Source organism: Puntigrus tetrazona, chromosome 6, assembly GCF_018831695.1.
Source record: "Puntigrus tetrazona isolate hp1 chromosome 6, ASM1883169v1, whole genome shotgun sequence".
Taxonomy (NCBI): Eukaryota; Metazoa; Chordata; class Actinopteri; order Cypriniformes; family Cyprinidae; genus Puntigrus; species Puntigrus tetrazona.
In genome coordinates this window covers 22460339-22604517 of record NC_056704.1, presented here as the reverse complement: position 1 = coordinate 22604517, position 144179 = coordinate 22460339, and the positions used below count along the sequence as shown (strand labels likewise).

At 36.8% G+C, this 144179-nt stretch overlaps 2 protein-coding genes across 4 annotated transcripts in view; both read right to left on the bottom strand.

Annotated features, from left to right (window-relative positions):
• cntn4 (contactin 4) overlaps positions 1-29326 on the bottom strand; it is a 124386-nt gene extending 95060 nt beyond the window's left edge. Inside the window, exons 1-2 of one of the 2 annotated variants that reach the window (XM_043242038.1) lie at positions 29075-29326; positions 11586-11721 (exon numbers count right to left, since the gene is read on the bottom strand). In XM_043242038.1, the coding sequence (XP_043097973.1) occupies positions 11586-11640 (55 nt within the window). In that variant the 5' untranslated portion in view covers positions 11641-11721; positions 29075-29326. The remainder of the gene's footprint in view (positions 1-11585; positions 11722-29074) is intronic. The other variant, XM_043242037.1, reaches the window with a different exon arrangement.
• A 42736-nt stretch (positions 29327-72062) lies between these two features.
• Positions 72063-143583, bottom strand: LOC122346450 (contactin-4). 2 transcript variants are annotated; one of them, XM_043241063.1, is made up of 23 exons: positions 143439-143583; positions 106500-106647; positions 102505-102631; positions 101531-101706; positions 100507-100602; positions 97439-97642; positions 96249-96351; positions 95157-95341; positions 94441-94583; positions 94157-94286; positions 93154-93304; positions 87324-87451; positions 86431-86603; positions 84797-84914; positions 84266-84424; positions 83698-83847; positions 80662-80732; positions 79424-79658; positions 79009-79124; positions 77678-77858; positions 75844-75956; positions 73563-73731; positions 72063-73406 (listed from the first exon to the last, which is right to left on the bottom strand). In XM_043241063.1, exons 2-23 carry the CDS (start codon positions 106558-106560, stop codon positions 73312-73314), a joined length of 3084 nt encoding a protein of 1027 aa, XP_043096998.1. In that variant the 5' UTR covers positions 106561-106647; positions 143439-143583; the 3' UTR covers positions 72063-73311. The 2 variants fall into 2 exon arrangements, with proteins under 2 accessions (XP_043096998.1, XP_043096999.1); XM_043241064.1 differs by lacking the exons at positions 97439-97642; positions 100507-100602; positions 101531-101706; ... (1 more) ...; positions 106500-106647; positions 143439-143583 and having other exon boundaries at positions 94157-94281.
• Between the last annotated feature and the right edge of the window lie 596 nt (positions 143584-144179).

The following is a 144179-nucleotide window of genomic DNA, read 5'->3' as shown; positions in this document are numbered from 1 at the left end:
CGTCTTCATGCAGCCACGAGAAGAATAATTGAGTCCCTAGAGATAGAGCAGGTGAGTCCACCTGGAGCGAAACAAGGGCTTCTGTTACTCAGAAACAGTCTTGGCTTTCATCAACAAGAAGTCAGCTCCCCGCTAATTCTGTCATCAATGAGCTGCAATGAAAGCTAATGAAAGCTTTAATGCAGTCACTTGCAGGAAGCCGAGCGGCCCGGTATTAAGACGTCATCCTGCGCGAGATTATTTTTCACAAAGTCAGGAGGTACTTGAAATATCACAGGCGCTGGAGTGTCTCACTAAAAATTGATTACTTGGGGGTTCTGGTCTCCTTCAAAGCCAGATGGAGAGACTGAGGCTGAGGCTGCAGAAATGCAGAAACGGACGAGGATCGGGACAGCGCTGCATCACGGCTGCAGCTGTACTCCCCTAGATGCTCTTTTTGAGGGGTCCGCAGGGCTGTGCTAATAGGACACTGCCGCTGTTGGCCTGGCAACGAAACATGGGGTAGCGTAGACCAGATGCCGCTGACCACAGAAAGGTTACTGCATCCATTGAACGACGAGAGTGCAAATAGCTATGGGAAAAAGAGCAATACCATGACAAAAGGTTGCAAGTTTCTCTTATCTCATTTCCTCTCATGTCTTACTCTGAGGTTTACAATGATTTAAGATAAGGGGAAATTGGAAACATGGGATGAATCTCTGAATTGAGTCATAAAAGCGGAATTTACTATATAATGCAGAATTTTTAAATGAGACGTATTATGGCTCCTTTTACAGTATGCAATATTGTAAGTCTCAGGTGTATCCAGAATGGATCTGTCGAGTTTCATGTGCTTGTGGAACAGATCGTTTCTTATATCATTTTATAAATGATATAAGAAAATGCCTATTTTGAGTGGAAGCAGAAACATGCTGTTTTCGTGCATGTCTCTTTAAATGCAAACGAGCTGCTGCTCTTTTCCAGAAGAGGGCTCTGCTTTTAAAGCTTGTATCTCAGATACTCTGCTAAAAAAACATCTGTTTGGTTTTAATTATTATTTCTATCGTGCTAAAATCTGACAAAGCATCTGTCCCACGGCATGTGAAGACTAAACTGAGTTCCCTTACACGTTTTATGGTGCTTAAATTCTAAAATACACACAAGTGAATAAACACTAGTTTAAAAAAAAAAAAAAAAAACAGTCGGTTATGTCTGTGTAGGTAAACAGATGGGAAAGAAATTGCACGTTAATATTAGATCTGTGTGGAGCTGTCGGAGCTCAGTGCAGCCAACGACCATACATTTAGCATGCTTAGCTTGAACCTTCGCCATAGTGTTAGAACTGGTACAGCATCGTTGCTTGTGAAAACTCAATGGAGGCGTCGTAGGTAGAACCTTGCACATTAAGGGATGGTAATATTATATTAAAATCTCCTTTCCACATCAATTTGGAGCTAAATTTGCACAAGCTTGAAGAGAAGAAACATTACCAAGAAACATTTGTGTTTTTTATGTTTACTGGGTTAGTAGATGAACCAGGTACCTGATTATGGCACTTAAACATGTAAAAAATCTGATTTCAATTGGTTAGACATGCTTCTTAAATACTAAAATTTAACATAACAATTAAAATGGAATGTGTATGTATATAAACAAGTCTTTTTTAGAACTTGGACGGATGTAGTAGGTCATCCAGTTTCTTTCCACCTATTTTGAATACTATAAATTCGGACATACTATTCTTTTGGCATACTGTATTTGATTTTGTATAAAGGGATACCAGGAAGTCTCTAAAAAACCCTTCAGCTCACTTTTGTTGCTAAAGTTTAGTTAAAATTAAAGCCAAATTAAAGTTTGTCTGTTTGTTTTTCAGCACATTTATTTATAAGTGTCTAATTGGCATTTGTGTATTGAGGGCAGTTTGCAATATAAAAAAACAAAATAAGGCAATAATGAGAGTAATAACATGGCAGATTCTTGATAGGAATATCTCATTGTCATTTCTACCCTGTTCAACTCTGTTCTGTTCTGTGACACATAATTTACTGGGACATTGTCAGCATGCAGACTGCAATGCTGGATCAATGCGAAGCAAGAAGACCTGTGATTGGTTCAGGGCTCTTGACACGCTCCAATCATTGATCAAGCCCCTGAAAATTCATGAGCAAAAATTCCAACATGTATTGAAGGCTTTCATAAATCTGCCCCTGAGAGTATTAGTTCCGCTGTGTGGCTAAATCATGGGCTGTCAATAATTCAGCTGAAATAATTCACTTCTCAAGTGCTTCTGACAGCCAAAATATATAACAAACTATGCATGATAATGAGCAAAATCAGTTGCGGCAGCTGCTAAGACTAGTTTGTGTTTGATTAATGAGGTATTAATTAATCTTAACACTGCGCTACTCTTTGTAATGATCAGATTAAAGGTTTCTAAATCTCAGCTATAGCTGCTTTTATTAATGAAAAGAGATGTATTGGAGCAAGAAGATCAATATTCAGAGTCTCGTGCGCTAGACCAATTTTTGATGAGGCGAATGGAGATTAAATAATGCTATCTTCAAAATCTTCAAAACGCTAACAAAACTGTACCAAAACGTGCTTTTGTAGGCATGCAATTATGTTTGTTCTTGGACACAAAATACACAATACCATGCCATTGTGGTATCAGATAGTAACAGGGTTTTTGTAGCTAACTGAAAATGAATGACCAAAAATTTAAATAAAATTTAATTTAGTCTAACTTTCATCAAGTTTAGTTTAACTTAATGAACAAACCAACTAAATTTAGGTAAAAAATAAACAGAAACTGTACAGCCATGTTCAAAAAAGTAATAAAAACGACCAAGACAAAACAAAATTACAAAAATTCAAATGATACTCACAAGTGATCATTTAGTTGTGGTAAATTCAATGTAAAGCATAGCCCTGATTAACTTATTGCATTCATGAATAAATATAAATAAATATCATTATATTATTTACATTTATTCGTAATAGCAATCATCACAATAACGAACGCTGCAATAATGTATTCATTAGCCTCAACTGTTCAGCTTCAACGCTTCCCACGCAGGTGTAATAGATCACCTGTTCTAAAATGTCCTTGACTGAGCTGAATGTAGACCCGAAACAATAATTTTTTGATACTAAATGAAATAAATTTCCAATGGCTAAACAGAAAAAGTTCAGCAAACTAAATACATAAAACTGCACGCTTACATGCATATTTCTAAACTATCCATTTACTGAAGTCTGACATTCTCTATTCACACGTTCATCACGCCGCCGCTAAATGACAAGTGTCAGACATCTCAAGAATGTCAAACTTTAAGAGTGCTTGTATAATGCAGAATGCTACACTTTTATATTCGATTCATTGCAGTGTCTGTCACCATGACAACATACAGTACCTTTACCTTCACAATTGTAACACAGCCTGCGTGTGACGGTGACCTCATATGCCACGTCTTGAAATCAAGCTTGGCAAAGAGCCGGAATCGATCAATTGAGCACCAAGTCAAAAACTCCAGTTAACTTTTCTCGCTCTTTCGTCTGAGTGTGGATTTGAAGATTCCACTCTTATTCATAAGGATGAAAGAAACTATGATGGCAAAAAAAGGGATGTCTCAAGGTGAGAACATCATACTGAGAGGACTTCGTATTGAAGACAAATGGCTATTTACTGTATTTACTTCAACTTCAGACTCGCAGGCAAATGTAATCCGTTTTATTGAAAACACACACATTTCTAGAGCTTTCAGTGTGTCTTTTAAGGGAAAGCCATTAGAGCTTACAAGCTTTAAACTTTTCAAATCCCATTCCAAATACACAAACCGCAATCTCTGTGACCAGGTGACCATGCGAATGTACAGATCTCACCGCAAACCACCATGTGAATAGAGAATAAATTACAACGAGCAGACAAGGCAAAACCTTCTTTAGAAAATCCAAAATCTATTGCATTAATTTCCGCACACCATAAGCCACGGGCAGAGCAGCTTTTCTACGCTCAGCTCTTATAGATATGGGCAGATAAGTCTGTTTAGAACCCAGACTTGAAGCCAATTGTGTGCTTGTTCTCCCTTGGGTTTGGAAAAAGCTCGACTTTGAGATACGGGCCGCTCTTTTTATATCTGTAAATCCAACCGTGGCAGACGACACACGGCGTGCCCTGGTGAACTTTCGAGAAAACGTATTCCTCCATGCTCGATGAGGCCTCCAACACATCTGATCATGCATTTGTTGGGGAAGGGAGCGACAGAAAGCTATATAAATTGGTTCAAGGTCAGGGAACGATGGAAAAGCTGCCCGTATTGTTCATGCTCTGCGGGAGCCATTAGAGTGAATGGGGTTCTGTGAGATGGGGCTAGTCCGGCGCCAAAGGGGAATATCCATCTTTGGGTTGATAAATGATAATGGTAAAGAAAAAGATATAGATATGAGTACTTCAGCCACATGTGGATACGATCTATATTAAATTGTGAGAGGCGGAAAGAATGGGAATAATCATGGTGGATGTTTTATGCTGCTTTGAATAAATGCATATTGCTTTTCCAGGAAAGGACCGTTCAGAATTGAGTCTGTCAGATTTTACCTAGATTTAACTCTTCGCTAATCCTAAATATAAAAGTTGCGTTTTAAAACACAGACAGAGATATTTCATGAAATGCTAATTAAATCATGAGAAACATAAATGAATCAAGCAAACTACAACCAATATGTGCAAAATGTGTCTTTTTTTTCAAAATTTGAATTCATTGTTTTCTGCAAAAATGTCAGGCCGGTGTAACTTTTTCCAGTGCTGTCCATTCTTTTCTTCACAAAGTTATCTTGGTCTACTTGTGTTGTTGTTGTGTTGCAGTACACAGCTCTCCTTTCAGTGTGTGTTTCTAAGACTGGCGTACAAGAAAGAACAAACATCATATCTTCCAACTGGATGACAAAGTGCTCTTTTTGACCTCTTTTTCATCTACAACCCCTTCCTCTACTCTGTCGGGATATTGTTTCGAGGTTCCAGGTCTCTGCCTGTGAGCAACACTTGCCCGAGGCAAAGTCTATTGGCCTTCCCATGAGACACAGCAACTTGTCTGGAGAAAGTGGCCCTCTGATCTGCATGAAAGCAGCATCTCCCAGCCACAGGCTCAAAGAAACAGCAACAAATACGTAAAGCAAATCAGGAAGCAAAACCACACAGATCCCACATCCCAATCTCTCACTACAGGCAGCTGTGTAAACCTGCCCTCAAAATACCACAAAGAGGCACAATAAGAAATCACAGGAAATATAAAGACATGAGCTGGGATTTTTGGATGAGTGACAAGCATATTTTCACTACAGAGGAGCTTGGCACGGGAATCTGTTTGATGACTTCAATTTGTTTCAGGGGTGACAAGGGATTTGCATGGGGCCAAATGTTGGGATTTATTTGCATAGAATTCTCATGCCACAGTGACACCTTTGATTTTGTTCACCCTCACATTATCCCTCTCTCGCTCTTTCTCTATTTAGTCATCTGGTGGGTGGACAGTCCATATGCTTATCATGTACATAGCACACTCCCAAAGTACAAAATTATTCTTGGATGAAACAAAACAATATATATGTGTATATCGCATGCTCATAAAAGCTGCATTTATTTGATCAAAAGACAGAATATTTTGTTTCAATTTAAATTAGCAGTTTTATACTTTAATACGTTCAAATAGTTTTGGATTATTGAATATTTATGAGCCATTACTTCAGTCTTCAGTATCACATTAACTTTCAATATCCATTCTAATATGTTGAATTATCAATGATAGAAACAGTTGTGAGGCTTAATATTTTTAAAGCTTGTGACACAAGTCTTTGCTAATACTTTTCATAGTTTTAACAAATCCTTGATCTCTTTAAAAAAAAAATTAATATAAATAAAATATTAATAAACTAACAAATGAATCCAAGACAATTATTCAGTGGATCCGATCATTTTAAACAAATGCATTTATATATACAAAATCTCAATAAGACTAACTAATTCTAAAAATACTAGTCACTTTAGCATTTTGAAGACTTTTTTTGTTTTATTTTTTTAATTAGTAGCACTGCTACGTCACCACTTCCCTACACTGGTAGTGACTAAATCAATCAATTAATTAAAATCAAACCAGTCTTCTAACCACCCAACGGGCTTGGTTTCAGGCCCACTTTGAAAAACCTATAGCACCTCAAATTACTCTCACATCAAATAGACACAGGATTTATTCTTTCTCACGTAACTCTCAGTGTCTATCTTTGGAGATCAATAAAGCTTATACCATGTGGACTCAACCCACTAATCTGGGCATAGGCAATCAAACCTCTGATGCATAAAAACCAGAAGTGTCACTAGAACAAATTACTGATGTCAGTACTGTGGTTTCTCATTGTTTCATCATTCCATTATCAAAACATCTTCAATTCAAAAGAATTCTTCCATTCAATAGAAACATATATATATATATATATATGTGTGTGTGTGTGTGTGTGTGTGTGTGTATTATTTCAAAATGTAATTTTTGATCAATTTGGTGCATGTTTGTTAAATATATACACTTCTTTAAAGAGAAAGAAAAAATCTTGCTGACCGCAAAACAAAACAATGCATGATGCAAATATATATATATTTTTTGCATGCAGGTCACCCTGTTGCCTGTCCTGGCCGGTGTCTGATATGGGCCACATTTAAAAGGTCACAAAAAACATCACATTTGAGCAAACAATAATAATTCCGGTCTGTGCTATGCAATATAATAAGTGCCTTTGTCTAGTATACTAATGAAGACAACGGATGAGCTGTGAATCCTCACCACACACGAAAACCGAACATGTATTCCACCTGGTATAGAGTCAGGTACGCGCGTACACATCTATACGCACGCAAACCAATTAAGATTCATATTACCAATTCATATTCACAAGCACAGAGGCGTGTGGAATATGTGGTGTGAAATGTGATAACATACGATACAAAGCTCAATGACTGCACTATTTCTTGCTAGTAGAAAGACAAACACTCGGGATACATACGCACGCTCTAGATCTGCACACCAACAGCTTTGAAGAAAAAGATCACACAATGTGATTGCATAGTTTTTCAATATAGAGAGTCGTGGAGGCGAGTCATTTGGTGTTCTATTAGCATTTGTATGCGCCGTGCCAGCGGTAGGTCGGGCAGACAGTGCTTCTTAGAACATAACACCTCACGGAAAGCAAAAATTGTTTTGTGAAAATGCTGTTTACAGAATCCCCACTGGGCCTCGCCTTTACAAGCCATGAATAACTTGGTCACCAAATGATAGGTTTCTGGGTCCCGCTGTCTGCCTTTTCACCTGTGAGTGGTCTATATAAACCAGGCATGCAAAATAAAAGCACGGGAACAAAGACTGTGTCTGAGCTGATTGCTGTATCGGAACGATCTAACCCCCAAATTAGTCAGAAAAGAAGATGCACTTAAATTATTATACGCCCACAGTTCAAGCGCATGTCTACCGACAGCCTGTCAAAGACAGAAAATTGTAGGAAAGTACTACGATAGCCCCACGGTTAATTAACAGACTATATTGGTACATTTTAAATCTAATGTACTGATGAGTTTAAAAATGCGTGAAGGACATTTGAGAGACAGAGAGGTTAAGTTTACAGCGAAAAACAACTTTAATTTTTGCTTCAGAAGAATGAAAGTCAAATTTAGCACTTTATAGCATCAGTTCCCTTCCATTTTCATAATGTAAAAAGAGAAACTGAGCTCAAAAAAAAGAAGAAAAGTGTAAAACAAAGTTTCAATGGGTGTTAAAGGTTCTATATGTAAAACCAGATGCCAGGAAAAACCTTTATTTTTTTAATAGTCAATTTTGGTGCATGGGAAGTCACACATGCTTGAAATAAATAAAAAAAATGCATTTTTGTTTTCAGAACTGAACTGAAATGGCTCAGATGTTTTGTGGAATTAGGAATTGCATCCTTTTTGTTTGCAAAAATCTTGTGGCCTATTAGCAGCCGATGGCAAAGAGCACTTCACTGTCTGGAAGAAATTTGTAATCAAAAACGAAAAAGGTGGGCAAATGAAACAGCTCAGCTGGTAAGGGAAAATGTCAAGTGGTTTGTTTGTAAGGCTCGAGTATTGAACTTCCACACACATGCTTCAACAAGCCACTGACAGCAAGAAACAAACATCTCAGTCCTTTTAAGTTCAACTCACCTGCTCAAATGTAAAAGCAAATCACGATTTAGCTACATTCACCTACGCCTTCTCCAATTTCCTTTCATTGCATCATTTTCTGTTTTGATTTACCTCAGTGGAATGCTACAATGTCACTTTGTGTCTTTTCAGACGGCGTCTCAGATGGATACATCAAATGGCACAGAATAGAGGAATTAAGGTGAGAGATGATGGTTAAAATGTATCCAACTTTTGGTGTTCTTACATGTGCGTGTGCGGATATACATATATAATCAATGGAATGTGATTAATAAAATGTAAAAGTGATGTAAAGCAAAGTAATTTGGAATACAAAGATGCAATTTATTTTATATGTTGATTTTAAATTAAGTGTTACATCATGTGAATACTGTGCTTATGCCAAACCCTTTTCCTAATAAAAAGCACCAATTAAAAAAAAGTTAGTCATAAAAGGCATATTAATACACTGACATAAAATAACCATCGTACGTAGAAATTGACAGTTCACCCAAAAATAAATTATTTTTGCAATTATTTTTTTTAGTCTCCCCAGAAAAAATATTCTGCACAACAGTGAACCCAAATGATGTGTGCATGCAAAACAAGAAAAATAAAAAGCATACAGGTTAGGAATGGCATGAGGCTGAATAAAATAAAATTTAATAAATGCAAAAAAATATATTTTGTCCAACATTGGACCACATTGACTTTACCATTGTTTGTACAAAAAAAAAAGTCATACAGGTTTGGAAAGACATGAGGAAAAGTAAATAATGACCGAATTTTCACTTTTGGGTGATATCGTCTGCCAGAAAAGGAAATCATGTTGCTTGAAGTGTTCCTTGAATCATGACAGCGTGTTGAAGAAACCCAAATCTAAAATAATGAGCCTGGCCCTGAGTCAATGAGAACAAGAGAAACAGACAGGGAATTAGAATGCAGCGTGTGTTTGGTTGAAGTGTGTGTGTGATGCTAAGGTAATCACATGCTAACTGGGTGGGCGATCAGGGTGGAGTGACGTGTGTGTGTGTGTGTGTGTGTGTGAGGCAGACAGCTCGCCCCTGTCACTACGCACTGCTGTGAGAGAACAAAGGAAGATGCCTAGCAGGGGATGGAGATCATTGCGGTCCCCTCTCAGCATTCTGAGCAGTCGCCCTGCCAAGCCTCGTCTTTTCAGGGGCAAACCCTCCTCGTCTCTGCTGTTCGGCAGGTTGCACGACCTTTCCTGTCAGTTCGGCATTAAAAGGGAGTACAACACTACAACAACCAGTGCCACCCACCACTAACTGAAAATACAAGGCAAGAACAAAGATCTCTCAGTGCAAGAAAGTCAAGTACCACCAAACACAGTGTCTTTTCTGATCCAAGCATGTGTTGGGAGATAATGTAACTGAACAGATGAAAGGAATAGTTCACCCATAACTGAAAATTCTGTCACTATTTACCCAACCTCATGTCATTCACATTCATTGTAATTGCGTGGAAAAGAGCGGCCAGTGTGGAAGAAAAGAAGTCTCACATGAGGTGAGTGAATTTCCCTTTGAAAGGGAACTTCAGTCTTCAAATACACATTTTGACAACATTAAAAGCGAAGTTCAGAGAATTTTCATGGAATTTATTCTGCTCCTTTCAGCAGCTGAAAAGTTGCAACTGCATTTTCAATGCTGTCATGGGTTGGTATATACACTACAGATTTAAAAGGCACACCTATTCACTATTTTCTTCAATTAGAATAATAAGTGAATCGAATCATAACTATTTTAAATTTTAGCTCCTTCCAAATCACTACTCCTTTAGGACATTCCTCAACCAGCCTAATGAGGATCCTAAAAAAATACTTAGGCTCTTGCTGGATTCTTTTGCTGCCAAAAATATATATATATATATATATATATATATATATATATATATATATATATACACATCTGATTTACCAACACGAAAGGTATAGAAAATGCTCATATTATACATTTTTCATAGTTTGTGACAATTGTGGATCTTTCTCTTACATTCCTTAAATTGGATGACTTCAGTAGATAATTAACAGGACATCATCATCATCGAGGTAAAAAGTGCTAATTTCACACAGGCAGTGTTAAGTGCGAAATGGAACCGCTTCTCCGAATCAGATTATGATTGATGTATAAGAGCCCCCAGGTAAAAAAGAAAGTATTAATAGAGATAATAGCCACCTTAATTGTTCCTTAATTAAATATAAAATATATTCAAGATACGAGTTTGAATACACGCGTATCATCATTTCCTCTCTTTGTACATTAATTAACAACAAAGACTTTATAGATAGATGAGGGGGGTGAGTTTTACTTCCCTACAGCCCTAATTTTCTCTTTTAAAACACTGTGAGTGGGAAGGATCATTGACTTCAATGGCGTTGCACGGTATGAACTTTATAGGTTTGCAACTAGTTGGTGTTGACTAAAAAGTCGCTGGGGAACAATTTCCGTAGTATTTCTCTCAAAACATCCACCTCACAAAACACAGTAAGCAATGAAAACATTTGTCAGTGATAATGAGAATGAGATTAAAAAAAAAAAACACTTCGTTGTGACGAATTAAAATCTAGCAAATGGCAAATGCACAGGTTAACTTGAACCGAATCACACACCAATTAAACTTAATTTAATAAATGTTTGACTCATTTTAAAAGGAAACTTTCATCAAAATACAAAAACTATGACTGAATAAAAGACTGTAACAAAAAGAAGCATTGAAACCCTATCAAACAACCAATCAATCAATCAGTCAGTCGATTAATCAAATCGGCCTTAATGTAACACTGATAAGACAAGAGCTCAATATCACACTTCTTTAGCTCTGTTTTTCTCAAAGTAACACTCAGTAATTGGCTTTCTGTAACAAGTCATTTTCAATTGTGCAGCAAAGAGCACCTCTGGGTCAGTAGCGTCCCCCAGAATTTAATTTCAGACTGCTATAAATTATATCAGTCTGACAAAGAATAAAGATTTGGATTTTTCCCTCTTCTTGATTAAATCTCACATTCTTAGCTATCAGTACATTCAATTTATTATTTTTCATCTTAGTATCCTATCTTGCAAGCCGATCATCTCATTTATATTCAAAACTATCAAGCAAACAGCCGACAGCCCTTCCTCTCGGATCTGGCCACTGGATCCCGTTATTTACGTTAACAATCGCTCTCCTGTTAACTGAACTGCACAGTAACTTCTGTTGTGACTTTTCTTTTTCCTTTTTAATGATTAGGCCTATTATTCGCTAATATAAATTGCATTCGCGTTGGTTGCAAGCTCTGTGACGTCTTTTCAGACGGTCCCCTGGCCTATATACATAGGAATACGGAACCAGACTTCACAAAAAGAAGCTGCCATGCACGCATCAAAAGTTCTTAATAAGATACTTTTACCTGCAAGGCACCCCAGGAATGACTGCAGAACCAGCAGTTTCCATAGCAACTTCATCTTCACTTTGGTACGGTCAAAGTCAACTCACATCCAATCACAAAGGTATGGAGGCCTCTCTGTGGTTTCTCGTTCTTCACTCTGCAAGGAACAGAAAAAAATTAGGTGCTTAGTTTGATTCAAAGATCCTCCACTCTGGTAAAGTTCTAGTAATAGTTGACCGAGTTCTAATGCAGAGCGCCGCCATAATGTTTCAGCATTTCAGTTCTGATTCAGTTCAATTTGGCACCTGGAATAAACATGTTGAATATGCTTTTCATTATAAAATGATGTTCACCATGTACAATGTAACCTTTTTTTTTTAATCAGAGTATATTTACAAGAAGGCACTATTTCGATTTTTCTACTTGAGAGTTTCAAGCTTAATTCAACACATGCCGTTTTTTTTGGAATTGTGAAATTCACTTTATGAATTTAACTTATGTTATGTGACATACTGCCAATTCGAATAAACCAACAAATAAATAAATAAACCCATCAGGAAGTAGGGGATTGAATAGTGAAAAGTGGTCTCTACATAAATGACAATATATGACACATATATGGCATTGTTGAATAAAGTTGTTGTTATTGTTTTCTTTGCCCATAAATAGTATTCTCGCAGCCTTGTAAATGTTGAACCACCGATGTTTTGATTCAGTACTCTATAATGTGAGCTTTTTCTATATCAGTCCCAGGCTAAGCAACACTTTCTTTCACACTCAGTACAGTTGAATACATATGTTGAAACTTCACATGGCAAACGTAGATATATACTGTGTGCTTGCTGTGGTTGAGCTATGTTTGTAGTGAGAATGAGTAGAGGAAGCGTTGTTTTTTGGTTCTGCTTTTACTTCTCAGTTGGAGTCCCATAGGGATCACCATGGAATCGGGACCAAGTGCACATTGTGTCTAGGAAGGGAGTAATTCTCTGTGTGTTTTAAGCCTTTGACAGCGCAAAGCACAAAAGCTGCCGGAAAGGGAGTGGAAATCAATGGGGTCTACTGTAGTCCCAGAATCCCCAAGCATAACTTGTGTCTTCTTTAAAATAGTCCTAATTTAGCGAAACAAATGATGGGTTTAATGAACAGACAGCTTCATTGTGTTTTTGTTGTACTGTAAGAAATCAGAGCACAAGAAAAAAGTTTGATATTTTTATGCAAAGATTCATTATTTCTTTAAGTAAACGCTGTATAACAAAAGCGATGATGAGCTGACAATATTTCACACCAAAAAGGAACATATATTTCATAAAGAAAATTACGCATATTATCGAAAGCCGTTAAGATTTCTTGCACTGTAACAGTATGTGAACATAAAATGATAAACACACACACACACTCACACACACATTGATTAGGTAAGGCTTTCAGTGTAAATCGTTTACTAAATAATAATAAGATTCAATCAATCAGAATAAAAAAAACACATTACACTAATGATAATTTGGAGAGAATTTGCTCATTTATCAAAATGCCACACTGCATAAACTCTTAAGCGAGTAAGCTTTGTTTCCTTTATATTTTTTTCTTTTGATTTTGTTCGGAAATATTCCCGAGACTTACTAGATAAAGAAGCTTGGGTCCAAACTAACAAATAGGTAAACTCTGCTACACTGGCAGCAATATAAATTTGAAAAATCATAGCATAAAACACAGATCAATCTAATCTTTGAAGTGCATATGGCTTCCACTGTGCTCCTCAATACCACTCTCAGATTCCTGCTCAGACCGGCTGTCTGGGAGGGTGAATTGAGGGGTGTTCGGTTCTGAACTACCGGCTGAGAAAGACAGATGTAAATGGGACACGGTGTGATTTATGCAGCATTCTACAGAGTGAGCAGAGCAACCGTGAGAGGAACATGTCAAGAGTTGCCTTGAGAAAAAGCCAAGATCCGCTTTACAAGGAGGAAGAGCGGGAATGAAAACGGCTTGAAAGCACGACTGTCACAGTGGACAAGTCTCGCGGTTTGCGGTTTATTAATTCAGCAGTGCCCAAATGAAAAAGATGTTAGCACCTTTCCGCTCAAATATCCGTAGGCGCAATTTCCAAAGAGCTTTCCAGATCGAAAATCACAAGGGTTGCTGAGATTGAATCCACTTTATTTCCTGAAAAGTAACGTCAACAACTTAAGCCAAGGATTTGTCGACGCAGATCATGTCTAATATCTTATCTGTATTTCAATCAGCCCGATCTCCAGGTCACCCTCCACCCCCTCCTCAACCCCAGCTCCACCTTAATCTGCTCTCATATACCGGCTCTCTCTTCTCGGTTAGAGGGATATTTTCTTTCGTCTGAAACCAAGTACAGCCTACGCTTCAGTCTCAAAATCTGCTAGATCTACATTGATGTGATGCGCGGATATGGGTTTTTTCTATATCAAGATCTGTCAATAGCAGATCCTCTATCACTGCTGTGGCCTTTGGAAATGCCCTTTACCCTTGGTAGAAGACAAAGGATCTTTCTAACGGACAAAGGAGTGAAAGTTACATTCCTGATATTTTTATTGCCAATTTAAAAGGAACAGTTCACACCATTTTTTTTTTATTGTTGTTCTTATTATTTTGTCATCACTCACCCACATGTTGTTCCAAACCTGTATGGCTCTCTTTCTTGGCATATCCTAGCTGCGTTTTTTTGGCACACAATGAAAGTAAAGAGATCTCAAGCTTAAAAAATAGCAGTGATACCATAAAACTATCATTAAATGTACATTATATTTCAAATTTTCTAAAGCAAATAACGCTGAAGCATTAATTAAAATGATGCACAAAGCGCTAATTAAATGTGAAATCGGATTTTCAGTGAATAGCGGATAATAAGACATTATAAAAAATATGCGAATAAAAGTCATAAGTTTGGAATAGTGAAGTTTTTATTTTTATTTTAATGCTTGCCAAGGCCATGTTTATTTAATTGATTTACCTTAGGATAAACAGAACAAAACCAACAAATGTATTGCAAATATTCAATAGTTTAATCATTTTAGTAGGTTTTATAATTAAGTCTGATTCAAGGAGAATCGTTAGGCTGGATTCTGACTGACAGTTGGGGATGGAGGAGGGTAATTAGCTATTGAGCAATGATAAAACCGATGATACGGAAAGACCTATGTATGGATGCTTAGATAGGTGTTGTGTTCCTATAGGTAGATGGGGATTTGCTGACATTCAGCTTATGTGAACTAAATTTTATGCCAGAACTATCAAATGATTAATCAAGATTAATCGCATCCAAAATAAAAGTTTTTTTCACATTATTTACACACATACAGTATATATATTTTTTATCTTTATACATTTATATATTCTTATATCTCATATTACACATAAAGACATTTGATATATAAACATAACATTTTTCTTTAATATATACATGCATGTTTGTATTTATATATGTAGTAAATATGCACAGCACACACACACATATTATGCGAACAGAAATGTTTACTATGAATGAGATTAAATATATATATTAGTGCTGTCAACATTAACTCATTAATATATGTGATTAATCAACAAGATTAACATGTTAATATAGTTTTTAAACAAAAATGAATCATTTGACACCAACTTTTATCTATCATTATTATTATCATTGTGTGATACAGGGTACAACGAACCAAAAGAAAGCTATTACAAACACTTGATGGTGGTTTAATGTGAGTTTTGAGTAAAAGTTTACTACTAATATCATACATTTAGTATGTTAGCATGGTGCTAATGTTAGCTCTAATGCAGCTGCACAACAGGTGCATTTCTTTTCATAATGCATTTTGTCATAATATTGCACGTAAGGTCACAAGAAAATGTTTTGTTGTATTTATTTAGAAATAGTTTTGTTAATAGTTGGGTAAAAGCCTACTGCGATTAAGGCTTGGTAAATGTTTTATTGCCGGTATAAAGGCTGATAATAGCTGGATAAAACAGAAGAATAATGCTAAAAGATTAATAAGAATTATGTCTCTTAATTGGTGGAGTTGTGAAAAGTTCTGTTTTAACAGAATGTTTTACTGTTTTTACAGTTCTGTAATTAAGGCGATTCATTTTTTTTTCATCAGTTGACAGCACTAATATATATAGTCCCCATCCCTAGTTCGATTGTAAAATATCATTGAATGTTTTGCCCAACATCAGGAAATTCAGTGTAAATTATGCAAAAACGGCATGAAGGTGAATAAATGACAGATATTTTATTTTCGACTTAACTATTTTTTAAAATTGTGATAAATACTAAATCACACCAAAATAGCAAAAGGACATCTTGTGCCTGGAAACGCACCACTTTACATATATTTTACAGTAAAACAAGCAATTTGCTCAGAGAAAAATCCCCTTGAATATATTCCTTACGACTCCATTAGCATGCTGTTTCCAACTACAGGTTAACGCTGTGATTGATTGGAAGCGCAAATGTGAACGATCTGATGACACACTTACACTGAAACCCTCTAAATGAGAGTCATTTCTTTTTTTTCAAGGGGTCAAGGGACAAAAACAGCATTTAGATGAGGACCATTGAGCCTAGCCGTTGCAGGCATGCTGATTCGACCACAAGCTTTAATTTGTAGCTGATACTGAGACATGACTGAGAAGCCCAACAAATGAGGTGGAGAATCCAGACCGCAGAACAAGCTACACAATTGATCCAGCGGCGGATGGGGTTAATGCGCTATTTCGAGACATGTGTTGATCAAATCTAGTGCACTCATGCCTCTCAACTTACAATGTGAATTGTTTTATTGTCTCCCGTTCGTTCACAAATGAAATGCGTAATCTTATAGGCAAGAACATCTCGCAACTCACTCATAAAAAGCTTCCTGTAGTGACTTTCAAACCACACAAAGAACATGACAGCACAATTTTTCTGTTGACATTAACGTTTCGCATTTATACAATTCGATAAATAAAGTTAACCTTGTATAACTTGCATGAAGGCAATATTCCCAGTCTCTTTTTGTGCCACAAATAAATCTAGCTTCAAACAAAGCCTAAAGGCATTGCACATCTGTAAACAAATCACCTGAATGAATCAGCGTTTTTAAACGAACCAAGAGAATGATTCAAGGGCCGACTAATATATACATAATGTTTTTTTTTTTCCTGAAAAACAAAGCAGAACATAAACCAAATTAGGGCTGAATCTACTACATATGTCTTGTCACTAAAACACATGACTAATTCAAGGTTGCGACACAAGATTGCACAAACTCAAAGTACATAAACTACAAGTTCAGTTTATTTCAGGCTTGTTTATAAATAACAGTTCCACATTATGGATAAAATCACACATTTTATTTCTTGAATAATAATGGATTTTGGTTATCAATCATTTAGTTTATTGTTAAAGTCTTAAAGCTGATAAGATTATTTCACACATATCTAATGCATTACATGGAAAGACATTACATATACTATACTCGTACATCCCTATTGTTTTCTAAATTATTCAGTGTGCTCCTTGGGGAAAAAAGCGCCCTGAAATGCTGCTACGCTTTTCTTTAACTTTTAAAACTTGTTTGCTATTCTCACTGCGTTCATGCAGATATGCATGCACTGATATATGACTAACGGAGTAATTCATATAGAGCTATTATCTATTGTCTAGTGGCGCCATGGAGTTCTATCTGCAAATCTATCTTGCAATCAATGTCCTTTGCGTGGGTGTTCAAAAACTGTCACGGTCAAAAACAGATCAAAAATAAATTCATGCGCTATTTTGTTTTCCCTTCGAGTTGCCTCGGAGGGGGGTCGTGCATTTCCCTTGTGCTTTCTTTTTTGAAAATCTATTTTCAAAGTAGCTATATGTTGCTTAAGTGACATTCTTCCATCTTTCATGCTTTTTTGGCCCAGAAAATCCCTCTCTCCGAACCAAAGAGGAGCCCAGGGTCCTGAAAGTCAGGCATGCATTGGTGCATCAATGACAAGCACTCAGAAAGATGGGTGAGGGAACGCATGGGCATAAAAAAAGAGTCACCGCTGCTCCACGGAGCTTCAGGCAATGGCTGATATAAAGAGAGTGGCTTAAAATGTCTTCTTATGGCTTGCAACGCAAAGCCGCACAAAAGTCTTTCTGCTGCCTCTCTCTGAAGCTGAGCTCTTTGTGTTGGATGTAACCTTCATGGCTGAGCCACTCTGTCTTTGCCAATCTAGTTACAATGTAGGGAGCCAAATAGGATTCGCAGTCAAAGGTTCAGTGAGATCTGCCTGCTTTTTCACTTTCTCTTCACGGTCTCTGTCAGCTTGCGTTCCTTTCATAATATACTATGGTAAAATGCTATAATGTCATCATGAAGTCAAAACTGACCCTATTTGCTTTCCTAATGAATGTTCCTTGTCTTATTGTGCACTGTTATATTATTCCAATATTAACAGAACTGCTTTTGAGCATGACATAATGGCAGTGATGAGTTATACACCGGAAAACATCTACATGCAACTGAAATGAAGTGTTAGAGAATGTGCTGTACAATTAGGGGCCACAGCCATGATAACCAGTCAAACCTTTGACCCCTTGGTCTTCATAATCTTTAAGCTTTAATAATCTCTGTTCCCCATCCACAACCTAAACTGGCTGCTAGCCCGCTGGCTTGAATTTTGCACATCGAAGAAGGAATATCAGAGAGGTCAGGCCACGGCTGTGTTTAAAGCATTGCCTGCTTGTAAAACATTCGAAACAACTCAAAATGGAGTTTACTTTCCTTTTGAATAATTTCTAATATATTGCTATCAATTACACTATATTATTGTGCTACACTAAAATATTATAATACAGGTTCATATAAATGAATATAATGAAAATCCATGCTGCTGTGTGTGTGTTTTAAGCGCTGTGGTAAACATGCCTATTTAAACAAAAAATTTTTATTGCATTATTGCATATTAAACATGTTGAATCTGCTTGACAATAGTTCAAATAATCTGATCAATAAAGGAAGTTATCATCTACTTCATAGAAAATACATAAATATGGAGACACATCAAGATTTCCACATCCTTGAAATATAATCAGTCAGTTATCATGCATGTGCACAATGCTTGCAAATATTATTCTAATTTGAAAAATGGATGAGAATGGAGCCATGGTGTGCCAGTATGAAATCAAAGCTGACCTTATGTTTACTACTTAAATACACATTTCTGGTTTTATTGTGCATTATTCATCTGTGCATGTTCTTTCAAAGAAAATAAATGTCTATCCCCATAAACCTTTATCAAAATATATTACTTTTCAATGCATCTCCAACCTCATGGCTCCATTTTGGTATGCAACGCCCATTTTTTACTTTCAAATCAATTTCTGGACACTAAATTTTGAATATATCTTATTGAATATATGGAACAATGTTCCAAGTGAGAGAAAAATGGGTTAATTTGTAAACGAGTCACATTACAGAGGTAAAATGGGTCGTGAATGACATGCCATGGATATAAATGGGCAAATTTTAATTTAGCAAGACTAAATTGGCAAGAACACCACAGCTGTAAAATAAAAGAATGCCAGATTCAATAAAACAAGAAGAAATACAGCACCAAAGTCATATTTTTGAAAGTTCTACAAGATTTATAAGCAGTAGCTGGGAGTGTGAAATTGCAGTCAGTGTGCCTTAAGCTTTACTACCAAACAAGATCTCACATCGACAGCTGACAAATGCTCAAGGCTGTGAGTTCTGGTGCACTGGACACTCTTTGCCATAGCGGTATCTTAGGCTGACAACAATAAATCCACCACTAATATGCGGCAAAGTCCACAGAACCCAAGCTTATCACCAGAGATGTGCAGAAATTAAACTAAAAAAATAAACACACTGGTTTAACGCAATGAGATCACAGAATGAAACCTTGCCCTTTTAGTGAGGTCACAAAAATACAGTACCAACGTCAATAGTGAGTTAAATGAGGGCCAAAATCAATTAGGTTTTCTATTAAGCCAGATTACTTAAAAAGCATATGACCTGAATGAACAAAAACCCTGCTAACATTGTTATTACTATCTCTTTAGATGAATTTAAATGCTAAAAATATTTTGCAGCAGGTCAGATTAATGATACTTCCATTTGCACAGTACCTTGTCATGCTTTAATAAAACATGGACCCATTTCAGATTCCTTTTTTCAAATTTAAATGTACCAACACTTAATAATCTGCAGTACTTGACATCTCATTTAATGACTCATCTGCTTGTTACGGATTTGTGTAAATGTCACCACTTCGATACATTTATATCTGTTAAAGATATACTGATTTTATTCTTTTCAATACTTTTAACAATGTTTTTATTCCCCAAAATAATAAGATGTCTAAAAAAGGAAGAGTGCTGAAATAGTTCATTCTTTTTAATGCTACACCTCTAGCTCTGCAACAGTGACTTACTGATTCTACTCTGCACAAATTGCAGCTCACTACCCCATAAAGGCCTTTGCTATGGTCCTGTATTATAGCCTAAGCTAAATTACAGCCTGAGCCTTGAACAATAATGGCATCAACAACATAACACCACCACCATTACATCACCATTATGGCAGGAACAATACAAATTCTTGTGCCTCTCCAACTATTTAGCACGGTGCCAATGATGAGCTGGATTAGCCAATGACTCGACAGAACCACCCTTGTTTCTGGCTGATGTGTGCCAGCCAGACTGTGTAAACCAACAAAGGCCAAATACATGTCATTTTTAGAATTAAACTGATGAAAAACCTAATTTTACTCTAATAAAAACATAATGTAACGTCAAGAACCCAAAACTTCCTAGTCCAACTTGAAGCTGCAAAAATGAGCAATGTCTATAAGATGATCAGACACAGTGTTAGAAAAGTTCAACTTTTAATATTAAGAGTTATTGTAAGGTCCCTTAGCTTGGTAGATAGATAGATAGATAGATAGATAGATAGATAGATAGATAGATAGATAGATAGATAGATAGATAGATAGATAGATAGATAGATAGATAGATAGATAGATAGATAGATGGATCAAAGATGGAACAAATAGTTAAACAAATGATTGAACAAATGATAGACAGAAGTGTGAAACAAATTATTAGATGAGCAATGGAGCAAGTGATGCATAGACTTAGAACAAGTTACAGAATAATGGATGGAAAGACAGCTAAAACATTAAAGACAGCAAAAGAAGCGAGTGACTGAATGAATGACAGACAGAAAAACAGATCAACAGAGCAAATGATAGAATGACGGAACAAATGGTGAAACAAGCATTAGATAGAATGACAGAACCATATAACGAATGATGGAATGAACGACTGAACGAAAGGCAGACAGAAAAATAGATAAATAGAGCAAATGATAGAACGATGGAACAAATGATAGAGTAAGCAATAGACAGAATGATAGATAGACCACAAGAACAATAGCTAGAACAAATGACAGAATGACAGATAGAACGATAGCATGATAGACAGATACATACAAATATTTCATATATATATTTTTTTGTTTTTGTTTTTTTTTACTATATAATAAATACCTGTCGTATGTAGCGGATGTAACTAGCATTCCATCTGCAACATTAACACATAATGTAGCCTGCTGTAACATTTAGACAGGAAGTGCTCATATTTGTGCTCATTTTGAAAAGGGCACTTGTTATATAAAGGCTACTTGGTCTTGATATGCACACTTGCTTTCTGCAGGATAGCGGCCTACATTTTTGTAAGTATCACTCCATCATTTTTCCCCTCAGAGACAATGCATTTTTTAAATGTCATTTTTGCACAGCTTGTCTAAATTGTGGTTTTTAGAAAACTCCAGCCCTGGATCCCACATTTGACAAAAAAAATGCTCAGTAGCCTTCCGTCAGCCTGTCAAATCAAGATCAGCCGCTGATTCATTATCACGGTCCAACCATAATTCACATCAAGGCGACTTATCTGACCAGATAAGATGAGATGACAGTCAATCCAACATGGTAATATAATTCAAAGCTTTTTTTTTATAGCGAGCGAATTGCTTTGCTACTTCTCCAAACCTGAGCCACTGGGAGATGATTATATTGTGAATTGCCTCAGGCCTTCAGGACATATTTTTGAGAGCTAAAAATTATGTATTTAGAGTAAAAGGCTCCACATTTCTATCACTGGTAAGACATGAGGGCCTGGATTTTGCTTCAGCGCAACAATTTGTCAGAAGCTCTCAGAAAATTGGAGTAATCTCTCATACCTGAGAAGTCATGTGAGGACAGACAATGGCACGGGTATCGTTTAACCAAAGAAGACAGCAAGTTCTATGTAATTTATAGTAGTACTACCCTCCGAGCACATATTTCTGCCTTTCTTCAAGGTGAAAATGTGAAATATACATTGAAAGTGCTCACAATCAAATCACCAAAACAAGGATATACAATATATCTGGACCACAGCAGTTACATAAAAATATTAGTGCTATTAATAATAAATATTAGTATTTATTATTTAATGCTTCATAGATTTATATTATATTAGCTAGAAAATGCTGAAAAAAATAAATCATAACATTCAATATGGTTACTGTACATCACAGTACAAAATGAGTTTCCAAAGATCCTAAATAGCAAAAATGGTTTGTTCTTAAAGTCTTGGATTTCTGATGTTGAGACTGCTGGTCATATCTTTCTCAAACACTAATGTTTGTGAAGTTTTTTTTTTAAATATTAAAATAACTATTGGATCTATTTGCGCCATTTCACGTGCAAAAAATCAATTTTCGTAGTCTTAAAATAAACAGCCTTTTTACTTTCAGCACAAAAAAGCTAAAAACAGAGCATAATTTTTAATATACATATTTCTGTATCAGTTATTGTCCTATCCAGCCATGTTTTGTTTTTCACCCCCGCCCACACTGAAATCTCATTGGTTGAAAAAACTATGCTCATACTGCAATATTAAACGTCATATATGTTTTCAGTGACTTTAAATGTGCTGCATCACACAGCATTTTCTCTTTCAGCTTGTATAAACAAATTACATAGCGCCTTGTGAAGATATGGTGTAACGGTCAGAGAGAGAGTGGAAAATTTTAATGAAAAATAAAATGATAGGATAATTATATTGTTTTTGAGCACTGGAAAAAATATTAAAGTTATAAGTGGACCTTCAAGGGAAAAATACCCAATATGGCTCCTTTAACGTTATAAAAAATCTTTCATCATTTTTATGTAAAAACCATGCACAAGCACAACCACTGCATACTAGCAAGCGGTTTTCTTTCGTTTAAAACACATTATAATTTCTCTCAGAGGACCATATACTTTTGAGCTTACCCAATTTATCATCTAACCAAACTTTAATCTCGCTCAGTAGGCTTTATTCCTAATGGACAGAAGCCTCATGTTTGTTTTCCAAAGCATAAAGTAGTAGAATGTTTTTAGCACCATCTGAACTCCCCAGAAGATTGTCTTAAGATTTCTCATAAGCACTTCAAAACACACCCATGTGGTTTGGCCGCACTTTGCTGATTAAACAATTTGCCCGACACGGCCATCATTAAAGCACATCATATACGACATCTCTATCTGACATCTTAAGTTTACTAGAGGGAAGAACTATCAAGGAGCACATTAAAGGTAAATAATAAAACCGGAATCACAGCACCAGCAGTTCCATAAATGCCTAAATCATGTTATGCTCTGCTAATGAAACCCACAATTACCCATATTCCCAAAGGAATATGTTGCACCATGATTGCATAAGAAACAACAGACAATAGGTCTGTAACACATTTAGAAATGGCAGATATGAGATGCAGTTCAGTGAATCTGAACTAATTCAGAACCACAGATTATTAGAGACAGATGTGTTGGTTATTAAACCACCCCTAAAACCAATTTTCGCTTTCTTTTTTTATGTGCTAGATAAATAACGATGCACTAACCAATGCACTAACAAAAAAAGTAATACGGTGCTGCCACGTTTCATACAACATACAGGAAATAACATGTAACATAAATAACATTACACGTCTACATATGAAATTTTCTTATTTGCAAAGGAGTCACGGAATGGGATGCTTAAGAAATGAATCCTATACACAATAATGTTTTATGGACAAAAAAGCGTACAATGTTTTGAGGTGTGGCAACTGTAGAAAGTGGAATAATTGACTCTGCTCTATTGAATTATTAGAAAATAATGCACACCTGAGGCTTCATCACCTAAGGTCTGCATTATTTTCTAATAATTCAATACCCCAATGAACCCATTATTAATTATTCCTTACTTAGTCTATATTAATCTTTGGTAAATACCACTGGCAATCATTCAGTATTATAAAAGCATCAGTTGTTTTTCCACGGTACTGACATTGTTAAAGAAAAAAGTGCATTTAAATTTTTTTTGGGAGGCGGTTAACCCAAAAAGAAAAAAACTAAACAAAACACAATTTTAACGCGTCTGTAACCCTGAAATCTGAAAATAAAAGCAGCTCACGAGGCCATTTACATAACTGGACATTAAGGCGTAATAAAAAGGCACAATGGTGGTGTTATTAAAATGAATGATAGCGCTGTTTGTTGCTGGTCTACTTGCAATCATGTATGAGGATCGTTACATGAAGCTGAGGAGCTTACAAATACAGCTTGGAGACATTAAGTGGTAGTGATAACAGCAGAATAAAAGAAGAGGACTGCTTTAATGGGAACATTTTTAAACACGCTGAATACTGAATGCACCTTCACTCAATACTTTGCATATCTGCCCAAACAATAGCTTTAGTCCCATTGAACAAGCACAACAAACGGACCTCAAAGATTTGATTTTACAGCAGTTCCTGTAGACGGAAAGCTTGGAAGGGGAAAAAAGAAAACAGTACTATACACTGATGCCCCTCCACTACTCTTAACCTTACATTTTCACCTGTCTTCAAAAATCACTCAGTTCCTTCAAGGCAATTTCTCACAAAACACACTTTTTGAGGGTTTTCTTTAACTCCATTTGATCCCGGTAACAATACAGCTTTACCTTGCTCATCTACGGTCCTGAACCCTTAAAAAAGTGTTTCCGCTAAAAAAAAAAAAATTGTGTGAAAGAGTCTTCTACACTATTACACACCGCAGCTTTTGCAGCTTTCTGCTTTCCTGAACTTCCGAGTCAATATGGAATAAAACATGATGTGTTAAAACAAAAGTGAGATTTCGTTTTCTCAGTAGCGTTTATGTCTTCAGTTTAGCCTTTCAGCCATCGGTGCTAAACACTATAAACACTATTAATAAACCATCGTAACCAGTGCTTTGTGAGCAAATGCATTCAATACACCCTTTTCACACACTCTTGAGAGGTATCTGAGAAATAATCATTTCTAGCACCAGAGGGATTGTTTTTCCTAATTGACAGCCATCTTAGATCCATTAGTACACTGCTGTCAGTATACCCGGCTTTGATCTGTGATGTCAGCTGGATCAATTTCAATGCTTGGCAAATATGCAAATAATTCCATAGCTGAGACGTGTCAAAGGCACTCAGCATATGCTTGCGCTAAGACACTGGCTGTCTCTCGATAAAAAGAAAGAAGGGGGTGGAAGAGAGCGAGAGAGAAAAAAAAGAAACCGACTTTGAGATTCCACAACGGCTAGATGGGGAGGGGAAAAAAATTCATCTTAATATGACACAAGAGGCTTACAAGTCTCAGCATGCGCACGGGCGAAAGAAGTATCAGGGGCCCACAGCCTCTCTGTGCATAATAATGTTTTGAAAAATCGTACGCCGCTGTTTGCTTTTAAAAACCTACAGAGTGCAGCGCCAAAAGGAGAGTCTCTTACTGGAGGCGCAAGGCGGGTGACAGAGAGCATTTGTCTTTATTTGCCGGGCTTCACCCTGCTTTACCGCACAGTCCGCTGGGAGAGGAGAGCCTCTAGATTAGACGCTAACGGACTTCTCAGGACACTGTCCAAAATGCTATTTTGCTTGGCGTGAGAGCGGCCAGCTGTGCCTAGCCCACATGTAAATGACTGCTTTGTTGCTTTTTAACTTGGGCCGACCATTGCATTCGCTCTATGTCGAGACAAAACTTAGGAGGATACAGTAACAACAGGAGAGTCCCGAGGGGCTCTACATTTCCCTGAAGGAAGCAACATGGTGTAAATCTCCTAGCAAAGACAACGAGTATTCGAAATGCTAGATCAAGCAAAACACTTAAAGGGACAGTTCACTTTATTTACTCACACTCATGCACTGAAGGAAATTGGTCGCACGAACAACTGAAAAGCAACATAAACTGAAAAGTAAGTTTCATAAACAGATACGAGAAAAAGCAAGCATCCCATTAAATTAAAACCTGAAATGATTAAGGAGAAAAACTTAATTTTGTTACATTTTCGTCATCATTTACAACCTGGTTACAAACTTTCTTCAAAATATCAAAAAAGAACAAAGAAATTCATACAGAATGATGACAGAATTTTAAGTTTTGGGTGAACTATTCCTTTAATTTAAATTTTTGGGTTACCATCAAGGACCTTGAAGAAAGTCTAAAAACTGAAAACACTGACCTCTTTTTTGTGTTTCACAGAAGAAAAACATCAGGTTTGGAATAACCAAAAAAGGTTATGAAATGAAATAAGATTAATTTTTGGTTGACCTGCCGTATAATTAACCACCCTGGTTTGTGTTTATTATAGTACCCATCACAGATCCGCATGCTTCCCGTAAAAGCTTTTTATTATTACCTAAAAAAAGGTTTTACAAGTTTCAACAGAGCGATCACAATCCCTGCTAACACTTCTTCTCAAGAAAGTTACAATTAATGTCACCATATTTTACTTATTAGTCGCCATCACACGTCTGTTGCCAACGAAGTGAAAATGAAGTGTAAAGTGAAAACGACCTGTAAAACTCTTCAGCCCTGACCTGCATGTACATACTGTACCACTCATGTAACTAACTTTTCTCAGCAATGAGAAGGAAAGTATATGTTATATAGAAGTGGTCTTCCTGACACATTTTCTCAGTGCTTCCAACCAGCAGACACCATCCATTGAAACTTTTATGAAATGCAACCACCCCAGAATCTTTTTAATGTCAATTGCACTACATCACTACATCACAGGCCGCCATGCTTACCTTAAAAACACACTCGCTCTCATACTTTCGTCATAGTTAACGCCGGTAACTATTTGTGACCGTGTAGTACATCAAAAGGCCATCCAAAACGGTTTCAGTTCTCCGCCTAATACCAAAACATTATTATCCAAAACAATAATTATGCAACATATTCTCCCATCAGCAGTGTTTTGACATTAGATGTTAGCCTGATTTATACAAATCTCATTTGCATGCACGCATGCAATCGCACTGAATTTGTCTCTAATGTATTGTGACATGAACATAAACCAGGTTGCTTTGAAAGAAAAGCCTGCACTGTGAGCGAAAGATAATCATACAACATGTCCTGCATTGTTATAGCCTGACCGGTGATTAACATTAAATATGATCCATATAAAACCTCATCTGCTTGGCCACCAGACGAGATGAGATTGTACTCAACGCAGGGAGCTGCAGTCTGGGATGCTGAGCGACAGATGCTAGATAAGTCTATCCAACCACATATACAAATGAGGTCTATAACTTCAGTTTTATTTAGATCGCTCATCTTTGCCTACAGAAACGAGAATATTGTGAGCCATGTAGCAGCTAAATCGATACGTAAATCAAACGAGGAAGCAAAATAGAAGGAAGCTATGACTTTTAACATGTGATGCAGAAAGTAAATCCTTCAAGGGAAATAAATAAATAAATTCTGAGTGGTTTATGGAGTTTGTGGACAGCAATAATCAGTAAATCCGTCCGGATTAAGCGATGGAGGGACAGTGAGAGCGGATTAATAAACATCTGCGGAGGCACTAGTCTCCAACATGACGCTCTCTAACCGAATCAAACCCAGAGCATATCAGATCATTAACCCCAGCGCAACATGTCTCGAAGCATCGGTAATGCACACCCGTCCTGACGTTAATGCGCTCTGTACACAACCCAACACCAGCTGTTTCAGTAAGTAAGATCAATTCGAGCAAGCTTTGAAAAATCAACAGTGATGATGACTTTCACAGCAAACCCCAAGATGCTCGTCACTTTCGCTTGATTAAAAGCGACAAACAAATATTTCCTTTCTGAAATAAATGACTAGCCTTAGAACATTAAATACAACGAACACACACTCATACATATTGTATAACAATACAACATTGGAAGTGGATCAGAAATGACAAGAACAGGTATCGTTTCGGCTTTAGGACAACTCTGATGAAAGGTTTTGATGCACGTCAAATGTTGACTACTGTATACATGCTGTACACGTTCATCATCAGTAACAAAATACAAGTGGAAAGTCACGTGATATGAGGCAGCGCCTCCACGTGATTGGCTGATCACACCGTCAGCTGGATAATGTTATCGTAACAGGTGCACAGACCGGCCCGAATGTGTCAAACTAGAGAAAATGGGCAGACTCGTTACAGAGTAAACAACTCACCCACTCAGATATCATTTCTGTCATGAACTTGAAAGGACTTGAAGTGCAAAATGTTCTGTGAGTGATACAGTTTTAAGCGAATAAACCAAAATGTACGCTCCTGTGCCCGCCGCCATCATGACACCTGCAGTGCTTACTGAGGATTTGATGAATAATGATCCCAAAGAAGGTCACTTTTAGCGATAATAGACAAACGGCAATGTTAATTCATGTAAAAATTAAATAAAATATTCTTGCTAGCTACTGCAGCACTAAAAATGCTTCTGAAGCAATGCAAAACTTAAAAGAAAAAATGTTATTCGTGAGATTTGGTTTCATGCATGTAATCACGGCGCACAAAAATACTAAAAATAAAATAAATAATTACAGAACCTTATAGAAAGCTGTAATGTGTATTTATGTACTTTTATTACATACTTTTTTTGTAAGGTAAACTGTTTTCTATATACAAGCACTGGAATAATATTGGACCAACGCTGCACACACACATACATTTGTAGTGATAATTTACAATCATTTTACAATTCCACTGATAATATACTGTCATTCCAATTATGTTTCTACTAATAATTCTACCGTACTGTACTGTTCTACTACTACTATAACAGTCATTCCAATGAATCATTTAGTTCACTACTATCTATACAGCTTTTCCAACTAGAAATATGTAGCGTATAAATATGCTGTCACTACTCCTACCAATAACAATGCTAAATAATAATTAATTGATCTTCTGTGGTTTGCTCGTCTATCGCGTCCTTAGAAATGCCTTGCAATAAACGGTGAGACGTCTAAGCAGTCGTCAAAGTGAGCATGTGTCCCTCCTCGAAGTAAATGCCTAAGAAAATATGTGAACACTAACCAAAAACACAAGGCGAAACGTGCAACGGGAATACTCACTCCCCGCATACGTTTGAGGTGCAGACAGAGCAGCAATACAAACGCGAGTTCAGCTTGACGGAGCGACGCACAGCTGATAAGTATAGACGCACTTACTGTGATACATCGAGTCTCTTCCCTTCCTCGGAGTGATGCGGGCTCTCTGCGAGACGCTCACTGAACCGAGCATCCGAATAACACGGAGCGGATCTCCAAAAAGTACCGCTTAATGGCAGAAGATGTGAGCGCCAGCGTTGAGCTGGAGATATCGCGCTATCCACACACGGTCCCCGCTGATTCCTGCATTAGATCAACATGAGCCCGCGCTGCTCGTGTGGCACGGGGTGGGCACCTCCCACATACTGTGCTGGAGGGCTCCCAAAGAGTCACACAAATCACATCATCTTTGTGTCACGAAGGGCTGAGGCTTTGACATTAGGGACACGAGGACACAGCTGATATGGCAGAAACGTAAACTTGCAGTAAAATGTGCCCATTTATTATTCATTTGGCTTTCAAGAGGGCGGGATGCTTTATGTGTACTGCAAAGAGTAAAATGTGCACCGTCAAAATGTAAGCAGTAATAATATTTTTTTATATATATATTAATAAAATAAGAAAAAAATGGGCTATATTAATACAGTTAGCCCAATATATATGTATGTTTAATGTACAATAAAATTAAACTATAAATAACATTATGATCATTATGAAAACCGCTTTACCACATTTGTTGCACTAATTCATAACAACATGTGTGTATATGTGTGTGTGTGTGTGTGTGTGTGTACTGTGTGTGATGTGATATATATTTTGCTGAGTGATTACGATGTTAAATGTTTCAAATGTTTTAAGCGTAATTATGTTTTATTCATTCATTCAGTCATACGTTAAGAGGTACATTTCATTTATAACTTTGCAGTCATTTAATATATTTAAAAACTTAGCATTTAAATAATGTCAGACACATCATTTCAGAAACAAAGCATTCCATGAATAAAATATAAATGAACGAGGCATTTATAGCACTTGCCAGAACATTAGCCAAAGTTCTAGAATGTTCCTTGTTAAATGGGTGACGTTACAAAACATTGGTGGATGACTCTATTCTCCCAATTTTATGACTACATGCTAATTGCACAAGCTGATTTCCGGAAAACCAAGTAGAAGTAATGATATTTACTTAAGCATAAATTCTTTTTTCAACCCCAGTTCTTTCATTTTGTTTCTCTGACGAATCCAAAACCCAGACGACGGAAAGTATTAAAGGCTTTAACTCACAACGCAGCATACACCTTTCAAAAATAGCACTTTTATCCAATGGAGTAAAATTGTTTCTGTGTGGACCCAATCTGACACTAGCAAAAACACCAGAAGAATACAATAAAACAAATCCAATTAGACAACTAGCAGAAGAGTATCTCCTACACGCCGTACTGCATTCAAGTTTTACTGTATATGAGAGGTCTCCGGAACCGCAAAGAGAAGTACTGTACATTTTTTAAAGCAGGATGATGCATCAACCTAAAATACTCCTAATAACATCATTCATGAAATAACAAACTCATATGTATTAACCATGTCTTGTAAGACCCCAAAGAGAACATCAGCAGTGAGTGCACAGATCCTGATGAGTGGTTCGCAGAGAACACAGTTGCCAAACACAATCTAAGAGAAACCATTATAAAGCAGTTGCATTAGCTGATAAATTATGTATATGTCTTTTAATGAGATCACATTGCTCTATGTCATGACTAGAGTTTATTCTCCCCCGCCTCCTTCCCTCAATACTATCACATTTACCTCAATTAAGTTGGATCAGAAGACTGATCTATCCAGACACCTGCGCCAGGGGGGTTTATAAGCTGTTCAGTAAGTGTCTTGATCAATGTTAGGGGCTTATTGACATGCTTAACTCCCGATGGCACCCTCTGTCTGCTGTGACAGAACGGCAAGGTGGAGAGCGTGACATGTTTTGACACTGGTGTGACGGGGTTGTTAGGTGCATGTCTGTGTGTGTTGCTGTGTAACTCTAGCTACTTTGCATATGTTCATGCAATTCAAAGGCAGGAGCGGGAGCAGGAGTACACGAGAAGCCTGATTTCTCATGCACAGTTGCTTGAGAAATAAGGCTCCAATGAATCCATCTTCCTTAGCGCTCATATCCTCACAGAGGGAGGCAGATTGCATTCGTATTGAGTGTTAGCGGACACTCTGCAATCATCCAGATGCTCTAGTCGTGTGTTTGGGGCAGGTGAAGTTTTAATGCAGTAAAGAGACTGTCAGGCAGGGAAATCAATCGTTTGTTATTAGATACGTAACCTCATGTCCACACGGAAGGTGCTAATCCACTAGGTGGCACAAGCTAACAAGCCTGTTGTCAAACACTGGCTCTTCAAATAAGGGTAAACTGCTCACATTTGACTGTTTCGGGGGGAATTACAACGCTACCTCTAACTGCTGCATTCATTTAGGTTAGTCACTTTTTTTATTTACATAATTATTGCGCAACTTTGTATTACATACCAATCTTTCGGATTACACTGCAAGCAACTACATTAAACAGATTCAGGCCCCTCTACAAATGAATTCCACCTTTGATCCCTTAAAATTTTCATTATCCGTGCATAAGCCCTAATTATAGTAAGTGGGCTTGGAGAAAATCTTCTCCTTTTAAAATAGTCAATTGAAAGGCGATAATTAAAAGAGAAGTAAATTGAATTCCTGATGGGATTAACTTGCAGGAAAGACAGCGAGGAAAAGAGCAACAGCCTTGAAGGGAGAGCGGCGAACAGCAGCTTCTTCACTGTCTTTGTGCACTCAGACACATTTGCTGACTTCTCGTGCTGCATACATAATCGCCAAATCACAAAAAGATAAAAACCACGTCTGCAGCAAGGCTGAATGCATGTGAACAAAACAAAATATGCATATCTACTTACAGTGACTATTTAAAGATAAACTGTGTAATTTATGGGCATGGAATTGCACTAATTATGACTATTACATAGCAGGTTTCCAGAACGCATCCCCTTTTTGTTATATAGAAACCATTTTCTATTTAAGTGTGGAGCTTCCAGCTAAACTGATCGCTAATCTTGATCTTTGGGAAATATGTCTGAAAGCAATCACAATTTTTGTAATAGAGAAATGACATATATACACGTAAATAAACAAATCCCAATATGATTTTCCAACAATTGACCAAAGGTTTGATTTTAAAAGTTAGTCAGGGTGCTTACAGAAAACATACCTGGGATAGTAACCATAGCAACTATAGTCCACTTAAAGAGATTATATGATGCGATTTCAAGTTTTCGTTCTCTTTGGAGTGTTTCAAGCTGTTTGTGCATAAATAAGATATAAGACTAAAGTGTTTCTATAAAGATATTCTTTATAAAATTTAAGACTTGGCCATGCCTTCCTACAATGCCTTGTTTAAACACGCCCCCACATGTCTACCTCACTGTGTGGGAATATTTGCATAACACAGCCCAAATATTTATTTAAAAAAAGAAAGAAGTTGTAGTGTTGTTGGTGCCGCCATGTCGTGGAGATGCTGTGTGTTTCGTTGTGAAAGTGAAACTACTTTCTTAGGCTTCCAAAAGAGGACACAACTAGAAATCAGTGGTTAAGTTGTACTTACAACACTGTTCCAGAACAGTTCAACCCAAATATTAGAGTGTGTACCGCACATTTACAGAGGACTGTTTCTTGAACCTGGGAGTAGCCTACAATACCAGCTGTGCAAAAAGTCTCTATAAAGTGGGGCAATTCCAACTTTGCAAGGACAGTCTGGCTCTTTTGAATCACAGACTGTAAGCATGTTTTCATATTTTAAGAATTTGCCACTGACGATTCAAATGCAAGTTTTGAACAGTGTAGAATAAGGTTGGTTGTTTTTTGCTGCTCCGATGTTTACGTGGCACAATGCAACGCAATGTGTAAAAATATATGATTATAATCAGTAATTATGTCCACATTGAATGCAACAAATTCCTTGCATGTAATTATGCATTGTTATTGTAATGTCAAGTATATGTAACATGTCACTGAGGCACCTTAAAATAAAGTGTTATTTCTCTGAGCAATTCTATTCAAAAGAATGGTGAAAAAATATTGTCTTGACAAAAAAATAATAATCAGCACAACTGTTCTGAACATTAATAACAATAATAATTGTTTCTCCAGCAACATATCGGCATATCAAAATGATTTATGAAAGATCACGTGACACTAAATATTGCAGTAAGGGCTGCTGAAAAAGTAGCTTTGCATCACATGAATAAATTACTTAAAGATATATTAAAATAGAAAATAATCATTTTAAATTGGAATAATTTCACAATATTACTGTTCTACCATATTTTTTTTCTAATCAAATAAATGGAGCCTTTGTTAGCATTCAAAATGTTAATAATTATGATAATCACTGTCCCTAAACTTTTGAGTGGTAGTGTAAGATGTTCAATAGCAAGCTCTCAATTGCAGTTTGGGTAGGGGAAAATACATTAATATTGCAAAGGGTCTCTAGCCTGTAATCCCTGTTAAGGGATTAATAGTGCACTCAAACCTCAACAAGTACTGTATGTGGGCAGATATGGGCTCAGACCGGCAGTCAGTCTCTAAAGGCTTTTTTTAATTCAAAGAAAGCAAGCAGTTCTCTTGGATCTCTCTCAGAGTTCAAAGCTAAGCATTTCCACACTGACCTCCAACTCTGTGATGTCTCAGTGTCTCCTGGGCCAAGCTCTTTGGGGACTCGTCTGCTCGGTGTCACTCTGCGGCTGCTAATGACTCATAGACAGAGGCATTTAACTGTCCGTGCACCGGTTAACTACAGCCTCCGCACCGTGAAATAAAGTTGCACTCCACACCGTGTTGACTTTTCTCGTGCTGAACGCGGGTAAATCAATTATCTTCTGATGCAGTATTCAAGGGGTATTGATATTCAGGTTGCATGGGCTTTGTGGATCTTGATAGCTCATTAATACATAATATTCCCCATCCACTAAAGGGTTTATATGATTAAGACGAGATCTCCTGATCAACAGAGATTATAAACTGTGCAATGCAATAAAGAATATTAATGATGTTGAGAGAAGAGCTGCTCTAGTGCATTTTAAAGTGTCGTACAGATCGCAGAGTGATTTTAAGCATTAGCCAAACTCGCTTCAGGAAGAGCAGATTTGGGTTGGGAATACACAGGAAGCGTGACGTTATCAGGCCTTTTTATCGATGGCCACAGGGTCGTTTTGAATGATGAGCCCTGTTTCCTTTCCATTCGGAATTGCATTACGGCTCTTGACGGCGTGCATTCAGTAATACAATAGTTTAGACTGACAGCGCAGCTGAAACAAATCTACAAAGTTATTCAGGGTCAGATCGGGCATGGGGTGATTTCAATCACATCCTTTATTACGTTTTTATGTATGGGGTAATAATTTTCTTTCCTGATTCAATACTGACAGAAATTGTTTTTTGTATAGTCTATTAAAAAAAACCCTGCTGAAAAAAAGAAAAAGAAAAACATTTTCACCAGCATAAGCTGATTCACTGACCTCAGATAGTCTAACAGACTGGACAAGCTAGTCAAAATGCCCCAAACCAATCTAACAACCAACTGAGGCTGATGCTGCACTACTGGTATATGAAAATTGCCCAAAACATCTCTGTAAGAATCCGACAGGACAGTCTTGGAGACCAGTTTTAGGCTGGTTAAAGATTTTTCTTCAGCAGGTAAGACAGTACTATGTTCTTATATTTTAAACTGCTGCTCAAACCAGCCTAAGACTGCTAAAAAAGACTGCTAAAAAACACAATTGCAAGCTGGTCTGATTTTCTATAACAGTCTAGAACACTGCTTAAACCAGCCTTAACTGGTTTGCTGGTCTTGGCTGGACTGGACTCCCAGCTCAAAACCCCTCTAAAACCAGTAAACCAGCTTCTAAACTACACTGCTACAACGCAGCCTAAACCCATTTTAATTGGTTTTCTAGTATCTTCTAGTATCTGTCTACCAGCTGAGAACTCCCCCTGGCCTAAACTCTTTTAAAATGTACTTCCAGTCTGGTCATGTGTAGTTTGTTGGGTTTAAAGAAGTTTTGGGCCCTTTTCAGCAACTAAACCATCTGAAGGCCATCTTAAACTGTTTTATTCATACATTACCTAATCGAATTTTTAACAAAACCTGACCTATTCATCTGTTACAAAATGGCCTGGCTGCTCTATTCTAAGTGCTGTCTTGTTGAGCTGATAAGCAGGTAGACATCGGCTTTAACAAGACCCACAGCGAAACGATCTATCGTCAACTAGAGCACTCTTGTTGGCATTTTTCACAGAGGTATTAGCATTGAGTGCTATTGTGCAATATTATCATTCCCTATAATTAAGAAACTATTTGAGAACAGCTCAAGCCATAGACCGAAATAAATCTGAGGAGATTTTCTCCTGGTGCGCTTGCCGTGTACCACATAAAATCTGCAGTGGAAAACAATAAACAATGAGGACAGTTAAATCTCTATCTATCCCTGGATGGAGGAGATAACCACCTTTTATGGCCAGTGCGGCAAAGAAGAAAATTAGTTTCTGAAAAAGTCATTAGCAAGTTGCCTGCTTTATAGGTTGACACAGCCCCCTGTGTCCAATATTGCCCGGTTTCTCCTGGAAGCCCTTTTTTTATTGGCCAAGACCCAAACTGGGCTAAATCCATGGTGAAACATTTCTCAACACAAGCTGGCAAAACTGTCTTACTCACACCTGTTCTGGCTCGATCACGTTCAGATGTTTGCACTGCACTCGAAGCTAACTGTGCCAGCTACATGTCAGCTGATACAAAGTTACCTCAAAACTTAAAGAATCTAATTAGTGGGGGAAACTTTTCAATATTTTAAAAGTGTATAGTTATACTATTTTCCCATACAGCGATGACTATTTCCAATTTAATACAAAACATTTCAAGACAATGGTTAGGTTGCTCGAACAAATGGTCGTCATGCACGAAAGTCCATAGTAACCATTCTATCAAAATTTAAAACTGACAATAAAACAATAGCTCACTCAGAACTTAAAATAGCTCGTTTAAAACAATATACATTATTTGTTTCTTCATCAGGATAGATTTTGAGAAATCTGACGACACCCACTCACTGCAGAGGATCTTATGGTGAGCAAGTGATGTAATGTTAAATTTCAAAATGTCAAATCTGTTCTTATTAAGAAACAAACTCATCTTGATCTCGGAAGGCCTATGTGTAAGCAAATTGAAATAAACTGCCTTTTTTTTGAGGTGAACTGTTTCTTTAAAAAAAAAAGAGGAGGGTGGGAGGTGTTTTGAATGACATGAGAGTGAGGAATGACAGAAATTTACATTTTGGGTGAACCATTTTTTTAACACAATGCATTTTTCATTAATTTCTTTGAGCACAAAAGCATAATGCATTTGTATGCATGAAAGACAAAGCTTTCAGTTCATTCTAAGGCATGCGCCATTCAGCACACTTGGAGAACAAATGCATATAACAAAAGATACGAGTTCTGTTGTTTGGGACCTCAAAGACGTCCCACTTTATGCTTAAATTCTCATTCCGAATACTGGTTCTTACCTTGAAGCTTCTGTAAATCCTGCTTGCAATAAAACTTTTTAATGTTTAAAAAGTTAGTAAAAAAAATGTTTTTGTGTACAGAAAAAAAAAAGTATTTCCTCCGCTGGAAACAGTTTGAGATTGAACACTTCTACAACACTTGCGCCTACCCAAAAATAAACAAACTGCCATCAAAGCCAGGGCTATATGATAATTCAGCATCCACCAACAGCGCATCATATGATTACAATCTAGACAGCTCTACTCAGATGAAGGCTTTGATGTTTGCATCCTTCTTATTATTTTCCTTTGTTCCAAGGAAAACCTATTAAATCTGCATGAGAGATTTTGTTATCTGTCACCTAGGAAGATCACACCCCATTTGCTTCTAAAGAAATGCATTTGAAGAGGAAATAGCCTTCTGTAGAGCTCTCACGTAACTCCTTTCTGAACACATGATTGGTAAGTTAGAGTTCAGAGTCACTGCTTCTCCTGGAGTGGAGCAACAGACAAACAAGGAATCCTCTTTTATTAGTCACTTCTCAAATGGAGCTGCGCGAAAATAGCGGAAAGAATGCAGGCCAATTACTACTCCAGCAGGAAAAGCTCTTTTCTGTAAGGCCAACAGCAGCACAGCAAGTTTTCTATTAGAGTTTTCCCTCTCTTTTACAAAAAAAAAAAAAAACATGAACACTCCGAGCTTCACAGATTAAAGGCTCTGGGCCAAGAAGAGAGAGAGGGAGTAGAAACTGGTGGATCCGTGCTGGATAAACCCATGTCGCACCAGCGAGTACAGTGATGGGTTTTTAGATTTGAAGAGATTATAAAAAGAAGCGGGAAAGTGGATGGAGGGGGGTCGGCGGGAAAAGAGAGAACAGAGTGCGCCTCGCCATCACCCCCGGGTGGCACGCTGATCCTAATTTCCCTGCTCGCTGTAGCACGTCTCACCACATCAGACCGTTCCAGGTGCTGCCTCGACTGCCTCTCCCCCGGTGTCACGCAGGCAGCGGTTCGACACCGAAGGCAGAGGACACGCTAACAAGGGTACGCGCGAAGAGTATACATGCACTAATGCGCAGAGATATATCCGGGGTACGTAGCGGGAAATTAAATCCACTGCCCCTCAAGAGGGGACTTCATCTAAAACCCGGCGGATGCGCGCTCAGCCCATCTTCGGAAAACATTAGGAGCATGACAAGCGTTGCGTTTCTCATTTAAATATAACAAATGCTGAGCTAATGACTTACAGTAGGCTCCTGACAGCTGAAATGTAGTAATTTGTGAGTCATTTCCCCAATGGCCAAACTATACTCTATTCTGCGAGCAGACAGCAACAAAACAAGCAAAGCAATATTTTGGCCGGCTACGGCAAAGCCTCATTAAAAAGTCATTGTGCATATGAGGAACAACCTTGTGAACCTTTGTAATTGGTCTGCAGGGAGTTTGCTCACTGGTATCATCAGGATTCATTTCCCAATGCCATTAATGTGAATGGCACAAATAATCATTACTCTCCTATTTACGCCGACCAATAAACTCGTGCCCATGAACTACAATATCAGCCCGTATTTATAAGGATCGTAATGGGCATGTCAAACCAAATGACATTTGTTATCAAGAAGCTTGTTGTTGCTGCTGAAGTTATTTGTGCAGTAGCCTATTTGCAGCTTGCACTGACCATTACATATAATGCCACATTACAAATATTCTATAGAATAGCGTTATATACATTTATGCGACAGCTGTTGAAGCAGTTGAATTATGCAATTATTACTGTTGCTGTCTTAACACGAATAGATAACTGTCTCAACTGATTGCCACATTAATGTACATCATTTATGTTTTACTTTATTATTCTGAAGAGAATTATCTCATTTGGATAAAATTGTATACAAAATAATGCGTGAACGACAGTTATTTATATATACAGTTATATATATATATATATATATATATATATATATATATATATATATATATATATATATATATATATATAAATATAATAAAATTTTATTTATATATATATATATATATATATATATATATATATATATATATATATATATTTATTATTATTTTAAATATTTTATTCTCAACTGAATAATCAGTTTGGGAAAAAAAATATTATCGAAATATAACAACTATAATAAAATTAATTACATATATATGTGCACAGTCTGTTTGTTGTTAAAATAATAATAAAAAATATCACTGACATGCCTTCTAAACAATACTGAGAAAAAATGAAATAGAAACAATTTCCACTCAGAGAAACAGCAAGTAATATCAGGTTAGTATGTAAACTTTTTTTTTTTTTTTTTCAACAACAGTACACACACACAAAGACATAGTCCACAATCACCTAAATACATAAATACTACAACGAAAGAAGAAAGGTTAGAAGAAAAAAGACTAAGATGGTATTTCATTGAAAAAGTATTTGCTGCAGTTTGTTTTATTTACAACTAAAAACACACAAAAATATTTTACAGTGTCCTACGTTAAAGTTTAAAATATGCTTCTATTTCTATTTCTGCTTCTGCGATGAAGCAACCTTGTTCTCGCCCAGGGTCACCATTATCCCAAGGCTCAAACTAATTGCAAACGCTAAAGCGCGCGCACACACAAATAACTTACCCATCAAGAGATGTTTTGCCTTGAACGTCCAAGCCACTGACATCAGTCTTCTCCTAACCACCTCGTTCCCATTTTCACATGACCCTTCCTGGGAAAAGAATGAGTGACATCGTCTTGTGAGCCGGTTCAAGATGGCCTTAATGGTCCAAGATCATGTTGCTCCACTGACACACCATTAAGTGCTAAATGTTCAGAACTGCATTACTGCAACCTCTAAGATTAAGAGTGATAAGGTAAAGCACTATTTCCCCTCCTCTTCCCTCGTCCTATCTACTCCCAGGCTGCATCCGTAGCTTTCTAGGAATGAATTATTCATACCTCCAAATCATCAGCTGCCCAAGATAAAGGAGCTCTAACCACTTCTCAAATGTATTGATTTCTGTACCATTCGCATGATGGGCGCAAGAAATTGTGTCCAGCGGAGGCTGAAATCTGAGAATGTTAGATAAGTCAGAGTAGTTTTAGGGAGTTCTTTCCATACTTGTAATATGGCTATCAAGGACACGAGGCCTTGAGACAGGAAGTCAGATTGAGAAAGCCTCTCGTATCCTTTACAAGGGGTTTCAGCTTTTGTTGTGAACACAAGCGGGTTATGATGTGAGTGTCTTAAATCAAACGATATCAACATTGTGTCAGAGGCACTTGAAACTTAGAAAACCATTTTCCTGAAAGCTGCTGTGTATAGAGTGGAAACTTGTTTACATCTTATGCGGCATTAAGCACATTTGCGCATCAAAAATCATTTTGCACACATCGGTGAAGCTGTTTCAGTCTCACAGCCACGAACGTTTAGATTAGGATAAAACATTTTAAAGCAAATGTAGCATATTTTTGTAAAACAACATAGGAAAATCACGTTTTATAAAAAAAAATCTGAGGGTATACAATAATAGAATGATGTACATTAATGCAGCATCAGCATCCGTATTGTGGTATCAGTATAAATAAATAATATGATTTGCACAGTAATGTATGGATAATATACACTAATGACAAAATTCTCATTCATCTTAACTGCCTCAGCTGATGGATAGATTTCATTCTAGTACGTACTTTATTTTTCTCAAGTAAATAAACTTTTCGGGCAAAATATTATTATTATTAAATATATGACATATTATACATTAAAATTATTAACATAAAATTATGTGTATGGCCTTTATACACTAAAAGTTAAATTAAACTTAAATTAAATTTACTTAAATTAAAAAAAAAAAAAATATATATATATATATATATATATATATATTTATTTTATTATTATTATTATTATTATTATTATTTATTTTTTTTTAAATAATGTTTATAATTTGAATAATGATTTATTTATTTTTTTCAGTTTTTAGAGTGTATTGGATATTATTATAATAACCCATTCAGTTCTATGAGAAAGACTTCAAATAAATCCCAAAAAAAGCCACCCTGGAGAACTCTTCAGAAACATTTCAGCTTCAATTTTATTTTGAAATGACTGGAGCGGACACTCGAAATCCCGTGACAAGATGATAAGAGATGTATCGTGCACAACTCAAACACTGTTCATTATTAGATCTTAACTGAAACTGATATTCACTCATGGTCGGAGGACAACACCATTTTACTGTGTAACATAATTCCAGGGGAAGAAAAAAAGCCATATATGTCAACATCAGAAATAGATCAAATTTGTAATCTGATTCCTTTGTGAAACCTCTTGCACAATAGTAAGATATCAGCTTTAAAAGTTGCACTAAAGTCAAGTCGAGAATACAGAGGATAGACCAGCACCACACGAAACCAAAGTAACCTTGAAGTAATAGTTATAAACGCAGCTGCAAATTCGAGTCACACTAGGCTGATCGCCAATTAGCAGTCTGCGTCAGCTTTAAAAGAAGTCTGACAATAAGAAGCTTGTTCTCATTTCTCACAAGCACTTACGTGTTTGAAAAGATTAGCTCACATCCGTTTGAAAGGATATGAAATTGTTAGTTAGTGGAGCGAAGTGTGCAAATGATGAAAAACCCATCAGGAATGTAAAAATGCATTTATATATATATATATATATATATATATATATATATATATATATATATATATATATATATACAGTGGTGTGAAAAAGTGTTGGCTCCTTTCCTGATTGTTTGTCAGAGTTTATTGTTTCAGATCAAACAAATTTAAATATTAAAGATAACACAATTAAATACAACATTTGGTTTTTAAATGAAGGTTTTTATTATGAAGGGAAAACAAAATCCAAACCCACATGGCCCCGTGCTTGCCCTCTAAACCTAATAACTGGTTGGGCAACAACTGCAGTCAAGCGTGTGCGATAACTTGCAATGAGTCAATTTTGGCCCACTCATCTTTGCAGAATTGTTGTAATTCAGCCACACTGGAGGGTTTTCAAGCATGAACTGCCTTTTTAAGGTCATGCCACAGCATCTCAATAGGATTCAGGTCTGAACTTTTGACTAGGCCACTCATTTTGCTTTTCTTCAGCCGTTCAAAGGTGGACTTGCTGGTGTGTTTTGGATTATTGTCCTGCTGCAGAACCCAAGTTCGCTTCAGCTTGAGGTCACAAACAGACGGCCGGATATTGTCCTTCATGATTGTTTTGGTAGACAGCAGAATTCATGGTTCCATTTATCACAGCAAGTCTTTCAGGTCCTGAAGCAGCAAAACATCCCCAGACCATCACAATACCATCACCATATTTTACTGTTGGTATGATGTTCTTTTTCTGAAATGCTGTGTTAGTTTTACGGCAGATGTAATGGGACACACACCGTCCAAAAAAGTTCAACTTGTGTATTTTCCCAAAGGTCTTGCGGATCATCAAGATGTTTTCCGGCAAAACTGAGATGAGCCTTTCTGTACTTTTTGCTAAGAAGTGGTTTTCGTTTTGGAACTCTGCCATGCAGACCATTTTTGCCCAGTGTCTTTCTTGGTGGTGGAGTCATGAACACTGACCTTAACTGAGGCAGGTGAGGCCTGCAGTTCTTTGGATGTTGTTGTGTGGTCATTTGAATGTTGTGGGTGTGGCTAGAGAAATTGAACAGTGATAAATCACAGTTAAGTTACGTTTTAACGGGTGTTTTAACACTTTTTCACACAGTCCGGTGTGGGTTAGGATTTAGTTTTCTCTTTATAATAAAAAAAACCTTCATTTAAAAATTGCATGTTGTGCTTATTTGTGTTATCTTTGATTAATATTGTAATAAGAATTGTAACAAACATGCAAAAGAAAAAATGTATATACATATAATATATATATACATATTTAAACAGTACACTCATATATGTTATGGATTTATTTTGAATGTGATGAATCGAGAGTAACATATTGCTATATATGTATATACATATTAAGAGAGCGAGAGAAAGGGAGAGAGAGAACACTGATTCAGTAGTTCAAAAACTACTCTGTTACTCCTGAAAATGCTTCCTTACTCCGGAGAATTTTAAAAGCGGACTTTTCATTTGTGGGTGAACTACTCCTTTAAGCTCTCTCCTGCTACGCCTGGTCTTACGCTGAGCTTAAGCATGATTAGTTCTGTGATATTTCTTCATCTTCATCAATTACCTACTTGAGAAGCTGTCGGCTGATTCATGAGTCCCGCTTTTTTTTTTTTTTTTTTTTTTCATGTGTGGGAGTTTAACAAGGGTTTCTGACAGACTAACACTCTGTGCCTCCACTCTCTCTATCAGGGACAGAAACAGGACTCACTCCTGAACACAAGTCATCTGACTTTGGTTGAGCTTTAAGGACAAAAAAAAAAAAAAAAACACCTCCCCCTATATAATGATAAAGTGGTTGCCCTTGCCCTTTAGAGAGAAAAGTATTCTTTCTCTGTCTTCTAATTAATCTGGAGGACATTTGTTTAAAACAGTCATTTAAATACAATGCAGAAAAAACATATTGCTGCGTAAACTCTATTCATATGGTTATTTACAAATGAGAATTGTGCGCTCACAAAGTTGTTTTGAATATAAGCAGCTTTAGATTTACATAATGTGTGCGATATAATGAGAATGACTGTGTGTACTTCAATAGCTGCAGAGATCAGTTACATCTTGTGAACCTTTTAAAGCACATAAAAATCCAAAGCATGACACTGTTAAGGATAATGGAATTACTCTCCATTAACCTCAGATTATACTGGTCAGTTCCATCACAATCTGGAACTGTACTTCATGTGCACTTGAGAGTTATTTATCCAAGTAAGATCTTTTATTGATTGATATTCAGTTGTGCTCACCCTCCGCAGCTTCAAGCAGCTTTTCCCCTTCAGAGAAAATAGTGAGCACTGCCAGAGAACTTTAAAAACATGCACTGATGCTCTTGATGTCCTTGATAGCTACAAACAGGTATTGACTTCTGACTTTCCCAGCAGTGCTGTACAAAACCTAGATCTATATATACAGAATCTAGAATCTATATAAATTTTGATAATAAATAAATAAATAAAATTTGCGAACTCTGCTGTGATGGTGTTTCGTTAAACAAATAATAATAATAATAATAATATAATAATATACAACATAATTTATATACATAGTTTTTACCCACTTAACTAAAAATGACAAACAATTAAATGATAATAACAATTAAATACATTTATTTAAATGAAAAGATAGCAAATATTGGCCTTGAGAATACTTGGAATACGTAAATATAGTGCATGTTAATATGTCTTACTGTTGCAATTAATCAAAATTTTAGTAATCATTAAGTATAGTTGTTAAATTAAATGGACTACACTGCAAAGAACTGTATTATTTGCTTTTTTGTCGCAATTATTCCAAAATAATTATTTAACTCAAAATGCGGATGTTCCTCTTTAGTAATCATTAAGTAAAATAGTAGTTAAATTTTTTGGACTATAAGTATTCCAAACAGAACTTCAGGTCGGAGAGGCTTTTTATTTTACTCCAGGGAAAAGCATATGATGAATTATTCCAAAATACGCGGGTATCCAGCTTCTTCGGCTCTGACTTCTTACTCGGGCAGCATATGATGTCACGGTTCCTCTGACCCACGAAGCGTGCAAAAAATAAATACACCTAGGATAACTTCGGGGTGAGTAAAATATGGGGTAGTTTTAATTTTTGGGTGAAGTATTTCTATAAGTATAAATTAGAATATTTTCAAATTCATAAATTGCAAAAAATTACAAAATTACAAATTATAATAGCATAAAAATGGTAAGTACCACATGTCAAGCTTTTATTTTTACAGTCTATTGTTAGGTGGAAGAATGTTTATCATATTAATGCAACCATTTGTTAGTTATTATTGCATTTTACCATACTGAATATCAGGGGCGCTGCTACGGTACAGCCGTTCAGAGTCCCCCTCGGGGGGCCCCCCTCCATCGTTGGCCCCTTTAGAATCTTCCTAACTTTCCCCTCCCTTATGCCGCCCCTGTTGAACATTGCCGATGTGTGCTATGTTTTAGTGTTTTAACACACAAAATATAACATCGGCGCATAACTTCATCATTTGAATATTTTGGTGCAAACTTTCTGAGCCAGTTGTTCTTATGGTGTATGAATGCATGTAACATTCATTCCTAATAATTGTGAAAAACAACAGTTACAAGCCCAGTAAGTTCCCCGTGCTGTCATTTCACATAAAAACAGCTCTTCTCGCAGAAGCAAACACATCGTCTGTTCTGCGGGATAACGAAGTCTGCTGGGACTGCGGGTAGGATGGTGTGCTCCGCTGGAGCTTTCAAAGGGTAAGTGGATAGAGCTTAGGGGAGTGTTAGCGATGCAGAGAAGCTTTGGCCTCTAGATGAGCCACTCCACTGGACACCACACACCCAGATCAGTCCACCTGCTGCCAGCATTCTCAATAACAGATAAGAGCCTATCTCTACAAACCAGATACACAAGTCATTTAACATATAAGGTGGTGGGCTACAGAAAAAAAAGAGAGAGAAGAGTTCGACCTCTCCTCTTTTGGCTACTTCCACCCATCAGTGACATCGCTCTTCTATAGTAAGGGATGGTGGCCTTGGTGAGTATTGATTTGGTGTTTGTTCACCAAAACAAATGCTGGATATACCTGCTAGACTCAAGGGAACATGCTTTGAAATTAATTACACAGAAAAAGCCAATGGCAGAAAACAAATACACCTACCATAGTTATGTTTAACTTACATGTTTTCTCCTGCATGCCTGCAATCATGCTGCCGCAAAAAGACAAACATGGAACAACATCTAGAAAGAGCTTAATAGTCCCAGTGAGAACATACAAACCATGATGTGTGCATTCGTATCGTTTTTTTTTTTTCTTTTACGGTGGACTGCAGGGACTTGATTTAAAGATCCATCTGTTCTTAAAGGAAGGAAAACTGAAAAATAACATCAGTGACAAGTTCACCAATTAAAGAGCAGATGGCAGGCTGTGGCAGCTGCTACCTGAGCTGGGTGAATAGCATATGCTGGTGGACAGAGTTTACAATTAAGTTCACTTTAATGTTTTATTAGCATAGCGAGATCAGATGGGTTGCCTGAGCCTTATGAGAAACTTTTTACTCTAGATTCTTTTTAGCAACATGGTGGCCAAACAACAAGACTAAATAAGAAAGAATGAATGGATGGAACAATATATGGATGCATGTATCATCAGAACACTGGATAGATTGGATGGATGGATGGATGGATGTCACAACAGAAGGATGAACTGATGGATGTACAAAACAATAAAATAATGAATAGATGTAACGACAGACCAATATATGGATGGATTGATGGGTGGAAAACGGAAAGATAGATAGATGGATGGATGGACAGATGTAGTGATAGAAGAATATATGGATGGTTGGATGGATTGAATGACAGAACATTATATGGATGGGTGAAACATCTGAACCCTATATGAATGGAAGGAAAAACAGAACGATTGATTGAGGTATGAATGTATGGATGTATGAAACAGTAGAATTCTGGATGGCTGGAATACACTGAATGAAAGAAATATAGAATAGTATAGAAGAGTAGATAGATCACATACATTTTGTTCACATCTCATGTTTGGTGATTACACTGATTTCTCACAAGATTGGACCAGCATTTATACTGAAACAAAAAGATCAGAAAAGGATCGGTCAAAGTATAAATGCATGCAGCCCATTCCTTTGTGGCTCTTGGATAGGTACATTGAATTGTCTTTATGGAGCAGCATGTCGCTGCTGGGTAATGGAGCGTGATGAGCACTTTGTGTCAAGCTCAGCTGTCCCAACAGATAAGACCCAAGCCACCACTAACAGTCGGTGTCACATTTCCACCTGAGCATCGCAACAGAGCTGCTCCACAGTACAGAGCAGCATATACAATGCCATCATCATCCCATGTTGAAGAATTTTTCATTATTTACAGATATCACTTTGCAAGACCTTTCAATTAATTTACTTAACTACCTCACTCTGAACTTTTATTTTATTTTATATTTATATTTTTTTGATTTTCATGCCATGCCATGCCATAAATGTAAAATAATTCAGTTTAAACAAAAGTTTAAAACTCAGTTTAAGCTAAACAATAATCATGTAAATACTTCATAATTTTTTTATGATGATTTACTTTATTTAAAAAAATTCTACAGTCTGGGTTACTCTTTCTGTCAAAAAGACAAATTGCAAGGATTGTATTTCGGCCATTCTAGGGGTTATTTGGCGATCGCAGATCTTTGTGGAAATTACATCTGCTCATATGTTCATTCTGAGCATGAAGGACTAGCACTTTAGGACAAATCACTTTAGGAGAAATTTCCTGTTGCAGATCAGAGGAAAAGACACACGATCTGATTCCTTTGAAACACATAACAGAAAAACAACAACAAAAAAATTAACAAACAAAAAAAAAGTGGACGCACTGGAAGGTGTCACTCCCACTGATAGGATGTCCTGCATCTCTTTTCTTCTTTTGTACAAAAAATTGTACAATTTAGTCTCTTTATCAAAGTGTGATTAACGCTATTACGTATATTTACCACAAACAGACTATCAAAGAATATCAAACGGTCATTTTGCCGACCACTGCAAGAGCGAATAGAAAATTATGTTTTTTATTATTAGTATTTTGGTGGCAACCAGCCCGAACAGCAATTAGCAAAACTTACCGCTTGCATTTTATAGTAACGAGTCATTAAATCCATCACAGACTTCTGCACATTGAGCCAAGTGGAAATTTCTTTAACCTCCATATGGTAGAGTTAATGAAACTCCTCAGGACTGCTCTGTTTGCGTTGACACTGGGAACCTTCCTGCAAAATTACAAAAAAAAAAGAAAAGATGTTGCAAAAATACTAGTAAACTAGAAATACTAGAACAGTACACATAAAATGAAAACAATACAATTATGGATATTGATTTATAAAGGACCATGTTATTTTTCATTCCAGTGTAATTAATTACAAAGAGCATCTATTAATTACAAATAAGTCTTTCATTGTTAATTAATCAAAGTGAGAATGTATGAGCTGTATGAGCTGTTTCTAAACAGAGATGCGTATAGTAAGCTGCAGTCCATTAAAAAATACAATCTATAGGAGTTGGTGTTTTCGAACTAGTGTACATGTCCTGCATAAATCATTTGGGACAAATAATGTGCCCTCTAGCATCTAAAACAGAATGCAAATGTTGAATTCATTTCTCTTGGGATTTTAAAAAGTTGTTTCATGGTTCTTCTCTCATATATTACTGTTTACTCAGATGTTCTGTAAGATTAAGTTAGAGGAAAGGTATAATAAAGATATTGTTTGGTTCAAGGTTTAACAAGGTTCAAACCTTGTCTACATTTCCTCCACCCTGGGTTTGAAGGTTTAATATCTTGCCTCTAAGAAATAGGAAATAAGCCTGCTTTACTGGAAGAACATATGCATGAGCGTCTTTATTGGATCCGAACTAAAACCACTTCTTAAATGGAGAAACACAGAAAAATGACATTTACCAGATTTGCTCTTTTGCCTTTTTAGATCCCAGTTATAGCCCAGAGCACAAATAAAAGCTTTTAGGAAAAAATACCATTCAATTATATTACTTGTCATTTATATGATATCAAATGAGCATTGCTTATGAGAGACGGCAGTGTGTAACAACAGTCTTTACTGCAGGCATTGTATTTTGCCCTGGAGCAGATTAAATGCGGCATATTGGTGGAAACTGATTGGCTGGATACAGAATAAATTGTTTCTAATGATGATCTGTGCCACAAATACACCAAATCATCATCAACAACAAAAATAAATATATAAAACTAGGGTATTTTATATATATATTGTAATATACTATTATAATATAATATATTATATACATTATAAAAATGTATAACATGTTATTTCAAGTTAAAACAACTATTGTTTTTTTACAGTGTATTCAAACATACACTAAAACATAGAGTGCAATGTTTTATGAGACCAGGTTGCAAAAAATGCACATTAAACCATTACATTATTCACAATGTAATTTAATATTTACTACCAAAATCCTCACAAACATATATAACCCCATAGCCACAAACTTTTACGTGAGTTCATCATTTATATATTTTATTTTAACTGAAGCCTCACATTCATAAGCACAAGCAAACCAAGACAAAATTTCTCAAAAAGTATGCAAGAAATATTTGATGGAAAAAAGTTTGACCCACCGCCCCTAACGGAAGTGAGGCAAACTCAATTATCTCTAACCCGATTGACATTTCTGTCCAAGCTGTGCCTCAGAAAGTATGCACATTGTCCAAGCTAATAACAATCCTTTCCATAACAGAAGTAGAAGCATTGAGTGCATTTGTCAAAAATGCGGCTGTTCATTGCACAGAGACAGGAAGGTGAAAAGTCTGGGTCTTAATTACAGGGCAATGGCATACCTCTACAGGGCAGAGTCGAGTGGATCAAGTTGGACTGAGTGGGAGAATGCCTGCAAGATTAGCCGTAGGCGACAAGGTCCTATAGGAGAAAGAAATCGAGAGAGCATGCAAGACAGAGAGAGAGAGAGAGAGCAGGGCTTCGGGGTGGAAGATGGGGGTTGTGTGTCAAAATCTCAAAGGAGATCCATGCTGATGATGCTGACATTGGCCTGTCTACCACTCAATGAGCCAACACCTGTCAAGAGACTGTAATCAGAGTCAGACAGACAGAACGAAAGAGAGACAGACTTGAGATTTCGGTTATTGCTGAAAACATTGAGAAGATTCATACAGAGAGGGACAGACTGAGCCCACATGCCCACATGATACGGACAGTCAAAGCTTTTGGCCCAAAATGACATTGTCCAAATCAATTTAAGAAGGTATAAATACCTGACAGATGACATGTCTATAAATGATTTAGACCAAAAAAGAAATACCTATAACTTTTTTGCCACTATTCATGGTGCGGCAGGGAGATGACAGGAAAAGCGGGAAATCAGAAAATAAAATGACAACAGTCAATCAATAGAGCATGGCTATGACCAAAAACTCTTTTAATACACATTTTTCATATTATTTTTTTATATTAGTGGTATTTGCTAAGACAAGCATCATTGTTAGTTTTGCTTATTAAACAGGTAGTTCATATCTAAATAAACAACTTTCTTCTGTCATCATTCACTCTCCATTATGTCCTACCAAATCCTCTAAAACCTTCTTTCTTCCAGAAAACAATAGACGTTTTAGAACATATTTTGAAGAATGGCTGTTCTTGTCAATACGGTGAAAGTTAAACAACATCAGATTCCAGTGAATTTCACTGTATTGAAAAATAAAAACTGAAACATATTTAAACAGAAACGATGACAAAATTCTGAGAACTGTCACAAGCGAAAACCGGGACCAGTTTTACTTCCGTGTTGTGGCGTACTTCAGAACAGAATATTGAATGAGGAAAGTAGAGGGAGTGGTTTGTTTTTTTCTTCTGCGAATCGATAGGATGTAATAAATAGGGGTTTCATTCAGAAATAAACACTCACAGTTGGAGGGGTGGTTAAGGATGTCACGCTCACGCCCAACCCTTCATACTGAAGAAGGCCTGTCATTTTTATATCTGGATTAAAGATTAAAGACAAACGTATTAACAACAAGGGCTCATATGATGCAATTTCATGTTTTTCTACATCTTTGGAGTGTTACAAGCTGTTCGTGAATAGATAAGATCCGTGAAGTCGCAAAAGATTAAAGTCTCAGACCAAAAGTGATATTCTAAAAGTTAAGACCCAACCACGCCATCATAAAATGCCTCAATCAAACATGCCCTCACAAATCTATGTCACCGTTTTAGAGGAGGTAACACCAGCCACATGTATAGGTAAAGAAAGAAAAGCTTTTATTCTTGCTACACAATTGTCGCCGTAGATGCTGTGGAGATGCCGTGTTTCTACAAATATGGTAAGGTTCGTAACATTTCCTTCAAACGCTTGATGTATTTGGCCAATCACAATGCACTGGATAATTGGCCAATTAGAGCACACTGCGCGTCGAAAATGAGGAGCTTTGTAAAAATCAATGCATTTCAGAAAGGCGGGGAAGAGTAAACACATCGCATTACAAAAAATACACAAAATAATGGTATTTTAAGTATTGTCATATGACCCCTTTAAGGGTTAACCTTACAGTAAAGAAAAGCTATAGAGAGCCAGCAGCATCAGAAATGATGTTGATCGTTAACAATTCTGTGCATCATCACCTTTAGCCACTGGCTCCATCCACTGCAGTGTTCTAACAAGCGCAACTGGGATCTTATCATTCTATTTTTTTTCTTCAGTATTATGTATTCTCTTCACTGCCAGTACAAGCCTCCACAATACTCCAGTGGTGGATGACATTTACATCCAATAAAACTATATTTTGAAATATATTATATTAATGTATTTTATTAATCATATTTTTGTGGTTTTATGCAATAAATATAAAATACACATCAATGATGTTCAGAAGAAAAACACCAGGCTGCCAAGACACAGTAATGCAGATTATATATATCTATGTATGTGTATGTGTGTGTGTGGTTAATAAAATGGTTTATTTTCATGTACATTATATTCAGATTCTACACTGTAAATAAAATCACTCTAGCACCGTCTGTTGTAACTAAACCACAAGTACTCATTTGTGTACATCTGCACTGTATTTGCTCTTTGCAATCAATGATGTACACCAATACATCTTGCTGTCTATCTAGGTAAGGCACTTGGAAAGTGCTTAAGCAAGCTGGAACCGAACTTAAAGATCACTTCATATGCAAAGTGTGAAACTGGCATACGGTTCGAACTATCACACTCAGGTTGTCTGACTCAGAAACAGTTATGTGATGCCTCACAAATTGCTTTCTGTGTCCCTTTTACCCTGAAATATCCGAATCACTCCATCTTAACGGCTAGAAGTTGGGCACAGCCACTCCTCTCCCCTTAGTAAAAGATAATGAGGACATTCAAATGCGACTTATCCCGTTATTATAGACACGAGTAAGCTATCTGCCTTCTCACCGTCTCTTAATCAGGTCTCACGGGAGAGCTGCTCAATTGTGTGAGCATTAGCACTCCACATTGACATTTAGCTATTATGCAGAGTTCAACTGTGCGAGAACTACACTGGTATTTTAAGATTTTCCCTCTTTTGACCAAGCTTCCTCTTGTGAACCAAAGACTGGGCCTATTTCCTGTGGGGGTACTCAAGGCGTTCATGGAGTTCATTGAGTCTTTTGTCATCGGAAGAGCTGATGTGGAACATAATGTGTATTATTATCCACTTCTGTTGTTTTAAGTGGTTGGTGTCTGTCCTCTCTGGAAGGGGAGCTGATGTCTGAGTTATTGACAAAGCTACAACACAAAAGGAACCAGAGATACAATTACCCTTTTATTGAAAGAGTATATGACCATGCTGCAGTATCATGTCAATCATCTAAATTATTTCATGGCTGGAATTCAAGACTACATCCTTAAAATGCTCCTGTTCTTTTCCCATAATCCCCTGATTAGACACACCCACCCAGGATTAAAAAGGAACACTTCTAAACCATCATTTTAAATAACAAACAAGCCTACTTCTGCAAAAATGTGCTGCAAATTATGTATAATCTTATAATAATAATTTATTATAAGCCTGTAATGATAGTACTTTTAATGAATTAACAAATTATTTATTTATAAGTCACTTATTCTCAGCAAATCTGCATATATGTAGACACAAAATCATTTTGTAGAATGTATAATATTGTAATATTATTATTGCCTTTTAAAATGGTTATTGTAATGCATCTTTGCTGAATAAAAATATGGATTTCTTTAATACAAATCTTAATGACCCTGAAAATAAGAGCATATAAGTATTTTCAAAATGCACTATTGGTTACAAATAATATAAAAATGGCAAAATAATTCAGCTGTTATGGGCAGAAATAAATATAGCTTTAAGTAAAAAACAATGCAAAATATAATTTCATGGTCAGTAAGAAATACTTATGGTCTGTAAGCGCTTTCATTTCATCCACCATTGGCATGTGTGGTAAAAAGTTAATTTTGGACCCTGGACACACCTGCATATGCTCCCTTTTTTTCATCATTCCAATGCTCGGTCAATTTCTCTTTTCCTTCTCATTTCTTCCACCTCCTCATGAACGCAATCTTAAGAAACTGACCCCAGGTCTTTAATATGCAAAAGAGGCTCTGTTTCCCAACTGAGGACTTATTGGAGCGTGTCCTTATGTCTTTACGAGTACAATAATGTGTTGCCTATGACACTTTGTGTGTTATAATCAGCTGACACATGGGGAGGAGTGTGTAGAGCGAGGTGGAATGGAGCAGGCCCCCTGGAGGGTGAGAGATGGAAGCGGTGCTCTCTTCAAGGATCCCAGCAAATCTTATAAAGGATCGGTGGCCTCTGGGGCTGAGGAAATGAAAGTTTGCTTCCTCTTTTGGAACAGGTGCTGTAACTTTTAGGCACTGATAAGTTAAACATAGTCTGAAGGCTGACCTAAAAAAAAAACATTGCTCTTCCAGAGAACTGCAAACCTCAGACAGAAGGGAGATGTAGTCCTATGACTCTGTGTTCTGTGTTATGAATGGGGGTAAAGATGCAGCTGTTTTTGTTTGCATATATCATATGGAATGCTTAGTGGTCAGGTTTGTAGTCAACTGGGTTTTTATAGCCCTTATACAGTAGATCACAATTTGTTAGCGTAAGCACTTACACAGATAAAATAGAATACAGTTTTCATATAGTGATGTTGAATAAAAGTTATCTTTATTTCTTTATATTAATTATTGGCATCATTGGGTTTGAGTCTTTATAAATCACAAAATAAATAAATGAAAAGGAAATATTGAATAAAGCCCATTGGTAAATGAAAATCTATGTTCACATTGATTTGTTTGTCCTACCCAAGCAAATACAGGTACTCTACAATACTGTTTTAAAAATAGTTGATAGCGATAAAATGTTATGTTTACATTGTTCGCCTTTGCATATTCACAGCACCAATCTGGCTACTATGGCTGTTTTACTAAGATGTGATATTTACCTGATCAGATCATAGATATTTAAATACATGTCTGTAATCATACTACTAGTGATCAAGTAGCCAGACAGATCTGGTCAAACTAGCAGAAGTGGAAAAAATAGTGCCCCATCCAACCTAGAATTAGATGTTTCAGTCACATATATTGAAAGAGATGCCTGAATTCTATAGTGTCTCTCTAACCCTGGAAATAAACACAGGTGGTTTCAAGGCTGGTTGCAAGGGTACTCAAAGTGGTTGCTATGGGGTTACTAGAGTACCCAGGAAGGTTGCTAGGGCTGTTGCAAGGTTATGAGGGGTGATTGCTACGGTATTACCCCTTTTGAGACTGCCATAGTGAATTCCAGTTATCACAAGTTTAGAAATAACTTCTAGAAGGAAGTCAATCTAACTTTGAATATTTTGTGAAGGAACCTGACTGCTTATAATGATAAGACAATATTAGCTTTTAATTCTTCAGAATCCTTTTGTAATAGCAAAAGGCAAAAGCAAACCAACAGTCATATAATAGTTAGAGGAGTTTCTGAGATGGGTGTATTAGCAGTGGAAAAGGATTACTTCAAAGCACGAATCATTCAGAAAAAAAAATCTGCAGAGGATGGAAAGTAGAAAAAAAATCTTTTCACATGGTTGCTCTTATTAAAGCAATTCAGCAATGTTATTCACTAAAGTGAATTAGCAGGCTTGTAGTTGCTCTTTTACCCTTGCCTAAAGCAAGAGCTTATCTCAGTTTGGTGGTCTAAACTCACAATCAACAGAGTGCTGTGAATGCTATTGCTAAATGCTAACGGTCACCTTTAAGCCAACATAACCCCGTAAAATTGTCTGCTGGAATGCCTGTGTGTTTTTCTGGTCTCAGGTAGTCTTTAAAAAGAGTGAAGCTCGACTTTGATTGATAGCTTATCTCCATCGCCCTCCAGATGTCACAACAAAAACAGCCCAGGCCAGGGCTCAGGTTCAAAACAAAGATTCAATTCCTAATGTGCCCACATTTATCGCCTCCGTGAGGCAAGGCTATATCTCCCCTGAGTCATTTCGTAGGTGTGTGCCTATCCGTTTGTGTGCGCGAAAAAATGTGTGTATGTCAAAAGCGGCGACAGCCTCTGTCTTCTCGGTTGTGACTTCCTGGATATATCGTACCTGGATGGCTGATTCAATTCAGCTGTTGATCACTCCCTCCCCCGCACGTTTCAGAAAAAAGTCAAAGGTTGAGGTGAGAATCTGGTAAATATTGATCGCCACAAGCGAGCCATTTTTTTTTCACTTTGCTCTCAGATCGAACATCTGGGAGACTGCCGTTAGTTGTCTGTGATGAGGTAATCGGTCACATGCTGAAGAGATAGAGTGGATTAGAACCGAATCGCTTGGCCTTTTTTAGGTGAAGAATCATTGTAAGCCACTCATTTTCTTTCAAGCACGCGGCCTCGAAATACCCCACCTCTGAGACTTCCCTAAGTCTCCGTCTCTTTCTAGAGCTGCTAAGCTTTAAACATTCCGGTCATGGCTGGGCAAGGTGCACACTGTCAGTTTTATTTATAAACCTGGCTGCCCTGGTCTTTCATACGGACAGCAGGCCGCCAACCCCCCCACGCACATGCCGAGAGAAAGCGGGAGCGGCGGGCAGATACCATTCACCTCTGAAAGACACAACCAAACGCTTCGGCGGCCATGCGACCTGCCTGATGTTAATGAGACAACGTTAGCAGGGTGTTAAGAAAGCGAATACAATGAGGCTGAAAAGCTCGGTTGGGCGCAGTGTGAACCGAATCCACGCGCCATGTGCCACCAGCCCACTGGCTTTTCTATAAGAACCTTCTCTCGGTGAAAGACACTGAAGCAGTGAATGTTTGAAGGCACCTGAGGCAAAAAGTCAGAGCATTGTGACAGTGGGCTTTGATAGGCACAAGCCAAATGATGATTGTCGCGGCAGGTGGGGGTGCGCAAGAGAAACCGAGAAAGCGTCGCAAGACACGCACACTCACCAGAGAACTCAAACTACGTTATAGCGAGACATAATGGGGACAATGGCACGCAGCCACGTCCTCCGTTAAGACTTGTGTGGCCTAATCAACGCTGAGCGCATGCTGATGTCAGTCATTAGAGAGATATATTCATCGGACTGGACGTGCTGTGCGTTTCGCTTTCTAAATTGTGTCAACCTGCAGTACGTGCAACCCATTAATTTGAAAGAATAGGTGTAACTCATTAAGTACTGTTTGTAGCATTTGAATGCTAATGCTATTAGCTTTAATTAGACCTCTTAATTTGCTAGAGGGTTATAACTCAACCAGCAGGAACATGAATCATAGTTATTCAAATTTAGAAAGCATTGTTGCCTATCGTATTACACCGCTGCAGCAGTTTGCAAAACAACAATTAAAATACAAATGCAAAGCATGGTTTTATTGAATCAGTCTTGAATGCAAAATGGCGATGTATTACTGAATTAGACCCTTACTTTCTTAAAGCAGTCGTGCCTGCTAACAAAGTTATTTTAATTTGAGTGTAAAAAAAAATTGGTTTAGTGAGACCCTTCTAAACAGTTTTTTGCTATGTACAGAATGCAAACGCATAAATTAGAATGAATGTAATGCATATCTCTCAGTTTGATTGTCTTTTTATTCCTATACAGGGAATGTTGTCTCAGCTGTCTTATTATCATAATTGCAATGCACAGATGTAAAATTTTCTCTTGATTAAGGCTGAAAAGAAGCTAGTTATACTAGATTATGCAGAAAAAAGTAAACTATCTGCAAAGCAGTCAAACACTTTTCTACATACCAACATAACTTCAGGACTGCCATTTCTCTGAAAGTATGAGCTATGGGCAGGTGGGAAAAAATCCAAGGAGCAACAATGCACACAGTACAGCGGAAATCGGATATGCAGACACGTCCTTGCCATGCGCCGGCTGCCTCAGGCTAAATAGCCTGGCCGAGATACGCCATTTGTGACATAACTCGTCTCAGGCCCGTTCCCATCAATCTCTGCTGTGATATAAAGCACATCTTTATTTTAAAGCTGGTAGGTGCTTGTTTTATAGGTCTACATTTTTCATCATTTAAATATGCAATCTCACAGCACCAAACACGGTCGATGAATATTGAGCTGTTGATTGAAACCGCATGGGATTAAAAATAAATAATGGAAGGCAAAATCATTTCCAGGAATCTCTGGCTGATTTGCTTCATGTAATAAATCATTTTGCGAGCAACAAAGCGATGTATCTGTCAGTGGACATCAGTTCCACTAAACGAACACAGCTATATACAAGCACGTGCAAGAATGGCTGCTGTCAGTCACAAACAAAACAATAACAGACAAGCATTCATGCTAAAATTCACTCGAGATGTGAGGGACAACTTCCGAACTAAGCCATCCACACTAAACCATCAATCAAAACACCATCCAGCAAACGTAGTATAAGTAACGCCTTCACTTTTTTACTTGTTTGGAAGACCTCAGAGGTGTGTACATTGGCGTTTAAGCATGTATTAAGTACTTTTTAAAGTCGAGCATGCAAACCAAGTCATCCGAGCCATGTAGGAAAGCCTTCGGATAGCTCAGGTTATCTCCATATACTTGCTCCTGCAGATGGTTTCAACAAAATAAACAACAAAATATGTCTACCCAGAGACGTTTCTGGCATCGCAAATCTAATTCTGGTTATTCTGATTTTCACTCTGTTATTTGCCAGAGGGCCACAGATTGTATTTCCTTGAACAAAACAGCTATGGCTTGGTTGGATATATTTGCTCAGTGATGCTTAAACAGCATTTACTGCCTCACCAGTCCACACGCCATCGTAGCCTGAGGGAGGATTGCTGCACTGAGAGCTATCTAAATGTAGCCTATCAAGTTAGCACTTGTTAAATTGGTGCCAACTATACATTATGAAGGGGAAGAAGAAATCAAATAACTTTGTAATTCTTAGAGAGTCCCTGGATTTTATTGTGGCAAGTACAATAGTGTGGTGCAGAAGAACCTTGAAGCACAAAATTCCATCTTCTGGCATTTACAAGAGACGAGATGGAAATACTAATATGACACAGCCCCGATTAAACTGACGATAAGACACAGAATTTTATTTTTTCATCTGTAGTTATTTCTTTAGTCTTCCATCCCCAACAATTCTCACTCCATTTGCTCAAATTAGGTGGATGCAAATTGCTTTATTTGCAACTATATGAATGGTAATGCAGTTCTGAGTGGGTGAGATGAGAAAATGAACATGGAACCATTCAATCAAGTGACACATTTCAGTCAGAGCCATTTGTCAGTGTCACATTTCTTTATATTTGATCCACGAGGTAAGAGTGTTATGCAGAGATCATTTGTCTTCATCAACTATGAGAGGTGACTTCGCTCTTCTGCCCACTGAGCTGTCAGTCTGCAAGTCCCGCCGACTCTCGAAACAAGAAAACCAGTCAGTTTCACAGTGCATGTGGACTCTCCAGTTTATCTGTGGTGAAATGTATTATAACATGAATAATCGCAAATCACAAACTCGGAATATGACAAATGGAGTTCTAAATCGTCCCCTCCGACAAGTACTGTGGCTGTGCCATAGTATAGGAAAGTATAGAATACAAAATGACAGTAAAGATCATTTTATTAATGTGTATAATGTTAAAAATGTCTTTGTGTCCAACAAATCTATTACTTTCAACTCAAAAAATCCTAGAAAATTATCAATAAAACAAATAAGAAATGCTGAAAAACTGCATTAACGAAAAGCTGAAAATGTAGCTGTGCCACAAGAATATATTACATTATGAAATTATATAGTGAAATAAAGTTATTTAAATTATAAATACTGTTTTAATAATAAATACTGACATTAAAAAACTCTGAATAGTAAAGCAGTTTTATGCCATTTTAATTGTGCCTTTACAGTATGCCCTTTCTTCAACGCCAACTCATATCTGGTGGCAAATTACAGTGATACTACACTCTCTATACTTTATACATTTCTCTCAGTCACACATCTCTCGCACACACAGAAGGCTATTTCTTCTGTGCTAATGTGTTAAAGCTGTTGACAAGTTGGCCGTAGATTGCTCTTGCACACATCTCTGCATTTGCCTCTGTATAAAGAGGATTTGAAGAGATGAATGTTTGCTGGAATTCTGGTTAGTCAGTTGGAAAATTTCAAATGGTGGTCATGGCTTCTTACTATGGCACTAATGCCAGACGTGTTAAGTGTTAGTCATGATTCAGGGCACAAAATAAGAGCCCCAGGCTTAGCGGTTTAACACAAACACACCCACACACATACACCTCAATAACCATACCTAGCTATATCTATCTATATTTAAGCTTAGACAACAGTCAATTCAAAAGTTTCTTTGAAACGTAAAGAGACAGCTCACCCAAAAAAGAAAACTGCGTCATCATTTACGCACCCTTGCGTAATTTAAAACTCTTTTAGCTTGCGTACACTTTTACCTAACACTTTTTCTTCAGTAATTTTGTAGCTTGATTTAACTGGTTGCCAAAAATTAACTTTAAAATCCATGAAACTTTTCTACAAAAGTTCTTTAAAGTGGAAAAACTTTTTTTTCACACTAAGGACATTTTTTTTTTCTTAAAACAGTTCTTTGAGGAACCAGAAAATGGTTCTATGGCATGGGAAACTTTTTTTAAAGACTGAATGAAAGCCACTGGAAACCTTCTCTCTTTAGGTTATGCCCATATACTTGCTCTTGCAGATAACAACAAAAACGTCTACCCAGAGACATCCAAAAGAAATAATGCCACAGAACTACAGTATATTAGGCTGAGTACAAGATCAAAAAGTTTCCTTTTCGGTTGGAATATCCCTTCAGCCCACAGGGAATATTCTATTACCGATAGCAATCAACACCACCCTGGATTTATCACAGTCTTCAACCATCTTGAAATGCCTACAGAGAATGATCAACACCCCGGACACCCACAGAGACTGATTCTCCAACTTTCCCCTACAGATTTGTGAATAACATTGAGCCGGAATTACTTGTTCACAGTCCGCAGAGCTCATAATTAGAGTGAGAGGAATTGAGGGGGGAAAGAGATAACAAAAATGTGAGGAAATATGTGGAAAACATTTTTTTTTTTTTTTGCTGGAGTTATGATTATGTTATCATCTGGCAAAGGTAACAAGACATACAACAGATTAAATCCTGCTCGTAGACGGCGGAGGTTGTGCTCTTTTCAGACACTGAGGAGAACGGTATTAATTGAGGTCAAAATGCCGGGCCTCACACTCCATTTAACACAATTTCCCCAAGTAAGACCTGCCCTGAACTGGCCGCACACCCTCAGGAACTGGTGAAAAGCTGCTTGAAATGAGCCTGTCATGCCAGGCAGCTTTCCCTTGGATACGAGAGCAGGGAGATCGCTATATTGGATTAGAGGAGTGTTAGCACATGCTGCGTGTCTTCTGGAGTGTGTGTGCACGCACATTTGTGTGTGACGTTTCATGCCTGCTGGCAATAATAAAGACTAAATGCCACGTTACGAATGTGGTGTCATTAATCTTTGGGTGGGTTCCACCCAATCAATGTCTTTTTCTCACAGGAGCGAAGATTGATATTACGAGTGTAGCCTTAACTCTGTAATCAGCGTGACTACACAACACGCCCCCTTGACATCACGTCTCAGGAGTAACAGATGCTCTGACGGACATGTTGCATGGCAAAACGGATGCTTGCTGTTCTTGCCACAGGCATAACAAATGGATATTAATTCATTTTTTTTTTGTGATAACTTTAGTTTAAAAGTGCCCAGATTGCAGTTTGTCAACTTTGTGAAAGGTAATTTTATTGCAGCGTGAGTAGAAGACAGTAACCACGGGAGAGATAGCATTAATTTCCATCCTATTGTTTACCACGAGCAGACATTTATGCTAGTAATGCAGTTTTGCTTTAGGCCCAGACTAGTGCACATCTGTAAAACAAAGACCAACAGAAGATTCTTTTCTGCGTATGATATAATGAGGTTATACTATCTGCCTGAATAAAGCTTTAAACTGTATTTTTATTTTTAAGCCATTTGTCAGGGTTACAGATGAGGATAATCCAGTGTTAAAGCAGTCAACCGAATGATTTAATATTTGTTCATCAAATATTCATTATTTGTCTTCTTGTGAAACTACAGTAGGTTCGTATTTAAAACCATTCAATTTCATACAGGTGACAAAATTTAAATTGAACAGTTTTGTATTTTTCTACATGCAAAATATGGTAGTATATGTAGTATATGGGAATACAGTTCAGCCATCTTCTGAAGGTACGTGATAGCTTTGTTGTTTGATCGTTTTGATGAATTAGACTTAGAGGATAATTTGAATGAATTTTTACCATATCAGTATATATCCCACTGATGCAGCATTATTAACTAAAACTAAAAACATAAAATGGTATGTTGGTGTGGACGCCAATATAGTTTATTTTTTATCAAGTTCAGCATGTCCAAGCATTTAAACTTAGATCCACACTATATCCGTGATTTGGAAAACTAGACATAAGCATGCAGCAAAAAAACCTAAAAAAAAACTGAATGCGTTCTTGACAAATGATGAACTTTGAGACCAATGAGACTGCTCAGTATTATCGCTCACCATCCTTGTCCAGAGATCTGCCAAATTGAAACAGAAGGGCCCATAAGGGAGATGGCACCGTTCACTCATAATTTACTCTCATTCAATCATGTTGTTGGATACACCTCCCAGGAGTCGGTCAACTGACATTCTGACTGGTAGTGGGATGTAGACACGGTACAGGAAAAACCCAAAACTAATTCCTCTGAGAGGTTGTTTCTGTCAGGCAAAACATTTTGGGGCCCAAGCCATTTTTTACAATTTAAGCAGAGGTGGTGATCAGAGGTACACAGGCCTGTATCTGGCATATGCCAGCTGAATGAGATTATTGATATTAATGCAACAAATCATTGATTTGAAAGCAAGCGAACACAATAAAGTTCAGTAACAAAAACGATTATCACATTTGCAAGTCATTCCTAACTTTACACCCAAAGGAAGTAGATGCATCTCAAATTTTCTGTACTCGGCCAAGGCTTTATCCGCACTAGCGTCTCTACTGAAAGCGAGTGTCTGAGGGGGGATGTCGGGCTCAGTATGAGGAGGCTGGTTCACGGTCTGCTGCCAATGATAAGCCTCCTGACTATTATTCATCTTCACCGAGCAATAAGGCAGCAATTAAGCACTTTAATTTACAGAGCAAAGCAGCTTTGAGGAGCCATACATCACCATGTTCCTCTGCACGCAACACTTGTTTGCTTCAGCGTCCATGATTGGTTGAATGATTCCGGACTGTGCTGAAATAATAAAGAACGTGTTGAATTTGATCTGGATGTTTCTTGGTGTTATTGCATTAACGGTGATAAAGCTGAGCTTTTAAAGAGTTTCTGATGTGCTAGCGCTAACAGCTGGAAGCTAATGAATGAAGCTCAGGCTCATAAATCTCCATAGGAGATGTTCTACAACAATGATCTCATCAATGAGGTCAAGGCAAAAAAGTCTGCAACATGACCAATATGATTTGGTGTTAACTTAATATAACCAGAGGAATTAGAGGTGCCAATTACTTATCTGATAATGTGTTCTCAAATTTCTATTTTATTTTATGCCGCTATCTTAAGACAAAGGAGTTGCAAAAGACTGGCCTATCATTCTTGTTTAATACAGGCCCTGAGGAAAGAAGATATCACAAATTGAACATATGAACGGATGTACAGTAAATTCATATAATTCCATTTCACACTTTTAGTAATAAATACTGATTACATGTAATCTGGATTAAGTAATTTGATTAAAAAAATTAAGCACTTGCAATAGATAATATGTTTTAAAATGCTCATAATCAGATCGCAGTTACTTTTTTATAGATTGTGTGCATTTGTTTTGTAATTACGGTTAAATTACTGAAAATGAGAGGGCAAACACGATGCATACATTTGTGAATACAATAAAATTGAGTTAAAAAAAAAATCACAAGCCAGCATTAACTATAAAAGCAAAGTATAGATTTAATTCAAATGTATAGATTAAGTTCAATTGAAACTTTTAAATCGAACAGGAACCAACTGTTCCAATTCTGAATTCTGCAGGATCAGACTGCGATAAAGCCGGAGGAACCGATTTCTAGCAAATCTGAATGTAAATGAGAATGTAAATGAGGCTTATTTAGTTTCCTAATTAATATGAAACACACACAAATTTCATTTCCCTTACTAGCTAGGTGTTATTTTGTAAACAATCATCTCCAGTCAGGAAGCCGTCATGCCATAGGTATCACAATGATGACAAAGTGCATAAACCACGCTTCATTTCAAATAAATTATTCCACGTTATTGATGCTCAGTGCAATCAGTTTGTTCTCAATAGCGTTTGATTCCAACATAAGACGTGGATTTTGCTGAAGAGCCAGCAGCTGCTTAGAGGAGATAGGGCTCAGACCTTTTCTGTTCTTGTTGCACAAACAGGATTACTTTAATCAAGTGTCGTAGCTAGAATATTTTACTATCTCAACCTCGTCACGTCTCTGGTTTTCCGCTATGGCTTTTGAAATGAACAGATTAGGGGCCATTCTTACAACTTCCATACATTAATCTCCATAAAGAACCCATACACATGGTTATGAATACAGATACATTAAGGGCTGGGATGTCAAAATGCATTATGGAGATAATTGGAGTCACTGAAAATGTTTAAGAATACAAATGACAAAACACTGAAGCCTGCTTTATGCTTCTTTTCATATTTAGGTGTGAGATCTAATCTTAAATATTTCAATGAAATCTTATCATCTTGAAAAGATATGCTTTGGCATTCATCATAACAAATATTACCGTTGCATCAAAAATGTTCTCTTTCAGGAGTCTGAAGAGAGACAAAAACATCTGTAAAAGCTCTGATCTATTTTTTACTGAAAGCTTAAAATATAGCAGAAGAAACAAGTTTTATGCTATTATGAAATACGTTACACAATGCATATTCTTTAATCTACCGATAAATATGACAATAACGGGGACACACACATCAGAAGTTGCGAAACGCAGTGAACTAATCTGGAGAACACCAAGGTGCTTTATATAACTGTAATACTGTGTTTCTGTCAGTTCTCATCAAGGCTTATGACACGTCCTTCATCATGCAATGCAAATCTTTAAAATCCGCTTGATGTTTGAAAATTATACCGCATACTGCTAAAAAAATGAATGTATAAACAAAAAAAAATCCCATGAAAGCAAAAAACCAAAGACAGAGACATCAGTGTTTCCCAGACGTTTTGTTTTGTGCAATACAGTACAATAGCCATATCGTTAAGGCTCATGCTGCTTTTGCAACATTTAATTTTTCTGACTGACAAACCGCACAGCTTATGAATACACTTACACATAGGCCTATATAAATGAAATGTGAGCACACAGCTCTATGAGAGGAGAAAAAAAATCTGCCATAATAACAACATAAAGCTTAAGCAGAGAACAAAAATGAACACACTCCTTATTTACATAACGTCAAAAACATAGTGATCATGAACAACAGCGTTTAGGCCTCGCTAAACATTCTTGGATGAAGAAGTACCTACAATGCCAGGCAGGCAATCGATGAATCTTTTTTACTTTTGTTCATTGGCTGTCCAAACTAACCAAAAATGATTATGAATTAATCTTTACTGTACCGCCCCCGTGGTGTACACTTTTGAATTAATTACATTTATCCATTGCTATTATAAAAAAAGAAAAGAAAGAAAGATTTCAGTAGATACTGGTACAATAATAATAAAAAACAACTATTAGAAGCCACTTGACTAATTTTCTTATCCCGTAACCTATCTACCTTTTTTGATGTAAAAATGGTTGCCGGCCTTTGTAAATTCTATGGGCCTAGCTTCCAGTCTCAGCGTCCAGCTATTTTTAGCTGAATATTAATAATATATTATCACGTTATTTTAATGTATTATCTAAATTATGAACACACTGGTTTGTAGTGCGAACTATTTTACGTTACCGTTTACTGCAAGTTGTTATTTTTCTCATTATTTACCATTAGCAACTAACGAACTGGAATCCTCAGCCATAGGCTACTTCCGCTTTGAGGAAAAAGGTGGATGGACAGTGGGACAAAACAAAGAGCCTGTCTACATTTTAAAATAACCAAGAGCCTTTGGTCTTCATTGAAGTTGTGAAGCATGATTTGCTATTGCTAAGCAGTTATTGGAGATTCAGGATCAGCAACTGGCTGGTCAATATTGCCAATTAGCACTTGCAGGTATGCATCCATTAAAGGTGGGGTATGTATCTTTTAAAAAAATGCTTTAGTAGGGTCCAGTAGCCAATCAACAGTAAGGGACGCGTTTATGTGGAGGAGAGAGGGCACAGTGCACAGAATGGACATTAGCTGAGCTGAACGATAGATTAGAATATAGACTGCAAATAAAAAAAGAGGAAAACGACTGCGGAACAAAAGAAATCTGACAATAAGTCAAGAAGTAGTACCCGTGTAAATTTCAGACCAGCTATTCTTGTGCTGGAGAGAATTCGGGCAGCACAAGGCCTGTGATCGGACGCAGGGGTTGCTTTATTTCTTCTCGATAGGTAAACACCGTCGCTGTGTACGCAATCACATACTTCCCTACTATATAGTATGTAAAAAACAGTATGTGAGGCAAGTAGTATGTCTGAATTCATAGTATTCAAAAAACAGTAGGCGAGAACTACCCAGATGACCTACTGCTTCCACCTGAATTCTGCAGTACGCATACGATGGACACTTTACCATCTCATGAACGTCAAGGTTTTTTTTTTTAATTTTCACACCACGAAGCATGACACGTGACATAGTGGATGTAGTATGTCGTGCCGCACCACATCCAGTGCTGACAGCATCACTGATTATAATGAGTTTTTGCGTCACTTCACTTGCATCAGATGTAGTAGCGTTGGTTTGTTTCACAGACCTAGCCAACCATTGCCTGGCTTGCTTGTGTATGTGTGAGCGGAGCTATCAAAAATAGAGACCCTTTTGGGGTATGTACGTTTGGTTTGGAGATTTTAAAAATCAGCATACCAGAAACCCCTTTCCCTATATTAGATATAAATTACTTTAAAATGACTATGTATTATCTTGTTGAGTAATGACGACTTTGGTTTTTCTACTTTTTCTCTAGAGGTCTTCTAAGTCAGGTCATCATCTGTTTGTTTGTTTTTTTTGCTACAGCATATTCTAATCATGTGGCATTAAAGGGAAATTTGACAAACTGTTGAGTTGTTTCCTCGATTGTTTCAGGTTTACCTGTCATCAGTGATTGTGAGCAGGTTTCAGGGAAAACATTGCAATGTGGGAATATATTCACCCCAAGAAAAAGGTATCACTGCTTCAGTCATTTTGTTTGGTGTTTTTAGCCTGTTGTGAGCAGGTTCTTAGCCCCGCTTGACATTTGTGATAATTAAAATGGCTAATCCAAGTAGGGTGCTGTCAAAGCCCTAGAAAATGGTCATGGTTAATTTTAGGTCAAATTAAAACCTCTACATGAATTGCCTACCTGCAGCTTCCAGCCAACAGCTTAATCCATAATAATGTGTGGGGTTTATTAAAAGACTAAAATGAGGTTAAACATAACAAAAAGCTTCAAAGCCAATGTGTTAGCTACTAGTCATTTTGCCATGTAATTTCAATTCCTCAGACTTTCTTGTAAATGTTTTTTCAGTTTGAATTATTAAGAGTTGTTTTAGTGCCAGCGTACAGTGAAAAGTGTTTGGAGTTTTTGTATGGGTTTCCTCTTTCTCTTGAGAGGAGTTGGGTGGATTCTCTCCCCCTTTTTTTCCTGACAGTTTATGACGTCTCTCCGTGCATAGGTGTAGTTTGTCAGGAAAGTGACAGTGCGTGAGTCTGAGCCAAGCTCTAAAGCAGGGATAAAGTGTGGTGATGGACAGAAGATTCACAGAGAATTAAAAAGACTGGGAGCCTCCTCTCCCTGCAAAGAACCGGAGAAGATGACTGACAGACTGCAGGGTTATTCTCTCTCTCCCTCTTTCTCTCTCTCTTTCTCCATCTTCTACATTTGCCACTTCCAGACTGTCCTAAACACTCTTGTGATTTTGCAAAGACAAATATCTGATAGCTGTCCACCTAGTCTTATGAAAACATGATATCTGCCTGCTTTCTTTCTATCCCCCCACCCCTTATTATTTATGCATGTCATTCCGGCTAACTTCTATTGGGCACAGACAGTGCGATATAATCATGTGTTATTGTCTATTTATTTTACAGTAAAGGATAATAGATTATCAAATAATATTGACAGCCTGTTGCTTGTAGAGCAAAAATAGCATTAAATAAAACGACTGCATATTAAAGGCAGGGTAAATGATTTCTGGTAGCCAGTGTTCATATATGAATTCACCACAACAAACAATCGCCCCTATTTTTATAGCTCCACCCCACAAATTTGTACACCACCCGGGCAACCAATAGTTCTGTGAAACAAAGCAATCCAATGTTACACCGTGTCTACATGGACGCCAGTGGCGCGGTGCGACAAAATACTATAAAACTCATTACAATCAGTGATACTGTCTACAATGGATGTGGCTGGGCATGACAAATCCAGACAGAAAATTGCTGATGCGTTCTATTTATGATGTACTCACACAAATTTCAAATGATCGCATATGTTCGTCCTGACCGCTCCTCCACATCATGAGTAGACACGCCTCTTACTGCCGATTGGTTACAAGTTTGATGATGCTGGACCCAAAAATAAATAAAGAAATAAATTTTAAAAATTGCTTTAACAGAATAATGCACGTTAAACTCTACTCACTCTATATGTTTTTTGGAAGTAAAAATGTGTGAATGATTTTCATCACTCAACAAGATAGTACAGTCATTTTAATACATTTTAAATGCAAAATACTTTAAATGCAAAAATCTTTAGTCCTCAATAAAATCATAGTTTTTATAATTTTTTTTACAAAAAATTGTATTGCTATATATTTCACCTTACGATTTGTAAAAAAGAGTTCAACAAATCACATTCGAGTATGTTTTATTTCTATTGTATTATTTCTACTGAGTCTAAAAGTTCTTGCCAGTTTTTCAAATTGTATAGACAATCTAAGCTAAGTATTAAAACAGGTCCGTTTATTCATTTTTTACACTTCAGAGGATCTTACCCTTAGTCTATGTTGTTTGATCAGGTTTTGTGCGCCTGCTCTAAATATTCACCACGATGTCAAAAGTAAGAGTCTCTCTGAGCCGTTTCTTCTGTTCAGCTGACAGGTGAAGTAATGGCCCATCTTTCCTCTAACTTCTAATCCTGTTTACTCTCCTCCTCGGATGCTGCCTTTTCCACAGCTCGGAGTCTGGGGACAAGCTTTGTAAACACGCAACCTTCTCTATTCACGCCAATTTAGAGGCCTAGCAGCCCAAGGCTCTACTTTGCAGATTATGAATGCTTTAACCTGGCTTTCCACACCTCTTGGTAATTTTGTTTAGTTTATCTTCTTCGGACCACATTTTCCAACCCTCCCCCTTCACGAGTGTCACTTTCGTGCGAATTTACATGCAGAAACGTCATGACCACATCAGCTCCGTGAAACACGGAGAGCCCTTCTTGATATGCTGCCATGTCATCACATTCTGCTGGTGTGCAATTGTCAAATTAAATGATTGGTTTTGCATACCAAATTAGGCCGTGATCGGTTTGATTGAAGTGGTTGAACAAATGAAGTGATATTCTAAGGCACAGGGCAATAAAAAGGACGGTTTCTCCTTGGCGTTCGCGCACGTCTTTAAATTGCCGCGTGACATGTAAGTAATGCAGCAAATTAGCAGATCATGGCAGCCTCTCTTTAAATCAGGTGCCACTTACATCTGTGTATTAATTGATAAGGAAGAGCGTGTGAATACATTACTGCCATTACAGAGCTGATTGCACTTATAAATTACTGCGGGCACACAGGTAACGCGATAAGTTGCGATTATATTGTAGATGCATCTAAAATAATACTTACCATTTTGGCAAGAACATGCTCGGAGAATTGATGGATTTTATAACACTATAAACATCATTTATTATTACAATAGAACCTGTCATGTTTAGGACGTTGGAAAATAGGTGGTGTATTTAAAGCACATTATAACACATTACATAATAATAAACAATGAATACACTTCATAATAACAAAAAAAATGGGCACAAGTAATCTTTAGAAATGCAAAATATAATCTTGGGTGATTCAGGAGACTTATTCATTTACAGCATTTAAAGCAAAGATATTTGCACCTTAATTGAAATTAAACAATATAATATAAAAGAATACATTTTGGGAGAGTGCTTTTGGTATATCCCCTCTCTTTTTTGACATTGCATTAAAGGATTTACTTTACTTTAAGGTGTTAATATTTAATGATTTTTTTTTTTTTACTATAACTCATGCGTGTGGTTAGAAGAGCATGATATAAATATGTTAATTCTGACATTTAACGATGACATTTCAGTCTTAACATGTTTTGGGATGTTTTGCAGTATGTTTGCGCTGCTTATTTATATACATCAAAATAGTATAGCAATCACATGCTGCTAAATGAACAAAGCGATAAAGTTGACATGAAATGATATTTTTGTGGAAACCATGATCATCTTTTTTTTCAGGATTCTTCAGTTAGATTTCTTTTCGTAACATTTTTCGTTTTTTTTTTTTTTACATTTTAACATTTTTATTATTAACAAATTTTATTAAAAAAATCTAATATCAAGATGAGAAAACCAGTAGTGTTTGTCATCACTGATGCTATATGATTCCTATGGAATTACAGAATGTAATATTGACTGTACTACTCTTTTACGAGTGATTCAATAGTCCTCATTAAAATGAGAACATTTTAGCACTCTCATCTCAATTAAGTTTTCCCACTGACTCATATATACATCTATCTTTGTCTCCCTGGTGGTGAAATTTGTTTTATGGCCCACACCTGCTTGCACTTGAAACCAGCTAAATAGGCCGGCAGGTCTCTCATCCCCCCTTCAATACTACAGCCGTCTTCTCAACCTTTCCCTTTAACATGCCGAACTTCTAAACCATTCATTATCTTACCAGTTTCCCCCCCGTGCCACCACACACTAACAAGTGAACTATGACAGCCCTATTCTATCATTGAAATGATTAATTTGAATAGCCAAAGGTTTCCTCACAATTATTTCTCCATTTATATATCCGAGGGCCTTTATAAACCGGTATGGCTATCTCTGAAAAATCTGGGCCACATTTTCTCCATTCATTTTTGCATAAGATCCATTACATCGCTGCGGGGTAGAATTTTTAATCTGCCCCACTTCAATAAGCACATCTCTGCCTACCTTGAAAATATTGTCAAAAAGGAAGGTGGTTATTATTTATCAGGGCCAGGATTGATAAGGAGGAGCCGAGAAGGGCTGCTAAATGTCTACAGACGAGATCTTTTTCTCCCCACACAAAGTAAAACAAAGACATAATCCAAATGGAAACTGAAACGATTTTTTTTTTTTTTTTAGAGCACTGAAGCCTTTGTTCTGGGCCTCAAAGTGTCTGACATATGCCATACCGGGATCCTAGTGCAATCAGATAAGGTAAAACTCACTTGCAAAGTGAGAAAAGGTTTATTACAGCCATTTCGTGAGATTATGCAGGCACATTGGCTTGGCAAAAGTAGTGATTAGGCAGCAGCCTTCCCGTGTCTCGCTTCCATATGGGTCTTTACAGCTCCAGTGAAGCCATTAATTTAGGAGGATCAGTGCGAGAAATATCAGTACCCACCGAAATTTGGTCGGACTCACAGGCACTATTGAAGGGCACCAAATGACATGCAAGGAGGACTTCCAAAAGGCTCTGTGACTGCTCCCGTTTCAGCTGGACTAGTATTTACGCTTAAATCCCCTGGTAGCCCAACAAGTCGGAGCGGTTCTCGGGAGATTACATCCGTGTTCGCACACTTACCTGTCAGTGTTCCTGACAAGCTTATTCCTCTGAGCTCTTGGAATAAACTCCTACACCTTCACTGTGAAATCTACTTTAGCAAACTCCATTTCACACCTCAACCGAAGCCCGGTTTCATAACTTAATGTCAAATGTTGGTAAATAAACATGTAGGATGCTGCTTATTGAGTGAACCAACAGACAGATACAGACATGTGGCTACTTCTAGTATTTTTGGTGGTTTACTTAACATGCGACTGTAGCGAACAGCTACTACATCGTAGTTAAATATATATGGTAATTATAATATCAGCAACTTCAAGAACAGTTTTTTTAATTATGATGTACAGTGGAGCCCAAAGATCACTTTGAAAATCGGGAATTTTGTATATTCAGAAATAAACATGTTTTTTTTGTTATATGAGGCTTTAAAATTTTACAAATTTAAATACTGCTTTCTCCAATAAAACAAGTAGCTTTAGCTGAATTAGGAGAGAATGCACATATCAAGAAACATTTCTAAGCAAAAAACAGTCTAAAACTGGACAAGAGATGGACTTTTTAACTGGATGAAGAATACTATGGGTTGTAGACTTAAATTACGGTAAGAAGCAACACTTAAAATATTTTAATAGTGGGTTTGTTTGTTCGCGAGACCTTAACCGATGTGCTGGAGTCGTATGAACTACTTGTGGATTGTCGTGATGTTTTTATCTGTTGTTTGGACTCTCATTCTTATGACACCCATTCACTGCAGAGGAATCACTGGTAATAAAATGCTGAACTTCTCCAAATCTATTCTAATGAAGAAATAAACTCTTGCCCGACCTGATGGTAAGTCAATTTTCAGCCATTTCAGTTCATGTTTGGGAGAACCATTAACTTGATTTCCATTAAATCGCATGATGATTTTTGGATGCCAGATCAACAAGTTTTACACAAACTTCTTGAGTTCATGTCAGTTCAGTTAATGAGGGACATGCAAACATGAAGAAATTCATGTTATGCTGCACTTCAACATTTTTAATTCAATTACTCCGATAATTTAATTTGCACCAAAAAGATAGTTGCATTTAATTAGAAAAATGCTAAACAGTAGCATTTTTACTAGCACGCTCAGACTTTTCACAGTATGTGTGTGTATATATATATATATATATATATATATATATATATAGTAATTTCAGTAACTGTCAGTAAGTATGCCTGCCGTCTTTATGCTCTCATCCAGCGGAGACTAATCTCAGTCTATTGGTAATTACCAATCAGTATGCAAGTCTTTGAAGGAATCGTCTCCAGGCAACCATATAGATCAGCCAAGCTCTATTCCATTCATCAAATTAGAATGAAACGTCTCCTCCCAGATCAAAAATGCTGTAGTGCGTGTTGGAGGCTTTTACTGATACTGTAGCTAATCATATATTTACTCTACATATATTTCAATATGAAATTTTATTTATTTTATCTCTCAGAGATTGTACAGGGTTAATACAAAGGTATTAAATAGGTCAAAATGCTTACATAACAGCAAAAGAAAACACCACACGAATATGTTACATTTATAAAATGCAAAATTTCTAAATAAGGCAAAAATATGGATACTATCAGGCGAGTTACTATTTCCACATAAAATGTTCATGATGAAAAGGATAAATACGAATATAAAAAAAAAAAAAAATAAAATAAAAATGATAATAAATAAAAATGTTTATAAAAAATAGAGAATAATAAAGCATTTCTTTTAGATGTATGAATTGTGATGTTTAGAAAAACATGAAGCCAACTGCGGGAATATCTGTTTAAGCTGAGTTCTTATGACACGTTTTGGTCTCATCTTTAAGCGTATAAACTGCGCAGACGTTTGCGAGAAATATCGTCACCGGAACAAAAATGAAGAATCTTTAAAAGATATCAGGAAGGAAAACGTCATCTCCCATAGAATAGTGTGAATGACAGAAAAAAAATCATAATTGAACCGATGAATTATGGGTTGAATTTAAAGGAACAAAAAACAGGCTTCTTAAGAAATCATCAGATGATAAACTTCCGTAATTGTCCAAACAATAATTCATATTAACTAGAAGCAAGGAATCTGTGTAATTATCCAGAAACTGTCGCTATTTGTCAAAACAATAATATCTCTCAGGGCTTATGCAAAACAACATAATGCATTTCATCTATCTAAAGGCCTTTTTACATACACAAACACAGCGTCGCTGACTTGACTGACGCGTGTAGAAGGAAAAACACCATAAGTATAATTCAGAATTCAAGGATTTCTCTTAAAGATCCAACATTCCAGGTCACTACTGCATTACAGGACTTAATACTGTGCTCAATTTGAATCTCAGTTCTGAACACCTAAGCAAAATTATTAGCTACAAGAGAAAGCCTGCTTTTTTTGCATAAAATCTACATACAAAAGACGAATAGTTTGACAAAGAGGTAAAAAAAACCATCACAATATAAGGCAATGGAGCTGAGTCACCAATTTGTAACTTTTTTCAATTAAAAAAAAGGAAATTAAAATGTAACACTATCTACCCAAACGTAATTTAAAAAAGTGTTAGAGCTGAAGTGTGTACGCGACCGATTCTAAATGAGCCTTTTTACCTTGATTTCTGTATTGGTGACGCCAGTGGCACGGAAAATGACACACTTCAGCTTTAAACAAAGGCAAAGTTCTATGAAAACAACCACGACAAGATCAGAAACACTACTCCGTGAACACGGGCCATCTTGCTTGCGTCTGAACTGAAGTATCCTCTTGAGTTCAGGCCTGTGATGGAGAGGAACACAAAGACATCACAGAACGGATTATACATAGGAGGCCATTACAAGTGTCAAGCAATTGCCAGGCTAGCAGTTCGATTCTGTGAGTACAAGCTCAGAAATCAGTGTGCAGCGCTCTTAATGAGCTCACACGAAGCCTTACTTGACATCTTTGGAATACGTATGGGGCTGCTGCTGCTGCCGTCTCCTCCGTCACTCAGGGCTTTGATCTGAACGAGCAGGTCCTCTTCTGACGGCAACTGGAGCTCCACGGACGTCCTGTTGGTCTCGACTACGCTGCTTCCTCTGTGCCAGTTTTGGCGATACACAACCTGAGCGGGAGAAAGTGGGTCAGTGAAATGCAGCTAGTCTGCGCCAATTAGCTAAAAACGCTCAAAAAATAAGTCACAACGACAACGGGGATATTTAATGACGTACAGCGGCCCCCCAAACATATTTGAACACTTAATTCAGATTTTTTTTTAAAAAGTTGGAATTGTATTAGCTAAAATATCAAACCGAAAAGAAAGCATGAGGTTTTATTAAAATAAGTCAAGTTTTTAAAATATAAGTTATTTCTGCGATGCATTTTCATCAGCCTTCAGTCACATAAACCTTCAGAAATCATTGTAATAGCTGATTTATTATCACTGTTGAAACTGTTGTGCTTCTTAATGTTTTTTTGAACCTGCAATACTTTATTTAGAATTCTTAAATGAATAAAAAGTTCAAAAGAATAGCATTTATTCAAAACAGCAGTATTTTCTAACAATATAAGTTTTATATATCAGTTTTGATTTAACAAAAAAACTATTTCACAAATTTTAATTATAATCAATATTAGTACAAAATATTTCTTTTGTATATACATAACATTAAATTTAAACATTTAATAAAATCGTTTCATTTAAATGTTCCACTAAAGAAATCACAAACAGCACCACTGGAAAAAAAAAAAGTGTATAAAAGTCTGTTTCACACCATCTCCTTCCAATCTTTAAAACCCAGGTAAAAGAGAGAATACGAATTAAATAATCGTTATAAATTTCAAATTTCAAATTGATTTTCAGTGGGAGGATTATTAGCATGTTTGCTGACATATCTCGCTGTGAAAAAAATAGGTTTCACGATCCATAAATCATTTAAATTTCTCTTTTTTCCAGACTGACAGTGCAAAACAAATAGCCACCAAACTGATACTCTTTCTTACTCATACAGACTAGAAAATTTATGATTATTGATTGCATTATTCTGCAGGCGCCTCACAGCGGACAGTTAGGATTGCAAATGAATGGCGCTTCTCTCTTCTGAACGTGTCTTTGGCGAGGCCTCGCTAAGCTCATCGCTCCAGATGGAGGATAGCATCAGAGCCGTCCAGCTGTTCGCCGACCCTACAAACCTCTACATTTCAGAGAGGCCGTCGTCAATTAGCTGGCAGCACGCTGCAGCAAATTAATTTGCTCAAAAGAAATGAATCGCATCGGACAATTTTTAATCCTCTTTCTGAACATTTTGTGTGAACTCTGGCTACAGATGACTCGGGTTTTGAGCGCAGCAGGAGATCGGAGCAGCTTGTGCTGAAATGTAAAAAAGCTTCAGATGTTTCCGAACTGTATGTATGACCTTGAGTACAGAAGAGCTTTATTGCGGCTGGCGAAGGGAAATATGAAAAAATGGAAGATTACATTAAAGGAGAATCAAATCTAGACAGTGAATATATTTAACGTCTTGTCAGATATTTGTTCAGAATTCATTACTTTTTCATTACATTTAGCATTTGTTAAGGGTCTTGCTAAAAGCATATACACTATCAGACCCAGCCTTTACTGATTTTACTAAAAGTATTGCTAGCAAAATGGAGAAAATGGTCTGTAGAGTAACAATTTACAGTAGGTTGGCTTAAAGGTTAAAGGGTAAAAAATAAGCCTGAATGCATTTCTTTCCACTACAGAACATAAAAGAATATTTTTTCAAGAATGTTGGTCACCATAAAGTCTTGCTTCCAAAGAAGTCAATGGGACAGCTACCAGCATTAATGTTCCACATAAGAAATATATGATAAATGATCAAATGGGGATTTTCCTTTTAAGAAATGTCTTCGTGATATGCAACAGTCTGAAAAAAAAACTTATTTGGTAACAAAAATACTGTATAGAACCAATTATAGCAAACTATGAAATAAAATGCTATGCGAAATTATTTGCACGTCAACTAAAAAGTTCAAAGGAGCTGCAAGAGCATATCTGGAAAGGCTTCACTAGCACTTCACATAAAAAAAAATGTAATGAAAAAAAAAACATAGTATATAATGCAGCTTTCAAAGGTAATGTTCTCAGTCATTTATCTCTGAGTTGTTTTATGTGAAAGACCAGCTTATGTGGCACACTGATACAGCATGTTTATCAGTAAAGCAACAGGAGAGTGAGTGCAAAAAAACAGATTACCTTGTAGCCGGTTACTTCTGATTCATTGTCCATTGCCTTCACATGTTCCCAGTTCAGAAAGACCTTAGAGTTTGTCAGGTTCCACTCAATGTTCCCTGGGGGTTGACTTGGAGCTAAAAAACATAAATCATATTCTGATTTACTTCTAACTTGAGTAATATGAACAACACCCCTTCCCCATATTTTGTCCTTTGCAATCTTAACTATCAGCACTGCACCAGGTATCATTTAAATTTAAGACTTTCAAAGCTCACTGGTACGGATTCAATTCAGCTTGACTCTCACTTTAAATTAGCTGGTCTATAAATGGAACTTTAGGGGACTTTTTTTTTTACGTGGCAGCGGAAAACTGTTACGAAACAAAGAACCATCAAAGAAATATCTCACCTAAATTCTGTGATCATTTCACTTTCAATAACGTCTGTCAGTTTCTCATACAAAGCAATCGTATGGATTCTAAAGATTTTTGATGTAGTTAAGGAGTGGTATAGACTACTTTTACGATGCTTTTATCTTTTTGGAGCTTGACAAGGCCAGATCCCCATCCGCTTTCACTGTAAGACAACAAAATAGTGTAGACAATGTTCAAAACCTCTCCTTTTTTTTTATTCCTGAGGAGAAATAAAGTGTTCGGTTTGGCAAATGTGAATAAATAATTTCAGTATTTTAATTGTAGACTAAGCTATTTGTGTTAATACATTAAAAATTATTCTTTAGTGCGAAAATTATAAATCTATTACGTGAGTTCACATAGAAATAAAGGCAAAAAACGGCATGCTGTTGTAATGCATTACAGTTTTTGATATTCTGACATGCTAGATATTGTAATGGTATTTGAACAGCATGCCCCTCTTCCCTTTATTTCCACACAAACAATTCTACTTTCACAGTAATTGAGGAATTTATACATAGTTTAATGGTAACTGAGTGCTGAACCAGTAAAAATCGGACCTCTTTTCTCATCAAATTTCATGGCTAGGACTTTGTGCACCATGTATTCATAGTTTAAAAAAAATTGAGCATAATAGCTATCGTAATTTTGAAGCAATTTAACTAATGATACCGAGCCCACTGAGTCTACAATACATTCTATTATGATAACTATATTAGATCATAACAGTGGTCGGCGGTATCACAGTATGTTTTGTAAAAGAATCTGTTCTACAAAGGAAAAAGGACAATCGGCTATCTGCTCCGACACAAAGAAAGAGATCTGTCAAGCTCCTTTTTTTTTAAAGCACCCTTAATTGTATGCTCCACGTATTAGCTGAAAATAGCCATAAGACTCCCTCCATAGTAATGTCATAGTTTATCAGATCAGTTTCTGGCTCAGTTAAACACAGTGTTTTGTTCTTGATTATTGGCATCAGATAATGAGCCTATTTAGCCATGGTAGTTTAACAAAAGCCACCTTAATCTCTTATAGTGTTGAGAACACCCCACTAAGATATTAAGAGTGCAGGACTATGATCCTGTCAGGCCCATAATCTACAATGGGACATATTATCTACGTTAACTAAATCCATGTTAGTAAAAAAATAAAATTAAATAAATATATATACAGATATAGATATATAGTTATAATTTTTTTGAGTATATACTGGGGGGAACTTTCTTTAAGCGTAAATGCATTCATGCCACATCTGAGCAATGCTATTTTATATATGTATAAAGAATTGTATGCGGCAATGACAAGGCGTAAGCTGTTACGTTATATGAAGCCTGAGTTAGAGTTTGGCAAGTCATAGCGTGCAATGCCCAGAATCATTTCATGTTATCTACTCATTTACTGTACTTGGTTAGAAATCATGGTCTTAATAACCGTATGACTTACGTGGCTTCTTGGTGGTGATGCTGATGGGAGCGCTGGAGGGTCCGGTGCCTGCGCTGTTGTGTGCTCTGACTGACATCAGATAAAGCGTGCTTCCCTTTAGACCCGTGATGTTGACTGAAGTTTCTGTAACCCTTACTCTTTCTGCATCGCTTTCAGGTGACCCATCCTCCAACCACTGCACCTGTAATAGTGAAGTGACATTTAAAGAGACATTAGGTCATTTCACATAAATAAATGAATAAGGTTCTCCATCTAGTAGCTCACAAAATAAATAAATAAAAAAAATAAATAATAAAATACTTTGAAAGTCAAATGGTAGACAATTTGCTTATGAAATGTGACCCTGGAGCACAAAACCAGTAATAAGGGCCAATTTGAAATTCAGATTTATACATCATCTAAAGCTGAATAAATACGATTTCCACTGGTGCTTGATTTTCCAAAATACTGAGAAAACCACCTTTAAAGTTTTGATATGTTCATGGTAGGAAATTGACCAAATATCTTTATGGAGCATCCTAATGAATGTTGCCATTACTTTACTATTGCTACAAGTATTTGTGGCCAAATATGAACATTTTACGCAAAATATGTTACATGTTGAAAGAGAAATAAACCCAGACATGTCACATCAAATAAACACACACACACATACACATTAATTTGAATGTTTGAATGAGCATGATGTTTCTGCTTGAGTAAGTGTGCTTCCAACCTCACAGCTAAGAAATCGACTTGGGAAGAATGTCATTTTTGTTCCTGTATTAGCGTTCGATACACTAACTCTGTGACAAAGTCACTGCGACTCGGTTTCTTTTTTTACTACGTTCAATAAACATCTGCGCACCGCAGCAAGGGACTCTGGAAGTATTTGTGGATTTTCATATGTGCTTTTTTTACTACCCGAAGCTGTGAACGACTTTGTGGTTTCACCACGGAACAACCGCGTGACCTGGGATTTCTCGCGGAGGCTCGTTCGAGTTGGAAGGAGAGAAATGGGCAAAATCCTGTGGGTTTCTCACGCGGTGAGAAACGACCTAGCAGCTGAAGTGTTTGCAGGAGGGGGAATTGATGTATGATGTCCACACATCTGAAAGGTGATTTATATAAGTGCCCAGAAAGCCTGGGTATTGGCGCTCCCCGGGAGACAGGACCAGCTGCGAGAAGACCTCTTCATTCTGCAGATGAGATTGTGAAAAATGTGGCCGGGGGATCGCACACTCTTGTTGGGGAACAGGAAATTGCACACCCTGCCATCAGCGCAGTGCATACATTAAGGAATCTGATTGAGGTGATGCAGTGTGAGGTCAGAGCCCCTGGTGTTTACGTACCTCGTAGCCCGTTATCCGTCCTTTGCTGCCGCTTTGGTGAGCAGGTTCCCAGAATACCTCGATCTCAGATGCGGAAAGAGTGCGGGCCCAGATTCTGGGAGGAGCTACCGAGGGCTCTGTTGATGTCAGACATAGCGAAAACGGAAAAACAACAGGTAATGAAAGCAGACAGTTTACAGGATTCATCCAACATCAGTCTTTGGTGCTTAAATGCACCACCTGTTTGCGAGAACTAATTGCGCTGTTAGCACACTTGCGAATAAAGAAATTACCATCAAAGTGCACTAACACAGCTGTAGAGGGACTGTAATTAAAACTTGAAACGCATCCATCAACTTTTGTCATTCCTAAACGATGTCCAATAATGTCCTTGCAGAATTTGCATACAATCAACACAGAAAACATGCATATTAACCTTCATCTGCTGAATATACAATGACCACGGGGCTAAACGGTCCCTCTCCGATCTCGTTGTAGACGCCGACTTTTACTTCAAACCGAGTGAGCGGGGGAAAAGTATCATTTTTATAAATGTATCGTGATGCATCTGCCGAGGCCAAAACGCTTTGTTTCCATGTTGTTGTGCCAAGTGGACGAAATGCCACCACATAGCCAAACTTTTCTCCATTTTGTAGCTCCTCCGGCACAGGCTGTGAGAAAAGATGATGAGAATTAAGAAACGTCATGTGATTCAATGAAGAAAGAGACTTGTTTCATTCCTGTGCTTTAACATTTATGCCTTTGGCAGATGCTTTTTTAGTCATAAGAACTACAATCCCAATAAGCATTTTATTGCAAAATCTGCATGTAAATATTCATTATTACAAGGTTTTAAATGCTAATATAGTATATTAGTTATACATGCTTCATATCAAATAAAGCTTCTCCCATGCTAAAAATAAAAAATAAAAAAATACATTAAAAAATACTACAGGAAGCAATGCTGCTGAAAAAGTGGGCCCCAATCAGATTCAATCACCGGAGCTAACTGTATGAGCAATTTTATCAATATAATAACAAACGCTTCAACAAAGTCCTGTTATTTGAGGTGTCACTCATGCCTGTATCACAAACAATGCGGGACGATTTACAAGGCAAAGCTTTATAGGGTAATAGAGAGCCATAATATTAGTCCCTCAAAAATGCATTAAAGGAAAATCATTCAGCTGACATGGCGTTACATTACTGCAAGTTGACAAGTAATTTTCCGTGGTAGGTTTACATTGTTGCTTACATAATCTGAAATCCAGCGAATATAAGTAAATAAAGTTGACACATTTAAGCACTACTGTGTCAGTCAAGAAACCTCTGGACTTAGTGAAAAATGTGCCGTATTTTGAAAGTAATACAGTATTTAAACACGCCGCTGAATATCTGCCGTGACAGCCGGCGAGATTAAAAGAAAGCCATTGATAAACATTGTCATTTCAGATTTACTGGTATGAAAGCTGTCTCATATCTGCGTCTTCATTATGATTTACATACCAGAGGGAGCAATCCCACTGAGGCAAAGAGCAAAGATGACAGCGCTGCCTTTTAATTAAACCTTGTCTAATTTAAACCACGTCACCGTGGAGAATTCCCTCAGAATCCGATTCACAAGAGAAGACTGGTTTGAAAATGCTCCTGTCACAATAAAGACGCTGAGCTCACCTCCCAAACAATCACAAGTTCGCCTCGGCTTCCTCCACCTCCGCTCACGTTAGCTGGGGCGACTTCAGGATCTGCCAGCCAGAACAGAACAGAAGAAGCAGACTTTATACCTGCGAGACTGGCGGCAAATCCGAACACTTCCTTTTCTTGAGGTGCGACCCAAAGGTCTTTTCAAAATGCTTCAAAGAATCTGAATGTAACAACCTGTAGAATTTTCAGTTTCCTGATGAAAATGGATGTCATAGCGTATGTCTCTCAGCCTGGTTTTAGTGGGGTTTGTGGAGACCAACTTAAGATCAGTTTAAGATAGTTTAAGATAAGTTTTAGTATAAGAGCTGGGTAGAGTACTTACTAAATGTAGTTCATTACTGATTACAGATGATATATTTATATATTTACATGATAAAAACGAGTTAGTATGTACTCATTCAACTATGTTTAGGATTACTTTAATCAAACTTGTTTTAAACTTCAATTATAAACATGCCATTATACTAAAAAAAGCAAAGAAATATAAAACATTCAATTTTTTGACATCATAAATTGCATTATACATTACATTAGACAAGCCCTGCAGTAGGCTTGTGCGATGCTGAAATGCTACAAACTGATTGAATCTTAGAAATGTACAATAAAAGCAGCTGAAACCCTAGAACATTAAAATATAAACATTTTACGTGTTTACCTGCCTATCAATGTGACCATTAAGTGACATTAGAGTACTGTAAACATGTGAATGTGTTGTGAAATTATTTTTGCGAATAATATGTAATCATGTAGTTCATAAAAATAGCTGTAATCGCAATATGAGCATTTTAAGATGTATTAAATATTAAAATGCTCATATTGTGATTTCAGTTACAGTACTTAATTTTTGAAATCTGATTACATTATCTAGATTACATGCACTGCAATCACTTGCTAATTAGCGCTGTTTAATGTGATGTGCATAGTACTGAATAATTATGAAAAAAATATGTATTTGCATTTGCTAATTTGCTAACACATTACAATAATGTTCATTAGTGGACCACATTAGTTAACATGAGCTAAGATTGGATGATGAGCATTTATTAATCTTGTGTTTGTTAATATTAGTTTATGCACTGTAAACTAATGTGAATAAACAATTAACAACAGTATTTTCATTGACCGACATTAACAAAGATTATTAAAGAGTCTAAAAGTTAATACATTAATGTTAATAATTAATTAATAATATGGCACCTTATTGTAAAGTGTTACCGTTATTTTATGTTACCGTTATTTTACACGCACACACACAAACAGGGAAAAATTATATAAAAATCTAAATATATAGTTGTAATTCTGAACATATAAATTTGAATCTGAATAAATAAATGTAAATGTAAATATATAGTTATATATCTTAAATAGTGAATTTACAGAAGTAAATCTGAATATATAGTTATATTAAGTTGTGAATATATAGAAGTGAATTTGATATATATATATATATATATATATATATATATATATATATATATATATATATATATATATAGTAGTACTTCTGAATGTATTAATTAAAATTTTCAAGCATTTCACAGAGAGAAGCTGCTTGGTGCTCTGAATGGCCTTTGGTGCATCAGAGCAAGTTTCACAGATGTGGTACCCAGTCCCTCACCTGAAAGTTAGCTAGACTTATTGATTGTCCCAATAGTATGCCCAACACTGACAGGACGCTCTAAACACTGGTGTGAACAAACATAGCGAATATTTTAAATAAAAAAGAACGAAACTAAATAAAAGCGATCTGTCATGCAGAGTTATTGTGGTTGTTGTGTGCCACGTGACAAGCATGACACGTCACCAGGTAAACTCTGGGGGGACCGCTAGAATCTTTTAAACTCACCACTGAAAGTGTTAAACTGATATACATTTGCTTATTGTAGCTGTTCTATTAAATTAAAATATTTCAGTTGAAATGGCAATAGCCTACAATTAACTACTTTTTGGTATTCAGACTTACAACTATATATTCAGATTTATAACTACATATTGATAGATAGATAGATAGATAGATAGATTAAAGAGTTAAAATAAAGAGTTAAATAGTTAAATTAATAGTCAGTCACTAAATATTACTAAATAGTATTTGCTCCCTAGTGTAAAGAGTTTTCAATTTTAACATATTTACATTGCTTGGATGAAAATGAATTAAAAGTAAATAATGTCCAATTCCCCAGCCAAAGGAAACACTAATAACCATAATTATGACTACTGACACTTCATAAATATTTACACTCTTGATCCAGAGTGCGAAATGTTAACTTTTTTATCAGTAATTATGTCAGAAATTGACCTTTATCTTTGATTTCACAGTATAAATATTGCTGTTAAATACTGTAAAATCCTAGCAAATGCACTGCGTCTCGTTTTAAACTAAGTTTTATTTGCTGAATAATTGGGATCTGAAAGACAACAGATGTTTGCAAGTCATTTTCACTTGGGATTCTGTGATGAAGCCTGCGTCTATTTGTGAATCAGTGATCGAAGCATTTCCACACAGTACCTGAGCTTAAAATAGAGCCTTTCAAGTGTTACTGCCTCAGAATACGGGAGAAGTCCACTCAATTTTTGTTGATGTTGACATGAATTATTGATAGCTGCATTTCCTGATCGCTGATGTCCAGCCGCTGAGCGCAGCAGGGTTGGATCACATTAAAGAAAATAGCAACAGCACATGAGCTATGCTTTATTCTGTTCGAAATTTCCATGCAAGCACATTTTCTTGCGGTTTCAAATTAATCAACCCAAAAAGCCAGCCCTTCTGTGATGCCATTCCGTTTTCGGCGCACTTAATTTGTGTCCTAATTGTCTGTAAATTATTTTGCAATTTGGATGTTCCCAGGAAAACCGGTGTGAATGCACGAGTGTTTATTTCTCATGCCTGAACTCTATTACGAGGAGTCACTGCCGGTGATTTAAACTAATTATAGAATTAAATTACATTTTCTCCTTCCTGATGTATTAGAGATGACAGATATGGAATCGGGAGGGATGAGCGCTTACCTGCAGCTTTGGTGCGAACGGGTTTGGATGGCACGCTGGGTTCCCCCACCCCCACGTTGTTGATAGCCACAACTCTAAATTCATAATCTACCCATGGATTTAGATTCACCGCCGTCGCATGAATCATCTGTCCAGGCACAGAATCAGGAACTAGGATTAAAGAAAATTTGGAATGGAAAAACACATCAATGCCCATCTGCACAAACGACTAGCCTAGCATACTTATGAAGATATATTTTGGTTTATCTTAGCAGTTCACCGTTTCTGTTATCTTTCACACTGTATTGAAAAATCATTTGGATAAATCACACTTAAGTGACTCGCTCGAAAACCCTTTGAACAGCTGCTTTGTGTAACTACAGTGTTATAATAACTGAATCAGCACATCTATCTATCTATCTATCTATCTATCTATCTATCTATCTATCTATCTGTCTATCGATTAACAGATTTTTGTTGTAGCACATAAAATTAAAATTTGTAAAAATAAAAAATAAAATAAAAAAATAAAATTACAGCACATGAACACTTCCTAGTATAATGAAGCCAAATTCAGTGACAACTATACCAGTTTTGACTGCCTGCCAGCCAATAGAGAAAGGGGTCCTGGCTTGCACGATGTAGAGGGTAACAGGACTGTGGTTGTCAAGTCCAGGGCCCCACGAGAGCTGAGCAGTCCTGTCTGTGACGTCCCCCACCAACACGCCCACCGGAGCACCAGGGGGCCCTGACAACATCACCGCCAAAGAGACAAAAAGGACTCAAACTTGCTGCGTATCCTCATCAGAGAAGGGCACAGCAAGGTGACCAAGTACCTTGCTATGTGAGACAAGTCTGCCCACAAAAGGCGACATGCTTAATATTCAGAACCAGGGAGAGAGATCCTTCACTTGATGATGGAAATACAAAAGGTTCTAAAGAGCACGAAGCAGGGAATTAATGCATTGATTTCAGATACTCCTGTAGTCATTACTTCAAGAGCTGAATAACGGAATAAAATAGAAATAGCCAAATTGTGAGGCCTTTTTAATTTATATTTGATAAATGCTCAGAAAAGTGTAGAATACTGAACAGCCTCCGCTGAGGGAGATGCACATACCTCGGACAATTAAGTCGGCAGCTGCAGACACACTGTCCACTGCTGTATGCACCATACAGACGTACTTCCCAGCATGCTTCAGCTGCACGTTCCTGATCATAAGATCCCCAGAAGAGCCCTATAACAAATAGTATAGTATTATATATATATATATATATATATATATATATATATATATATATATATATATATATATATATATATATATATATATATATATATATATATATATGTGTGTGTGTGTGTGTGTGTGTGTGTGTGTGTGTGTGTGTGTGTGTATGTATTCTCAAACCTGTCGTGGGGAAAATATGGTGTGGTGGTTGGGGGTCCCCAAGAAATGTTTGATAACTGTTTTACACTACTATTTCTAAATGTTTATGAAATAAGTCTCATGTCACATAATTCTTCAGAAATCATTATAAAATGCTGAACTTTTACTATTAATATATTATAAGAAACAGTTATTATTGTCAATGTTTAAATGGCAGTCCTTTATAATTATTGAGGATTTTTTTATAAATTTGTAAAATTCTCAATATAATACAATCAATATAATGCATATTTGCTGAAAAAGAATTAATTTATAAAACAAAAATAAAAAATAAAATACATTTTTGAACGCTAGTGTACATTTGTCTGATAATACTTTGGTATTTAAACAAGCACAGACTCATTATAGTGATGCACGCACCACGTGTGAAAAAAATCTCAGTTAGCCTGCTCCAAAAGTCTCATTAAAAATCATCACAAACTGCTCTTGTACTGTTTATCCTCCTTCACCATGTTTTTGTTCGTTTCGTTTATTATTTTATGCAATCCAAAACTCTGCGCTCCCTATCTCTCCATTCAAATTCTCCCTTCCTGCTCTCCTGGAAATCTGCCATATCATTTGTCCACGGAGCGCAAGAAATTACCGCAATAAGCGATATATTCTGGAAAAGCGTATTATCTGCTGTCAAGAGCAATTTAAATTATTTTGAAAACCGTTGCAAATGGTTGAGGAGTTCATGGTATGAATACGGCTTGGTTTAACGTGTCGCCACAGACACAGCTGGTTTAAAAGGGTTAAATTGTCCACAATCAAGTAAATGTGTTCATTCCTGTAGTTACATCACATCTGACAAACATCAAGAAGCAGATACCAGCAGCAAAACTCTCATATTTGATTGGCCCTTCAGTTCACATAGGGTCCTTTTAGCCCGTTTAACAAGCAATCTTTCTGCTGTTAGCGAGAGCCCGCCATTTGTGTGTTTATTCATCGGTCTCTCCAGGTTCTCAAAAGCAATACTTGGGAACTTAAAAGCTCTGTGGATGATCTACACAGTGAGAGAGTGGGTCCTGTGGATTGCTATTTGAGGTTCACCGTGTGTTAAACAGAGTTCCATGTAAATCCTGTAATCAGACAGATTTGTGCCTCTACGTTCAGAGAGCAGCCAGGTGCCCTTGTACTCAAGTTCCTCCCCATTGCTAGCTGAGCTAAAAAAAAAAAAAAAAAAAGAAGTGTTCACCAGATCCTAATCATTCCTTGCTTGCATTCCTTCACCCCAAGTGATTTCAAAGAGGAATCCAAGGCTACAGTAATTCAGAAATACAGCATTTGTAGCTTTGAATTATAATGATTGACAGAAACGCACCCCTCCAATCATCCCGAAGTGATCGTGTCGAGTGAAATCGATGAGCTTGCCGTTGAAGAACCACTTGAAGATGGGGTGTAGAGTGGAGTCTTTAGATACTTCACACGGCAAGACAATGCTCTCCCCCACTGTGGCATCCATACTCAAAGGAGGGACTGTAATCTTGGTCGGTTCTACCAAAAAAAATTAAAAATGTTTTAAGTGAGATAAAGGAAAGAAAGGACTAGAACAGAAGTGTTGAAGGTCTTCAGTTATGCATTAATTCATGAGCATTTTCAGACTCAGCAGCCAACCAGCCTGGGAAAACAGCCAGACCATCTTAAAACACCTTTAACCAGCTAAATTCATAGATTAATTTGTTCTATTCAGCAGGTACTTGTTGATTCACTTACTAAGCATCACAAAAGAGAATGTTTCATTTTAAAATTTAAACAAACAAAATCATACTTTTTTTTTTTTTTTTTTATTTATTCTGGAATTTAAATAACCCTACTTGAAGCCATCAAAGTGTTAAAAAAACATGCATATGTAATGCCATAAGTTATTAAAGGAGTAAATTGAGAAATAAAAATTGCAACAGCAGCATATTTTTAATTAAACATGCAGAAAGCGACTGGGGAGACATGGATGAAATCCGCTCCCGGTGCTGTGGACGGCTCAGATTTTTTTTTTTTTTTTTCACACCAACGGCCGGACCAATAACTCACACATGACAAAAGCTTGGATGAGTTATACCTCTGTCAAACCGGCAGGAACATAAAACAACTATATATTTCATTATCAATTTCATGCTTGGGTTGCTCACTATTTTTCCACTGGTTCTCATCCGGTTTAAGGCGTCCGCTTAGAAGCAAGAGAAATGTGCTGTTTGTGAAATGTGAAAGGTGCTTTACCTTTGACCACTAAAGTCCCAGAACTGCTGGATGTACCAAAGGGGTTTCTGGCAACACAAGTGTACCTCCCTGCGTCAGATTTGGTAACATTGGCGATCCTGAGGGTGCCGTCCTCTGAGAGGGTCCGTCTGCAACATTAAATAGAAACTTTTGGAACAACCTATTTTCATATAACAATGCTGTTTTTTAAATTGTTTACATTATGGATGTTTAGGGTTTATTTAATATGTATTACAATGTATATTTAGAAAAGTATTACATGTGAGTATACACACACACACACACACACACACACACAAAATACGTGTGACAATAAATACTTTCATCCAGAATTATGAAAGTATCATGATTTAAATTTACAAAAAAATGACTCCATTTGAGCATATTGGAATGATTTTGAAGGAAATAGCACATTAAAATATAAAAGTTAAGTAAAACAGTAAACTTTTTTAACAGTTTCTTGAACTGTGTGTGTGTGCGAAAAAATAGATTCTCTCGCTCTCCTCAAACAGGTTTTTATTAGAGCCGGTTGTTCACACACAGGTTATGGATTTTTCATAACCCCTAACCCCTCGATATTAAATGTGTATTATGAACGATAGCTAAAATTACGTAGGTTGTGTAGGAGAGGTGTCAGAGATATACAAGCATCTAAAATCTTCAACTATGTATTACAGAACTGTGTTAAGCAAGAGTAAAAGTATTTGGGTGGTGAAACTGACAGACTACTGCAACAGATGAAAGAATAAGCAAATATGGTCTTTAACCCGACACGTTCTCTGACAGAACAGAGTCGACTCAGTTACTGGATCACAGCTTTAATTTTCAAGGATGCAGCAACCTTCCTTCCTACCTGCCCAAAAGGAATTCTTAAAGAGCCAGTCTCAGCCCAACTACTCCAGACAGAATAACACAAAAAACAACCAGCATATGTTATCTTGGTACTCTTGTGTTTATTTTTAAAAAGTCTGAAAACTGTAGAAAATCATTCAGATTAAATAGAGTTTCGGCAAGAAAGGATGAAACCATTACATTCGCAAACGAATACTGCTGCATTAAGGCCGAGAATAAAGCGAAAGGGAAGAGGATGTAAAAGGGAAGCTGGTTTGAATTCTTACCTGCGGCCTTATCATTATCCAACACATGTAAGATGCTATCGACACATTAAAAAGCTTTTCCAAAAAGGCAGCAAGAGCAGATGTGATTATGGAGCTCTTGCAGAAGGCTGTCTAGATCATGCGAGGAGATGCTGATAGCGTCTGACTGAAATGCTAACCTGGCTTGAGATCTGACTTCATAATAGAGCTGCAACAGCACAAACAAAACAGATTCTCTCGCTCTATTCAAACAGGTTTTTATTAGTGGTGCTTGTTCAGGTTATGGGTTTTTCGTAACCCTCCCCAAACCCTCTGCGTTTGGCAGATATGAGCGATCTAGCTGAAATGACGTAGGTTGGGTAGAAGAGGTGTGCGAGACGATAAGCGCATTGTAAGCGATAATTTATTCATCTGTCATGTCGTTGTTATGCAAAATGTGTGCATTTTCTTCAGAAATTGTAAAAATAACAATCAGCTTTTTTATTATCTATGTATATTTCGCGGAACTGGAAACTTGTCAGACATCCTGCAGCCGATTTCAGCGAACAAGTGCTTCATCGACCTTGACGTACCAACAATCCCGCTTTGTTTTTAATAACTAGGAATAAAACGGAAGGAATGATAGATAGATAAACAAATAGAGCAATGTAAATATATAACGTTGAAATCCGCTGTGACCTTCTCCCAGAACAAATCAAACACAAGCGCGGCAGACCTGCCAGCTCAGAAATCAAACAATTTCAGCTGCCGTTTTTTAAAATAAATATGTATTTACTACGGCTCAGAGAACATGCTTTACGCCGAGAGCTTTCCTCTGATTTATTGACAAAAATATCAAACGTTGAGCGATAGAAGCGTGCCGACCAGACGACCCGTGAGCAACGAGCTGCAAAACCAATAGGAAAAAAAAGGCAAGAGCTATCTGCTTACGGAACGAAACTTCTGACCACATGGAGCCACATTTATATTTGCGTCAAGACATGATGGCTTTGTAATCAGTCTCTGATCCTTCCTCTCCTGACCGCCCTGTGGAATACGATGACTAATCGATGCTTCTCCTCGCGTGTTGAGGCACGTCCAGAGAATCACAAAGTCTACGGCGCAACACATATTGACTTGATACGAACTTAGGAGTGTGAGATGAAACACGATTGACATGTTCGTGTCTGCGCTGCTTCAAACTAAATCAGAGTGTAATTGCTGTGAAAACATTTCAGAATTAATCATATTTGCCCACAAAGCCTGTATAAGTGTGCCTCAGAAGGGCACGGTACCTAAACCTAAACCTTTTTTTAATGTTTTGAAATGAGTTTCTTACCAAAGCGGTGTTTACTTGATCACAAAAAACGGTGATATTGTGAAATATTATTGCGATTTAAAATAACTTTTCTGTTTTCATATTATAAAAAAGTAATTAGTTTGCATGATGGTAAAGCTGGATTTTCAGCAGAAAACATTTAAATAAAAGATTCTTGTCATGATCAATTTAATATGTCCTTGCTGAATTAAAGTAAACATTTAATTTGCAGGGAGATATATTTTCAGTATGCATGGCATAAAAATGTTCTGCGTGCATAGAAAGAGCATATAACCCTTATACTGTATTTGTCGCCATAAAATTCAGTTTCCACTGTAAGAAATTAACCAGAAGTAATATTACTTGATTGGACTGCTAAAAGTGCAAAATTACAATAAAATGCATTTTTAATATACAGAGATACCAGTTTCAGAAATAAACATGCAATTTATAATAATAATATCGTTTGAACGATGCAGTTTCTGCAGGCATATTCTCAGTTATACATAATGTATACTTTAACTCTATCTTAACGCTATCATATTTCAACGTTACATTCCAAACACAGCTAACCAGAGCGCATTGCATGCAATGGTATATACCACAATGCATTGCACTTGACATATTATAGCTCGAGCGAAGTTTTAAATTATTTTACTCTAAACTGGATCTCAAAAATGATGAACTGAATGCCACTCACTGAATTAAACACAGACTGAATAATGAAATGTTATTTGTCACGTCTATGTCAAGTGGTATGGAGTACATGTCAAACACTGTAAATGTAAAACATTATTACGCAGTGTGCACAGTGTGTGTGCATTTAAGGGGACTGACAGAAGTTAAAGACATTTTCTGCCATCATATACTCAACCTCATGCTCTTCCAAACCTGTAGTCATTTTTTTCTTCTGCTGAACACAAAAGATATTTTGACAGTTGTGGGTAACCAATGCATGGTGTTTTCCCCTCCGTACTATGGAAGTCAATGCATTAGGTCAAAAGAAGAAAAGAAACTCATGCAGGTCTGAAACAACTTAAGGGTGACTCGATCGTTTCATTTAATTTTTGGGGTGAATTATCTCTTGGAGATATTTCTACCCAAAATCTGAAAATAACTCTTTCCAAAATAACACCTAGATGCCACATGCTGAATTAAACATGTGCTGTTTATTTATGCATATTGCTTCAAATAGGGCACTATTTTTAAAACAACAGTATTCTGACACAAGATGCTGCATCACAGAATGCATTGTGCTTGACTTTAATATATATATTAATAGCTAAATACCACTTGCAACCTTTATTTGGACTTTGGACTGTGCATAATTATTTCATGTCAAAAGTTAATTTAGCTGAACTGTCTTTATTTTACTAATGAAGAAAAACAAATCATGCTCAGTGCTCAGGTGATGCGTATGGTCCATGATATTGGTACAAATTATATGTAATGAATGATGACTGTATATTTTAAGTTGAATGATTCATAAAGTTCCCACTTTGACTGAACCTTAGTTCCTAGGTCATTTACAAGATGGATTTAAATGCTGATAAAGCCAAAAGCCAAAGTATGATTGAAAGGTAATATATGTGTGTGTATATATATATATATATATATATATATATATATATATATATATATATATATATATATATATATATATATATATATAAATAAATAAAACACGTTCATTCTGTGGCACCTAATTTTTTTTTTTAATAAGACCCTTACTCTGTTTTGTTTTTGTCTGGAGTCCTGATTTCGTCATATTGCATAATTTCACATACGCTACGAAACAAACAGTATATGCAGTGTACAGTACATACTATGAAGCACGGAGTAAGGAGTATGTTATCACTCCATTTCAAGCTTACCCTGACCATATGATAGACAGTATCTGATACACAGTCTTGCACCTCTTGTCTCATTTCCTCCGTTCGCTCTCCCCCTTTCCATCGCTCCCCCTCTCCCTCATCCAATAATCACATCACTCCACGGAGACCCTGGGCAGCATCAGTGAGTCATGGCATGTGTGTTCTCTCTCAGGTCCAGATGGACCACAGTGCACAGAGCGAGCTCCCATTGGTTATCACTCCATCCCCATCCATTACTGGAGATCATACACTCGTCCCTCCTGCCACCTGTTCTGACATGGCCATGCTAGAACGATTCTGTCCCAATGAAACCCCACAGGAAAGAGGCAGAACCAGGGGTGTATTAATTAGTGTTCCACTAGGCACTCACTCTTGTGTGAAAAGTGCCATCAGGAAGGATGCTGTTGGTTTTAAATGTGCAACATCTGTGCCTTAGCAACTTGTGTTCGGGATGAACAAAAAAGGCTATTATGTTTGAATAAAAAAATGACGAAAAACAACACACAGTAGTGGGCTGACGCTTTGCAAATAATGACTGCTAAGACAGAGAATGCAGGAAACAGGAAGTTTAAAAATGCATTCTCATTATAAATTGATTTTTTTTTTTTTATGGGAAACATTTGGCATTATTTCTTTCCTCTCACAGCTGACGCTTCTTCAGCAACATATAATTGAGCACAACTGGATTCCATTAAATTTACTTCCATTCATCAGCGTTATTTTGACATTTTTAAAACTCCAGGAATTCAAAATTGGGAGTTTAATCCCAAAACTGACAATAAACAATTATGTTACACAATATTTTGACGCGACAAGAATACTTTTTTTGTGCGAAGAAAACAAAAATAACATAATTTACTCAATTATTCTTCTCCCCGAGTTACGTCTTCTATCATTTCAGAGAGTATCACAAAGCATATGCATGCTTTCCACCAGAAAGTCAACAGCGCTCAATACGTCAAATACGTTCTTAAGTAATCTCTAACATTGTGAAAGACGTAGCTCAGGGGAAAAGAATGATTGAGTAAATTATGTTATTTTTGTTTTCTTTGCGGCTAAAAAAAAAAATTATTGTAGCCGAAGTTAAGCCTAACCCTTTAAATAAATGCTGTTCTTCAGTACAAACAAAATTCTTTAACATTGATGATAATAATTATAAGAAATCCTAATCACCAAATCGGTATTCAAGAATGATTTCAGATTTTTATTGTAAAAATATTTCAGAATTTATTGTAAAAATATTTCAGAATGCTACCGTTTTAAACAAATAAGTGCAGCCTTGGTTATGCCTGTGCACTGTAGATATACCCCCCAATCTCTGCATTTATCAGTAAATAAATTATAGATAAAGTAACATAATCCGTATTGCTTGTTGAAAAAAGATAAGATTGTAAAACCATGCAAATGGATGCAAGAATGCACCCTGTGAGAACGGGCCCTAAGGCACTTCAGCAGAAGCCTGCACTACTGCGGTGCAAACAAACGCAAGGGCTCTGGAGACAACTGGAGTGCAAGCGGCTCATTTCGCACCTTTCATTAGTGACCGGTCTGCTGACCCGTACCTCTTGCTGTCTTTCAGGAACTCGTTGCCTCTCCTCCAAGAGTACGAAGCTCTGGGGGATGCGTGCGGCCGGCATTCGATGATAGCTTCCCCGCCTCTCTGGATCAGAGTGGTCTTCTTCACTGGGTTTTTTGAGAAGTCTGGAGGAGAGGCTGAAAGACAAGGGATTTGTGGGGTCCGGCTCAGATATGGAATTTTATTGGACATATTTCACCACCAGATATACTGAATACCAGCAATCACACACACTAATAAAATTGATTTTCATGAATTGTTTGTGATGCACTGAAATTACATATATAAAAATGTACGTTTTCATATATTCCAAACCTAAAAGTGAAAAAAGCGTAGCAATCACATTTATTTAATCATCAACACTCAAATAAAAACTTGTGTTATATATAAATATAAACTCCACATAAGGCATTTAAATTGACAGCAAAATGTTAATTACATAATTATGAGAAAATGACATTGTCTTTCATAACAGATTTATTTGAACATATATTATGCACTGAAAATACCACTAAGCGGTTAAATAAAATATATTGAATATGTATCGCAGTGTATATATTTAGCAAACATTTATTCTAGTTGTATAATCAGGTTATAGAAATGTCACGCTTTTTAAAAACTATTTCTTTTTTTTTATTTTTCTGCGGTTGAGACACTAATTGAGTGATTACATGAGACGATATTTCAGTAAGTTGTACTTTTTCTTTTAGCATACCTTCTGATGTTCATACATGTTTATTTCATGCTTTAACTAGCAGCAAAAAAGAAGAATGATTAAAGAGATGACTGATACGGTTTTAAAAACCCTATTTTATTGAGATTTCTGTGACTCTATTTGCGTTCTCAGATATATCAAAACGATTAAATGTATTTTAAAGCAGCACATAAATATGGCACCAAATTCCACGAATTTCCAAGGCTTTTCCAGTTCTGAAAATCACAAATATAAAAACTTGTGCGCCTCTTTGATGAAATGAAAAGATGCTTACCCACGACTTTGAGCTCAGCACTTGCATATATAACTCCGTTATCATTCTCTGCCAAACACTGATACATCCCAGAATCCATCAGGTTTATGCTGGAGATGGTTAACCCGCCACCATCAACATGAATTCTGTCCTGAGCATAAACAAAAGTGTCAGGGCAGATTGCATGCACCGCTAATAACCTAGATATATAATACTCCAACACATATACATTTCGAAATATAAACTCGGCTGGTATATTTCATGTCTTAGTACTTCGGTGTTGATCTGGCAGTTAGTATTATCACCTGAGAAACCAAAGGCTGCCCATTCTTGAGCCATCGGTAAACAGGTTGAGGTTTTCCATTAGCCTTGCACTCCCAGTGAAGATCAGACTCGATAGCCATGTTTGCGTCATACAGAGTCTGCGACCACTGCAGGTGTTCCACATCTGTGTGAACAGCAACAAACTACTATAATACAAATGCAGAGGTCTGCATCCTGCCGTAACGCAACGGCTGTCTCTCTGAACTTCCTCCCTTGCAATGCATTGCAACAATGATGAAAGCATTGTGTTTTATAAACCACCAAAAAATGAGGTTACTCTGTGCACATTAATTCTAGATGATTCTTCCTGTCTTGTAAAGGAGCACAGAAGCAGTGCATATATTGTGGGCTCTCTGAGTCGACTAAACAACGCCTGCTATAGCCATTCTAATTAGTCTTGCCTTGACAATTGACAATAAAATCTATTCTTTCATTATTTATTATTTACCACAGGTTGCTGCGTGATCCGTTATCTGACTCATTAAAAATTTAAATTTATTTTATTGATTCTCCTGCAGTAACCGTGATGGCCGACAAAACGCCGCATGGATAGGAGAGATAAGGAAAGGTCTTTTAACATCGTAAAAACACCATTTTTTGGACACGGATGACTAAATATTTACAAAACAGGCCAATTATCATCTAACACATATTTTGACCTTTGGCTATGTATACTTAAGTCACTGTTTGACCTTACTTTGAAATACAAGACGTCCTTTTGCAATACTTCGTCCTTTGGAGTTTTCGGCCACGCATTCATAAAGCCCAGAATCCTCTGGACGGAAATATGGGATCTCCAGGACACCATTCGAGTGATTTATCTTCATTTTTCCTGGGAAGGGGCTTCCATCCGCTCTCTTCCAGGAAATAGAAGGCACTGGACTAGGAAAAAAGTTAAGAAAAGAGACTATATTAGCATTGGAAAAGTGAAGGCTTAACGTGATTACAAGTTACTTAACAAGTTATTGAACAAGTTACACAATCAATTTCTGCGCAACTGAAATTCAAGTTTGGCATACTCTTCAGTCGCTTGAAATAAATGAAGCAAGGATACATTACATTGATTAAAAAGTGACACTAAAGACAATTATATTGTTACAAAAGATTTCCAATTTAAAGAAATGCTGTTTTTTTTAACTTTCTATCCATCATGATGGTTTCCATAAAATCATCAACTAGCACAACATTATTTTGAAATGATTTCAGCAGGATCACTGGAATAATGGGATTTGTAGTTAATTTTTAAAATATGTTACAAAGGAAAATAGTTATTTATAATTGTAAAAATATTTTACAATATTACCGTTCTTAAAGTATTTTATTCAAACAAACACTGATTTTGAAAGCATAAGAGACTTATAATATATTAAAAACTCTTACCAACCCGAAAAAGGACTCCGAAGCGTTATTACATTTAAATTATGATAAATAATAAATGATAAATAAATGATGAATAAAATATTAAAATAAATGGCCTGGCAGCATATCTATTCTGTGTTTGATAGCCCTCCATATCCCAGCATCCCTTAACCCATTACCTGTGGAGAATCCAAGGCCAGAACCTTGTCTCACCTCTGGATCACAGTCTGCAGCTGTTTTTAAAAATAATGCCTTCCCTCTCCATCTGTTTCCCACTACTTCACTAAGATTAAAGGATCCTGTATATTTCTGAGACATTTCTCTTAAATAAACTGCTAAGATGTACTATGTGCCAAGTGTGGCAATCCCCAGTTAGCAAAGCAAACCTCTGGAGGCAAGGAGTCCATCTGTTAGTAAAGAAGAGACCTACTTTCCTAAAGCGAAACACTCCAGTCGAACTGATGATCCTTTGGAAACGTGGAGCATTTTTTCAAATTGGACTTCAATCTTTGGCTCATACTCCCCCATCACAGCTGGAAAATGAGGATGGACAAGCGTAAGTCTTTCAAGGTAAAACCAATGCACTTCGATTCAAATATGATTATACTTTTTACAGTACATACATCACTTTACGTGCAAACAAACACATGCCATTGCTCAAGAAATGGCTGGTCACCAGAATATATAACGCTTTGGATGCTCATGTTCTCACTAGGTTTATAAATAGGTTAACAACTTATCAAGTCAGTATTTTGTCATGTCATGTCATATTCATTAGCTTTTGACTGATGACTACACTTTTATACTCAGTAGACAAAAATATAATTTTGATAAATGGATAACAAACATACATTTTGAAAAAGATGTTATTTTAAAGATTTATCACACGTATAAAACCGATGCTCATAACATAACGTGTTTTATTAGGCAAATTGTAAAAAAATATTTCAATAAAAAAATATTTAAAAGCGCTATATTAGAAAGGAAAAACAATATGTTGCTTTGCCAACAAGACTTTTTTAGTGAACCATCTTTAGCTAAAGATCCTGACAATTTTGGCTGGTCGACTTGCACCAACCAGAAAATCATGTAAATTTATGCTGGCCTAAAATGGTCTTTTCAGCAGGGAAAGTAGATCAAACACAAGAAAAAGTAAGAAATAAGAATTAGTAAAGTAGTAAGAGTTCAGCAGTGGTCTTGCGCCCCAAAATATTCATAGATAAAAATATTCAATATCCACATGAACTCAAAATATTCAAAACCTCTCCGCCCTACTTCATATACCTTGTCTGGGTGAATATTAAACAGACACTAATGACTGGTGATGTTGAGCCTCCCGGGGTATGCATGCGTGTGTGTGTGAGAGAGAGGATGGAAGTCTTCTTTCTTAATGCAGAATTTTTCTCTCTTCCTTCCTTCCTCTCTCTCTCTCTCTCTCTCTCTCTCTCACACACACACACACACACACACACACACACAAGCACACCCATACAGTTGGCTGAGCATTGCTCAGAGACTATGAATACACAAATGCTATGTCTCTGAGTGGCAGCAAAGCAAACACCGTCATGCTCAAATCTACTGATTCATCACTGTTAGCAGCTCCTCCAGGCTACTCACCGTCCCGACGTAGCACCACTGGAGTTGGGGAACTGTAGACGGTCGTGTTGGTCATCACGTTCTTTACCACGCAAGTGTAGTTGCCCACGTCTGACGTCTCAACTTTTGCAATATATAAGTTTCCAGTCCTCTGAGACACAAATCGTCGGTTGTCCCCAACAACAATGCTGGGGCGGCCATTAAAAATCCAGGAGTATCTAATTTCTGTGGAAGATAAAAATGGTTGGATGAAAGTAATATATATTTTTTTCTTTTAATAACTATAAATACATATAGCCGTAGATATATAGAAAACATGCTGCATGCCCTACTTAGTGTATAACTTGATGCATTATGAAATAGAAAATTTAAAAACTTTTTACATTTTTTTTTTTTTTTTATTAAATTCAACCATTTGAGGATGAAATTTAGATGCGTATGTTCTCATCTTGTTAGAGCTCAGCTGTGGGAAGGGAGTTTATAAATAACAAGGTTAAAGCAATACAGTTTCGATTTTGACAGTCAAGCAACAGGTGCTGAAAACTAATATTGTTCCATGAAAAAGGCATATTCTGGCTCTACAAACAGCTCTATGAAATCTGCATTTATTCTTCATGATTACAAATAAACAACATTACAATACAAGATGATAACCTGTGACGCAGAAATATTACAAAGGTGTATGTGTTTGTGAAAGGCATTATGATAAAACAAATAATTAAATCATCTTCTATTTATTTTCAGGCAGGTAAAATATATATTATATTATGCCGGCAAATAACATATTTCTCAGAAATAACCCTTATACTGTCAAAGCTAGTTAAATGGCCATCAAAGCAACTTTCAATGTCCGAAAATGTCTAAAGCTTTGTTTAAAACGAAAATCTGGAAAAATATGAATTCATTATATATTGCTGTTTGCCTTCATTTTGAGGAGTTTTGGGGTAAATTAGGGTATTCTGAGAATTTACATTTTTTTCTCTAGCTCTCTCTAAGACTTTAGATGTTATGTGAATAACATTCAAGACTTTTAAAATACAAGACTTAATTAAAAGCTTAATTAACACAACCCTGAAGTGATTTGAAGTATCTACATTTACTTTTGTATTTAATCATCTGCAATAAAAAATACAGCAATCTTATTTGTGTCTTTTTTACTGACATTAACTCCTTTTGTAACAGCCTTAATCATTTTTCTTCTATGTCCATTCATTCATGTCACCTCTCACTCTTTCTTAATGAGACAGGAATATAGGAAGACCGCAGAGCAAGGCCTGTGGTAAGAAATGAAGTATGAAAGTATCAAATTAAGCAGCGTTTATTAGAGGGCAGACAGGGGGTTAGAGTGGCTGAAATGTGGATTGATAAGGGCTATTTAAGGTTCAAACAGCATATCTAAGAGTCCACAGCACTGAGGAAAAGGAACCATTTGGCTTCAAGACAGAAAAAGGTGAATTAAAACCATCATAAATGGAGTGGTGACAAGGTGAGGGACCTCCCGTCATTACTGGGCACTGTGCTCAAGGCTTTTAGTCTCTTAGGAAACAAATTCACAGCCACTATAATCTGAAATCATGTGACAGAGCAGACCAATGAACACGGCTATTTTTTTTTATTTCAGGTAGTATTTACTGTTCAGTAATAGAGCTGTTGAATTCAATGTTTCAAACTGTTAGGAAACAAGCAATGGTTACAATCAAAAACACCTCTAACTGTGCACCTTATTCTAAAAACAGACAAATAAATAAAATAAATTACAAATGAAAATAGAAATGGAAATGCAGAAATGTATCGTAAAAAGAAAAAAGTAGTTTCAACAAAAATATTGTTTCCACAATAAATATCAAGCGGCATAACTGTTTTCACCATTAATAAGAAACATTTCCTGAGCACAAAATCAGCATATCAGTATGCTTTCCGAAAGATCATGTGACAGAACTAGAGTAATTATGCAAAAAAATTGGTTTTGCCATTACAGAAGTAAATTACATTTTAGAATGTGTAAAAACAGATAGATAAATAGATAGATAGATAGATAGATAGATAGATAGATAGATAGATAGATAGATAGATAGATAGATAGATAGGTGTGTTGATTCAATTATTATAACACTGTAGTTACAGAAAGGAACTGTTCATATGACTTTTGAGTAAGTCGCTTAAATGTGATTTATGCAAATGCTTTTTCAATACTACTGATAAGAACCACTTCCAGGACTGAGCTGCGCTATCTAGCCATTGTATAAAATCCAAGGAAGCATTATCCATATGAAAGAGCCTCGGATTACGGAATGTGGCAAACAGTCAAGGGTGGTGTGGCGGGAGAATGAGGGAAAGAAAATAGAAGCGGGGAAGGTGTGGGTCACTTAAGACCATTGATTTAACTGGAAATGTGGCGGAATGACAGAACGGCAGTGCGGTGGCGTGAAATTGCACCTCTGGCGCATGTGTGTGTGGCTCTTTGAGGGGCTGCTAATCAGCTGTACACAGACACAGAAGAGGTGCACAGCTGGAACGGGGGATAAAGAGACGTGTCGCTTTAAACCAGCCGCCACATGCCTTTATTACCTTTCAACTGAAGGCCAAGGCTTAAGAAAATAACCTTTCCAAATGACCACAAGGGCACAAGTGCCATTAGGAAGGAGGAGGGGAAGCTAAATGCCAAGAGGTTGGTGTATGAATGCAAGAACGCCAGCTCCAGAGTGAGCCATTGTGCTCCGGTCATTTGAAAGCTTGATTTGCTCACAATATGAGATGATTAAGATACAATCTGAACCAACATGTACCATACATACTGAGTGAGCGGAGTGGAGAGAGGTCTGCCGCTTGCAGTCAATTCCTGACCTTGGATTTGCTTAGCATTATTGCAGAGGCTAAACACAAAGCTTAAATTGATCAAAAATTTGCAGTGGAAAGAGGTCAATGGGTTTTGCGAACAATTTTCACTCTTGCTTTGTACGAAAGGCTCTATTCAAAGTGGAAAAGTAGCGACAACTTTAAAGAAGGGCGGCTTGTGTATTTGCATGCAAAAAACCCAGATGAACGTAATAAATAGCATTCAGATTCATACAGAATACAATAAAATGTACCTCCGAAGTGGGGCGGTGGACCGCACAGGAGCACAACAGCCTGTCCTTCTCTCACTAATACTGGACTTCTGGCCTTGCTGCTGAAATTCTGCAGGTCTGCAAAAACAAAATAATAGGATCGCCATTACTTTTCATTAAAGGCACTGTCATCGCTCTGACGTGCAACAGACGACTCACAGAGCAGGGACCTTTAGAAATGCCACTCTAGAGCACAGAAAGGGACAGGCAAAAATGAATTCCCACACTGGGCTAAAGCTGTGGTGTTTATTCAGATATCAGCTCTCCATCCTCATGAATGTATGCTCAAACTGCGTTTCTAAATTTCATACATTCTTGGAAAAGGTTTCATTTTCCTGTATATAGTGTATTTCGGGTTAGCTGCTTTGGATACGTGTTTTCCAAATGCACTAGCATGAAAAAAAAAAAAGAAAAAAAAAACACGTAATAAAATGTGTTCTGCAAGACTCCGAAATGATGGCTACGTGAGAAGGTAAATCATTGGGAAAATGCTTTTTCCCACTTTGTAAATGTCATTTGCCACTGAAGCACCAGCAATTAGTCCTACAACAATTTCCTTCATCACTCAAAACTTGAAAAGACACATCTACTTCAATGAACAATGTGTTTTTAGATGTACACACAATATAAATGAGGCAGACTATCCGAGTTATGATTATCTGTCGATTTAAGCCCTTCTTTCAATTTTCCATGGCAGGCTGCATTTTAGTTAGCGCCATTGGACATCTGCTGATGGAATCTTCCAGATAGGGAAATGTAGTTGTCAGTTTAAAAGCCTGCTACATCACTGAAGAAAGTATATCTTACCCACTAATGGCACCAAATGACAACATGAAATATGAAAGATATTGTAACATACAGCCAATTTTGCATAATGCATTTAAAGCCTCCAAAGAACACATAGAGACAGTGTAGTCAAAGTAATGGTAAAAAAGAGTGGAGGAGACTGTCAGATGCTATTTCCAAATGTCCACATATACAAGCATATGGTTTAATCTGCACTCACATGCAAACTCCACTTTAGCCTCTCGGCTCAGGATGGTTCCGAATGCATTAGTGGCAATACACTGGTAAACACCGCCATGCTTAGTTGCCTGAGGGTTATTGATCAAAAGGTTTCCCTCAACAAGGCTGTAGTTGAAGTCCATGTCAATATCAAGATCTTTCCCGTTGAATCTCCACCTAAATATGAAAAAAAGGTGGAATGGGCACAGGATAATAATGATGAGATATGCAAGCATTACAAATATAAAGATAGTAAAACAAAAAAATAGCAAATGTTACGTTTAATTAAAAAAATAATAATAATATATATATATAAAAAAATAAATAAATAAAATAAATAAAATATATATATATATATATATATATATATATATATATATATATATATATATATATATATATATATAGAGAGAGAGAGAGAGAGAGAGAGAGAGAGAGAGAGAGAGAGATTAAAACCTAAACTAAAAGAAGTTTAATTTCAGGGCTATTAAAAATGTGCTGAAATACAAAGTTACTAAAATACTACATGTACTGACATACTAAAATTGCTAAAGCTACAACAAAAAACTAAATAGTATTACTTCATCAATAAGTCTAACACTAGTGACAGAATTATAATATTTTAATTTTTACTTTTATAATTTATTGTATTTAAATGTCAAAAGCCTAACTGAATAAAATTAAATAATTTTCATAATAATTTTTCCTAAAAATGAAGTTAATTTTTCAAATACAATCTAATATTGTTCTAAAGAGCAAATAAAAAAAAAATTCAATTAGTCACAAATTGATCATCTTCAATATGATGTTAAAATAAGTTTTCTAGTTAATGTTTACAAACATACATTTTTGTTGAATTCTAGGCAGAAATGAGAGGGAGCGAGAGAGAAAAACACACTATTATATAAAAAAAAACAAATTACCCATATGGTCTCAGACTTTTGTATTGAGAAGATACTGATAAAAAACTCATACTTGTAATGTGGTGCTGGACTTCCCTTGGCTTTGCAGTTAATGAATATCTTATTGTCCTCTGCGCTTAAAGGGAAAACACTGTCACTGGGCTCTTGGGTGAACACTGGACCATGTCGAATAATTCTCTCTAGAAGAAAAAACAAGAAGACTTTTGAGAAGCTCGTAATCTGGAACATGAATCTAGATCATAAAACAGGTGTGAACACATCAGGTCCGCATTATGTCTAATGTGAGCTATTCATTTATTTTCAGCAACTTCCCACACTGAGCTCATTAGATCTGCAACGTAAACACGTGCCAGAGGAACAGCTTTCATTTCCCCTCTTGTAGCAGAAACCGTATCAACATGACGTCCTTCTTTTGGCAGGCCCGTAACACGCATGGCAGTGTGGCTAGGTCTGTTGTTTCGGTTGACTGCTGCCAAGACACCAATCCACCTCCCTAATTACCCCATGTTGTGGTAATTACTCCAGTGAAATGTATCATTTCTTAAATGAATAAACAAGCTCTCAGAAACATCTCTGCTTCTCCATAGAGGAAGGAATTGTGCTATTTTTTTTTTCGCCTAAGTAAAACTCACCTGTAATTTTTTTTTTCCTGTTCTCTTTGAGTGAATGAAATTCATTTTTACAGGTCCCTAACCTTGACGAGGACAAAAAAAAAAAAATTACCCTCCCGCATCATCAAGCTAATGGAAGTGTCCGGGAGTGTTTGCCTGGGGTGAACCCCTGTCTCCTCACGCTGTGGGAGATGCTAGCCTTTTTCACTTTCCCTTTTGTGTGTCCTTTGAACGATGGGAATTAATGAAGCATTTAGAGCGAGGAGCAGCACACTTACAGTAGTCCACATTTAGCTGTCATTTACGAAGGGGACACGTCCCCATCACTTTTTGTCATGGATGAATTTGCATCCACCCCTTTAAGGAATTTACAACAGGGATGAATATAGTACAATGAAGCATATATACTGTTCTTCAGCAGGACTGTTCATTCCAAGCACACCGGGGGAATGAAAAAAAAAAAAAATATGCTGGTAATTGTGCTGACATTTTCCATTAACCTTAAAACGGTGAACCCTAAAAGTGCAAAATACAGCATAAACACCTGTAAAAAGTCAACAAGGAAAATTTCTTCATAAATACGGTTGAGGTCAAAAGTTTACATGCCCCTTTCAGAATCTTGTTTATTTAGTACTGACTTAAGTTTTTTCACATAAAACACAATTCATGTTTAAATATAGTTCACAAGATAAAATAAGTTGCATTTCTAAAAATTACCCCTTTCAAAAGTTTACATCCCCTTGATTCTTAATACTGTGTTGTTACTTTAATTATCCACAGCTGTGCTTTTTGTTTAGTGATAGTTGTTCATGAGTCCCTTGTTTGTCCTGAACAGTTAAACTGCCTGCTGTTCTTCAGAAAAATCCTTCAGGTCCCACAAACAATTTTTGTTTTCCTGCATTTTGTGTATTTAAACCCTTACCAACAATGACCATATGACTTTGAGGTTCGTCTTTTCACACTGAGGACAAGTGAGGGACTCATTTACAACTATTACAGAAGGTTTAAATGCCCAGTGGTGCTCCAGAAGGAAAAACATGCATTAAGAGCTGGGGGGTGAAAACTTTTGGAATATGAAGATGAGGGTAATATTTTGTCTTCTGGGAAACATGTAACTATCTTCTATAGCCTCTGAAGGGCAGTACTACATGAAAAAGATATTTAATCATAAATTATATTTAGGCAAAATAAGAAAAAAGTACACGTTCTGTTCAAAAGATTTCATCCCCCAACTCCTAATATGCAACTGTTCAAAAGTTTGGGGTCAATATGATTATTTTTCAAATAAATTATTTATTTATATTTTTATTTAGCAAGGATGCTATCAAAGGTGATAGTACGTTGTTACAAAAAAAAAAAAAAAAAAAAAAGTTAACTTTTTTTTTCAGCTGTGATTATAATAAGAAATGTTAGGAAATCATAAAAGAAAGCATATAAAGATCATGAAAGATCATGTGATGTTATGATGACAACTGAAAATTCAGCTTTGCCATAACATGAATAAAATAATTGCTTTTGTATAAATATTTCACAATATTACTTTTCTTTGATCAAAAACATTTCAAACCTCAAAACTTTGAGCAATAATGCATTATACATTTTGGTTTATTTACATAATAATAACATTATTCTAATATTACTAATATCTAATATTACTTTAAAATGTCACAAAATCATATGAAGTGATTTGAATTGACTTGACTGAATTGACTGTCCAAGTGTGTGATCCACTGTCAGATTGTTGAGTAAATTAATTTGTACATTTTATTTCTAAAAGTAATGTTATCATCATGTTATTACATTTATTAATAATTCACCTACTCCAGCAGGGATTCTTTAAAATGAGGGCAGCCAACCAAGTTTAATAACTTGCTATCCTTGATATCATAACCACATCCTTATAGATCCATTCATTGTTTAAATATTAACTACATTCATTTTCGGTATCTGAATGTTAAATAACTATTTCATCTTGGGTAGGTCACTATTATTCTTTCCCTGAGTCTAACCTACTTCCCTAAATGAGAATTATTTCTGAATATGAGATTTATTTATTTCCTGACCCTACTACCAATTATCTTCAAGAGATCTAATCAACTTCTACACCGACAGGAAATGTACTGCTGTTAATTACCGCACAGCTTGTCGGTGTTTCATCAGCAATGTGGCTGAAAATAAAAAGAGCGAAATTTTAAATCTGTCTTCAAAGCTATGATATGGCAGGTTTTTAGATATGTGGGTTTGGTCTCCTTAGGTCCTCGGCGCTGAATAGCTGCTGCCCTTCCATCTGAGGCTGTCTGGCCTCTGCACTTCCTTCTCTCCAGCTAAGCTTTCTGAATATCAAGCTGTGCAATCAAAAGAGCACCTGTGGCTTGAATGCAAATGCCCATTTGAGTTGGCATAGTTACTGTAGCACAACAACGGCAATAACTGGAGCACCGGCACGGAGTGGGGGACATTGGTTCGTTTAAATAGGGCACCTGCCTCTTCCTTACAGCGCTGCAGTATGTGCTGAGAGTTGCACGAACCATTGGAGAAATAATATGCACTTTTAATGGAAACTTTAAAAGACTTTCGAAACACTACACTGCAGACAGGGTCTGATTATGCAGAGTTTTAGTGCATTTCTAAAGTGCTACAAGTAGCTGTAAATAATATCAATAACTATTTCAATAAAAGTAAAAGTGGTCTTCAACTCAAAGTGTTGAGTCACGGGTTTGTCCTAATATATACTGTACATGGCAAAATAAACTATTTTTAATAAACAAATAAAAAAAATACCTCTTTTTTATTTTATGTATGAATTATTCACTATAATAATAATAGTAATAATAATAATACTAATATATACATATACAAAAAAAGTATTTTTGTCAAAATGTTTAGATAAAATATCTAAAAATCTAGATAAGTTTACGTGAGAGACAATATTACATATTTATTAATAATAATACATTTTTTGAAAATCTATCTTTAACTGCACTGGCAGATTTAGGAATAAATGTTGCTTATAAAATACATTTTTATACCTAACTCATGCAATATTAATAAATGCAAAAATGTCAGACTTCTGTAAGATTTGAAAAATAATGCTGGGTTGCAACTCAGCGTCCGATATAACATCAAAACTTAACTGCTTTAGAACATTCTTCAAAGCTACCTAAACATGGATTACGTTTACGATACTAGTCTGTTATGAACAAGTAAACTGTGCCAAAATAAGTTGGGTGAAGTTCTTGATGAAGAGGAAAATCAGAATCTGTGTCAAGACAAATGTCCTGCTGGGGCAACCACAAGAGCTTGTTCCCAGCATGCATCTGTCTCTAGAGGAATGAAAGAATGATTAGACAGAGGCACGAAAAAGCCACTCTCTCCGCTGAAGTGGGGACTATGCAGAACAGGTGAGCTATCAAAGGCAAGTCGGGGGATATCGTACCTGCTAGGCAGCTCTTGAGTGACAGCAGGATTAAGAGTTCCCATGGCAACAACATCTTCATCTTCCAAGGTCACAGAATCTCTTTTATTTCCATTCAACTGCAAGAGGAGCAAGTCGTGTTCTTCCTATGTAAAGTCAGCTTCGTTAGCTGCGGAATGAGAAAGGGACAGGGAGAGAGAGAGAGAGAGAGAGAGAGAGAGAGAAAAAAAAAGATTAGAAAACAAAGCAACACAAGCAAGAGGAGCTGTAACTTCAGATAAACCGGTGAAATATTAATAATTCATTCATCCAAATAAGCACAGACAGGATCCTGTGCCTATGGGCCTGTTCACAGCTGATCAACTTCGGTCTGGATACCAAGCCTATCCTCAATATATCTCTCAGGAGTAGAGGAAATTGGAGAGAGTGCGATAGAGAGAGAGAGAGAGAGAGAGAGAGAGAGAGAGAGAGAGAGAGAGAGAGAGAGAGAGAGAGAGAGAGAGAGAGAGAGAGAGAGAGAGAGAGAGAGAGATAGACAGACCTGGGAAGAACGAGGGCCTAAGAGAGATATGAAAAAATCCTCAGTGGCTTACGGCAGCAAAACCTCGACACATATTCAGCTGCCAAAGGCAATGTTTGGATTGTACTAAAAGTATTGGTTCTGCACTTACACTGGGAAAAAAAATGTGTGATACATTTACAAACCTGCAAACATATTTCATTTTCAGCCTGGCGTATCTCAGGAACAGGATTATGATTCGATAGGGGAGGTGATACACTTTGAAAGGGCAGTGAATATGATAGAGGAGTAAGCTATATGGCGTCAGCCCTCCCTCTTTTCGAGACAGCGGCGTGCAATTCATCCACCTCACAGGAATTCAATACTCTTTAAAGCACATCAGAGTTGTCGAATACACACTTTAATTTATGAGGGTCAACGTCGCCGCGCTGGCTTTTACAAATACGGGCCTGGTGGGACGTGCGGTTTAAGTGTCAAACTGTAACAAATGTCTAGCAAATGAGCGTAATATTCTTGACATTTCTGAGTGCAGAACAGCTTGTGGTTTATGAGCGATATAGGAACACTAGGGACATCACATTTCGAATAAGCCTTGAAAGTCACCGTGATACATAACATGTGTAACATTCAGACAATTCTTCATTTTCAGTGAAAAATACCAAACCTGATTTAGTCAGAACTGATTTGAAGCATCAAAACTGACTTGAATAGCTTTGCAAAGAATCTGTATTGTTTTAAAGCATCATGTTTGTTTGGAAACTTCTGTATTTTTTTTGAAGTAGTCTTTTTGAAATAATATTGTCTTGAAGCATCAGTACATTTCGAAGTTTCAGTAGTTTTAAAGCATCGAATCTGTTTGAAACATCAAATGAGATCTGTTTTAATTATTCCGTTGTTTTGAAGCCACTATAATTGCTTTAAAACATCAGTATTGTTTAGAAGCATCAGCATTATTTTGTAACAATCAACATTTACGACACCAGACTGTTTCGAAAAAAGTAAGGCATTGAATTATCAGCATCTTATGGATTCAGATTGCTTTCGAAAAATCTGAATTGCTTTAAAATATCAACCGTGTTTAGAATCATCAGTTCTATTTTGAACGATCAGTTGTTTTAAAACCATCAGAAATGCTTTGACGTGTCAAAACTTCTTTGAAGCATTAAGCTGTACAGCTTTGAAGCATCAACACTGTATTTAAACATGAATGTTGTTTATTCTGACTTATTCTGAATCATCAGGACTGCTTAAAAGCATCAATATTTTAATAGTCATTTTAAACATTACTATTTGTGTAAGAATCAGAACTGTTTTGAATCATCAGTGTTGCATTGCGTTATTGGGATTGCTTTGAAGCATCGAATCCGTTTTGAAAGGAAATTGCTTTGAAGCATCAGATATTTAGAAGTGGTACTGTACTGTTTATCGAAGCTGCATGGTGTATGTAAATAACATATGAAACACCAGTATGGTCTTTATGGTGTCAGTGTTTTTCTATTATAACCCACAGAGCAACTCAGTCATTGGGCAGAAAATGAAAAGACTCGACCATGGAAGGGAAAAAATGAGTGCAGATCAGGTCTGAGATGGGGGGAGAGATTAAATTAGACGAGATTGATTATGTTCCTGTATTATCTACTCTAAGGGACCACGAGCTCTGACCTTCAAGTCCTTCGTCATTTCAGTCATCTCTATCGATTTGGTTTCCATTTTTTTAACCTCCTGCCTCCTTTGTTTGTCATTCTGCTCCTGCAGCCCGCTATGAGTCTCAATCAAGTCTGGGAGGAGAGGTCAATAGCCGGATATTTGTTTGATGTCTTTCCTTATGAGATGCATGAGGGTGATCTATAACCAGTGAGTATGTGAAACGGAGGATGAAACTATAGCTGCGCGATGGGGGTAGAACTTAATTTGACCTGCGCATTTGATTCCCTGCATGCTACCTGTTTTCGTACTTCTCCAGATCAATTCAGTCAAACCTACTTCCCTGCCTCGCCGTCCTTTGAGGTGTTTTTAATACGCTTGTATTAGATAACTGATGCACATGCTGCTCTGCTCTATCATAATTTAAAAAGAGGGTAAAAGTTTATATACAAACGGCACCTATTTTAAGACACGCGAAAAACCTCTTGAATATCCATCAGCGTTAATACACGTCCTTATGTAAAAAAGGTCCCTAGGGGAATACAACATTAATGACTCTAAAAATGTTGTCCTTGGATGTACCGAGAACCATGTGCCATTTGTAAAACAATCGAGTTGGTGGACTTCTGGGACAGCTAGTAAGACCGTTATAATCTATTTCCACAGGATGTCTAACAAGCCCTGTAAGGCTCAAGTCATTAATGTGGCATGTTGAGCAAAAATGATCAATGCTAATTTATGTTTCAGTCTCGTCAGCAGTCCCCGCTCACTTCAGAGAGAGGTCAGCTCGCTTTCTGTCGTCCATCCGGGGCTCTTGCGCATTTCAAAGTCAGGAAAAAGCCCCCCGTTCCCGTCTACGGCGTGATAATATGCATCTAAGCATACTGGGGCAAATGTGAGAGTTATCACTGTGTCAAATGGCATGCCGCGTTTTAATGATGCATGGTGTCTCTGGCATCTTTGGGGAAGGAGGGAGGGAGTTTCTTGGTCACTGTCCAACCGGATTCGGTGTAGTTCCTTACATGATTAATTTATAGAGCAGAGAAAAAATACAATGGCAATAATTCTTGTGCCCAGCGGATGACGGTCACAGGTGGTAGAAATATCAAGTGGGCCGAAGCCTGGTTAATGGTGCCTGCGAGGGAAAAGATCTGTCAGGGATAATCTCTTATAATACTCTGCCATAGATAATGTGCTTCCCCCCTTCCACTGGCGGCAGATGAAGAGATTGCATAGCAGACATTATGAAATGGGATGAGAATTATCATGACTATGCTGCCTGTGTCCAGAGCGATAAATGCAGAGCTAGTTCAAATCTCATTGAAAAAATGGAGAAATGGTGGGCGAGAGTGCTGAAAAAAGATGGGACACCACAGTGTAATGTGATCTGGAAGGAATACTTCATGACTTTGTAGCTAAATGTACAGCCGTATAAGAGGAAAAAGGGCTTCTCCAATGACAATGGCATATAAATTGTGATTCTAACTGTAACAATTCTTGCAACAAGGTTGGCCTGACAATGATCAGACTCCTTTGTGTACAGGAACCAATGGCTTTAAATATTATTATATTAGAAGCAATAGTAATAGTAAATAGACAATATTCTGACATACAAGTGGCAGTTTAAGAAATGTACGCATTATATATTTTTTAAATATTGTGGTTAAAATGTTTACTGAACTGTTCTGTTGAACTGATTTCTCTTTCTATTTCATATTTTTACAAACATTCAGTATTGTCATGAGTAAAAAGCCTACCCAAATATCCAGACATGTCAAACGCTGCCTAAAAGCTGAGTAACGGTGCTTCTCAATAAGCCATGACGCATGCTTCCCTAACTCACACTGGCCTGATAAAAATCCAGCCTCCACCTTCATTTACAGCATTAGATAAATCACAGGGTCTCTGACAGCAGATTGAGTTCTCAAAGAGCCTTTGTGAGCTTCACACCATCCTGCAGAAGCCAGAGGCAGAAACGCCGGCTGGGTTTAGCCGATGTGAACAGAATCTCAACACGGGTTTCAGTGAGACAGCTTCTATCAAACCAACCAACCGGCTATCAGCCTCAACCGCACGCAATCTGCCAGCTCATTGCCCCACAACCTGCTCGTTTTCTGTGTGCCGTGCTAAATAATACAATTTTTGATGCTCTGAAATTATGCAAATGTAAAAAAAAAAAGGTTCTGATGTGCTTCAATGCACTTTAGCACTATTCTCTTCAAAGGCTGTTAAGCATCTTTATTTTGGCTGATATTTGGCCATTTAGAGGTATACACAAATTCATACACACAAACACATACACACACACATATATAAATACATATATACATATATACCCACATATACACACACACACACACACACACATACATACACCCACAAACAAATGAATGCAAATACATAATGAAACATTAAAATAGCACCATTTGTTGAGCCAATATTGCTGTTATGTTGAAGCCAGACACAAAGTGACTTCAAAGTGTTGCCACACATCCACTAGGGCTCGACTCCGACGGCAGATTACTTGATAAAAATGTCTGGAGGGGTGGATTCAGGAGCACTGTTTACACATATACACATGACCTGGATTCCTAGGCTAACACCAACAAGGCCATTTACTCACAGTAATTTGGTTTCCCTGTGCAGGCAGACTCCAGCAGGGCTATCAAAAAAAGACGAATCATTTCAGCAGGTGGATGGAGAGAAGGCTGCAGTGGCCTAATAAAAAAGCACTCTGCATATAGCCCCCCCCTCCTATAATAGAGGCCTGCTGGCAAGCTTGTAAGAAAACATGCAGTCTGCAGTTTCGCCAGCGTCTCAGAGAACACCATTAAACAAGAAGTTGTTGACTTGTTATGAATAATAAAACAAAAGCATCAACACTGTGGATGTTACGGAGAAGCGTTTACATAGGAACCAAGAAGTTGTGCCAGTTCTCAAGAGGGTGACGAAATGTTCGTGACCTCAATTTTCAAATTCATGAAGGCAAAGTGCTCTGAATCAGCTCACCGCAGAAAAGTTAACAAGGTTTATTGATTAGCAAAACAACTATTATTGATTTTAAAAGTGAAAAAGCATATGTATTTGGAGGTTCATACTGTACATGCCCACTTCATGTCAAGAAATATTCCCATCAAGCGCGGTTCTTTGCTGACTTTATACATTTCTGCAGAATTCAGAAACAAGCCTGAGTTTAGCATCTATACCATCTCTAGCAAAACAGAAAGTGTGGGCATATGCAGTATGTGATACTTTAACAAAAACCTTTTTTGGTTATTATTACTAGTTATTATTTGTATTTTTAATTAGCCTTTCAAAATTCATCTTTGAATGAAAACAAGATACTGTACGATGAATGTTTTTTTTGAATGGCCGCATTAGAAATAAATACACAGTGAATGGACCACTGAAACTATAAACAGCTTACAACATAAATCAAAGAATCAACAAGAATCAAAGTTTCACTATGATTTCAATCTTACTCAGTCAATATAAAGATATCAAGATTACATTTTTCACAGAATGTTCTTTATCTTTTCAAGGATGATTTTATTTAGAAAACAGATAATAACACAACATTTTTAAATAGCATTTAGCCACTTAAAGGTTTTCACCAAGAAAAAAATAAATCAAGCTTAACTTTTTTTCAAACAAGCAGTTAATTACGTTAATGGGCTAACTAATAGCGTTAATTCAGCAGCGAAAAAAGCTTCTAATGACCTTTTGACCTTCAGCTATAAAAGCTCTTGTCAGGGTAAATGGGGCATTATAATGATTTTATTACAGTTAAGAGAATTGCACTTTAAAAGGTTTTAGTGCACATCCTAAGAACAACCAGTATCCATGGTAAAATCATTGTAACGCACATCCTTGCTCAGGCTTATTGCTAATTATCTCATTTTCCAGGAATAACAGTCTTAATCAAGTCTACACCAGGGACGAGGTGACAAAATGCTTTATTGACATGCTTTACACGAGCTGCAAATAGCTGGCAACTGCGTGATAGCATTTGTGATCGAAGGACACATGATCCTTTTCCAATCAATGCCCAATGTCTGTCGGTGACAGTGAATGGGTATTTCATGACTCGCCCCGTGGGATCTCATAAACACCATCAATAACATCTCACCACCCTTATGTGTATCATTTTCACTCATATATTGGTGCTGGATACTAATGGTTGTAATATTTTACGGCTTTTCTGATTGAAGGTCATCAGAAACGCCAGCGATTTCTCTCTTCTCTACAAGGGTACGTCGTCATACAAGCCGGATCGTAGATTTAAAGTATTGTGACAGCTGACATATACACACACACGACCACACACGTCTTGCTCTGCCAAATTTGTAGTAAAACAGATTAGCGGCTACGCCCCTTAACAAACTCAGGAGCCTTGGCTTTCCGTCTTCATCCTTGTGGCACCAGCGCCGTCTAAACCCCTGTCAGTTCGAGTCACCGTCTCACTTTTAACGTGCATTAGATGCAGCATTATCAGTGTCCGAGGTGTTATATTTGGAGCTGTAATCTGCGCGCACAAAGGAAAGGGCTCTATCTCTTCCTCTGCCCCCCGCGGCTCAAGTATCACCCAGCCCTTTAGAAACGCCACTAAGTGCCCAAGCCAGGCGCTCATATTTCCCTTTGCCTCCAGATTATGAATGATAGGGCAACTCTTTTTACATTCATTACACAAGAGCGCATGCATAATTGATTTCGTTCAAATTATGGCACCCCGAAATATTCGGCTGAGTTATGGCCGGCTCTTTCATCCCCAGCTGATTCTCCTTCTACATGAAATACATCAGCACCCCTCGCACTGCATCTCGTAAAACAGCCTTTAGGCAACAAGGTTTCATGAAGGGAAATCAGTTGTACAGGTTTTATTACTTTTATTGTGTCTACATGAAACGCAGTAAACAATGCAATGGGAAATATAACAATAATTACATTGTTGATAATAGTAATTATAATTAGTAGTACCATTATTTTATTATTATACTCATTCTTATTTTACATTGAATATAATGCAATAATAATATGTTCTGTTTTGTTTTATTTAGAAATAACATTATTGTTGACATATAATTCCAAAACGCATAAAATCAGCCCTACAATCAATCACATCAAACTTTTTTTGAAGTGCATCATAAATGCAATGCAATCACAATTTTTATCTGAAAAATTTCTGTTATATTTTTCTCTCAATCGCAAATTAAGACAGCTTTAAATATTAACTGCAATTTTACAGATCAAGGTAAAATAAAACTATTATTGCTATTATGTTTTCCTTAAAATCTGCTTTAAGCAATGAAATATTATTCATATTTCCTGTTTTGTTTTTACTTAGTACATTTTTGATTGTCATTTAGTATAGTAAATGCATTATAGTTTTTATTATTATTACCTTTATATACAATTTTATTTAATAATAACAATAATAATTAATATTAAGTATTATTGTTGTTGTTGTTATTATGATTATATTCATATTGATACGCTTCCACAAATATCACCAATGTTGCATCCCTACAGACAAGCATATCATCACAATCACAGTCTTTATTTGAAAAATTGCAATAATATTTTCCCCCAAATCACACAGGCATAGTCTTTGTGTGTTCAAAACAGCATATAAAAGAGAGACGAGATTGCAGGCTTGTCACCTACCGCCTGCGCCCAATGTCTTAACAATCATACACAAGTAAAACCCAACAGGCAAAGGTTTAGCTAAATGTGTAATTTTAAGTAGATAAAGGACAAATCATACGCTATCAGACTGCATTACTCCCTGCTACTTTAAAAAGTAATTCAAGGTGAGAACCTGATGCACAGAAAATAATGAATTGCCTCGGGTCAAATATCAAACCCTGGGAGGATTTGTGCAGATGAAGGGTTGTAAGAAGAACAGAAAAAACAACATCAAATCACAAAGTGCTGATGCTGTAACACAGGCATCATCACATTGTGGAATATCATCAAAGTGGTGCTGAGCTCTGTCAACACAGCCAGGCCATGGGTCCCTCAGGGGAATATGGGCTGTCATTCACCTGAATAATGCCACAGACAGGGCTGGTATTTCAGAGAGTAAGGGAAGTCCATCATCCAGGATAGGTCACTCAGAGACTAATCTTGCTAAAGGTTAGATGTGAACTGTGACCGGTCCCCACAACAGGAGCCTTTGACAAAGTGCAGGCATATGGCACAGGAAAAAAAAAAAATGAGGGTCAGCATGTCCGATGAGTTCTGCTCCTCTAAAAAAACAACTATAGGGATCGGAATACCATCTTGTGCATTATTTTCTGGTCAAGAAACAGCACAGGAGTCACAGGAGTAGGAATAGTTAGGGTTAGAACAGAATAGATCAGAATAGACATCAAAAAAGGTTCTTGTTAACTATTAACAAATTTATTAGCAAATTAAATGATATGAATGTCCAAAGTTTGAAATGCAACATTAAACCAAGTGGGGAGGAAAAAAATAATACGAATATATATATATATATAAGCTTCTTTTTAGGTTAAATAATAAACTTAACAAATAATAAGAATAAGAATATTAAAACGGTAAGCAAAAAAAAAGTGAAAAGTACATAAACCAAAATGTATAAAATGACAGAAATGAATATTACTTTATATTGCATGTAGCACTTTTTTTAAACACTGTACAATTCCTGCTGTATTCCTTTGCAAATCAAAAGGTGCCACTTATATTATATTCCGACTTTTTCCCGAACCTTCTTCACATACAAACCCACCTGACGCTGAATCTATAGCGTAGCGGTGCATCAAAAGGGCAACGTTAGAAGCACTCGATATTCAAGTCGAAAGGCTCTCGTTTCAACATGTCAAGGTCGAGAGTGGCATGATTAGATGTTAAAGGGTTTGTAGTAAAAAGCTCAACAATCAGATAGCTTTGAAGGTCAAGAGTAGAGACAAATGAAATATCCTCCCACATTGTTCTCATGCATAAAATGGCTATGCAACTCATTTACCAGCTGTTGCTTGCGCAAATGGCTTCGGCTAGTCAGAATCCCCACGAGTGTGAGGGTTTAAAACATTTATACCAATACTATGCTCTGAAAGCACGCTGTGAACTCTCACCACGCATCCATATTTATCAGCTGCATATGGAAAAAGTTTAATGTGAAGCTGCTCGTAGACAGCAAACTCAAGCTCCTTCCGTCACCGAGGTCTCAATTAGAACTGGTTTAAGACCTTCTTTTGTCCTGCGAGGAACACTGTGCCCCATAGGAATGTTGCAATTATCATGCGTTTTTTCAACATTATTTTGTCTAACGGGAGAATCTGTTCAGATATATCTCACCTTACTTGCGAAAATCAATCTTAACCAAATAGTTCCCACTGAGCAACATTTAAAACAAGTGATTAAATGTCAAATCTGAGTGCTGTTTGATTGAATTTAGGGTAACATAATTAAATAGTGTATGGCTCACGTGGAAATAAATACAGATCACCTGTCAGGCTCAAACCACAGGAGTAGCATTCCTTCAAATCAAAACTCAGCAAGACTACCACAATTATCTCTCTTGATTCTGTATGTGACCACAGTATGACGGAAAGTAGCACTATATAACAACAAGCACCATTATTCACCAAAGATAGCTTTTGTTTTGTCTGCAAAATAGATATTTATGCTTTGTGTACTAAGCCTGGCGGTTCTGGTCATTTTTAAACAAGATGCTTCTGGGGGAAGTTGGAGAATTTCAAAAAAGTGGGGTGTTCCTTTAATGATAGCCTCCTTAAAAATGAGTGTCAGCTTTGTTTTATTGAATTTAATCAGTAATATTGCATGCCGTTCCATTTTTCTTACTCACCGAGTATGCTATTGCACTCCGAAATGTCACATTATGGGAGTAGAAATGTTTGCGAATGCTGTTTCATGTTGACTTTCACATTACGCAGAATTATTACAACGCTGTATAACTACCTGTATACCAACCATAAAGCTTTACAGCTTCTCGTATTATTTTATCAGACAGGATATGAAAGATCCAAAATCTCTGAATGCAATCTAGGCTCTTGGTGTTAGACTGATGTAAATGCAAAACCAGAACCCAAAGCAAACACCGTCCTAAAAGACGTAAACATGCCCTCCAAAGAGCAAACGTCTTTCCTAGAAAATATGGGGTGAAAGATCTTGTCGAATATCATCCTGCTAGACAGCCGGACCACTTGGGCATGCAGATTATATGCATACGTCTCGGTACACATGCATGTTTGCATGCGCCGTTCTCATCCCAATGAATGTTTGCATTTCTTGAAAGTCTCAGTGCAAAACTCTGGTGTAAGGAATTACAACACATTTTTTCTGTTTATTCCAGCTTAACTTCTACGGCTTTGATCTCTTCGCTATCAGTTAAAGCTGGAGTGTGTTATTTTTGATGTTAAAATCCAGTTTATTATGCAGACAACTTTAAGTAAGCCATCTGTATGCTGATTCCCCCAAAAAGTGTAAACACTGTGACTCGGGCTCTATCAAAACAGTGCTCTGTTTGTTCATGCATTCAAACCGACACATTCGCTCAAGCAGTGATGTTGGGATGCGACTATCTGTATCTGTTTGTCCGACCAGCAGGAGTGTTTGAGAAAACCGATTTGAATTCAGAAATTCATTGCAGAAATTCTATACGTCGGTTCGAAGACGAGGTTTACTCCAGCTCCAGTGTTGTTGGCCTTCGGCTACAGCCAGTACCTCTGGGTCTGAGAGTTCTCGATCTCTATAGCAGCATGTTGCACCTCTCACTCTGATTTCACAGCAAAGCTTCCTTTAATTGCGATGACACTATTGGTCACGAGTGGAAGTACTAGTTCCGTTTTCAGGTCTCGAGCCTCATTTGCACGTCCCCCCGTGTTGAGCGCCGCTCTTCGCCTTGAGGACCTTCTATGGTGGTTTAATTGATTGCAGTTAGCCAGAGGTGATCATTAACCGAAACATGCTCTCTGATCACACATCTGACTTGGAAAAAAAAACAAAAAAAAACCTAACAACGAAAAGGAAAATGAAGTCTATTTATATTGGCACTTCACACAGATATTCTAAGCTCATGCCATATTAGCTTGGCTGTCAGGAAAACACATGAATGTTATTTAGGTCCCTTTTCAATAAATGGAAGCTTTTCTTACACTTGTTATTAATAACTCTAATTAAGTGTTGATTCAGAGTGTCTTTTCCGAAATGAGACTCGTTGATGCCTTGACGATAAAAAAGTTGATGCAAACTGTGAACATACTTCTTGTTTTATCATTTACAGCTTACATTTCTAAGCATTAAAGCAGCAATGTAAGATCATGTAGGTTAAAATCAAGATTAATCAAAAATAGACTGTTCTTTGGTACAATCAGTATAGTTGTAAAGCGTAAAAAAAAAAAAAAAAAAAAAAAAAAATTAAACTCTTAGACTACTTACCATGCCATATATGATGCTTATACTTGATATTTGAAGATAACTATTAAAAAATCTTAGTATTACTATTATTTCTAATACTATTATTTTTGTTAACTGAAGAAAGATTAAATAAAATATAAATATTAGATTTTAAAAAATGAAATGACCTTTTGTAGTCAATGTACTAAAACTAACTAAATTAAAAAAATAATAAATGTGAAATATTATTATACATAAATTGCCAAATAAGGTCACTAAAGCCTATACTAAAATTAAACGTTCAAATCTTTATAAACAGTAACGTTTTGTATTATACTTATCTTACCAGTGTTTCACTGTCAAACCTCAGAGACTTATCTGCAAAGTCTCAAATCAGTCTTAGAGTTTTCAGCGCTCAATATGATGCAGTAGTCACATAAATCAAGCATCTTAACCAACCCGTACCAAGCATCTTTTTTTTTTTTTTTTTTTTTTTTTTTTTTTTTTAAAGTAATTTAGCACAATGTCAATGGCGGCCATGACAGTCCCAGGTTTGCATCTACTATCATTGTATGGAGAGACCAAAAAAACACAAAAAAAAAACACTGGGATATTTTTCTAAACATCTCCTTTTATATTCTACAAAATAAAGTTGTACAGGTTTGGGACGACATGAAGGTGAGCAACACAGTAAATGTTCTGGGTGAACAAACACTGCAGGGCACCTTGTGTTTAGGTGGCTATAGTCTCCTATAAGGTAAGTCTCGTCATCTATACAGTGCTAAATAAACTCACAGAACACTTTCTGTCTCAAAGTCGTCTCTGTTGCCTGGAGACCTGCCTGGCCGGAGATTTGCATGCAAAGGATTAGAGTGTAGGATGGTGAACATGATGTCTGCTGCCTGTGACAAACTGTAATGAACCTCAGCGCCCCTTATCAACCCTGCACAAACCAGGAATGATCACACCAGAACAGTACAAGGCAGCTAAATTGAACAGAGTGTGGAGAGCAGGCAGAAACGGCAGGCCAATAACAATGAGCCTGCAGCTTTTAATACATAAAAATAAGGTTCAATTACAACTATCTGACTCCTATAAATGATGAACGCTATTAGTTTCTTTCTTTCATTTTTTCTTTTTTTCCCTGCAGTCCATTGTTAAAGGTATAGTTCATGGAAAAAAATGAACATTTTTGATCATCGCGTGTCGTTTAAACCTGAGATTTTTTTCTTTTCCATGGAACACAAAGGAGTTACTTAGCTGAATGTCCAAGTTACTTTTTTGCACAACAATGAAAAATGAGTAGTAATAGGCTCTGGAAAGAACAAAGTAGTAAAATGTCCCATAAGAATTGCACATTATATTACAGAACTTCGAAAGCCATATGGCAGCTTTGCGTAAGGAACAGCCATCGAACTGCTGCACTTGTGTCCATTTGGCAATGACAGCTACCTTCCACTTTCATTTATGAAAACGTATAGGTTTTAAACTATGGCTGTGAGGGTGTCGTAGGCATTGAAGCATGTGTAAACATTATTTTTAACGCAAAATGGTTCAATTGATTGGAAAACGTTAAGTTACAATACAATGGTGGGAATAAAGAGAGTTTAAATGCAGTACAAATAGAACAATCGTGAAAGGAAGAAAAAAGTTCAGAATCTTGCAAAGCTACCATCACTCGTTATCTGTTTTATAAAATATATAATGACAATCAATAAAAAGCAAGCAAATAAATAAATACATAATTTATATTAAACCAACAGTTTTACCAACTATAAAAAATAACAGTGTTTAAACAATAAATGTTAGCGTTACAAATAAAAAAAAAAAAACAGGTGCTGTATTATGTCACACAACGCCATGCTTGTGTCGTATAGCTGGATTGTTCTGGTAATCTCTTGAATCCAGTGGCAGGGTGTAAACACAGTAAATACCCTGTAGGCCTTGTAAGCAAGCAAAGCTCTCGCATGATACAGTGCCCTCAGAAAAAAAAAAAAAAAGATAATACATAGCAGAAAAAGATTTCCCATGCTAATTCTAACAGAGTCAGGGACTGATACGGGTCTCTATAATGCATCAGCATCGCTCTTGGTTCCATTATCTTCTGCTGGAGAGCAGAGCTTCTATACGGTCGCAGAAATCCATGGGATTAAGCAGGAAGGGAAAAGCCGTTTCTAATGAGATACGAGTTTAAACTATTGTAAAAAGATGATAGGCTCTCTGGTTATACCTTAACAAGTGGGGATGGAGTAAAAGTGCACAAATAATGTGTGACACTGTTTAAATTTTGAATACGTACAGGAAAAATATTGATTTTAGCAGTGGGTGCCTTGTGTTATTGTTGCGTGACATTTTTACATTATCAGCCATGCTGAAGTTTTATTCCACAAACCCAAACAAGTTTCTGTGCTAACATTTCCGCATTTTTTGTCAGAAACCTTAAATATTGCCCTACAAGATTTGAGGTGTCAACTAAATAATGTTTAATCTACAGCATGCACTTTCTAAAACCATTTAAAGTAGGAAAACAAAGGAATTTTAACAACATTTTAACATATTTTCGGATAACCGTGTTAATTGTCTTATTGATTATCCAAACACACGGAAACTTAACAGATTTACTAAAAAACGCAGAGGTGAAAGATTTTATTCTTGCTATCAAAAACAGCATTGGTTTTCTTTATTGATCCCAAACTTTCAAACAGTAATGTGCATTAAAATAAAAACGCACATATAACATACCACCTGAGATGTATTATGTAAAGCGCTGCACAAGAATCTACCGTAAAGAAGATGACGTGACGTGAACGAAGATTGATGCCACTGTCCCGAATCATATTTTATTCATTACAGCGCACAGTGAAACCACCATCTGAACAAAGAAATGCAACTGTAACAATTATCATAACTTTCTTTGGCCTGACAGACTTGCCAGCGTTATCCTGGCTCTCACGCAAAGGCCAATTAGCTTTCAGACAGAGATCGTTGGGATGGAACAGACCGGGAAGCTGAACACGCACTAAAACGCTTCTGGTTAAAGGGATGCCAATCATGTGCGTGCAGCTCTCTGCCTGAAGCACGCTGAACAACAGTCGCCCATGCAGCTAATGCTGAACGCATGCTTCCTCAGCTGCTGGCTGGTATAATCCTCCGTGTGCTTCAGCAAAATGACAATTAGACTGAAGGAATTTGCATTGTGGATGTACAGTAGGACGGTGAATGTATAATGTAAGCAAGATTGGGCGAGCAATTAGCTGTTAGAGTTCTGGTGATCTTGTCATGAGTCAAGAACTGCTACTTCTTCCTGGAAGACAAAACCATTTTTAAAGGAATCGTTCACCCAAAAAGGAAATTTCTCTCATTATTTACTCACCCTCACAGGAATAACAAAGCAGTTACCGCAAAAAAGTTTTAAAGCAAGGTACCGTGTGGCTTTAGAAGACTTGGGATATAGTCACATAAATCAGTTTTATGATACTTTTATGGTATTTCTTGCGTGCTTTAGAAAGCTTGACAGCCCCGTTAATCATTCACTTTCATTTTTTGAAAAGAATAGGCAGGATTCACCTTAAAAATTCACCTTGAGCAAAAGTAAAAATGTAAACTACTCCTTTAAAGTGCCCCTATTATGGATTTTTGAAAATCACATTTCATGCTGTGTGTAAGTTAATGAAAACACCATGGAAAGTTTTCAATCTGAAAGTGCACCGCGTATAAAGTTATTGTCTCTCAAAAAGGAAGAGTCTAATCTGACTCATTAAAATGATAGTCATTTTTAAAACGACTCACAAGTCATTTCATGTTGGCGCCAAAATGGAACATTAGCATATTGCCTGCCCACTTGTTGCTAGCGCATACGTGATTTTCACATTCATCTGAATGAAAATGCTAATTCATTCTTTGCCACTAGGTGCAGCTTTTGGATCATTTAACCTCACGAACACTGCTTTAAATGAAACTGACCATTCACCAGAACGAATCATTGAATGAATCATTTGGGAGTCGTTCGACAAATAAGGTAAGAATATGTGCATATTATTAGAAAATAAAAAGTGTTTTTTGACCTTGCACGCATGTCAAACAGTTGTTTGGGACTCCCAAAACAAAAAAAAATAATGTATTTCTCTCACACACACACACACACACACACACACACATACACATACACATGCATGGACAAATTCAACTAAAATCTTTTCCCAAGTCCCTATCATCTCCATTTATTTTTAAGTGCACTCATTTATATTTCTGTGATATGCATATAGTTGTTTATTTGAACTACACATGAACAGATAGAAATAAACTGTGGCAAAAGACACATGTTCTGCATAACAGAGAGAAAGCGAGAATAAAACCAGTGAGATAAACAGCTATGCACCAAGATCAGGATTTCAATGGAATTAAACCTACGCCTGGCTTTAAATCACTGATAACTTTGCCTGGCTCCTCTAAGCACTTACTCATTTCAAAGCTTAAGATCCACAAAGGGAAGATTTTATAATTTCTTCATATACATAAGCCTGCTAGAAATGTGTGAATCTTGACTACGTATTTTGTTTTTATTCTTATATACACATTTATTATGTACAATATATTATTCATGACATATCAGCAGGTCTAATATAACAATCTAGCATCATGGTGGATTTTCTTTTTACTGAAATCACAAAGGAAATGTAAAACGTTTTATATTCTCGTTTTTTTGTTTTATTTTTTAGATAAATTATATTTTTTCTAACAATGTCTTTTTTAAATATATCAGATTTTACTTAAATTTAACTGGCACAATCTTAATCCAGTTTGTTTCTCTGACTCTTGGATCATAAGAAATGTAACTATGTAAATGTATATGCACATAAATATTTGTGCACAGTCCTTCAGGAATCAAAAAAGCGAAATCAAGTGTACATCAAGGAAAGACTCGACTCGAAGGGATGCTTCATTCAAATAGCGGTTTAAGACGCTCAACCAGTTGAGGATTTTGAAAGGTGAATATCATCTTTATTCAGGGGATCAAAGATATATCAGCAGAGGCATTATGCATATCCCTGCAAAACCTTTATGGGGAAATATTTATTGGATACTGTGACATTTCAAAATTTCAAAACAAACCTGAAAAAAAATGACCAAACAGCATGCAAAATAGATGTGAAACAGAGAAGTGCGATTTTGCAGGTGCGCTGTGAACGTTTGAGAGAAATATTTGTGAGAAAATTTCTCCAGATATAGTGGGGTCCAAATGTCTGACACTACACCGAAAATCTGAAAAGAAAGAAAAAACTGAAATAAAAAGAACCATATTTATATTTTAATACATTAAAAAAGCTGATTTTATTACATTACTCTGGGCTTCACATGTCACATGATCATTCAGAAAAATGCTGATTTCCTGCTCAAGTAGCTTACTGTTATTTTAATATTAGTTGTTCTGCTGTTTTTTTTTACTATTCTTTGAGTAGAATTGCAAAATAGCACTGATTTAAAATAAAACTCTTTTGCCTAATAACAGTGATATTTACTTTCATTCTTGATCAAGTTAACGCATCCTTACTGAGCAAATGTATTAGTTTCTTTCAAAATAATAGTAAAAAAATAAATACATATACCACAAATATTTAAAGGATATTATACACATTTCAGGAACCGCATCATCTTGACCCAAATAAGTACTTTCAAGACTTTCAACAAAAACGAACAAAAAACAACCAAATCATCTTCATCAAATTATAAAACCCAGAGGAAAGGAAGGTGCCCCTGTTATTGACTGTTTCAAGAAAAAAAAAAAAACCCATCCCCACCCATGAGAGTAACCTGACCTCATTCTTTGGTTCAGTGCATGCACTCTGCTCTTGTTTATGTGCTTGGCATCTAGAGGAGCTTTATTATTTACAGCCACGGTATATTCAATCATCCTGCAGCACAGCTACAAATACTATAAATATCAAGAGCCTGGATCAGGAGAAGTCTGAGCTCTCAGCCCAGTCTAGCAATCACATCTATTCATCCGGAGATACAGGGCAACCTGAGAGCGGCGAGAAAGACTGTCTGTGGGCCGTCTGAGATCACTGCGTGCTGGCTGCAATCAAAGCGCGCTGCTTCGCTTTAACTTTTTAGCTTGCTTTTTAAGGGCTGGATAGATTGAGTTGTTATTCTCTTGATGTCTCCTTCGCATAGGAATCAAATGGCAAGCAACGGCACTACAATGCTTATCAAAGCTTTGTGACTGCTCATGAAACACTGTTGTGTTTGATTGCCCATCACAAACAGTGTGAATTAAAGGAACAATTCCCTCTAAACAACAAGAACAAAAAAAATGTTGTTTAATTCACGCCGTTCTCTTTATGCCAATCCAAACTTGTATCTAGTTTTTCGGTAATTAAGTATCTTCAAGCAGCTTTTTTGCAATTGCTCTCAGAAAAAAAGGTACAAAACTGGGGAAGGAAAAGATACAACTTATGAACTAATATGTACGCTTTATGTTCTGATGTGTTTACCTTTAAGGTACCAAACATACACCTTTTAGGTACAAAGATTCACATTTTTGAAAAGGCAGCATTCTTTTTTTTGTGTACAGACCATAATTAGGTTAGATGCTATATTGAACTTAAAGCATATGAAAACAGTGCTGTGAAGGACATACTAAAAAGGTTCTAGATCATGCAATTTTTTACAGCATTCAAATCGTATTTATGAAGCTTTGCCAATTTGCCAATTTTTTTCTCTAAAAGACGTTTCATGAGATCAACATTTGGAATGTAGTTAAACAACAGTGCAACCTTAAGGTCTTATTCTTAAGAATAAGGTCAACGGTGACCGTGCCATTCAGGCCCCGACAGAGACCAAAAACAAGTTAAATCTTGTGCATGTGTGTAAAAGCCCTGTGAGAAGATATTTCTAAAATAGTTTTCCGTGTTTCACAGGAAAAAAAAAAAACAAAAAGAAAAAACGAAACAACGACAACAACAGCATATGGGACTGGAACAAAACTGTGGGTGAGAAATGACAATTTCTTTCATTTCTGGATAAACTGTTTCATCGTGAGAATTTGAACAGACACCGTCTCCAAGGACAAATCCCTGGGGTATTCCACCATTTGTTGTTAAAACCGTAATCCAAAGAAACCAAAGCATGTGTCTCGCTATAATTAAAATGCCTCAGATGTGACTGTGAATATTAATTTTCAATTGCACAAATCCAGATACAAGAATGAAATACGTTCTTCCTCCATTCGAATGTTTGACCTTTATTATAACTTCAGGAACCGACGCCAGATCGTGACCAAAACATGTTAAAATGACTGTTTAGTCAAAATTTCAATTCTGTGATTTTCTTTATTCTGTGAAACGCAAAGAAACATTTTTTTTATAGAAAGTGTGCGTGTTTTTCCTCACAATGAATGTGACCGAGGTCCAATGTTGTTTTGAACTTTCGTTATATGAATAAAAATGATGACAGAACGTTCTGTTTAAATCTTTAAATGCTGCTACTAAGGGCTTGTTAATACAAGGTAACTATCAAAGAGTTCAATACACTTACAAACTAGATACAAAACCAAAAGCTGGAATTCAATCAGAAATGCCTGCAGCTTCATTTTACTGACATCATTTAGAAATTCTTCTGACAAGTCTGGTAAGTCTGGCCAAGTCAAAGAAAAGGGATCCAAAATTCTTCCAACGCTTTGTGAGCAGCATGAGCAGACATGAATATTAAAGAGTTCCCTCCTATAAAACCATATACAGACTTCTACAACAATCATTATCATGCAAAGAGACAGACGGTGCTAGAGGGTGACATGAGTATATACGCAAAATAATAGTGCTGGCGTATTGTCAAATGAACGAATTTATTACCACTGTAAGCCAGCCAAAATGTGTTTACTGCAAAAGACAATTGCTAGCATTTGATATTTTCTTTTTTTGCAAAAAAAAAAAAAAAAAAAAAAAAAAGTCTTATTGGGGTGATATGTTTTCTTTGCATTATTTCATAATGACTCCTGAGAAATGCTTTTGGCCGTCTCAAGAAATTCATCTTTAATATTGCTTTCACTTGTAGCTTCTCCTTATCCGATGAAATGAAACACACCAATTTCTTGCAGCTGAAAGCATCCTAATATTATCAGGCATAATTAAGTTCAAAGGAATAATAACAGCTTCGCCTTGGCTAGTTGCGTAACCGCGTCTGGACTGAAATCACACGTATGCCGATCGTAATGACTGACCTATTTCACCTTGCTTTTACAACCACCTTTGATGTCCAGAATGTTCGGTTCTTCAGTGGCCGGCATGGGTGTTAGCAAAAGCATCGAGCAGTGTGCAATGTTTTTAAGAGAAGATGCTGATGTCTTTTATATGTATGCTTCCAATTCAGTCACCCTAATGAAAGCAATTCAGTATGATTAGTCAAAGTTATCTCCCTTAATAGGGAGGACTTATCACCTTGACGGTGCAATCTAGACACAGAGGCGAATGGTAATCTATTCAACCTCACTGGCATACAGGAGACCCTACCATACCAAGGAATATAGAACATTTTGGCCTTTAATTTTAAAGAAATCACATCAGAGCTGCAAATACAAAACTTTAATGCATTAATACATTTATATAGACAGGAATTGAATGTAAACATGTTTGATGGCAAGGAAAAATTACAGATGTTGTATGTTAGTATATTTTTAAATTATAGAAATTGGAATAGTCATGATTATTATTAAAATTTTGTAAAGGAAGTATGCTCATCAAGGCTAGTATTAAACTAAAATCTATAAAAAATATGATGGGAAAGAGCTTTTATATATATATATATATATATATATATATATATATATATATATATATATATATATATATATATATATATATATATATATATATATATATATATATATATATAAAAATTATACTTTTTTTCTTTTTTTATTATTATTATTTAATGGCAAAGCAGGTCAGCAGCCATTACTCCAGTCTTAGGCATATATTTTTGAATTTATATACATATTTAATAAATAAAAATATTTTTGATCATTTTTTATTTTGGGAATTATTCGATCAGTAATATTCATTTATCTATGCCACTGCTTAACCTGATGCGTTTGTTTTGCAAGATTTGGTTGAACTCTGCAAATGAGAGATTCTCACCATATCAGTGATGTACTCTCAAGTGTGGTTTCATCTGTCTATAGGAAGATAAGCCTGAACCAGGATCGCAGAGGTTTAGCTTGTCTGGGGATGTCATGCTCATTTGAATACATCAAACGTAAAGCCAGGTCTTATAATATATTCCAGAACACACAGCAAGACCAGGCGAGATAAAGGCTGAAGGACAGTCGCTTTTGCCATGGCTGGGGGTTTTTCCCCAGCTTTTATGAGAACAGACGCCTTGGCTCCTGTTAAAGCTAATGTCACTCAAATGTTATCTCTAGGTGAATGAGACACTGTCCTTACGGGGACCTGCTAGGACCTGTCCAACAAGAGATGGTGCTTATTTGAGAGGATGCCATTTCTAGATCCATGCTCTGTCAACTCCAGTTTATGAAGAGTGTGGCATCTCTCCACTCAAGGTCATGTCAGTGGGAAAGCTATTCGACAGCTCTGTTAGATGGCACTGAGAGCACGGGAGGATCACTTGGAAAGCTGGAGCAGATGGCAATCATGTGACAAAAGCCGTATTCGAAAAAAATGCAGATTCTAAACTTGATAGAGAATCTAAGGAGGTTTATTATTACTGGCTGTTTTACTGCCAAAATCGCAATTAACATAAACAGAATGGGTATATTTACATTTTGCTATGCATTTTTACACACGCTTTCCTACTCGGTATGCACATTCCATTTACATTCGACCACATTAAAACATCTCTGCAAAACGGATATAAATCCAATCTTCTATTCCCGCACAACATCCACTCAAACCACCTCGGGAGATCGGATTACCATTGTGTCTTGGAGTGCATTTACACTTGGTCTTTTCATGTTTGGATAGCTCCACAAAAGACGTGTGCATAAATGGTGTTTAGATACCCTCAATGGGTTACTGACAAAATGCGCTTTAAAAATAAAAACAAAATAGTAATAATTAAATATAAATGTACGTTTAAAATGTAATGGATGAGTTTGTTTAGTCAGATTTGGGAGAAGAAAAAAAACAACATTTGTTCACCAAGGGATCCTCTGCAGTGAAAGGAGTCCAATTAACTGATAAAATAATCACAAGTAATCCACATGACCAGTTAAATTTGTGCATTTTTTCTCTTCTGATTCAGATGAGACAACTGTCTCAAAAAAAAAAAAAAAAAAAAAAAAAGAATATATAAAACAAAATTCCCCTAATATTTAACCATTGACTTTAAAAATAACTAACTTTTTTATAACTTTTTACACATATAAACCCATTATAATAACTCTTATACTATTTATTTAGGTGCCCCTCAGCAGAAATATACAGAAATTGAATGAAGTTATCAAACGCTGAATTCTAAACTAAATACAGGTAAATACGCCTATACAAAAGTTATTGATTTCCTCTTTTTAAGTGACATGGATCTGACGCGTCATATTTTCTCTCAACTCTCATCATCTTTTCTAACCCATTTCGGTCTTACCAATGAACTGCTGAGTTGAATATGGTGTGTTAGATGAGGGAGAAATTTTTGAAAAACAATTCAGAGGCTTTCTTCATATAACTCATATAACATATTCCAAGCGCGTACAGTTTTAAGACAGCTTTTTGGTAACTTCATGCCATAACTGACCAAGACATTGTACGCACGTGCACGATTTGATATAAAATCAAATAGTGAACCAGAAACTGTAAACAAAACCACACATACGCTAAGGTCATCCATTCATTGGGCAGAAATTCTCAAGCTGGAAAAAACAGGAAGTTCGAAAAAAAATTCTGCTCTCACCTACTAACGCAATATGAATCTGGTGAAAAAGCATGCTTTTATGGCATGCTGACAGTGGCACTGTGCAGAAAATGATATGTTTGTGAGCAAAACAAATCCTGATTTTAATTTTTGGGTGAACTAACCTATTAAAAACACCTTAAAAATGGATTTGATTATTACAAATACTCAAGATTTCCACTTTGAAACATTAATTGATGAACTGGAGGGGCACGTATTGCTTGCAAATTATTGTGTGGATTATTATGGATTACTATGATCATTGCGATGTTCAGCCGTTTGAAAACGTATTTTGCTGCCATTCATCACCATACAGCAGTAAGTGGCATCAATCAGATTGCTACTTACAACATATAAAACCTTAAAAAGAGATTAAATAAACCTGCAAAACAATTCATCCCACCACAGGTCCAAAACAGGCTCAAAACAATTTTTACTTCTTGTTGTGTGACATCTTTGGAGCTTTGGATGTGCTAGAGCTGTGCTTCACACTTTTCTGGTTCATGACAAATGACAAACAACAATCTGCCTTTTTGTCAGGTGACATGAGAATCACGCATCATGTGCTGCATTCAATGATATTTTCACCAGTCTGATGGGACAGTCTAGGTGTCAAGGTAGTACCGAAACAAGTCAGGAAAATAAATGCTGTAAAATGCGATCAAAACAGACACTGCAATAAAATGTAATTTAATTTGGGTAAAGTGCGGTGTCTTCAAATGGTTTCATGACTCATGTCAAAGACTTTTTAAAACAATAGTTGACAAATATATTTGTTTTACTCATATTATTGCTTGGTTGGTTTGTTTGTTTATTTATGCTGCCGTTTAAGTAAAAGAGCATTAATATTTGCCATTAAAAATACTTAAAATATATAGTTTTTACGTTGTTTTTACAATAATTAAAATAATAATGAACTAAAAGCTAATTCCACAGCCTTTTTTATTCTAATATTTATTTCTAAAAATGTTATATTCTAATTCTTATTCCTAAAAATCTAACTCAAATTATTATTCTGCTTCTGTTACTTCGAAATCAAAAATTGCCATTCTTGGTGCACAACTCGAATATCTCCAAATCTTCAACACCTGTCAAAGTCAGGCAGATCAGACCATATTTAACTTCAACTCTGATGTGGATTTCCACAGGAATTACCATCTGCATTAGAGCCCTGCGCGTGCCTTGATCCGTGCAATCCCGCTGTGTTGACTGCACCATGTGGCAGAGGTCTCTGTGTGCTCTGACCCTCTCTGTGTTTACTGCACTTAACCATCTGGCTGCATCTGAGCAGCAAGGTCAGCTCTTAGACTCATTCAGACTTACATTCCCACAGCAAGTTGACTGTGTGGAGCAATCACACAAGTTTTACATGGTGAAAACAAAGCGATTGCTTCTCTGTAATTGTAACGGAGAGTGTTTCTTCCGAATGTTATGTCACACAACTGGACAGGAGAGTAGAAGAGTTTAAAAAAAAAAAAAAAAAAAAAAAAGGAAACTTAAAAGTAAAAGCAAGACACATTTTTGCGTTTTTCCAACTTCTTGTATTTATTTTATACAACAAAAAGTTGAGAAAAAGTTAGAACTTAAAAATCAGCTGAACTTGTTGCCTTAAACTTTTATGTTTTCTCAACTTTTAATTAGTTTTTTGGTTTTTTTACAGTGAAAGAAATGTGATTGAAATGATTTCCACTCTATCACTTTGTAGTCCCCAAAGAGGTTGGGCAAAATTGCATTAGAGGAACATTTCAGGTAAGCAACAGAATCCAACAATGATAAATTAATTGTTTTTTTAAGCACAAATTGTGCTAAAACAACGCTAGTCCAGCCACTTTTATAATGCTGTATAAAATGTTGTTCTTGAAAGCCATCTCCCAAGCTCAACGTTTAAAAGTCTTTAGATTCACTTTTCATAAATGTAATGATACCTTTGGTGTAATCATTTTGTGCGTATGCACAAGTGATCCATTTCCTCACCGCAGTTGACAGATACAGAGACTTTTGTTGTTGCAGTTTTCAAGCTAATCACAAGGTGATTCATATACAAAAGGCTTTGTTTAAAGTTCATTCTCTGAAAACCACAATACGAAGCAATGAACCGACGCATCCAGAAGCACATAACCAGCAAAATGCTGAATGAAACCACACACCCTTCACTTTCAAAGGTTTAAAATTAGTCCTTGAAACCAACTGGTTCTGGACAATAAACCGAAATCGAATCAACCCTGCTATTCTCAAACGTCGAGATTAGGTTTCCACCATCGGATTTTGCGCTGCTGGCAGGGGGGAGCTCAGGTAACCCTCCTCATTACATTAACAGACACAACCAGTCTGCCCTGTAACTTATACATTATGCAAAGTGACAAGCATATTTGTTTGGGGCACATGGGATTGATATGCATGTAGACGAAATTGCACTCGCTCAAGCCGAGACAGTATTTATAATTCATATCCTCTTGCTGTTTTACAACAACAAAAGCAGAATGAGATTTTAGTGCTTGGAATTAGATGAGGTCTAAAATCAACACTATATGAGGCTCATTCACTCTAGAAGAGAGGAAGGATTATTGGTGGAAGACGATTATATAATTGAAACAGCGTTTTTGTTTCTGCTCCATTAATGGCGGTGGGGTTTAGCCCATGCTAAAAACCTCAATTATCTTGTTGTCAGTAACAGCCCACAAGGAAGCAATGCGCTCTTTATAAATGTAGGCTCGATATAAGCGCATAAGCATTTTATGCACATTGTGAATCACATAATGCGTAGATACATTGCGCCGGATATACGTTCATGCTAATAAATCCATGTAAATGCTCATATAAAAGCAGCAGGGTGTGTATTACTGTTGAAAACTCTGAATCTTAAGAAGGCTAAGCTCACAGCTAAAGTCCCTCAAGCTATATTAGCTTTTTAGAGTTAAATTAAAACCGGTAAAAAGCAAGAAATGGTGAAATAGGAAAATACGTGATTCTTAAATATTATAAAATGTAATCGCTGTATCTAACAGACTATTAATTTCAGCTTTAGTCATTCACTAAAGCTTGGTTTTCATCTGAGAAAGTAATCCTGAGCAAGTAAAAGTGCTGTTGCAGCAACTACAGACTCTCTGTACACCCAGAGAAAGAGACTTTTATTTTCTATATTGACATATTTACCTATTGAAACAGGAACTTGGATCTGGACATCGATTTGACCTTTTAGCCAGTATCCTTTAGTTTATGTCACAGCTCTACAAAACACTGGCCCAGTTTGCCACTGCTGGTAGATGCTGGAACTACACAATCAGGCACTCAAGAGCATCCATTGAAACATATCCGTTTATTCCTACAAAATGTTATTATATAACAACAGATGTTCTACAAGCCTCAATCGTTTTGAAATGCACTTAAAATGGACTTTGCTGCCTTTGACATTACAGCACAGGGTAGTCGATAGTGAAAAGGTTGGGCTTCCCCTCAAAACAAGACTTGAGATCTTATTTCAGGGTTTCCCAAATGAGGGTTTGTAAACCCCTGCCCACAAAAACATTTTTTTGGTTTGTGAGAAGAGGTTTTGAGTAGTATTTGCACTTAAGAGGAATGAATGTTTGAAGGAATGAAGAATGAAGACTGGAGGAATGAATGTTTGAAAAGTGAAGAATGTGAGACATAAATTAGTGCTGTGACTTTTAGTGAAAAAAATCATTTTTATGAATGTATTACTTAAAATATATCTCGGTTTCCATTTTTTTGTAATTAGAACTTGTATTATCATCATCATCATTATCATTATTATTATTATTAAATACTTCTCAGGAGATACTTAGGGACCCTTTTTAAAGCAGATGAATCCTGCATTAAGGATGCTTAAGATATTTTTGTAGAATATGGGTTTATACTTCATAGAATCACTAAACAGGGAGCCACAATACTATCCACATCATATAAATTATTTACTTGAATCAGAATCAGCCACATTTAACTGTTTTGGTTTTAATTTAACTATTTAAAAGGTTTAGATATTTAAGTACTTAAGAATATTCTTAAAACTAAAGTGCCTCTTTCTTCATCATCACCATCAAATTGAATAGCAAATCCAATAGACGCCATACCGCTTGACTAAAGTGGCCAGATTCAAGTGACAGCCTGCCGAGATAAACAATTTACCTCACTGACTGCTTCAAGCCTGGCGAGTAATTGTATGTCTGTAAATGGAAATGTGATGAGTAGAAATAAGGACACCGACATTAAGTTTCTGCTACGGCTGAAATTACAGTTCTTTTAAATTTGCCATCACCATTTTAAGTCCTGAAAATACGAGAACTGGAATGATTGCACAGTAATCATATATTTGAAATGTGGTGGAGAATTAAACAAACAACGGTAAGTGGCTCATCAGTGAAGAGAATCTCACTTTCCACATACATTATCAGAGATATATTCACTTTAGTAATCAGTGCACTAGTGGTGTGTCTAGTTATCAGTGGTGTTGTCGCCTTAAGCTGTTAACTTGTTTAAGCCCAAAGTTCCTTCGTTGGCCCTTTGACATTTTATGTCTCCCTTAATAATTTTCTCCCCCTCACACGGGTAGATTACAGTCTAATTGGCACACATCGGGCCGCATTCCACATAATGGTAGATTGTAGCCTGTTCTCAAAAACTCCCACTCACCCATGAAAATTCTCCCGTGGGAATCCCGTACAAGACTCGTCCTTTAGTACATCCACATTAAACCTGAGAATGAGTCTCCATCTGTGAGATTCTTTCAAGCACAAAATAATGAGCTTCTACTCTGTGTAGCCATGCCGAAAATGAGCCATCATCTCTATACCCCAGTGGAACGTGAGCTACTATTGTCTCCAAGACCTTGTGCTCACGGACCATCCATCCTGGTTCCGACGACTCTCCCAGATTTCATCATTGGACTAGACTGTGGTCCTCATCAGGGATCCAGAAGGTCCCAACCCAGAATTCAGTTATTAAGTTCCTCATGAGCCAATGTAAACGAGCTCCAGAGGACGGCCACGCATAACTCTTGTTTTTTCGGTGTTACTATATAAAGTTACGAGTCAATACGTGCGATGCGAAGACGAATAGTGCGCTGCAATGTAATATAGTCGAGCATATTCAGGCAATGCCACAAGCAGTTACAACTTCTCGTAGGGACAATACCAATGACAAAGTTGGCGCACAATAACCAATGTGTCCAATAAAGGGAGGAGGCACTTCCAACTAGGCGCTCCAAATGATTTATGGACTGCAATCGTAGGTCCATGTTGGGAAATCAGGATCCCCTTGCCAAGAACATTGTGTTCTGGTTCAATACCAGCTGGGGACTGCATTACGGCCGCTATCTCTTAAGCAAAAAAAAAAAAGATCAGATTGTGATTTATATACGTGAAGGTGCAGATGGCAGGACGGTAGATCCTCAGAATTACCTGTGTTTACAGGACATACTTTCTACTAACCCAGAGCATTGCTTAGATATGCCTGTTTGTATCTAAGGGCAATTTTTGCGAGCTTTCAAAGTCTTTGTGTTGATCTTTTTTTTTTTTCATTACACCTCAATGAAACCACAATGCATAAATCAGAGGAATGAAGGCTACTACAAAGGTCCTGAACCAGAAGTGCTGGCAGCAACAGAAAGTGAAAGAAAAGCCTTTTCTTTTCGCAAAGCCAAGCCTGTCATGCTTTTGGGCCACATTATGAATCCATTCCGGTGCGGAGAAAGAGGAAAAAGGCTTCCCCGAACCACTACAAACATAAACAAGCCGACTGCGGAGAAAACGAAGGCACGTTGTGGCCCTGAAGATAAAGTTAAATCAATCACACCAATGCAAGTGTAATAGAAAAAGACAGTTTAAAGGTTCGGAATAATCACAGATGTCATGAGTTATTTTTCACTTCGGCGGAACATTGTGTTGCCTTGGAAAATAAAGAGTAGAGACGTTTTGACGATAGAACAAGCTGGGGCTGATGAATGGAGCGCACAGACTACAGCACGAGATAGGCCAGAGAAAATGTCAAAGACCATATGGAATACGAGATGTACTAGTACTTCAATAAAAAGCTGCAACACTTTTGTGTTCAAAATGTCTGCGGAAAGATAATGCCATACAGTGAATATTTAAACTCATTGTTCACTCAAAAATGAAAATTCTGGTACTTACCTTCATGTTGCTCCAAAACAATATGCTTTTCTTTCTTCTGTAGAACGCAAAAGAATTCTTCAAGATCGTTTTGGTTCCATATAAAGAAAGTCAGTGGGGTCCAAAACAACACTGGCCCTGATGGCTTTCATTGTATGGATAAAAAAAAAAAACGCATGGAAAACATTTTTAGAATATATTTTTAGTTTTTTGTTTCACAGATGAAAGAGTAATGGAAGTTTGGAGAAAACAATGAAAGAATTTCCATTTCAGGGTGTATTTTCTATGTAAATTAGTCTCCTATATATATATATATATATATAATATTTCTTACAACATTATATTTCTTACAATATTAAAGCCTTGTTCTAAAGTTTCACACTATTTGTTTAGTGCAATTAGTCTTGTAAAATTCATATCTGTTTAAAGCAATTTCTAGATATTTTAGAATATTTTCAATTTCAAAAGATTTCAAAAGTTTATAGAATAAAATAATAAAATAAAATATATCTTCAATTAACCTGAACCTGAAATACTTGACTAGTGACATTCAGTGGTCAAATATTACTACAATCAGTATTCCATATATTACATTTGATAATGCACTGGCAATGCATAGTTAGACATTCATTTTTCACTAAATGTTTCCCTTATAAAAACTCATTTGCTAACCCAAAGCATAAACAAAGTGGAATGCAGCATCATATTTTGCCTGTGATTGCAAGGTTTCCTGATTTGCACAATTCCTTTAGTGGCTCTGGAGCTAAGACAACACAGACAGCGTGTGCAAATAAATAAAGCTATCAACAATTCATTCGTCCTCTGTTCCCTTTTCAGCTGTCAAGTGAAATGGCACCATAAGACCATTGCTGCGGCACTAATAGTCATGGATAATCAACACTCCTCCTCACACACACACACACCTCCATCCTCTCTTACTGCGTTTCATTGAATGATTAGCACTAAGAGGGACAGGCTTCGCTTTATTGCAGATGTAAGCAGTCCATCAAAGAAACAGCTCATTAGAAATCTATTTAGTGTTTACAGCTTTAATCATGACGGTGACTTTTTAAATATCTCCCTAACATGCGTTCAGGACTTTTTCCAAAGCTACTGATTGAGATGTCGTTCGCTAACCCAATTTGAGTTGATCAGATCATCTAATATTTTTTTTTCACTACTAAACAGGCAAAACCGATAACATTTTTTCATCCAGTCAATGTGATGTAACACATATCATGCAAAAGTCAATCTGATGAGTTCCCGTTGATATTTCATTATTACGCCACAAGCAAAATTCAGGTTTGAGTACACAGAGCTGCATGCAATTCCTTTCTTGTGGGCTCTTTAATGGCTGTGGATATTGATCCATGAGCGCCGTCCGCCGCTATAAGTGCTAATTTGCTTCGTCTTTCAAAAAGCACACGACAGAAGATGGATACAAAAACACCAAATCACTTAATAAACTAACCAATTCCGGTGTATTTTCTCTGTTTGTCATATGGTAACATTAGACTGTAAACCAACAAGGGATTTGTGACATGATTTATTGTAAATCCTGATTAGCTGTTGGCGTGTTAAATTACTATGTATAAAAAGATCAGAATATAGATTGATTCATTCGATTTTACCTGTGGCCAACAGAGGGCCCTCCAAACCTCTGTGGTCCCAAGATTTTAAATTGTTCCACAAACAAGAAAAAAAAAGAAGTGAGAAATTCACTCAAATTTACCCTTAATTACCATTATTTCTTATTAATTGCATATGTTCTTTCTTTATTTTTTTTGGCTTGAGCCAGGTGTGAATGAGAGTGCCGGATTTTGCTATGTACATGCTATTGGATTTTTCTTAAATAAAACTGAGATATATGTGATAAACCTACAGTTGCTACGTACATGACTCATACTCAAAAACCACTGCCATACATTGCTCTATAATTAGAGGTGCATCTTATTGCAGAGAGGTCTGCAAACCAACACACACACACACACACACACACACACAAAAAAACAGAATATGATTTTTGAAGAATAAGAAAACAGAGAAGATAAGAATGAAGCTAGTTAGTTAATTATTCATTTATTCATTGTGTGTGTGCTGGTTTTTGTGGTTTACGGGGACACTAATTTGTTTAATGACATGGGTATGACAGAGGTATTACGATTTGAAGGTGTTTTTTTAGGACACTGAAAATGTCCTCATAACTCAAAAAGACTTAAAAAAAAAAAAAAAAAAAAAAAAACAACAACAACATACTAAATGGTGTTTTTTTTGAAAATCTAAAAACACATGACGTTTTCTGTAAGGGGTAGGTTTAGGTGTAGAGTTGGCAAAACCACATACAGTTTTACAATATAAAAACCATTACGCCTATGGAGAGTCCTCATAAACCACAAACACCAACGTGCGTGTGTGTGTGTGTATACGTGGCATTTGTTTTATAATGACACCCCCAGAGAAACACCTTTGATCAGCATAGATTTAACCTCGAAACATGTCAAATACACTAGGTTTTCCTCAGTCGACTAGTTGCACAGGCAACCCAATGGCTAATCGATTTTGAAAATATGTAGCTTTGCTCATCCCTCATGGCTACTTCATCAGTAAAGACAAGAAAAAAAGTTCCAGTACAGCGAGTCATGACCAGGCTGGCATCAGTCTACTTTGCAGAATGGATTCAGTAATTCAACCCATGATGATGCCGGAATTTATCTCCATGGACATGAATTCCATCTCGACAAAATATGTCAAATAGAGGCTCATCGTCTTCATCACACACCACGCTGATTGATTTGGACATTTGGAGCCGAGTGGTAACATGGGGAATCACTGAAATGAATGAAGCCTCCTTTTTGCAATGGTACATTAAGCTATTTGCGGCAAGAGATGAAAAAAGTTAATACGAGACTAGCAGTTTTCCAACCGTTTCCTGTGGGATTTTTCTCAATTACATCCCCGTCGCTCCGCAGTGGAGTGAAGCTCAGAAATTTCATTCGGAGTTAATGTGATGTTAATACTTGTGCTGAAGATGACTGCATTACAAAAAGGTTGGACGAATTAACCTACACACAAAAATAGCACGCAGGTCCGCACGTATCCAATCCGATCCCCTGAAACGCAGCTAAGCCCGATGAGTCGTTTTGACTGGCATGACATTTTGACTGGCACGTGCTTGATTCGTGCACATTGGAGTGGGACACAGGGATTGTGCGGCGTGAATGCTGTAGATTAAACTCGGCACAACTCTTAACACTAGGAGAACAATAAAAATCTGTGTCATGCCGTTTGTGATAAGCACGCTCTGATGGGACTACATTATGAATGGCCTTTGTTTGTTATACATCTAAAACATGCATAAAGTTTAAAAAGGGTCAGAGAAAGCCCAGCCACAAAGGACATTTCTGTAACGGGATCATTTATGTTCCAGTAACTTCACTAGAAATGGTGCACTGAAACATTTATGAGTCTACGTTGTTGCACTTGCATGTTTAATAAAGATGCAGGGTGATTCATACACATTCAGTTACGGAAAACTATGCATGGGAGTCAACTATATTAGCCAACGGCCATTCCCACAAACACACAGAATCCAACCAACTGCATCTGCTTCTGGATGGAGCCCTTCATGTTTATTCCTAAAAAACCCCCCTGCTCATTAAAAGCAATAAAACAAATGAATTACATTCATTTCTGAAGTATATTTGCACGCAACATGAAAGTTTAACAACAAAAAGAAACTTTTTAAGCTTTGCAACTTAACTTTGTTTCTTCTCATAATGCACCAATAATGCAATGTAAATTAAACAGGAAACTTTATAATCCTCTTAACATACATTATTTGTGCTGCAAATAATTAAGAAAGACTTTCTAAAAAAAAAAAAATCCAAGGGCGCTGTTTTGGTTGTCACCGCTGGCTACGCATCCCAAAAATGAGCTGGTAAACTCTTTAAAGGTTAAAATGAGGCTCGCAAACCTCCGAATAGTTGTTAGAGCAAACTCATTAGGCTTGAGGGAGAAATTTGCATGCAAATCTTAGAAAGACTCAATGGGTATATCCTTCAATTTGAACTTTTCTCATGGACCCCGAAGCAACAGACACCATTGTGTGTGAGGAGTTCTTCTGACTTTAATTGCCATACAAAGCCAAAATTATGGCAAATATGGTTATAAATTCCAAACCAAACCTGTCACAAGACCTCAAAAGCATTTTAAAACATTAAATCCACTCAAGCCTGCAGCTGTAAACTTAATTATGGTGCCATGATTCTTTACCCATACTTCACTGGAGCCATGATAGTTTACTAGACAATTTCTTCCCCCAATAATTCCAATTAAATTGTTTTTTGGTGCTACTCTCCAAGATATCAGGCACAATTTTGCAACCATTTAAAAATGTGAACATGGAAATGCACTGTAAAACATGTCCTTTGTTCAGGAAGAACAATGGCAAGCCTTTCACCAGTTCCTTTTCTTCCTCACGACCATAAATCAAACCTTCCTTTTCAGAAAGGATGATACCACAGTAATCTCAAAGGATGTACAGTTGAAAATAGACCACTGGCAGAGGACAATTCGAAAGCTTTTTCATAAGAAAGAAACTGTGTGGCATCTCCAAAAGTTGCTGTTTGGTTCAAAACCTGGATAACGAATACTATTATTTGGATGAATAAAAATATGATGCAGGTTAATATTTATAAAGCCGCCAATAAGCCATGTTTTTCTAACGTACTGTGGCATTAACCGCTCGCAATATTTTTAGCACGGGTGGAAGAAGAGAATGATGAAAGTACTTTTCGGATGAAAACTGTACGGAACATGATAATTCCATTCCCTCTTGCTCTAAGCATTGACAGTGAGGGCTCTGATTTATTCATGAACCTTGCGCATGCTGCCAAGAAGCATTAAATCGGAGCAAGTGACTGAAAGGGTTGGGGTGGGTGGGGTGCGGCAAAAAAAAAAAAAAAAAAAAAAAAAAAAAAAAAAAAGTTGCTGAGAAAAGCAAATTACAGTTTCAAAACAAATCAAACCAAGGTGCGGACACGGCATGTCTGGCACCCTCTCCATAACTCTACTGGAAAAACTATTTGTCTCAACATGAACCAATTAAAGCATCTCCCTCTTCTAAACTCACCTTGGAAAAACACTTTGGAGAGCACCAGTCTTTGTTCTAGCAGAAATGGCAACACGTTTCTTTGAGGAGAGTGCTTCTTATTAGGGCATTTCATCATCTTGTTGGGCTTGTTAACCGAGGAATAGTAACTTTCAGTGTTTTTGGTAGTGTGCTGGAATATTTTGGCTTTTAGGGGAGCCGGATAGCATCTCCTGTAAGAAAAAAACGAACTAAATGCCCACTTCAAATACCTTCAAATGTCTTCCTTAAGCATATCATATCAGCGCCCATTGGAGATGCTTGCTAAATGTCACATAGCATGCATATCTGGGTCCACGTCTGGATTCAATACAGAATTTTCTTTTTTAACCGTGCAAGGCCTGGCAAATGACATAAAAGTCTGAAAAATCTTTTTTTGGCATATTTGATACATAGTGAGCTTTATAGGGTTAATACTGTATATTCAAGGCATCTGTTGCATCTGGCTGATAGTAAACAGTGAAAATGTAACACAACCATGGCTTCTTCCAACATTTAAGCATCCTGTTATGTATCACAAGCATGTATTGTTTTCAGAGGGAACTGGTGGACTGACACCCGACTGGAGGCAGCTGCTTATGATATGTGAGTTGTGACATGAGCAGACAGCGGTTTGCTGGAGGTGCTCAACCACAGCGCTGTACCATCTATCACTAAGATCACTATCACCTTGCTGGAGATGAGGCCTGTAGACTTCAATCCCACAGCTGGAGTGGCTTGTAATCTACAGTCTTAACCAAGACGAGCAGACAATTCCGGAGCTAAAATCTCCAACTGCATACCTTTGACAAATCTTTCCTGATTTTTCACTCATTTATAATTGCAATTATATTTTAGTCGTTCATCGATGTGCTGAAAATAAGATCTGAAAGTTATTCTGACAGTATTGTTCTTCTATCTCATAATTGTTTAAATTGAAGTTCGAAGTTCATTATTTCGTTTTCATTTTTGTCGTAGTAATTGTCCTCGTTGTGGACAAGCTCAAAGGACTTTTAAATTAACATGATATAAAAATGAACCCTATACACATCTCACAATCGCTTTCCATTTCCACTTACGTCACAAGCTAACCGATATTCAGTATTTAGCTTAGTTCGAAAATATTGCATGGGCCAAAGAAATCTCCATGACTTGAACTGTGAGATTTTTTTATCACATAAATATCCAGAAAAATAACAGAATGCACTAAATTAAAAGAAAAAAAATAATTTTACTGCAATACAAACAAAGTATAGAACCTTAAGCTTTGCAGGACTTATTTTGTGTCAGTGGGACTCGTTCACTAATAATTCGCAACATGTGCGTACAAACATGAATTTGTTCATAACCTCATTCTAACGTCAATGAATTTTGAGCATTCTAAATGAGCAACTGCACGTCTAAGGTTTGAAAATAATTTGCATAAAACACACCCAAACCATACCCGTATGAGGGCTTTCTAAGCAATCTTACATCACAGCAAACAGATGACGCTCTCTAAGGACACATTCCTGCCTGATAGCATACGCAGCAAGATCTCCTAATAAAATGCCAAGTGTGCCATTCTCAAAATCAGCTTAACACCTTTTATACAGACCTACAGTACAGGTAATTCATGTTTGGCGATCAGGAAAACGGTTGCTTATTTAGAATAAGGAAAAAGTCATATACGTAAGCATGTTGCGAATTAGGCCAACATTTTCAGTTCGCTATTATTATTAATACGAATCAAAGAGTCAGCAGAAAGGAGCCAGTGCAGTGCATTCTCAGTCCAAAATCATCTTTGGTAAGTGTGTGTGTGTGTGTGTGTGTGTGTTGGATGGGGGAGGCTGATACGTTAAGAGTTATCTCTCTGGAAAGTTGCTTTATTAGCAGATGTTAGCAGAAGGTTATACACTCAACACCATCTGGAGACACGGCAAGAGAAGCTGCTGTACTTCAATAATCAACCATACAGAATGACATCAGACATACAAAAAAAGCAAGTGCGCGCACACACTTGTCCTAATCATTATTTATTCAGCTTCTGGTATTTATACTCACGGGAATCTCAAGCATCCTCGCAAAAGCATTCAGAGCAAAAAATTAAGGGAGATAGGTAAGTGCTCTAATGCAGGGAACACAGAGGAAATAATATCACTGGCACACAACCTCGTTCGTGATAAGAAAGCATGCCGAAAAATGTATTTAACGGATGAAAGAAATCGCCTCAATCAGCAGGTTCTCTTGTTTAATTTTATACCAAGTATCCACACAATCTGTTCACCTAACTAGACTATAACGGCCTTGAACTTGAAGCACTTTTTACTGTACATCAACCGGACACATAAAGATTTCATGTAATTGAACGATGGATATCCTCCTGCCTGAACTGGCATGATCTGAACAGCTTTCCTAGTCGTCTCAAATCTCCAATGATTAGATTTGAACAGACTTTGAAAAAGTAACAACAATCACTTCATTCAATAGCAAAGTGTAACGGACCATTTGATCTCATAAAGCAGAACACAATATTCCAGAATAAAGCACTGGGGTTCACAGAGGACGCGTTCTTGAGTTCCGTCTGCTCTAATTTTTTATCATTGAAACATGCGTCAGACAGACGTCTCCAGCCGGTGCGTCGCGTCTTATGCTATTCGGTGATAGCTGTCCATTTTTTCCCCACACAAAATGAAAAAGAGTAGCGACTGAAGATGTCACTGTGTGCGTGTACCTCAACATAATTCAAGTAATAATGATTTGGAACGTCGCGAGAACGATAACAGATTTTTTTTTCTTACGGGCTGTCTCTTTAAGAAGGCAAAACTGTTAAAAAACAGCATAACTTTTAAAAACGCGTCGCAAGAACGTTCCCAACGTCTCTCTGAGTGAACGCGCCCCGCACGACGCGTATTCCAGGTCGGATACACGCACAGCGTGTCACATGCGTGTGTTTTAAAACGCTACAGCGAACAAATCTAAACAGATGCGAGTTTAAACTTACGAAAAACTCGGTCGTGGCTGATTCGTGATTCACGTAGTTGAAGAATGAACGATATTTTAACGCTATAGAGTAACAGCTGGAACGTGCAGTCGGTGTCCTTCAGGTGAGTAATTCCAGGATAACTCATAAAACGCAGCAAAACGCGTGGCGCGTATTAGCGCGGTCCCGTGTTACCGCACTACACAAGATAACATCAGTTAATCAGGTATTTTCATGTACTAAACATATCATTCGTATCTGGGTAAATGCATTGCAGTGATGAAAACGATCGCCTTACCTTTAAATCAAGCTCGGTTCCAGTAAATGCCGTGAATGGAGACAGTGGGGAGCGATGTGGTCTGCTGGAGACACGGTGAGGTCTGCTGTCCGAACTGTTGCCTGTCTCCTCTCAAAGCGCTTGTAGGCTATTCTTAACGAAACCCCTCCCCTGCTTCGCACCAGATTTTCAGGCACATTGTATTGAGGAACCGATTAGTTTGTCCAAATCCATGTGTAAATGAGCTACCTGTAATGTCGAAATGATTTGCTTATCCATATTCACCAGGCATACTGCGCATTTTTAAAGTTTTATCTGTCAGGTCTGCGTTTCCAAATATGCCACGAGGTAAGTGTTTTGCACACAATTTCTTTGTGAAAAGAGTTTTGTTTTTCAGTCACAGCCAAAACAACAAAACAGAGGTTAAACAGGATGTATTTATTAGTGTGTTTTTTGTTTGTTTGTTTGTTTGTGTGAAAAAAATATATATATATATTTTTATTTTCATACTCTTCTGAAGAAAAAATGTAATCCTACTATATATATATATATATATATATATATATATATATATATATATATATATATATATATATTATTATTATTATTATTTTTTCCCAAAATTTATAATTTATGTTTCTTGAGCATGAGATCAACATATTAAAATGATTAATATTTTATTTATTTGTTAATTTATTTTGAAAGATAATTTTTCGGAAATATACAGCTTTGAAATTACAGGAATAAACATACATTGTTGTA

Bases quoted from the DNA above. Each gene is read 5' to 3' on its own strand.
- LOC122346450 (XM_043241063.1), bottom strand. From the start codon at position 106,560: ATGAAGATGTTGTTGCCATGGGAACTCTTAATCCTGCTGTCACTCAAG. The intron at 93,305-94,156 runs GTAAGCATCTTT...CTTGTCTTTCAG, and splicing joins TGCTGAGCTCAAAGTCGTGG to CCTCTCCTCCAGACTTCTCA. The intron at 77,859-79,008 runs GTACGTAAACAC...TCACTATTACAG, and splicing joins GACGGATAACGGGCTACGAG to GTGCAGTGGTTGGAGGATGG.